The 144,179-nt window shown below is 42.4% G+C and overlaps 2 protein-coding genes and 1 long non-coding RNA gene across 3 annotated transcripts; 2 read left to right on the forward strand and 1 right to left on the reverse strand.

The window, feature by feature from the left end:
• The first annotated feature begins 6,642 nt into the window (after positions 1-6,642).
• On the forward strand, positions 6,643-7,388 carry LOC144239361 (uncharacterized). Its single transcript, XR_013337397.1, has 2 exons — positions 6,643-6,997; positions 7,235-7,388. It is a non-coding gene; the product is annotated as an uncharacterized LOC144239361 (long non-coding RNA).
• Positions 7,389-18,033: 10,645 nt separating this feature from the next.
• On the forward strand, positions 18,034-72,172 carry LOC144239181 (uncharacterized). The gene is made up of 5 exons (XM_077773187.1): positions 18,034-18,075; positions 25,802-26,027; positions 68,088-68,215; positions 71,749-71,810; positions 71,930-72,172. Exons 1-5 carry the CDS (start codon positions 18,054-18,056, stop codon positions 72,170-72,172), a joined length of 681 nt encoding a protein of 226 aa, XP_077629313.1. The 5' UTR covers positions 18,034-18,053.
• Positions 33,909-94,845, reverse strand: TRMT9B (tRNA methyltransferase 9B (putative)). Its single transcript, XM_077772750.1, has 5 exons — positions 94,774-94,845; positions 57,568-57,763; positions 46,762-46,944; positions 40,277-40,450; positions 33,909-35,260 (listed from the first exon to the last, which is right to left on the reverse strand). The coding sequence occupies exons 3-5, from the start codon at positions 46,913-46,915 to the stop codon at positions 34,233-34,235; spliced, it is 1,356 nt and encodes a 451-aa protein (XP_077628876.1). The 5' UTR covers positions 46,916-46,944; positions 57,568-57,763; positions 94,774-94,845; the 3' UTR covers positions 33,909-34,232.
• Between the last annotated feature and the right edge of the window lie 49,334 nt (positions 94,846-144,179).

The following is a 144,179-nucleotide window of genomic DNA, read 5'->3' on the forward strand; positions in this document are numbered from 1 at the left end:
ATTTGTTCCTATTTCTGTCAGATCAGTCACCCCACAGTATGCCTGGTCCCATGTCGAGGTTGGGGTGTCCTCAAAATCCAGGGCTCACTCCTCCTTGCAACAGCCACAAGCACAGTGCTTGGCATACTCGCCGGGTAACGTTGCCGAATCGAGAAGGTACATTTCCGTTACTCAGCTTCCTAGGAGCTTTTGACGCAGGAGGATCACATGACTGCTGCTTTCCGCTGCGCCCATCTTTGCCCTTCCGTGACACCACCCTGTCTCGGTTTTCCTCCTTGGTTTCTGGCTACTTTTTTTCAGTCTCCCTTGCAAAGTCCTCTTTATTCTCCAACTAAACTCTAATGTTCTTTTTTCACTAATTAATTAATTAATTGAGAGAGGGAGCGAGCAAGCACAAGCAGGGGAGGAGGAGAGAGAGAGAGGGGGACCGAGGATCCAAAGCTGGCTCTGCGCTGACAGGCTGACAGCAGAGCCTGATTTGAGGCTTGAACTCATGAACCTCAAGATCACGGCCTGAGCTACAGTTGGATGCTCAACCGACTGAGCCACCCAGGTGCCCCAGCGAGGCTCTAATATGGGAGTTCTTCAGTCCTCCCTGTGCGCTCTCCTTACACGACCTCCTCTCCTGCCCACACTGTAGTTCCTGCCTGCATACCAGTTCTTTCCACGCAGCCCATGCGTCTCGGTAGAGCTCCAGACTTGTGTAGCCAACTGCCTTGTGCTGTGTGTGCTGTGTCTGCCCTTCCAGATGCACTCTGTGCTCTCGGTGACCCTCCTCTCTGCCCTAGCACTTTGACCTCTGTGAACTCCACCAGCGGACTCTCGGACTTCCAGCTGGGCTTAGCCGGTAGAAGTTTCCAGCAGAAGATTGAAAGGTAGGAGGAGAGTGAGGTCAATAGTTTATTAGCCCAGCTCCCTCTTTGTGGTTCACCTCAGACCAGCCGTGTCTCTCTTCCTGAGGGCCACAGACACCATCAGAAGGCCCTCTCCATCCACCTCTCGCCCCCAAGCTCCCTCTCTCAGCCAGTCACTACGCCTTTCCCTCACTTCTTCAGGCGCAGGCCTCCCCGCTGTCACCAGCTTCAGGGCACTGCACCCCCTCTTTGCTTTTCCTAAACTCTGCCCACACCTTTGTAAAGAGTCTTGACTACGCTCTCTTCCCCTTGCCCTGGTTTCCTGCCAGGACCCTGACTCGCACGCACCTACTCTCCACCTCCCCTCGGAATTCTCAGGGTCGTCACAAACAGACGTGACCGTAACTTTTGATTCTCCCCCCTGCCTCTCCTTCTCCCTACTCTCTGCCATCTCTGGGAAGTCAGCAGCGGCAGGCCAGGCGCACGAGGCAGACGCCATGGGAGCGGTCCCGTCTCTCCATCTCCTCAGCTGTGCTGCCCTCCGTCTTAGCTGTCACCACTGTAGTCAGCCCCGCTCAGCCGGCTGCTCCTCACGCTTTAGTTCTCAGCTTATACTTTGTCTTCTGAAAAAAATCATCTTCCTTGATACAACTGGTTAAGGGCCTTCCACCCCTTTATTGTCTCTCCATGTGCCAGTTTGTTTGCTTCTTAGGGAATAATATCACTTCCTAATATCCCTCAGGAAGTGATTATGTATTTCACGTGGGATTTATATCTCTTTGGTAGAAAAGGATGAGTCTGAGATACAAAAGGTAATGAGTATAGCTCTTACAGACACCCAATTTGGAGGCCAGTGTTTTTTGAGCATGATCCAACACAGCACAATTAATTTTTGAAGTTCCAGACCTATGTCCATGCTAACTTCTTTACGGTTCAGTATCCCCTCAAAGCCTCATGGAATACAAACCGTTGGCTTTATCCATCTATTCTGCATTGGCAGAGATAAATTACATGACATCCAGGGTTTTGTAAGAGCCCAGTTCTACTGGCTCCAAGTCCGAGGATTTATCCTTGACTGTACATTTGTTTCAAATAAACTCCACATATAAAAACAACTTTGCAAAGATGTAATCTAGATGCCTAAAATGCCAGATTCATGATTTAGTGACTTGGCTCCGTCAGTGAGCTACAAATTCAGAAAACAAAACAAGCAAACAAAAATCTAAATGAAAGAACACATTTCTGAAGCAAATTGCCTACCTCATGTCAAAATCCTCATACACATAGAGTGAGACAGAAAACAGGAATAGGTTTATGTGTTATCTGAACTGAATGAAAATGTTTGCCTTTTTTCTCCTTGTGGAACATTGCTTGAAAGAAACACCCATCGTGTTTGATATATGGATTCAAAGCTGAGGCACCACCATGGTGTTTGGGGTCTCTGGTGTATTGGTTTTATCCACTTGAAGCCTTGGGGTTGAATCAAGTTAAAGGAATCATTACCCTGGATGCTGCCTGTGAGATGGAGAAAGTCTTTTGACTAGGAAGGTAACTGGTCCATTCCATGAATATTACTATTGTATGAGAGAGAGCAGGGGAGGGGCAGAGAGAGAAGGGGAGGGAGAATCCCAAGCAGGCTTCTTGCTCAGCACAGAGCCTGGTGTGGGGCTCATTCCCAGCACCCTGAGATCACGACCTGAGCCAAAATCAAGAGTCAGACATTCAACCAACTGAGCCACCCAGGCACCCCTATTCCATGAACATTAGTGACTGTTACGGGCAAGGCACTACTTTAGGGTCTGTGTGTTGGCTGTGGTTTGACTCTCATTCCTCCTCGTGGACTCTTCTGGTGTCCAATGACACTGGCCATTATTTCCTTCCTGTACTGGTTAAAAGAAAAAACAACAGAGAGACCAGGAGCCAAGGATGGAACTGGGGCCTATTTTTCTAGAAGCCTCTCTGTGAGCCCCCAGCAATTTTGGAGGCATTTCCTTCACCCTTGGGTTCTAAATTCTTAAGCAGCCTATACAGTGATAGAGGAGGGGCCCTTCTCTTCTGGAGAGCTGGTGATTTGGACACCCTAAGAAGCTTGAGTCCTCCCCCTTGGTGTGATGATGCCTGAGAAAACCAAGACAGCAAGAAGCCAGCTCACCAGATTATAGAACTTTTTACCATAGTCCCCACCATCTGCGGTTTGCTTTCTACAGTTTCAGTTACATGCCGTCAACCATGATCTGGAAGCAGGTACCCTCCTGCTGAAACATCGTCAGGTCAGTAGTAGCCCAACAGTAGGTTACAGCGCCTACGTCATTCCCTGCGCTTCCTCTCATCATGCAGGCATTTTGTCATCACTTTATCATCTCACATCATCATGAGAAGAAGGGTGGGTGCTGCACAATAGGATATTCTGAGACAGACACCAGATTCATAGAACTTTTATTACAATATGGTTGTTATAATAAAGTTCTATTTTATCTCTTAAGTGTCGTTGTTAATCTTTACTCCACATAATTTCCAAATTAAACTTTATCATATGTATGTATGTATAGTATATGTAGGGTTTGGTTCTATCTGTGGTTTCCAGCATCCACTAGGGGGTATTAGAAGGTATCGCTTGAGGATAAGGGGGGCCACCGGCTAGAATTTATTCTATTGCTGCCAATACTGGGGGCAGCCATGGTGGTGGGGGAAAGTGTTATCATCTCATTTAAACCTGTTCAATTTGTCTGAAGAGACCAGAGGTCGTGTGTGGTCTACATTCTCAAGACTTACATTTTTAACCTTGGCCTAGCCGAATTGGAGGAAGGAAGTCCAATCCCTATTATCATTCAGCTGAAGAAGTAGTGGCTCAAGAATATGTTTTGTCTGGGGATACCTATCAAATCAGATCGTTTTGTGGAGCACTTACTATGTGCAGACGGTTAATTTTATGAATCATCTTTGCTAGAGTGTGGGATCCAGTTTGGCCAAATGTCAGTCTGTAGTTGCCAAAAAAGATACTTTTTAGATATGGTTAACATTGAACTGAGCGGACTCTGATTAAAGCATGTATGCTGCACAGCGTAGGTGGGCCTCACTGATGAGTTGAGTTGAAGGCCTGAAGAGGAAAGAGGGAGTCCCCCGAAGGGGAGGGGGTTTTCCCTTCCAGACTGCGGCTTCATGTCTTGTTGGCCTTGCCAACCACCCAGCCTGCCCTGCAGATTCTGAACTGGTCGCCTCCCTTAGATTGCGTGAGTGGATTCCTGAAAATAAAGCCCTTTCTCTAGATACATCTTATTGGCTCCACTTCTCTGCAGAACGCTGACTAAATACCTATGGATGGGGAAGGTGAGGGGTGGCCAGATGGGGAGTGTCTGGCTTCCAGGCACCTCGACTCTGCTGCGGGAGCTGCTTACCCCGACGATAAACCACAGTGGGTGTTCAGTCCGTGACCATGTAACTCATAACGTTGTTGGGGAATTGGTGCTTGTCTTCTTCACACATTCGGATTTGGGAGTGACAATTTTATTTATTTATTTTTAATTTTTAAAAAAAGTGTATTTATTTTTGAGAGAAAGAGACAGTGTGAGTGGATGGGGGGAAAAGAGAGAGGGAGACACAGAATCCAAAACAGGCTCCGGGCTCTGAGCTGTCAGCACAGAGCCTTACACAAGGCTCGAACTCACACACCACGGATCATGACCCGAGCCGAAGTCGGACGCTTAACCGACTGAGCCATCCCAGGACCCCTGAAGTAACAATTTTAAAGTGCTGTAAGCCAAAACCAAAATTAAATCTACCAAAGTGCCTGTGAATGTAGTGTTCCTCTTATGGAGGATGGCCTCACCAAACCTGGGCAGAGGCCTCACCAAACCCGGGCCGTGTATTGTTGAAGCTGTCCGTCTGCTATTGGCCTGGTGTCCGTGCCCTGTGTCTGTCAAGTACACACGTTGTGTTCCTGCCACAGGCTTGGACTCTACATACTGGGAATTCAGCTGAGTAAAAGTTTCTCTTCCTTGACAGCAGCTGGCAGAGGCTGCTCGCTTTCGTACACCATATAAGTGCACATTGGGTGTTCGCAGGAAAGCTGTCTGAATTCTTTGTCTTTTGGCTGTGCAGGCCAAGCAAATATCACCAACATGTGAAATCTCAGCTTTTATCGAACATTATCAGTGCTTACTACCTTCCGTGGAGGCCTTAGGTGGGAGGTTACACAATGGGATACATTTTCCTCTAAAAATAAATGAGCTGATATTCCACAGTAGAAATCACACTAGTTACGACCATCAGCTCCTTTTATTTCTCTTCTCCATGAGTTTAGTCATACTGAGAAGGTGAAATGGCACATTTGGAGGAAGATATTTGAACGATCAAGATTTGGAACACGAATACAGCTTGCACTGTGTTCACCGAACAGTTCGTTTCTGATCAGGTCTTTTGGATCGCAGTCTCCTCTCCTCCCCTGCCTGGCACTGCCCCTGGGACAGCCAGCGGTGACGGAGCCAGCGGTGACGGAGGCTTCTCAAAGGACAAAAGGAGACACTCAAAGCAAGGGATCCATCAGACTTAATGAGACAGAAGGAGCATTCCAAAAAGCTACGAGGTGGCTCCGATGCTTGCAGAAACCGAAGACCTGGACGTAAGGAGAGAAGCTGGGTACGAGGCTGGGAATCTGGGATGGGTAGGGGCAAGGCGGCCAGTTAGAATGCACCCGGCCTTCGTGCCGCGCTCTCCACTGTGTGGATTCACCGTCAAGTACCGGGCTGTCCGAAAAATGAACAAAGGAACAGCCGACAGCCCTTCCTCAGCCTTCCTGTCTTCTCTAGGATTTCCTGCTAGCTTGGCCGCTACCCACCCCGAGAGCCACCACGTCCCCCCAGCCTAGTCTGGTCAGTAGGCACGCAAGGCGACCTAACTCGTGCGTCACTTAGAGTGCGCGCTGGTGGCCTAGAGCTGGGGACGGGGGCAGGGGGTGGGCAGCTGTGAGATCCCACTGGCTCCCTGGGACTGACTCTCCCTTTCCTTATTAAAACATGTTGTCCCCGCTACCGGGTACCCCAGGGCCCCACCGGAAGGCTCCACGGGAAGGCTCCCTGGGATCTATGTGACTTTTAAATGTGAAAAAAAATGGCCCTGGGGTAGAAATGCGGGACCCGCTTGTTAAAGTTTAGATGGGGGTCTATTTTCAGTTCAGAGGCAGAGCAACAGTGATGAGGATGTGCTTGTCAGGACAGAGAAGCCAGGAAACATATGTATGTTATTCTTAAGAAACTTGTGAGAAGACCCTGGAGAGTTGCTAAGTGTGGCGTGTGCATTTGGCTTTAAACACCTCAGAGCCAACCCCAAAGGGACCCTGTCATAAGTTACATGCTTGCGGAAGGGTGGGTGCCGCGGAAGTACCGTTGCTCTCAGAATAGGGATTAGAGAAACCCTTGCTGTCCCACTTCGCGCGTGGCCACCTCACCCCCACCCTGCCCCCAGCTGCCTCTGCGGGGTAGAGCGAACTACCTTTTCTAACACCCTTACAATAAAAGTGTCAACGGTGTGTAAGGCTGTGGTTGTAGGGCTATGGTGACAAACAGTAGTCCCTGCCCTCCAGAATTGTACGCTTTACGAAGAAAGGGGAATCTGCTCTGATTTCATGGGTAGAGGAGATTGAATGGCCTTGGACAGGCACTTCGAGAGCAGAGACATTTGTCACTTTGTAAGTCGACTGTATACCATCTGTGTAAAGTGAAGTGTTGTGCACAGAGACCTGCGGCCTGTCCGGTATGTCCCTTCTGAAAACCATGAAGTGGCCGAAAGAGAAAGGTCACACGGAAGAGGTAAAATACACATACCTGTGCCGGGGTTACAGTAATTCATACTTACAGGAAAAGCGTGTAACTCAGGAAACAAAATCACGCTCTTCTGTGCAGTGTGGGGGGAGAGGCACTGACTCAGAGGAGCCAGCTCACAGGGGGGAGGAGGGAAAGGTGGAGTTCCAGGAGACAACGGACGCTTCCCCTGGACTAGTGAGAGGAGCTTCTGCAGAGGAAAACACGGGAAAACGGGCCCTGGAGACGCAGAGGACACATTCCTCCAGCAGGAGCAGCAGGGACGTCTTTCTAGGGTAAAGGGGAGAGAAACACAGGCCGAGAACTGATTCTACAGAACTCGCTCAAGTGAGTGGCATGGTATTTCCTCCACGTACAAGCCCTTCTTTTGAATTTTATGTGATTTCTTTGTTTTTATGTTCATTCGTTTGATTTCGCCCCCAGATAGCTGGCTTAGGTGAATTCTGATGTGAAAATTGTTAGCGGGCTCTAGACATGGATTTGGAATACTGTCAATCAGGAGTGACAGCCGGGGGCACCTGAGTGACTCAGTCGGTTAAATGTCGACTCTTGATTTCCCCTCAGGTCATGATCTTCTGGTTCATGGGTTCCAGCCACGCAGCAGGCTCTGTACTGACAGTGCAGAGTCTGCTTGGGATCCTTCCTCTCTCTCTCTGTTCCTTCCCTGCTTGTGCTCTCTCTCAAAATAAATAAATAAACTTAAAAAAAGTGATAGCCACCCTTTGGATGCTGATATTGGCTGGGTATCACAACCAGGACAACCAAAACTTCTTATTACAGATAAACCCATTTCCCTCCTTGCCCCTTCTCCTGGAAGCCTCTAGAAACAACAAGCAGCAACCAGTAACATCAGCGATCCCATAGCAGCCGCTGCCCTGCTGTTTCTGCCAGAAGGCTGGTGAGGTACCATCCTCCTGAGGAAGGAAAACATGGCACTCCTTTCAAACACAGAGAACCATCCTCCCTCCCTATCCCAGATTTCCAGGTGGATTCCAATTTTACCCCAGCCAGTCTACTGGCTTCATTTCTACCCATGAATTACCATTATTCACAACGGAGCACAAACTTGACACCCCTCATTTTGGAGCCACCATCACTACAAGCTCACCTTTGGTCACATCAGCCTATTTTTAATCATTATAGAACTTGTGTCTCATGCATTCATTTATTTACAAGTTTATCGTCTGTCTTAGAATATAATGGCCATGAGAGCAACGACTTGCTTATCCTGTTGACTACTGTATTTTTCATGTTTAGAATAGTGTTTGGCATGTAGTAGATATGTCAAATCATTTATTACTGTTAAAAATAGAGGGTAGAATCAATTATAAAGCAAGAACTTGGGGAACAAATATTCTAATATTAATATGAAAATAGTTTTTACCTCACAGACTCAGAGATACTATCATTCCATTGAGTGCTGCAATAGAAGAAAGAGTAGCCAGAGTTCACTGGGTTTGGAGAACTGAGACCCTTTCAGAGGGTCTATAAGGTAAAAACTATTTTCATATGAATATTAAGTGGTTGACTTTTTCACTGTGGTGCTATTTCTACTGATGATGCAAAAGCAATAGAGGGCAGAATGGCTACCTCCTCGGCGCATGGCGCCAAGTTTTCACCACATACTCACAGGAAAACAGATTCCAGTTTCATTTAAGAACGTCCTTGAGGGTTAGTATCCAAAATCTGTAAAGAACTTACCACACTCAACACCTAAAAAACAAATAACCCAATTAATAAATGGGCTGAACACAGGAATAGACACTTTTCCAAAGAAGACATCCAGATGGCCAACAGATATATGAAAAGATGCTCAACATAACTCATCATCAGGGAAATAACAAATCAAAACCATGATGAGATACCACCTCACACCTGTTGGAATGGCTAAAATTAACAACACAAGAAACAACAGGTGTTGGTGAGGATGCAGAGAAAGTGGAACCCTCTTGCACTGTTGGTGGGAATGCAAACTGGTGCAGCCACTCCGGAGAACAGTGTGGAGGTTCCTCAAAAGACTAAAAATAGAACTACCCTACAATCCAGCAATTGTACTGTTAGGTATTTACCCAAAGGATACAAAAATGTGGATTTAAAGGGGTACCTGCACCCCAATATTTATAGCAGCATTATTAACAATAGCCAAACTACAGAGAGAGCCCAAATGTCCACTGACTGATGAATGGGTAAAGAAGATGTGATATACACATACACACACACAATGGGATATTACTCAACCATCAAAATGAATGAAATCTTGCCATTTGCGATGACATGGATGGAGTTAGAAGGTATTATGCTAAGCAAAATAAGTCAACCAGAGAAAGACAAATACTGTATGATTCCATTCATATGCAGAGTTTAAGAAACAAAACAGATGAACACAGGGGAAGGGGGTGGGGAAGAAGAGAGGGAAACAAACCACTGGAGACTCTTAATGAAAGAGAACAAACGGAGCGTTGCTGGAGGGGAGGGGGGATGGGCTAGATGGGTGCTGGGCTAAAGGACGGTACTGGTTGGGATGAGCACTGGGTGTTATAAAGAACTGATGAATCACTGAGTTCTACTCTTAAACCAATACTGCCCTGTATGATAACTAACTAAAATTTAAATTAAAAAACCAAAAAAGAATGTCTGCAAGAGGCACCTGGCTGGCTCATTCCATGGAGCTTGTGACTCTTGATCTCAGGGCTGTAGGTCTAGCCCCCTGTTGGGTGTAGAGATTACCTGAAAATAAAATCTTTTTTTAAAAAAAGGACTGTCCTTGATAAATCATTAAAAATTATTAATTTTCTTAAATCTTGTCCTTTGAGTACATGTGCATTTAATATTCTCTGTGATGAAATGGAAAATACACATAAGGCATTTCTGCTGAATAATGAAGGGTGTTGGTTTTCTTGAGGAAAAATGCTGACCAATTGAACAGTGAGCCCAACTAGCCTTTCATTCCCCACGGAACACCGTTATTCTTTGACACTCTAAAGAATGGAAGACAAACTATGGTCATTTAGACTTGGATATTTGACAGATATTTTGTCAGAATGAACAAAGTGAGCCTGTCCCCTCCAGTAAAACAACGGACAGTATCAGTTGTCAATGATAAAATTTTAACTTTCAAGAAAGAATTAGAGAAAACCTGTGTGCATCACACTGAGCTCGACAGCTTCCTTATAGAAATTATTGTGAGGAGATTGGTGGCAATATATTAATGTGATTTTTTTTGCATGTGTAATAAAATAGGTCAAAATTTGGAAGATCTACATAACTCAGCGAGCCAGTATTTTCCAAATGTTGCAAAAGCATGCATGCATGAAAGAACCATTGAAAGTGCAAAATAGATCAATGGATTTCATGTAAGAGAATTTTTTAAAGTTCATTGATAAGGTTCCAGATTCCACAGTAAAATTAACTTTAGAGAAACTAGCACTTAGCGAGTTTGGGTGTACTATCAGGGAATATGTGCACCTATCTTTAAAAACTATTAAAAATACTCCTCCCTCATACAGAGGCTGATTTTTCTTCCTAGGCTTCTACCAAAGCAAGAAATTACACGAAGCAGAGTAGATACGGGAATCCAGCTGTTTTTTTTTTAATCAAGCCAGACATTAAGGAGATTTGAAGATGTAAATGACATCACTCTCACTAAATATTTTGTTTTAGAAAATAGTTACTGGTCATAATTTACATTAATATGTAATGCATTATTATTTCCACTCAAATATATTTAAAATTTCTGTGTTACTTTCTAATATGGTAAATATTGATAGCCCACATTTTTTTTTTTTAAGAAACATTCAGAGTCCTCAATTTTTAAGAGGGTCAGTGGGTTTTGAGACCGAAATGTCCAGAGAGCTACTGGCCTGGGTAAGACTTGAAAGAATTCAGCAGTGGCTCCAAAGAAAATGAGGCATTTTTTTTTTCCCTCTTTGCTGAAGGCCACGTTCACCGTGTGCATGACAAAGTGGATTGGAAAATTAAACTGAAGGAAGGAGACTGATATTCACAGAGGCTTCTCTGTGACATAGGACATCTTCTCTCATGGTCTCCTCAGAGCTCTCCTCCGAGGTAACAGTGATCCCTTTAGAAGGAGGCTCAGGAAGGTTAGTTAGGGTGCAGGTATGTAAGTGGGTGGTGGCCACATACCTGCCAGCACTTCCTATCACACCAATACATCTGCTAATCACCGGAATTGTCTATACCCAAAATACTTTCACCTAAAATATAAGCACAATTGAGGTCAAGTATGGCTTTGATGCATCCGAATTATCTCAGTGCCCGCCTTGGCATGCCCCCTCCCTGGGCTGGGGAAGACAATGGCATCACAGAATAGTCACCAAATTTCCCGCAAAACTCTGTAAACTAGATGGGCCTCTCTTGAAACTTCTTGGAATCATTCTTCTTCCCAAGGAAAAAGGTTGTGGGTGTGGCATTTGTTGTTGTTCTTGGGGGAATTTTTTTTTTTTTTGCCTTTGGTTTTTGTTCCGGCATTCTTTCGTGAGCCTGGAACTGATTACTAAATAGGGTCAAACAGCTTGAGTTGGGGCTTCCTGTGTGAATGTGAACGGTGCTGATTTCCAGCTTTTCGTTTGATATGTTATCTGCGTTGGCCGCTGCCGCCGCTGGAGTTTCAGATGGCTTCCTTCAATTTCCTGTATTGTTCGGACGGTGGGTGTGCGCACATGTGCCTGCAGGGAGGCGGCGGGAGGGCGCTTCTACGTGGCTTTCCTGGGATTTTATGAAAGGTTTTCAGCGAGCCTTTAAGGGGCCACGCGGTTTGGTGGAAAGAGTACAGGTTAGCACAAACGCAGGTCTGGTGCCTGTCTGCCACTCATGATCCATGTGGTTTCCAGAAAGTTCTTGCTCATGATCCATGTGGTTTCCAGAAAGTTCTTTCCTTCTCAGGCCCAGTCCTGCTTCCTTACAAAGCCCCTTCCAGCCTTGACATTTTGTAACTCTGAGCTGCACTCCAAGCCACACTAATTCTCCACACTTTGTTGGTGTGGATGCATTTGTTTTCTTTTTGCTAGACATTCCACGTGCTGTCACCTTTCATTTCCCCACCTTATCCCCGCACATAGCCTCTTATATTTAAGTTCTTCTAGAAACGGTCCTCCTTCACCAGCTCCCATTATTCGGCTCCCCTGGTGTCTATAATAGTAGTACAGTGGTGGGCTTTTTCTTAGAAGATCCAGAATGTGTTTGCTTCCTGTTTGTGTTGTGGGGGCGTCTAGAGCTTGGAGACTGCCTTCTGTCAGGATCTTCCCTGTAAGACAGGCCAGAGATGCTGGGCTGGCAGCCACTCCTCCAGCTCTGCTCTATTTTTATCAGATTCAATTAGACTTAAGGATGCGAGATAATGGCAAATTGAATTCATCTGCTTTCATGTCCTTGTATGAACAATTAAAATGGAACCAGGACGTTAAACTTCTCCCTTCCGCCAGCTACGCCTCCCGCACAGGCCACGGCTTCCCCGGAGCGGGTGTCGCGCCATCTAGTGGTGAGATGGGCGGAGGCTTTGCTGCCCTGTTCCTGCAACGCTTGAAGAAAACCTGTTGCCTGAAAGAGGAGCAAGCAGGGATTGACACAAAATACTGGAAACGCTTGCAGCAGATCACTTAGTAAATTCGGATTTGCTATTCACTGCGCAAATGTGCGTTAAGTTACAAGGATCCTTGGAAACGTGCAAAGAGAAGATTTGTGGACGTGTTCACTTCAGATGGAAGTCCTGTTCAGTTTTTAACTTTTTAGTGAGGTTTTTGAGCTCTTAGTGTGGGATCCAAATGTTGGGTGTTGGTAATTCATGCTCCTGTGAAACACATAGGCAAATTGCTTCGTTTTTTCCCCCCTCGGCCTCCGTTTCTCTTTTTGTCACCTGTGCAAGAGAATTTCTAAGAACCTTTTCAATCCCTTAAAACATTTCAACCAGCTATAGATACTGCGGTTCTGTGACTTACTCTAGTGACTGCACACGCTTAAGATCCACGACTTTTTCCATCTTCCAAGAGTTTGATGGGAACAGGAAGTGTAGAAATAATACCAATAGCTGGCATTTAGTGAGTATTGCTACGAGATCTGGTATTGTTTTCAGCACTTTACACACATTCACTTTTTCATTTGATCATTCAAACATCCGGCTGACAAAATTCTGCAAGATAAATATTATTCTGCTCGCTTTACAGATAAGGCCCCTAAGGCTGCCACACCCTGTTCTCCATGTTCACAGACTAGTAAAGAAGAAGAAAGAGAAGTGAAAAATACAGCATTGCCATTGTAATTCCTCACAGCACCACTCACTCGTGGCGTAGGGCACGGTGCAATTTGCTGTGTTCCACCAACCCCAAATGTACTCAGGTTAGTACGTTAGAGGAGGTATTTCTCTGTCTTTCACATACTCATGAAGCTGCTGACATAAGGCGATTGTTACAGAAGTAGTTAAGATCTATATTCCAAGGATTCGGGGGAAACTCACACTTATTAAGCTGTAATATGGTAGCCAGACCTCTTCCCTGAGAGGCGAGCAGTGAGGAGAGGTGGGGAATCAGGTCCTCAAAGGATGGCAGGTGGCGGAGGCCCATCAGCACCATTGCAGGGACACCGCGGGGGGTGGGGGTGGGGCTCGGAAATGACGCAATAATAGCATTCTGTTGTTTTCACTGATGCATTTCAACGTGTGCTGCGTAGGGTGTTAACACCCTTGATGTGGAAAACAGAGCTTCCCGGTCAAACAGGACCGCAACCACTGGGCTGAAAAAAGGTAAATGGGTTTTCCGCTCTGGCGGAGGACTCCTTGAAGCGTTTTGTATGTCCGTGTGTACTTTCTATGTAATTTATAAATTAAATGTATTTTTAAAAATGTTTTATTTATTTCTGAGAGAGAGAGATAGCATGAGCAGGGAAGGGTCAAAGAGAGAGGAAGATACAGAGTCTGAAGCAGGCTCCAGGCTGAGCTGGCTGGCAGCACAGAGCCCCATGCGGGCCTCGAACCCACCAACTGTGAGATCACGACCTGAGCCGAAGTTGGTTGCTTAACCCACTGAGCCACCTAGGCGCCCCAAATGTATTTTAACCTTTACAATTAAATAACCTCCAATAGCTAGGGATTTAAGGCAGAAAATAGCTCTTGTCCCTACACCAGGAATCCCGTCGCCTAACCGCCGTCGATTTCTGTGTGTGTACATGTCCAACGACATGGTAGTAGCATCATTTTGCTCCTGTGGGAGAGCACAGTAATCCCGACGAGGTGGATAAAATGCGCTGGAGCAGTCACGTGGCAACCCTGGGCTACAGTCCCACAGAGCGACCCTGAGCCCAGCAGCTGCTGCCCCCTGGAGGTGGGGCTGCGCTGTCGCCTAGCCAACTCTTCCCTGCATCCTGCCCCTAGGTGTTTCCTTTCAGTGGTTTTGGTTAATGAGCCTCCCCACCCTGACCTGCTGCCCAGAAGGACTTTCCTGTATTATAGAAATTAGTCCTGGAATATTAGGACATAAATCTATGTTTAAGAAGTCTGTCAGGACCCCCTGGGTGACTCATTTGGTTGAGAATCAAACTTGGTATCAGCTCAGATCATGATCCCAGGGTCATGGAATCCAGCCCACCATTGGGTTCTGCACTGGGCATGGAGGCTGCTTAAGATTCCTTCTCTCTCCCTCTGCCCCTCTTCCCTGCTCGCAGGCTCCCTCTCTCTCTCAAAAAATATTAATTATTTAATTAAAAATAAAAGCCTCTTAAGGTTGGGGGACCCTGGGTGGCTCAATCAGTTAAGCATCCAACTTCAGCTCGGGTCATGATCTCGTGATTGGTGAGTTCAAGCCCCACATCAGACTCTGTGCTGATAGCTCAGAGCCTGGAGCCTGCTTTGGATTCTGGGTCTCCCTCTCTGTTGCCCCATCCCCCATTCATGATCTGTCTCTGTCTCTCAAAAATGAAAAAAGGTTTAAAAATTAAAAAAAAAAAAAAGCCTGTTAAGGGGGCATCTGGCTGGCTCAGTCAAAGGAGCATGAAACTCTTTATTTTAGGATTGTGGGTTCGAGCCCCACACTGGGTGTGCAGATTGCTTAAAAGCAAAATTAAAAAGAAATAGAAGTTTGGGAGCACCTGGGTAGCTCAGTTGATTAAGTGTATGATTCTTGATTTCAGCTCAGGTCATGATCTCACGGTTCGTAAGTTCAAGCCCCGCATCGGGCTCTGCACCGGCAGTGTAAAGCCTGCTTGGGATTCTCTTTCCCTCTATCTCTGCTCCTCCCCAGCTAGTGTACTGTCTCTCTCTCCCAAAATAAATAAATAAACTTTAAAAAATTAAAAAAATAAAGAAGTCTGTTAGGAATAACTAGGCTGCTAAACACTTTTTGGGAAATCCTCTATCCTGACTCATGGGTGCTGGGCACTTTATATATGCTAATTTCACTTACCTTTCTAGCAACCTTGTAATGGAAGGTGCACGCAACATGTATGATTTATAGAAGAGGAATTGAACTGAAGATTGGTTACACACTTTTCGTCCTCAGACCACAACTTCCAGAATCTCTTAGTACCTCCTACTGTCCCCCCCGCATGAGTCTCTGTCACCCTGTAGGACCCTCTGCTTCTTGGAACTTCAGCTGATCATGACACAGCATCATTGAGCATTTACTGGCCCACGACTTCCCTCCTTCCACCAGGTCCCCTCCCTCTCCTGCTCACTGCTCTGAGTGTGACACACATGAACAAGCTTCTGTGTCAGACTCCGTAAGATGTTTCTGTATTAAGATAACAAGCGAAAGAAACAAGAAGCAGACTTGATGTGCGCTCTGACTTCAGTGTGGGAAAAGTGCGCAGAGAAGAAGTCTAAAAGGAAAGATGGGGATTAAGTTAGAGTTGCAAGGTAATGGAGGAGCTTATCCTTTTGTATTAGTTTTCTGAAATGTGGTTATTATATGCATTATTAAATAGGAGAGAATGAACTTTTTCACACATTTATAAGTGTCTCTTCAAAAACCCAAAGACATCAACTCAGATGATTACCCTAGAATATCATAAAATGTGAAATAATCTTTACAATAGTTACTATTTATCAATTGATTAATAATTGCTATTTAGCTTACAAATACAAGTTTGAATTCCCATAAAAATTCATCAGAGAATGGGGCACTTGAGTGGCTCAGTCAGTTGAGCATCTGACTCTTGATTTTGTTTCAGATCATGATCCCAGGGTTGTGTGATCCAGCCTCAGGCTGGGCTCTGTGCTGAGCATGGAGCCTGCTTAAGATTCTCCCTCTCTCTCTTTCCCTCTCTCCCCCTTCCTCTGTCCCTCTCCCCTGCTCACGCATGCACTCTCTCTCTCTAAAAACAAAACAAAATAAAACGAAAAACCCAAAACTTCATCAAAGAAGCAATTATTGTGCTTTTTAAAAGTTAATTTATTTATTTGTGGGGGGAGGTCAGAGAGAGAGGGAGCGAGACTCCAAACCAGGCTCCACTCTGTCAGAACCCCAACACAGGGCTCAAACTGATGAGCCATGAGATCATGACCTGAGCCAAAATCAAGAGTAGGATGCTTAACTGACTCAGCCACCCAGGTGCCCCATTACTGTGCTTTTTTTGAGGTTGAGGAAACCGAGGTATAGAGAAATCCAGTGATTTTCCCAAGTCTGCATTGCCAGAAGTAGAATTTACAGTTGCCAGGCTCACAAGACTTCAGAGTGCCCTCTCAGATAGACGTATGTCTGCAATGCCTCCATTTCTGTGGGCTATTTTCAGACACAAACTCTCGGTCATTTTATCAATCTGTCATCATCATTCATCTGGTTGAATCAGTTATTACCTAAGATCCTTATTTTCATGGTACCCAGAAATTTTGTTACGTATAAAGATCCTATGAAGAGTGGCAAAAGCAGACAAGAATTTTCAGCTTCTGACAGTGATCCTAAGTCCGGCTTCTGACATTAATTCATTAGCAGGTGGGTTGGCCTGTCTCCAAGATGGCCCCCAATGAGCCCGGCCACCTCAATTCATGCTCTCGTGTAATCCCCTCCATGTCATCTCAGAGTTGTCCTGTGAGACCAAATAAACACAGCAGATGTGACGGACTGTTGCTTCTGAGACTGGGTCATACGAACATCATGGCTTCCATCCTGCTTGCTCACTCATGGATCACTTACCATGGGAAAGGCTAACTGCCCTACCATGAGGACATTTAAACAATCTGGAGAGGTCTACGTGGTGAGAAACTGAGGCCTCCAGCCAACAGCTGTGTCACTGAGTTCCTCCAACCTCCTCAAGCCTCCAGTGACTCAGACCCCGCTGATACCTTGATTGAAATCTCATGAAAGAAATGGACTCAGACCCACCCAGAAAAACAATTTCTGAATTGCTGACCCACCAAAACTGAAACGATGAATGTTCATTCCTTTAAACTAATAAGTTGGAGAATAACTTCTACATAGTGATGAATAACTGATAGATATTTCAGAGAGTGTCTATAGTTCACAGGACCTCAGACAGATAGAAACCATACTTGAAGATTTGTACTTAAAGCCTGCACTTAAGTAGAATTACCTGTACTGATTTAAATGGTGACCATCCTGGACTTTGAGCTGATGCTGTACAGGGTTGAGACTTTTGGGAGGTGTTGGGAGGGATGAGAGTATTTTGCATATGGGAGGAATATGACAGTTCAAATTAAGTCCATGAATATTTAACATTCCTTTAAAAAGGTGGAGCCTCATTCCCCTGTGCTTGAGTGTGGGTTGAACTTAGTAAGTCACTTCTAATAGATAGACTAAAACAGAAGTGACAGTGTGTGACTTTAAAGATCAGATCATAAGTCACTGTATCTTCCCTTTGTTCTTTCTCTTGGATGGCCTACTCTGGAGAATGTCGTGGGCAGTCTTATAGACAGGTCCATGTGATACCAAGACCTGCCAACAGTGATATGAATGGACCTTATGCGAGTGACCTCTCCAGCCCCAGTCAAACCTTCAGATGATAGCATCCCCAGCCAGCATCCTGACTGAGGCCTCATGAGAGTCCCAGAACCACTCAGCTAAGTCGCTCTCAGAACCTAATCCTCAGAAACCAAGTGAGGAAATAAATGTTGCCTTAAGTTACTAAGTTTGTGGGTAATTTGTTCACAATAGTTAATATGTCAGTGATGAAAATTACCTGATAATATTTTCATATTTGGATTAGCAAGAAAGTTTTGGATAAACCTAAGAAAATTTTCTTCATACTCAGGTCATAGAAACTTGAAATGCTCAGCAATTATTATTGCTTCTGTCCTTCCAACATAAGCTCAAAAGTTCCTTTTGTCTCTATTATCTAATATTTACTAGATTTTCTCTGTCTTTGGTAGCTCTGGAGAACTGGAGACAGAGAGAGAGAGAGAGACCCCATAAACATTGGAGAGATGGAAACAATATTACACAAAGGTAGCCCAGCTCCTATGTATATACTATATTTTATTACATATATATACAGTTGAGGTCAAGTACAAATAATCCATCTCTAAAAATATACAGAATATACAAAAGAGTCTTTAACTTGAGTTTCAAGTTAAATATTGCATCCTTGAAATTCACCCTGGCTGTCTGGATTTGAACCTAGGTCCTCTACAGTATTCAATCCCATTGTCCTGAGCTTCTCCAGGGAGAAGGGCGTGGAGGAGGGCCGACTAGGAGCCCCGGAAGCCTGAGCATGGGACTGTTTCTTTTCCTGATGGTGACAGGCCTCTCCTCTCTGCACTGTTCTCTCTTCCCAACCCCTGGCCCTTCCTTCTCTTCTCTCTTTTTCCCACTCTTCTTGCCTCTGACTCAGATTTTTGGCCCATTCTATTGTTTTGATACTCTGTGTGCTGGTCTATGGTGTGTGTGTGTGTGTGTGTGTGTACTCAGGAAGGAGGCAGTGGCAAGGTAGTGGCAAGGGTGATATATACTGCTCAAATAAATAATTGCAATATTCTGTAATGAGTGTGTTGCCTGTTGACTATCTAAAAGACCACCGGAAAAAACTTGTTGATTGAACAAAGCCAAGTTCCTTTGATCTCCTGCAAGGAGACATCACCCTGATTGTCTTAGCCACTTCTCAGAAAAGGAAATTAGAGAAAGGTATTCATATGGCCTCAGGGCCTGGGCTGGGTGATTTTAAGGTGAGTCTTGCAAGGTGGAATCGATTGGAATTGGGCAGAGTTCTGCCTTCATTGCTTTCTCTGGATGGGTGGACACAGAGAAGTAAGGGGTTTGAGGCCACTCTTCCTGCACGAGCTGGGAGTTTTGTAAGTAAACTGTTCAGTTGGTTCACAGCCTTTTCTTCTGGGCACTTGTATTTCATGAAGCCAGCAGCTAGGTGGTTTTGTTTGATCCTAATCCTGGGTAACGCAGGTACCGGGAATTATTGGTTCCAGCTCTTGGGTGCTATGGAAGTGGTCGCAGGAAGGAGGGAGGGATTCCTTCCTTCCAGGGGAGGGAGCGAGTAGGGCGAGGTTGGGAAAGGCTTGGCCTTGGCTGAAAAGAGGCTCCTTGAGCTAGGGATCTAGGGGTCCAAGCGTGAGTGTGGATTCTCCAGGGGTGCAGCCCAGGGAAGGATCTAGAGTGTTTCTCAAACATGAAGGTTTGTATAAATCATCTGGGATCTTGCTGAAATGTGCATTCTGCTTCTGTGACTCTGGGTTCCCAGATGAGGCTGGCACTGTCCCTCTGGGGACACACCTTGAGGGGTTAGGTCCAGACCCACAGAAGGGCGTACAGAACCCTGAGGGCGTGAAATGGTGAGGAGCCTTCAGGGAACACCAGCACTGGGGCGTTGGCATGGGTGTGGGGAGAGAGTGGGGAGGGCTGAGGTGGGAGAGAGCACCCCGACAGGGGGCCTTGTGTGCTGGAAGAGGTGCCGGGGGTGTCGTAAGCCAGGCTTCCTAACCCCCCTGCACACCAGCTGGGCCCGTGTTAGTGGTTCTGGGTGGGCCTTGTTCTCTAGTGTGTTCTAGAAGCTGCAGAGATGTTTCTCACCCACAACCAGGCTTATAACACTTTTTATAAGCATGGGGGGGGGGGCCCTGGGAAGGCCCTTAAAGCCAGTGTGCATCTGAGTTCAACCACAACAGGACTTTGGGGACACCCGCGGACTCTTGAGTTGACATGGACTGAGAGGCCGTGCCTGGGGCAGCAAGATTGCCTGGTTTGGTGAGGAGGGGGGCAAGTTCTGGAAATTCACCATCATGGGCCTGACATGTCTCCTGGGAAGAGGGGTCCTCAGCCCACTTCCAGTCTCCAGGCTTGTAGGAACACACGGGACACAGAGGGACCACGGTGGGCACAGAGTGAGGGCGGGGCTGAGGGGAGCGTGATGAAAATTGGTGGAGACATTTTCCAGGTTTGCCCAAGCCTGGCCCTGACCTGACCCTGACCTGGCCCTGACCTGGCCCTGACCTGACCCTGACCTGACCCTGACCTGGCCCTGACCATCTGGTGGTTCCTCGTTGGATCTGTTAACAGAAAAATGCCTTTGTACAAATTAGAAATTTGGTACTTGACCTGTTGGTGGTACAAGTGTTTGCTTATCTATTTCTGCCGATTTTAAGTTTGTTTGTTTGTTTGTTTGTTTTCCTAACCAATAGAGAACTATGTGTTCCATTTTACAGTTAGAGAAAGGACATATGTAATTTCATTACCGGACAGTTAGTCTTGTTGTCCTGTTTGTACCTCAAAGCAAATATCTGTGTCACGCATTTGGCTAGATATGACATTTTGCCCTGTGCAAGTGGCCTTCATTGATAGATATTTCCTTTCCTGACACTTTGAAACTCAAACTTTGTTTATGTCTTATTTGATTTGCCAGGACTGTTATTGTTAACCTGATTTTACACCTGAAAAAACTGTACAGATGAGAAAATGGATGCTCAGGAGAAGTCAAGCAATTTGCTCAAGCCAGACAGTCTTTTTTTTTTTAATGTTTATTTTATTTTTAAGAGAGAGACAGAGACACAGTGTGAGAGGGGAGGGGCAGAGAGAGAGACACACACACAGAACTTGAAGCAGGCTCCAGGCTCTGAGCTGTCAGTGCAGGCTCAAACCTGCCTGTGGGGCTCAAACCAACAAACTGTGAGATCATGACCTGAGCCGAAGTCAGATGCCTAACTGACTGCACCCCCCATGCCAGTCAGTCTTAACAGCAGCAAGAGAGCACCTAGGAGTGGGGAGTGGCACCAAAGAGGGAAGCCATGTGCTCCCCTTATCTCTTCCTGGTCCAGGCTCGCCATGCTGTCTGCAGGTTCACCGGCCCCTGAGGACTTTCTCTACAGGCAGACAGCCACGGGAACCACACTCAGCTGTTCAGAAAGAGGTCCCTTCAAAACCTAAAATCCAAGGTGGACAGGTCTTGGTTTTTCAACTCTAAAAACTCCTGTCTAGGTAAAAGGCAAAGTTTTTTCTCACTCTCCCACTAGACTCCACGATCTGGGAGGAAAGACCTAGGTCATTAATGGCTGCAGAGATCTCCCTGGGCCTCGCGCCCGCCCCCACCCAGTCACCCAAGGCTGACCACATTGTCTCCATTTGGGAGACCCTGGATACCGCAAATCCAGGAACCCACAGTAACCCATCTCATAATTATTGAGTGTTTGCCTTAAGCTGAACCCTGTTCTTGGCACAGGAGATAGAGCAGTGGACAACATGACAAAACAAAATACCTGTTCTCCTGGAGCTCGACGCCTTGGGGATAGGGGAGCAGATAACCTATACAAGTAAAGTGTCATATTTAAAGATGATAAGGGCCATGGAGAAAAGTGAAACATGGAAGGGGAATAGTGTGTGTGTGTGTGTGTGTGTGTGTGTGTGTGTGAGAGGTGTAGGGGAGGAATGTGGTGTGCAATTTCAGATAGGTTCATCAAAGGAGACTGCTTTGATAATGACATCTGAGCCAAGGCTGGAGGAAAGTGAGGGGAGCACTGCTTATACTTCAGGGAAGAGCATTCGCAGTAGAAGGAACAGTAAGTACAAAGTATCTGAGGTACCTGAATCCTGAAATGTTGGACGAACAGGAAGGAAGGAGTAAATCTAGAGCTGAGGGAACAAGGGAAGCTAAGTAAGGGAGAAGATGAGAAGGTAATGGGGCCAGAGCTGTAGGTCCTGGATGGCCACTATCATTTTTCTTTTCTTTTTTTATTTTTAAAAAAATTTTTAAAAATGTTTTATTTATTTCTGAGAGAGAGAGAGAGAGAGAACATGAGCAGAGGAGGGTCAGGGTCAGAGAGAGAGGGAGACACAGAATCTGAAGCAAGCTCCAGGCTCTGAGTGAGCTGTCAACACAGAGCCTGATGGGGGGCTCGAACCCACGAACCGTGAGATCATGACCTGAGCCGAAGTCGGACGCTTAACCGACTGAGCCACCCAGGCGCCCCTCTTTTATTTTTTAAAGTTTATGTATTTATTTTGAGAAAGAGAGAGAGAGAACACGAGTGGGGGAGGGGCAGAGAGAGAGGGGGAGAGAGAATCCCAAGCAGACTCTGAACTGTCAGTGTGGAGCCTGATGTGGGGCTCCAACTCACAAACCTTGAGATCATGACCTAAGCTGAAATCAAGAGCCAGATGCTTAACCTACTGAGTCACCCAGGTGCCCCCAATTTTCTTCTCAGGCCAAAGCCACCATGCTGTCCACCATTCTGAAACTACTTGGCTGCCATTTGGCTCTCCCCACGTGGACAGCTGCTTTTAATGGCCCAGGCCAGGCATATGGCCTGAGAGTGGATGTGGAGGTTGGTTGACTGGGTGGGGAGGTAGACACCTCGCTGGGTTGTGGGGCACAGGCTGTGATAAAAGCCCTGGAGACTTCCCACTGAAGGAATCCCACCTATTCAGTCCTGTTCTCTTCTCCTGAGGTTGGTTATCTTTGCCAAATTCCACATGCAACAGTTTTGAGTTGCTCGAACCCTGCACACCTCAATAGGTGGCAGCCTGAAGGATTCTGGGTAGCATTAGCCGCTGAAGATCGATCACGAGTTCAGTCCTTTAATTCTTCTAAACATATTTAATATTACTCAGAAGAATTATGCCTTCTTTTTTCCTCCACAAATAAATATTATCTACTTTCAGTCAAGTACAGTTCTCTTCTGTTGTCAGAATGCTAAGTCTGGGATAGTATATGTTGAAGATGTAACAGTTTGCTTTTTTTGCCTTTTGTCGCTGTTTGCCTTTTTTGCAGTTTGCCTTTTGTCGCTGCACAGGCCGATTAGTCGGGGTCCACTCCCGGGGTAACAACTTGCTAGCAGGTGTTTGTTTGAAAGACCCGCTAGTGGCCACGGGGCGGCCTCAGCGGGCTCTGCCGACCGCACAGTTCGGCAGCGGCTTCCTTCTCCAGGAGAGGGCGCCCGAGAGCCACCCTGGCGGTGGCGGCCTCCCAAGCGCGGTCCTAGGCCGGCCGGCCGGGCGGGGTGTGTCAACAGGCAGCCCGGAGGGAACCTACGAGCCGAGCCCTTTTTAACTTTCCGTCTCGCAGCTCTCTAAGCAGATTCTGGTTCATTTTACCTCACCTCTGCGTATCTTCTCGTTTCCTGCCCCACCTCCTCGCTGTGTCTCCTCTCCCCGCCACAGACTCCTTCAGAGCCCAGGCCCCCCTCCCCACCCACACCTCCGCTGGTTTCCAGAATCATCTTTTTCAAGGCCTGCTCACAAATCTTCAAAGGCTCTGTAGCATTATAGGTTAAAGGTTAAAAGCCCTTTGAAGGGCATCAGGTCCTTAAAACTCAAACTGCACCCTGCTTTTCCAGGTTTCTCTGCCCTTTACCCGTCCCCGCCCCCAGCTCTGTGACTTTGACAAGAGCCAGACCTCTTTAGGCCCTAGTTTCTACATCTGTAAATGGCTCCGTACTCCCTTCCCCCCCAGATTGTTGTAACAAATAAAGGACACTAGGGGCGCCTGGGTGGCTTAGTCAGTTAAGCGTCCGACTTTCGCTTGGGTCATGATCTCGCGGTTCGTGGGTTCGAGCCCCGCATCGGGCTCTGTGCTGACTGTGGCTCAGAGCCTGGAGCCTGTTTCAGTCTGTGACTCCCTCTCTCTCTGACCCTCCCCTGCTCACGCTGTCTCTCTCTCTCTCTCCTAGAAATAAAAAAAACCAACAACAACAAATAAAGGACACTATAAATGTGAAGTTCTTCACACATAGTGCCCATAAGATAAATGGTACCGTCGTGGTTATTGTCAGTCGTCCCTTTGAGCTTGCCTTCCTCTTTGCCATTGTCTAAATTCCCTGACCTCCTCACCTCTCCACATTCTACCCTCTAAGGTCCAGTCTTGTGTCACCTTCTTCCAGACAACCCTCCTCTCCTCCAGGCTCCCATGGCTCTGTGTCACTTCCTCTGAGACGCCCTCCCGCCCAGAGCCAGGCTGAGCGCTCCCCACCTGGCCCACACTCTGCTAGGCACTGTGGGTGTCTGCACTGAGAGGGGTCCTGGCCCCTGAGTTATGTGTACTCTGGTAGACAAAGGAAATGCTAAGGAAATAAATAGGCGTGATGAATTTTAAAAGGAAGACTACAAAAGGCTCTGAGACCATAACTTCTATCTGGTCTGGGTTAGGGTAGGGACACCAAAGTCCCACGTGAGCAATATACGTTTCAGCTGAGGTGGAACCATGATTAAATCGGGCCAAATGGAGAGTGGAAGAATATTCCAGAAAGAGAGAACTGTGCACATTGGTCCTGCTCAATTTTAATTCTATAGGACCAGGAACTGTATCTTATTCTCGGAAAATCTCCAACAGTATCTAGAATACCCCTTGCCCGAGGGAATTGTTCAAAAGTTAGTACAAAATACAGAGAAATAAAGAGATTTTATATCAATCTCTTTTTTAAAAATTTTTAAAATTATGTATGCATGTATGTATTTACAGAGAGAGAATTTTAAAGGTTTTTTTGTTTTTTGTTTTTTTTATTTCTAGGAGAGAGAGAGCATGAGCAGGGGAGGGCCAGAGAGAGAGGGAGTCACAGACTGAAACAGGCTCCAGGCTCTGAGCTGGCAGTCAGCACAGAGCCCGACACGGGGCTCGAACCCACGAACCGCGAGATCGTGACCTAAGCGAAAGTCGGACGCTTAACTGACTAAGCCACCCAGGCGCCCCGAGAGAGAGAATTTTAAGCAGATTCCATGCCCAGAGTAGATCCCAACACAGAGCTTAATCTAATGACCCTGAAATCCTGACCTGAGCTGAAATCAAAAGTCAAACATTTAACTGACCAAATCACCATCTTTAAAATGATGGAAAAGCAAGTACTTTCTGTTCCATGTTTTCAGTACCTTTCTTGGGTGAAAAAAGACAAGTCATCCATATATCACCTGCTTCTGAGGGCTGAGGCCTCACGAGATGGTGTGGGTGAGTTTCTGCAGGATTCCACCCAGGAGCCAGAAAGCTCTGCCTGTGTGGGAATGGGCAAGTCCCTTCAGCTCACACACTCAGGTCCCCCTCTTAATGGGACAGAGGAGTGTGGAACTGGATTAGGACACCTAACAAGCAGCCTACGTGGGGTCTTCTTGTGCCATCAAAATCTGGGGATCCAACTGCATTGCTTTTGATGAGAAGCTTTCAGTTGCCTCTGATGCAGATGACCACAGGCAGCTTCCCACCCTCCCCGGGTCCAGGGTGGGCACACTGGTCTCACAAACAGGCAGGGACAAGGCCTGTGGAAGAGGCTGGCCATACCATTGAAGATGGCGGCTCTGCCCACTGCATGCCAAGCGAAGGCCCAGGAATCTTTGCCAAGGTTCCCAAATGGGGGGAGGGGGAAGCTAGTGCTCAGGCTCGTGGTACACAGGGGGCTGTCCCCTGTCATGTTCTTTCCGCTCCCGGGGTGTCAGGGGCCCAGCTCAACTGGCTCCTGTGAGTGGGGCTGCTCCAGCCTCTCTCAGTACAGGATGCCCATTGATAAACCCTCCAGGGCTCTGCGCTCTCAAAGGCAGGGATGGGGTTGACTTCATGGTCTTGTTCTCCGCCGGAGCAAGAGAGCTCTGAACACGGAAGGGTTTTATTTCCCTTTGTATCTCAAAATGTCATGCCCTTCATTGTACACTTAGCCCAATACTGTGGCAAGTACTTCTTTTCGAGGGAAAGAAAAAGCTAGTAACTGATGGCTGAATATTGGCCACAGGTGATTTCATTTTCACCTTACCTTAGCTCAGCCACCTCTGAGGACGAAGCGCACATCATCGATTTCACCTGGACTCAGGTACAGCCGTCCCCTCACCCGCGGCTCGGCTTTCCGCAGCTTCGTTACCCCGGTCAGCCTCGGGCCAGAGCGGGTGCTCCCCCTTCCGACCCTCCTCCACCCAAAACTCACATCAGTGACCTCGCTTCAGCTCCTCGTGTTGGCGTTTTATCATCTCATGTCGCCACGGGAAGGGTGAGTGCTGTATTTTGATAAATGAATTTTGAGAGAGACCACTCTCACGTAACTCTGATGACAGTATATTGTTACAGTTCTATTATCAGCTACTATTGTTAATCTTTTACTGCGTTTGATGCATGAATTGAACTTTATCAGAGGTGCGTATGTGTAGGAAAAAGCATACTATGTAGAGGGTTTGGTACTATCCGTGGTTTCAGACATCCACTGGGCGTCTCAGAAAATATTCCTTGCAGATAAGGGGGGACTGTAGTTAAAATCTTGTGAGTAAATGAACACTTACTCTTCACACCTGGGAGTCTTAGAGGACGATGAGAGCAGGGACTTAGATCTACAGGATCTAAGAGGAGAGATTCTCTTGGTGGAAGACAAAGTGAAGTGGAGACATGGCCCTCCACAGCCTGCTGACCCCAGGAACTGAATTCCAACGGCCAGATCCGGACCCTTCCTCCCCAAAAGGCAGGCTGGGTCAGTGGGTGGGAGAGTTCCTTTATAGCCATTTTCAGCAGGCCCTTTAAAATGGCAAATGCGAGGGGCGCCCGGGTGGCTCAGTTGGTTAAGCGTCCTGCTCTTGATTTCAGCTCAGGTCAAGAAATCATGGTTGTGAGATTGAGTCCCACATTGGGCTCCATTGGGATGCTCTCTCTTCCTCTGCCCCTCCCCCACTCATTCTCTCTCCCTCCCTCCACCACNCGCCCCCCTCCCCAGCCCTCAAAAAATAATTGAAAATGCAGGTTTGTTCCTGGAGGCTGGGGCTGACGTGGAGGACAAAGATACCAAGTAGAAAAATGTTTTCCCTTATTTTCAATTGGAAAAACATAAGAGAAAACACTGTGGATGATTCAAGAAGGTTTGGGGGCACCTGGGTTGTTTAGTCAATTAAGCATCCAACTTTGCTTCAGGTCATGATCTCACAGTTCGTGGGTTCAAGCCCGCATCAGGCTGTATGCTGACAGCTCAGGGCCTGGTACTTGCTTCGGATTCTGTGTCTCCCTCTCTCTCTGTCCCTCCCCTGCTCATGCTCTCTCTCTCTCTGTCTCTCAAAAATAAACAAACATTTTTTAAAAATGAAGGTTTTTAATTGCTAAAGGTAAATATGGTGTGTAATGCTGTAAAATTCCCTAAATGGAAAGGGCGATAGGATGAGCAAGAAAAGCAACACAGAGCAGTGAGTTCAGCCAACTGTCCTGAAAGATCTGGGGGGGACGCAGAAGACCACAAGGAGAGCAAACAGCATGGTGTGCTGGGGAAAGGGCAGGTCTGGGTTCTGGCTGGGGCAGATCCCTCCTTCTTGGAGTCAGTGGCAGCGAAGGTCCCTGGAGCTTCAAACGTGTGGCAGTTTTCCCCTGGCTAAGGCTGCTCGGGGGTGCAGCTTCGTGTTTCCTGTGCCCTGTCCCTGGGGACTGAGTGGGAGTGATGTGTACAGTAAAAACCAGGTATTCAACTTTATTTCCGTCGGGTCCAATCATGGAGGAAACTAAAATCTGCTGACAAACCTGTTAAGGAGATCGCTCTTCATCCGAATTTATGCTTAGATATTTCAAACAACGGAAGATGAGCACAAAGATGGAGTAAGTGATGGTTTCTAAGGACAATAACTAGCAAGTTTTTTTGAGGGGGTGCAGGGGCAGAGAGAGAGGGAGACACCGAATCCGAAGCAGGCTCCGGGCTCTGAGCTGTCAGCACAGAGCCCGATGCGGGGCTCAAACTCATGAAACCATGAGATCATGACCTGAGCTGAAGTCGGATGCTTAACTGACTGAGCCACCCAGGCGCCCCATTAACAATGTTTTAAAACTGAGAGATTTCTGCCAAAGAGCACAAGACGCATGGCTGAGGTTTCATAGATTCTTGCCAAAAATACACACTTGGCACAGAGTGTATTTTGTTATGGGGACTTTATTTGGTTTGCCTCTGAGCAGCCACCATGAGGAGCAAACCGATATGCAGGGAAATGTAGCTTCTTCCAACCCATCCCAGAGAATGCGAAGGGCTCAGCCTTGCCCCCGAGCCCCGCCCAGCCGGGGCACCATATGCTGCTAGAACACACCCCCACCGAGCTGCGTTAGGGCCACAGCAGTGCTGGGCACAGCGCTCTATTACTTCTCACCCGAGTCCGGCAAGGAGCTGACAGCCTGCAGGTGGCGTGGGTCAGTGGAGGTGCTTGCCTTCCAAGAAGGTAAAAAATGATGTTCTTTCAACATCGGTACCTATGTCCACACACGCTTTGGGATAGTCTAACACACTTTTATTCATCTTAAAAGACTTTTTCTTAGTCAATAATATTCTTTCATTGACCCTTTCAAGACCATCTGTTATTAACTGGTTAGTTTGGTTTCCTTTAGGCAACGATAATAGGATTCAAATACGAATCTGCCCGATTCTCCTGAAGTGTGAGGAGAGGTGGCTGTCCGAGCTGACCGGGAACAAAACCTGTCCCGCTGCACTTAAACTATTTTGTATTTACAAAATCCATATTTACGAGAGCATCTAAAGAAAATGGGACAGTTTTCACATATGCAGTTTCTCGGAACCTCCACCAGGGTCACGGTAGTTAGCCTCCAGAATGGAGTGAATCCTTCCCTAAGGGGCTCCCTCCGGCTACGTTAATAGAAAATCTGATGGAAGTGGTATGGTTAGCTCATTACAGAAATGCTTGTCATTCAAGCAGATTCCTTGCAGGGTGAGTGTAAATAGAAATGTCACTTTTTCAGGGACACTGGAGACAGATTAACTGGTGACCCACCGTCTTCTCTGTGTGGAGGTAGTATCCAGAGAAAAGCAAAAGTTTCACATGGAGAAAATATATTGTTTCATATGGATTAATTACTAATTAATTGGGTAGAGGTAAGCTTTATTTTTCCCAGGGGCAGTTGAAGAAGAGACAAAATGTGTATTTATTTGGCAAATGAGGGATCAAGTGTGGCAAGGGGTTCTCACAAGTGGTCCATCAGATTGGGCATATGGATGGCATGCCAGCCCTAACCCCGTCCAGATAGGCCATCACAGGCGCCTAATCACTTGGGAAGACTTGCATCCAGAGGGGACAGAATATGAAAGGACTGACTGACGTTCCTACTAATGCATCCCATACTGTGCGACCCGCAGGGAATGAAAAATGGGAGGAATCACAGTTAGTGTTTTCTCTTTGATCAGCAGTCTTAGGGGTGTGTGTGTGTGTGTGTGTGTGTGTGTTTCTGTTACATGCATGGGAACTTTCTATCTGCATCGTAATTTCTGTTCTTGGTTGGTGAGAGTTCTTGTAAAATGCCCCCGCTCCAGTTCTGTGGACGATTGACCCAGAGTATATACAATGAAACCAGTAATCATAGTTTGGAGTCAAGGCTGGGAAAAGAGGAGGGGAGCATTCTGGTTTGGGGTCTGCGGAAGCCTCTGTCACGCCTTTCTGCTCCCATGGCTTTTCCATCTGCTGGATGCGTATGTGATAACACTTACTTCATATGCCCTTTGAATTGGTGGAGTGAAGCCCACGCCATGCATTTTTCTCTGGAGAGGGATTACAATGATGGCATTTGAAATCCAAGTTTAGGGGCGCCTGGGTGGCTTAGTCGGTTAAGCGTCCGACTTTCGCTTAGGTCATGATCTCGCGGTTTGTGGGTTCGAGCCCCGCGTCGGGCTCTGTGCTGACTGCCAGCTCGGAGCCTGGAGCCTGTTTCAGAGTCTGTCACTCCCTCTCTCTCTGACCCTCCCCTGCTCATGCTGTCTCTCTCTCCTAGAAATAAATAAAAATATTTAAAAAAAAAAAGTTTATAAAAAAAAGAAATCCAAGTTTATATTTAGGGGATACGTAATTGCTTGTCATTATATAATTTCTAATAAAGACATTGTTTAAAGCAGATTGCAGAACAGAAAAAGTGGGTGCGATTGCAAGAGATGAGGCTGAAAAACAGTTGGCAGTCGGTTTAGGAAGAGCCTGGGTGCCATCCAAAGGAGTCTGCGTTTTATTCTATTGGACACATTATTTTCTTAAATATGTTTCTCACAGTGCTTGTGTTGGAGGATGTTCATGTGCCAAGGGCAAGCTCAGTTAAGTCCAAGATTACTTTAGGGTAGGCCTTAAATATGCTAATATGTGCGGTGATTCTCTAAGAGGGGGTTTCATGTATTCAACTAAACAGTAAGTACAATGTGGTTGGTTGTAGGTATACAACAAACACGAAACTGTCCCAGCCTGGGAGGCACTTTTCAGGTCACTTAATTTTAATATTCTGCATATACTCAACACACCTGATACGCACTGCCTTATATCCTACGTATCTGGCACAGAGCAGGATTTAGTCAACAAGTAAAAGGAGTGAAATGTCTGAACAGCCTCCATTTTTTGACATGTATAAAATGGAAAAACAGTAATACAATGGTTAAATGGTGGGAAGAATTGGAGAGACGTGATCACAGAGCATTTTGTGACCAAAGACTTTTTTTTTTTAATTCAAATTGAGATAGACTTACAAATGAAAAAAAAAATAGGTGTAAAGATGGGGGAGCTACATAGGGATTACTATCCAGTTATTGTGTAACTGTGAAAGCTTTGCTTAACTTTGCTCAAGTTCATTTGTAAAGAGATTAATCACACTTACCTTGAAACGCTCTTATAATCTGCCTCCACCATGACTGGGGGTATATGGTGGTGTGCTTGAGAGCACAGGCTGGGAGCCAGCCAGCCTGCATTTGAATCTCAACCCTGCCCCCTCTAGATGTGTGATACTAATTACACCTGTGATATTAGGCAATTTAATTAATTTCTTTATGCCTCAGTTTTCCTTATCTGCAAGATGGAAATAATAAGTCTATCTCAGAGGGCTGTGGTGAGGATTACAGACAAAATAATTATTAGATTTTAGGAAAAGTTAGCTGCTCTTATAATTATCATTTCATACTTTCTAGCAGAGAAAAGCTCAAGCCTTCCGAATTTGTTTATCCCAGGACACTTCTGCTTGGCCAGTAGTTAGACCTCCTATCCTCCATCCCTTTCAAACTGAGTGCTCACAGCTCCCGACCAAGTTCAACAACTTGGTTAGTCCCTCTGTCCTCCTCCAAACCCATTTACTTTTGTTATTTTTTAAAATGTTTTATTTATTTCTGAGAGAGACAGCATGAGCAGGGGAGGGGCAGAGAAAGAAGGAGATACAGAATCTGAAACAGGCTCCAGGCTCTGAGCTGGCTGTCAGCACAGAGCCCGATGCAGGGCTCGAACCCATGAACCGTGAGATCATGACCTGAGCCAAAGTGGGATGCTTAACTGACTGAGCCACCCAGGCTCCCCTACTTTTATTTTTTAAAAGTCTTTGTTTTTTTTTTGTGTGTGTGTGTGTGTGTGTGGCCATTGATATTCAATGACATTAATGTTCCTGGATGATTTGTATGTGAATTCTTTTCTCTCTGGATCACCTCCAATTTTTGCCCATTCAATTGATGGTCAATTAAAATATAGAGGAATTCTTGATTGCCATCTAGAATTTGGAAGAACACAGGACAAACTAGACACAAGAATCGTACACCATCCTGCACAGAACAGCGTGATAAGACAGGAGGACCAGACCAATAAAATAATCTGAGATAGTTGCCACATGGTTTGGTAGTTACATGACACTTTAGTGACAATTTAAAAAGTAATAATTTACATAGGTCACATGCATGATTCCCACTATAATGTTATTTTGATTGCATTCTTTCCCCATGTTAATGCAGTTTACCCCAAATCATTTGACTGTTGTATGTAATCCTTAAATAGGTCAGTGAGGTATCAGTAAGCCAGTAAGGAGGAACCTTCTGGACATCTCCCAAACATTTCCGGTTACTTCAGATAGTGGGACTCTGCAGAGATGCCACCAAGGAACAGGAAAGACTATTTGATCCAGTACTAACAATGGAGTCCAAGTTTTCATAGTGCTTCAGATAGATCAGTGACTTCTATAATTAAGCCAATTAAGGCAGACTGAACGCTTGCAAGTAAACTGTGTATACTTACAGTCGCTTATGATTTGTGTTTCCTTTTGAGGACAGTCCTAAAGAACAAGGTTTTTAAATGGTTACAATATTTACATCAGCTTGGCTCTTCAATGTCATATATGTACATATCTCCAAAGGCAGAAGTTAGGGTTAAGAGTGCTTTTCACACGAATATACCAAAGAGAGGTTATCAACCAGTTAAGTATTTGTGTACAAAATAATGTCTGGATGCATAGAATTCTTGTGCTCAGCCGACGAAGAATGAAAGATTGCTATTATTAAGTGGCTTCTTAGGTACAGTCTTGTCAAAATTATGTGAAAGTCTTTCTCAAGAAGTGTTCTATGTAAAGTTGGGTGTATGCATAGGGTCGCTCACACAGGTTAGTGCAAGGCTTTTTTGGTGCAGTCTGATAAACTGAGTTCCTCATAAGTGGCCCACTACCACCGGAAAGATACGACTTCAAGCACATTTCTAGCAGCAAGCCTGAGATTAAAGATACAAGTGACCACAAGCCTCAAGGAGAGGAAAAATCCACTCACAATAAAAAGGCCAACAAGCCTTAGTTGCAAGAACTTCTCCAACTCTGAGAATATTTTCTTTCTACCGAGATAGCGCTCATACTCATGTTTAATGTCCTAATTTAAGAAATGGAAGACACTGCGTTAATTTATATTCCACTTTTAGGTCTGCTTCCATGGTCCCTCCACACTGAACAACCCAAGTCCTATGTCTCCTTTCCACCGGACAGCCTCACCAACCAAAACGGCGATGATGTGGTCTTATTTTGAAGCCAAAAGAGTTATACATGTCAGTCATTCTCAGACAAACATTAAAAATAATCCCTTACGTCTCTTTGAAAGTAGCATCGTTATTTTAAGATGGAGCACAATCACTGAAGGTAAAAAGACCCCCAAACAAGTGAAATATTCCACAAAACAAGAATTGGATTTTTGTGCAGCGTTACGGTGGTCCACAGATTAAAACAGCTTCTGTCAAATGTCGACTCCCAATTATGTGTGTCTCCTGAGCCACCATGGGTTTAAAGAGACCCACGGTTAAATCAGAGCAGATATAGTGACCACACAGCACCTCCTCTGTTTGTCTACAGAGTGTCAGAAATTCAGCCTTTCATTCGTAGGACTTAATTCTGCCTAAATCCCTAATATAACTAACACAATGTGGCTTTCAACAAGATAAATGCCCAGATTTTTAAAAAAATCCAACAACAGATCCTCTATCAAGGACAAAAACTTGCCCTTTAACCATGTATTTATATTGAGAGCTGAAATAAAACAGTGCTTCAACCAAATTCTCATTTCCTAAATATCCCTTCAGTTCATGAGAAAAGCATCATTCTAGATGAAAACTCCTCCTTCGTCACTCTTGGTCTTAAGTAGACATTCCTGCTTCGAATAAGGTCAGAAAAATACCACTCAGGTACTTGCAACAATTTCTAATACCTACACATACCACTCCATACATGCTCACCATGCCTTTAAAAACCTTCCGAGAAACATTGAAAGCCTTGTCATTTATGTATTTGGAAGCAAGTTTGCTTATCATCTAGAAGAGTCCTTGTAACAACTTGTCTCTCTCTACCATCTCTGGCTTTTCTGAAGTATGAGGAAGGCTTTGGCAACAAAATATTTTATCACATCATTCAATTTACATGCGTGCAAAGGAACAGGCTTACCTGTTATCTTGCAGACAGATCTAAAGTATAACCGGAGAAGCAGAAATCACCCCCCTTAATTATAAAAAGGCTGTTCGAAAAAGGCATACTCAAAAAGAGAGTCTTGTATAGAATTGTCAAATCACTATGTTGTACACCTGAAACTAATGTCAATGTTGACTCTAATAGTAATGAAAAAAAGGACAACCACCAGCATCTGTTAAAATCCGCATATAATACTGAAAAATGATATACATGTATCCTTATCATAATTTCACCTTTCAGGGAAAAGAAATTCCTAACCATATTGAGGTTCATTTTAATACTGCTGCTGCTTTTCTCTTATATTAATAATTTATGAATAGCCTTTGTCAAATGCTTTACATGCCAGACTCTGTGTTCATCCAAAGAGTTAAAAGATGATCAATTCATCATCTCTACAAACCAAAGCAAAAATGCACTAAAAATAATAAAGTTGGATGCAAATTCAGGTAACCACACCAGGCCCTGTGAAAAGACCACGGTCCACTTTTTGGAGGAATTGTCTAAAATGATCTAGTCAATAGCAATTGTCCTTTTTCTCAGCAATGATACACCAGTTGCCATGATCATTCCCAGAACTCAGAATATGCAGCTCTGACACATTCTCCTTCAGCAGACCATAGAGCTCACCCTCTCGAAACACATGGTAATAGCGCATAAAGGCTCTGGAATCTGAAATGGGCTGCTGTTCTTCGACAGAAATTGTGTCATCTGGGTTGGAATCTGTGGAGTCGGCCGCAGAAATCCTTTTCAGTATTTTACTAGAAGGGTTACCTTCCTCTACATCACCTGCACTCACACGATTCACATTGGTATTGATGCTTTCCAGAAAATTCCCATCCCCATTTCTCCTAACTCCTCCTTGCTGGTCTTCGTGCAGAGGTTTCTTTGTGGCTGGTGCTCTCAGCCACTCCACTTGTTTTTGTGAAGTGTCCACAAACACGTCTTCATCTAAAGTTTGTTCTCTTGTTGGAAATGGCTCTTGGTGATCGAAGTCTAAACTGGAGTGTCTGGAAGGCTGGATCGAGATAGTGCTGTTGGCCCAACCCTCTGTACTTTTCAGGGGCCTCACTCTCTCAATCTGCTTCCTCAGAGTTGATTCATCCAAAGACCTAGAAAAAAACCAGGAACGAAAAGATTTTCCAAAAGTGTTATAGAACCCATTTTCTTCCTCTCCTTCCTGAGAAATATTTGCACAACAGGCCCCGGCCATCATCGGTTCATAGTCCATGCTGTGGGACCGTTTGGAATGACCTTGCTCTTTAAAACAACCAGAGCAGCTACAGACAGAACACGGAGGATGGCAGGGATGGCTTCTTTCTGGGTGTCCACACTGCTGCTTTCTGCCAGGCTGGCTGGAGTCGGAGAAGAGCTGGGAGCATAAGGCCCTGTTCCACGGGACGAGCACATCTTGCTTCTCAAAGCGCCGGTTCTTTTGTTCCATGGCCCAAACGTAAATCATCAGCTGGCCTCCAGGAACTAAGACTCTGGCCATTTCTTTTATTGCTCTGATTCTCCTCTGTTTTGTAGAAAAATGATGTATGACTGAAAAAGAAGAAACTAGATCTCAATGTGTATACACATTCACAAACTCTCGCATTTATAAACTAGTGTTTTCAATATAATACAATTTCACATAATGCAATTTCAACACGTGGTAAAACCTCTGTATTTCCTACAGGGCAGGGCACCTGGTGGGGAGAGCAAAGCCTTGCTTTAGGGGAGATAGAATTCTTATCTTTGGCTCCTGTACTTATTAGACAATCTTGGGCAATGATGTAACGTCTATGGATTTCAGGTTGTTTATCTATAATAAGACAAATAATGTGTGGGTGCCTCAGTGGCTCAGTCATTTAGGCATCCAGCTTTGGCTCAGGTCATGATCTCACGGTTCGTGGGTTCAAGCCCAGTGTCAGGCTCTGTGCTGACAGATCAGAGCCTGGAACCTGCTTCAGATTCTGTGTCTCCCTCTCCCCCTCCCCTGCTTGCACTCTGCTCTTTCTCTCTCTCGCTCAAAAATAAATAAACATTAAAAAATGTGTTTAAATTTGTTCAAATAAATAAAAAATGTGTTAAGTTCCAAATCCTTCCAGTTTCCGAATCCTATGAATGTGTTAACTAGAAGGATGACCAAAGTGAATTAGTGAAATTTTCATGGGAGCACTGTGTTAGGTAAGTGTTCCCCAACAGAAGTCTAGGAGATAATTCCTTACTTTACTGAATGATTGGTACTTCTTATGCACCATAAGATTAACACCACTAATCAATTATTAATAAAATTAATAAAGCAAACAAGTGGAAAAAAATGTTAAAGATTGTCTTCTTACTTAGATCATGCAAAGATAAGCCAGCCCAGCAGAAGTCCAAATGATTGCTTATAATTTTTAAAATATTAATATAAAGCGGTCGTGTATGTGTTTTTAAAAATCAGCATATAGGTCATTGTCTTACTTCCAATCCCTGCAAAGTTAAAGTGGAATTCAAGTAAGACTGCCTTTATCCAGTCCTAAGTGTGTTATCAGGCCTATTTTCATCAAACAGTACGTGGAAAGTGTCAGTCTGTGAGTTCTGAGAGGACTCTGATCACAGTACTATGTGAAGGAAAAAAAATCAGATTGTTTTCCACGTGCAGGGGTGAGGCCTACCCTGTGTCTCAAGTAGGAAGTTAGTCCCAGGGGAAGTCTGGACACTACGCTCAGGTATGAGTGGTAAGGGGAGAGATGGAGGGTGGGACGGACAGGCCTGAAATGCTCCCCATAGTCCAGCCGGTAGTGGTGGTTTTAGGCAAATAAAACTCCAGCTCACCTGCCGTAGAGAGCTGGTAAATATGGTCAGTCCTTGTTATCTGTGAATTCTGTATTTGCCAATGTTGCTACTCACCAAAATCTATTTGTAGCCCCCAAAACAGCACTCTCAGTGTTTTCCTGGTCATTTCTTGGCACGCACATGGTGGCCCTGAACCCCCAACGTGCGTGTGTCCGTCGGAGGGTGAGCAAGGGGACCTCTGCCTGCGTTGCGGCCTTCTCCCTGGCGGCAGGTGTCCTTTCATGGTCTGTCTGTCTGCCACGGTCCTCGCACTTTGTGCTTTTTGTTGGTGATTTCATCGTTTTAAATGATCCCTGAGCATAGTGCTCAAGCGCTGTGTGGGGTTCCCGAGCATGTGAAGGCTGGGGTATGTCTGGTGTTAGGTATGCTTCGTTCGGGCTGTTGCCATGAGTTTAAAATTAAATAAATGGTCTTCATATGGAAACACATGTAAAATAAGGTTGTGTATTAATCAGTTAACAAAAAATGCAGCGAGCAGAGGCTCACGGGAACCTAGTCCTGTATTTCCCCTGGGAACAATGGCTCCACATTTTTTCACAGAGACTTCATAGAACAGAATTACTGTGAATAATGACAGTTGACTACGTTCCTTTCGGGGGCCAAAAAAGAAAAAAAAAAATCAGGAAAACAGGACTACTTTGATACAGTAATCTCTTTTTAGCAGATTCATAGATCTTCAACATTTTAGGATTCTGGGCCTCAAAAGAAGTCTTTCCTTAAAGGAAGAAAGTATATATGTGCATTCCTTAAACATCTGTTATGTGATGATTCACTTTAATAGCATAATATCACCCAGGAAATACCTGAATCTTTTATATTGTTTTATATTTATATTTGACATGTAATACTAAGTAACTTTTAGGCCAAACTTTTTGGAAAAAGGTTACTAATGAAGATTTCTTCATTATCTAAAAAATATATATGCATCTATATATTCTATTTAAAAACGTTATAAATGTAACCAAAATGGGATGTGAAATGCATTTATGTGAGTCATCAATGTTAGGAGGCTATATTACATTTTTAAAGGATAAAAAAAATCCCTTTTGTGTTTAAAAATCATAATCACAACTTAAAGGCAAAAATAGTACTCAATAGAGGCACCTGGGTGGCTCGGTCAGTTAAGTCTGACTCTTGATCTTGGCTCAGGTCATGATCTCACAGTTCGTGAGTTCAAGCTGTGTGCTGAACTCTGCTTAGGATTCTGTCTCTCCCTCTCTCTGTGCCTTCCCCACTTGCGCGCGCATTCTATCTCTCTCAAAATAAATAAATAAACTTAAAAAAATAGAACTCAATATATGTATAATATAGCCACATGTTCCTGCTGAGACCCCAGAAAATAGGTAGGTTGAATTCAAGTACTAGATTCTAGAATTAGATGGGAAGTTATAGAAGTTCACCTTTAAAGCCCTGTTATATCTTGATATTTTATGATGTGTTGATATTTAGCTTTTCCAGTGTGCAGGTCTCCTCTAACTGAAAGCATAAAGCAGAGTTTTGCAACCTCAACACTACTGACACTTTGCGCTGGATAATTCTTTGTTGTAGGGGGCCAGATACCAGATGACCAGAGGTTGTACACACGTCCAGTTGAGCCAGCCAATAATGTCCCCAGACATTGACAAGTGTCCTCTAAGGGTGAAGGGGGCAACATAACCCCACACTGAGAGCAACTGGCATAAAATAAATAGTTGATTGGCACTGCTGTGAAATATTGCTAAATTTTCATAGAATTATCAAGCTATTCTCAAAGTGGGAAGAGGGTTTCTTTCTCCAATCTGTCAGTAAAACGTATGGAATATATAATTAGATATGATGCTGACCTCTCAAATTATTATTAAGAGACATGGAAAAACAGGGGTGCCTGGGTGGCTCAGTTGGCTAAGTAGCCAACTTCAGCTCAGGTCATAATCTCACAGTTTGTGGGTTCGAGCCCGGTGTTGGGTTCTGTGCTGACAGCTCGGAGCCTGGAGCCTGCTACAGATTCTGTGTCTTCCTCTCTTTCTGACCCTCCCCTGCTCATACTCTCTGTGTGTGTCTCTCTCTCAAAAATAAATATTAAAAAAAAAAGAAAAAAAGAGACATGGAAAAACATACGTTTTTATGGCAGAATAAAAATTCTAAATAGGGAAGTAAATATATATATGAAAATAAGAGAGACAGACTATCAAAAATTTTCATAATGCAGTTCTAAGTGTGAAACCTCGCTGAAAATGACCACGTCACATTAGTACAGTTACAGTTCCCAAAAATACATGGTATGTTTCCATCTAAGGAAGCATTTTTTCTTCAGAAGGTGGCAACCAGGTGTGTTGCATTTCTTCCTCAGATAAAGCGCAAGACCTACGTGGGAAGCATAGAAAGACAAACCCACGCACACACGGAGCGCTTCCCAGAAGTCGGACAGCCGGCACTACGCCTGCCGCCACGGTGGCTCATGGCACAGCCTTGCCGACTCTAAAGCTAATGTAAACGAACACAAAGAGCGAATAATACCACTCCTCTGACCTCTCCCGGATTTCTGCTTGTTTTAGGTGGAATAACCAACCCAAAAGCTTTCTTTCCACTCAAGATTCAAAACACTGTAATGAGTTGCTTGGTGTACCAGGAATCCCTCCTGGCAGTGTTTATACCCAAAATGGACTTCAGGGTTTCAACTGCAAATAAGTAGGGCTGTCCCAGAGCAGGTTTCCATGGCAACCATCTCCTGCCAGTCCTGACTAGTTTCCGGGCTGTGGCCTCCAGGCTTGTATCCCCTTACTGTGCAAAGATATAGTCCCCCTCTATTGCTGAATAGATCAAGTCCTCCTTTCCTTCAGGGGAGAGCAGTCTTACCGTGTATTTTTTTTTATCTCCCAGTTTCTATCTAGTCAGTCAGCTTTATATAGGATCACCTTGCTTTGATGAAGTGTGTTATAGTCAAGTAGATTAATTTTAAGTATACTGGAGCAGATCATTTGCTTTGCAAGAGATTTTCCTCTTTGGAAAAGAACTCGGTGCCAGGTCCCCTAGCACGCTGCAGTGGGACTAAAAGTCTAGGTGTCAGGATCACACGCATTGAGTACAATGAGCCATACCTGTGTATATTTCAGGCACGGGGTTTTGTTTTTCTTTTCATTCGTGGCATGTGTGTTTTTATGGGGCACACTTGTGGAGAATATACAAAGAACATATTCCCTAGACTATGAACAGTCTCTGGCAGTGAGAGAGCTGAGTGATGTAAAACTGATGTAGTCCGGGACCAGGTGGGCCTCTTCCCCAGTGTGTCATGCACCAGTGCGTAGCAGATGGGATGACACATCCTGCCAGGTGCATTAGTCTTACAGTGTTCTGCTAATAAAGGACATAGTCGTGACCTTAAGTAGGTAATAGGACTTCTAAAGTTCAACTTCACATTGGAAGAGCCTGGCTTCATCTCAATAAAACAAAGTATGAAATACTTCAGTGATTAACATCCTTTTCATGCTTTCTTACTCATAAGTAAAAGACATTGGACTGAGTCATCAGAAAGAAGACGGTGCCAGTGTGAAGGTTTAACTAGTTAAAACAATCCTATGTACCGCCATATGTACATTTGGGATTAGTCAAATAATCCAGTTGAAGGAATTTTAAAAATTAGATAAAATGAATCACAGTCACGTTTCTACAAAGAACGAATGTTGTGAGAATGACCTCCACCGTTCATGTAATGCTATTGTCATGGTGAAGAAGGACCACGTGACCAGGCTGCCTTACCTCCTATGGAGATGATGGCATCGAAGCCCTGATCCCTAAAGGGGAGGTTAAGGTTGTCACACACCATGACTTCACATCCTCTACTCTGGGCAATCTCTACCAGTGGCCCGCAGTAGTCACAGCCCAGGGTATACACCTGGCTGTTCACTTTGAGATATTTTCCAGTCCCACAACCTAGAAGAGAAAAACCGTGTTACATGCTGTCCTCACGGGAAGTGGAACACAGTCAGTTTGTCCTACAAGAAGGAATAAAAACAACTTTGTATTAACTAACCGAGACAGACTACAACATGGTCTGAAGATATTCTCAAAAGCCAAAGGAAAATCACCAGAGGGCACTTACATGTTTTCATCTATAATAGAAGACAGAAAAGAATGGGGGAAAAGAAATAATATTTATTAAACATTTAATGAGGTGACATCCATAGGGGTTAACCCACTAGCACCACCAGAAAACTGTTAGCTGGCTCATGACGGGCTGTTTCCCAGGACCCCGGGAATGGTGCCCAGGCCTTTACAACAGCTACCTTCACATACATGTTTCATTATGCATAAGCCTCTATGTGAAGGTATTTATCCTCATGTTCTCTCTCCAGACATTCTTAACACTTGCTGGCTGCCTAAAACAAACTGCTGCCAACCAGTTTTCACTGGATATAAACAAAACAATTTATACCATAACACATGCTTTTCAAAAATTGGGAATTTGAATTTGAAGGAAAAAGAAATTTCCAATCTATTGTCCGTTCTAGGTTTTTTGTTTTTTTTTAATGTTTTTATTTCTGAGAGAGGGAGACAGCGTGAGCAGGGGAGGGTCAGAGAGAGAGAGAGGGAGACACAGAATCTGAAGCAGGCTCCAGGCTCTGAGCTGTCAGCACAAAGCCTGACACGGCGCTCAAATCCACGAACCATGAGATCATGACCTGAGCCGAAGTCAGACGCCCAACTGACTGAACCACCCGGGCGCCCCTGTCTGTTCTAGGTTTTGAAAAAGGAGTTATCCAATCTATTGTCCATTCTAGGTTTTGAATGATCTCTATTGACTCAGTATACAACTCTCTGAGCTATTTTTTTCTTCTTAAACAGACCATTTATGGCATTAATTTGGCAGAGACCCAAGTAATTCAATATTTACACAACCCAGAGATCTAGATCAATCAGATCTGATATTACAACGAGGAAGGAAGTAATAGGAGTGAGTAACCATCTTGAAACAAGGCCTTCTAGGATCTGATACCTCGTGTTATGCTGTAACATGGACATAGAGGTGAATTCCTTTTTCAGAAATATTTAAAAATATCATTAGAGCTGATATCCCTGAAAAAATGTCTACCAATCTTCAAGCATGATTAGTTTGCTGCTTCTGAAATAATAGGCCATTCAAAATTATATGAGACACGAAAAGCATAAAGTTCAGCGATGATGCCATCTGAGACAAGTATATGAATAACAATAAGATTTCCAGTGTCATTATTTTAATGTAAATGATTGGGGTCTTAGAAATATCTTAGATGTCATAGCCATTGTTCCTAAGAATACTTACGAGAAAAAGTAACCAATATTTGAGGGGAGTTATGATGAAAATAGGATTCACTAAGTATTTTAAAATTGCAATACTGAGTATTTCAAGGATGATCCTCATAGGTGAAAAGAATCTTGCAAATCTGTTTGCTTTGTTATTTTTAATTGGCTCAGGGGATACATTTAGAAAAATGAAAGAAAATTACCTTAGACTAATCGGAACAGGTTCATGACAAACTGGTGGTTACCAGATGGGATGGGTGAAACAGGTGAAGGGGATAAAGAGTACACTTACCACCATGAGCGCTGAGTAATGTACAGAACTGTTGAATCACTGTATTGTTTTTGTTTGTTTTGTGGGTTATTTGGGGGTTGTTTTTGGTTTTGGGTTTTTTTTTTTAAATGTTTTTTACTTATTTCTGAGAGAGCATGCGCACGAGAGCAGGGGAGGGTCATGGAGAGTGAAACAGGCTCCAGGCTCCGAGCTGGCTGTCAGCCCAGAGCCTGACATGGGGCTCGAACCCACGAACTGTGAGATCATGACCTGAGCCGATGTCGGATGCTTAACCGACTGAGCCACCCAGGTGCCCTGGTTTTGGGTTTTTTTAATCACTACAGTGTACACCTGAAACTAATATAACATTGTACATTGATTATTCTAGAATTAAAAAGTAAAAAAAAAGAAATAATAGGTTGTGGACCATGAGAGCTAAAGGGAGGTGTTCAGAGAGCACCTGGCAATATTAGGCAACTTTTCAAGTCTCAGCATCTCCTGAAACACTTCTACGGCCCATGGCACCCTTGATTTATCCCATCTCCATTTCTGATGGCATTCCTTTGAAGCATAGTGGTGGATCTCCCAAACATGATGCAATTATTTATTTTCCAACTGCATACACTGAGATGATAGAGGGGGGAAGACTTCACCCTAATGAGGAAATCGGGAATGCTGCCAAGCCTAGTGACCCTATTATCTTAAATGTGCAAGAAGTATATCAAACATTTTTGACACGGCAGCAAGCCATGCACAAGAGTCACGCTGCTTTACAAAATCTCATTAAATGATAACCTTTTGCAGTGCTGAAGAGAGCTAACAGAAAGTGCATGCTTACATTTCCTCTCTATTTTCTATTCTGCACCCCACTCACAGAAGAAAACAGATAATTGCCTCAATTCAATGAAGTGTTTTGGTGCATGGTGGGCGAGTGTTTGCTAGAAATAACTAATTTGAATGTTTCCTCTCGAGTTTGCAGGAACGACTACAGTTTTTAAATTAAGAGTTTTTTTGCTAAGACCCTTATGTGAAAGAGAATTCTCTTTTACCATGGGAAAGACAAGTGGTAAAGCCTACTTATTTCCCATTTAATATACATTCCTTGAAAGCAGAGTTGAAGGGATATGTTTTATTCTGTAGGCATGGTGCTTGCCACGGAGCATGAGCTCTACATTTTTATTGACTCCATGAAGGAATGGTAAATAGGGAAGGGCTTGGCCAATTAAATGTTACTACAGAGATTGAGGATAACTACATAGAGTTAAGAGGCAAAGGGAGTCTTAATTATTGAAAAGTTAATTTTCATTATGTAGACAAAAAATAAAATTTTTAATACTATTAGGGCAGACGGTTGTGTCTGATGTCAGACAGAAAGGTAACCTTGCTCAGAAAGAATCTGGCTCTGGTCTTCTTCCTGTTTTCTAAACTAACCTAAATAAAGATCTCAAATCCTAGGACAAACTCCATGCACCATCTAATGGCCTTAAGCAATGAGCCCGTTTGAGGTAGAGGTATTGCCATGATTGAACAGGTCATAGTATTTCCTGAGAGTACTTTTGATTTCTGCTGTCTTTGAATCATTGAAGTTCTTTTCACTTAGGCTATAATTTCTGCTCCCTTAATTCCTGGTACTGGCCCAGAAGACTTAGTTGCCATCAGGAACTCTTCACCTACATCAGAGCAAATCAGCTTGGCTGGGGAATGGGTGATGTGGTTAGTAAAATTTTAGTCGACTAAAAGTTGCACCACTTAAGTAGTAACAACAGCCTAGAAAATTACTGTATGGGCAACTGGAACCTGATTACGGCCAGATGTTGATTATTTATGCAAAGCTTAACTAGTAATTAACTATAAATTGCTAATCTAATAACCAATCAAGTTAACCAATATAACAAACCATTGAGTTTAGCTAAGCGGAAAACCCGGAAAGACAAAAATTTCCTTTTGGAGATAGTCATATTATCCTGGTCTCTTTTCTTCTACTCTCCTTGGGCTTCTCTCTTTCCTTTTTCATTTATTTCATCTTTAACTTCACTTTTATTTTAAAACCCATCTGTCATTGTTTCATCAAAATAGTACCATTCATTTATTGAATAGAAAAAATGTAAAAGCACAAAATTTGAAAGATACAAATAGGTAAAAAAATATTTACTGGATATAATTATGAATATGCACAGGGGAATCTAAGGAATATTATTTATGCCATACCTTGTAGTGGCAAAATATAGCAAACAACATATATCTGTTAATACAGTGCTATTATCAGAAATAATGTTATGCAGCTTTACTACTAGGCAGTTCTCTAAGTATAAATATGGAATGATCTCCACCATATATTAAAGGAAACAAAAGTTTAGGTGTCTCACAATTTGTATAACATACCACCATTTGTATGGTATGTATCAAAAAAGGAAACTCACCCATGCATACACTGGTATGCACAAATATGCTTATACTTAAGTGAGCTATCTCGAAATTATCCAAGAAGCTGATTGCTGATTACTTGGTGCTGCAGGTCTGGGATGGGATGCTGTCTTTCACTGTACACCCTTCTGTACCTTTGTGACTAAGCCATGTGAGTAGATTACCTATCAAAGTTTTCAGCAATCGCTATTCCTCCTTTTTTGAATTGTTTGTTTGTATCATTTCCTCATTATTTCTTTTGAACTGTTCATCATATTCTTGTACTGACTTTGAAGAATGCTCTGGAGATGAAGACAATTATCCAGTCTTTTATCAGATGAGTTACAGATACTTTTACTTAGTTGTTTGGTGTCTTTTTTTACTTCAATTATATATTTGTCTAGGTTTTTGCCTTGTAGAACTTTTAAATTTTTATACAGTCAAAGGTATTGGTAGAGTCCATCTTCATTGTTCACAGGTTCTGTGTTTGCATGTTCACCTGCTGGATAAAATTTACTTGTTACCCCCAAGCCAATACTCAACCACTTACATACTGGTTACCAACAAGCTGGCTTGTAAAACAACAACAAATTTGGAAAAACTTGAGTCCTCTGAGGGGCCCATTACCCATGTCTTGTTTTGGTTCTCACCCTATCAATACCCTATCCACAAGTGTCCTTTATGTGGTCTATTTAGTGCCACATATTTCTGGCATTTTTGTGCTTTCTGTTAGTGATTTCATTGTTTAAAATGGCCCCTGAGCATAGGCCCCTAAGGTGCATACGGTTCCTAAGCCCAAGAAGGCTATCACGAGCCTTACAGATAAGATATGTGTATTAAGTAAACTTTGTTCAGGCATGAGTTATAGTGTGCTGGCCTTGAGTTCAATGTCAGTGAATCTATACTATATAGGAAATTATGTGTCTTCAAATAGACATACCCATGAAACAAGGTTAGGTCTTGATCAGTTGACAAAACTATTGTGACCAGAGGCTCACAGGAATCCTAATCCTACATTTCTCCCAGGGGGCTGTAACGTAGTGTTCACAAATTCGGTGTTCATGGCAATTTTGTAAACTTGACAAAGGTACTGTGAATAATAACTGCATTTTCTTTTGTGATTTCTGACTTGTCTTAGTGTTACAGAGGGGCCTTTGGCCTCTGTGGATATTTTAAAAAATAATCTAATTGTCAATCATCTAGTCCTTTAATGATTTCATTTTCTTATACCTAAGTCTTCACTTTGTTTTGAATTTTTGCTATAAGATACAAGAAAGTAGCATGTAATGATACTGTTGTCCCAAAGCACTTATTAAATGGTTGCTTTTCCTATTTTAATATTCTGGCACTGTGCTAACATTGTGGTTGGTAAGAGTTCCAAACTCAAGGTATCTTCTGAAACCACATTGAATTTTTTAAAAAATGACATGATAGATTTTTCAGAGACCCTCCATTTCTACGTGATATGCACCCCTTCCTCAAACTCCACCCTGCTCATACCATCCTTAACATGCTAAAAGCCCTGGGCACACATCTGTTTCTCTTGCTAATATTGAGAGTAAATGTTTAGAGCAAATGGCAAATCAGATGGAATTTGTAACTACAGATTTATGACTCTTCTGGGCACAGCCTGCGTGCAGTTGCTGGAAAGCAGTTTTAGGTAGGCATGCCTCAAGTAGAAATCTTACCGTGTCTTAAACCTTAGTCTTCGACCTACCGTGTTGTGGTTTACCACTTCTTGATTCAGAAAGACATGGAGCCAAAGTCTTCCACGCAAATCAATGATTATGAAGGTATGACCCAATTAAAGATATGCTCTAATAATGAAAGACTTACAGAATAGTTAAAGGAAAGGATCTATGAGATTTATAAGAGGTTATAGGACTTCTTTTGTAATCCCACAATTCTGGCTCTTCTGTAAAAGGCCCGAGAGCCCCTCATGGTGAGCCACCAAAACATTATTTACAAATGCGAATCTCTCTACATTTCAAATGGTCAGTTTCACCTGCAGTCTTTTGTCGTGATTTATTCATTCACTATCAGGTCTATTTCGTGGGAGGATGTGTGCAGAGGCTCTTGAAAAGGTCACCATTGGGTAAATGTAGATTTCAGGAAGTTTCCTACTTTCTGACTTGATGAATTTCTGCTGTGAAGTGGATAGTCTAGGTACCGGCAGGCCAAGGACACAATTTTAGACTTCTGGTTAGAGCAAAACTGTGAAATGAATCTGAAAAGGAAAGGCGTGATAGAATGTATTTCAGACTCCATGGCACAGCGCCAGGGTTACCTATGTCAGCGATGAGGCTGCCCGGCTTCTGCTCCTGGAGGAACTGGCGGACGCGAGGCCAGGCTTTGCTCTGCAGGTCGCTGAAGTACGGTGCGGTGCCCTCATATACATCGTGTACGTGCTGCTTTTCCAGCTGGGCGGCTTCATGATCCATCCTGGGAACGTGGCCGCCCCCAAGAAATGCTGGTCAGGGTACACAACAGAGAGAGCTGATAGGGGATGCAGATTTCCTAAAACTGGGAACCTACGACGGCCACGGTCATACTGTCCTTATGCTTTTGTTTTTAACTGCAAGGAACAAAATCTGCACTGTAACCCCACAATAATTGTCAAAAGACCAGAAAGTGCATAATTTTTACCTGCACATCTTCAGAAAATAATGGATTGGAAATGAGCCAGTCAGTGTTAAGTTCCTGTGCCAGATCAATTCTTACTTCTGGAAGCATATGCAGAAGGTTCACCAAATGGGTCACTCTGGATAAAATCATTCTATCTAATGCTACAGAAGTTTTAAAATTTTATAACAGGTAGCTCGTCTCCAATCCAATCACAAAGCCCTATTGATTCGACCTTTTTAATGTCTTTGGATTCCAACCATTTCTCTATGTCCCTACTGATCCGGCTTTAGAAAAGGTGCTCATCTCTGGCCTGAATTGCTTTCATAGCTGTAAACAGATTTTTGGGAGAGGATTTGGGAGTTTGGGGGGACAGGGTTGCCCCTCAGTCCCTTTCCTTCACTTAATATCACAGCTATTTTCCTAAAACATAAATTTAATAATGTTGCTTTCCATCTCAGATTTCTTCAAAGGCATTTTCTAGCTTGTCCAGTCAAGTTCACGTATCTCAGTAGGGCATACAAGGCTTTCTGATCTGGCCCCAGCTTACCTCTTGAAGCCATTTGTCACCACCCTTCCCCGGCATCAGAGGAAGCTGTACCTCAGTGACCCAGGGTTTCTCAGACGTGACACACTCTCTCCCAGCCAGGGGCCTGAACAGATGCTGTTCTTTACCTGGCTAACTTCAGTTCATTCTTGACACGTGCATCACCTCTTCCAGAAAGCCACCTCTGACCTCTCATGCAGGATCAGGCAATGAGAAAGGAGTGAGCAAATGTTAGAGCAGTCTTAGAGGCCGCTGCTGGGTTGGGTTTAATCTTTTAATTATTCTCTCGTGGCATGTGAGTGAAGAGTATCCTGGGGAAGTGGCCCGAGGCTCAGCCTGTGGCTTTTTACCAATCAATATGAAAGTATTTTCAATCATTTAAGAGCCCATTTGGCCTCAAGGGTTCCTATCAGCTAGTCTGCTCCTGACACTTTTACTCCTGTGCATCCCATGCTGGCTTCCACAGATACAGAGGGCTATAATTATTTATTGGATATTCACCTCTAGTACTGTCTGGAAGATCCTAGAGCTCAAGGGCTCGCCTTATTTAATGCTGAATCCACCAGAGTTTGCACATGGCAGATGCTCAATAATGAACAAAGAAACACAATCAGGATTGACTAACCCTGGTGGGAAGAGACAGACCCTCACACACTTGCAGATGAAAGAGTGACAAGAGAAGCCTCCAGTCTCGTGACAGCCGTGTGTCCCGCTCTCCACCCTCCATCCCCTCACCACTCCTACCTAGGAAAGTGGGAAGCGCTTGAGCAAGATGGCATCTGATTCGTTATTGCAAAGTACCTGCCCTTCTTCCTCCCCTTTGCATTTAAAAAATATCTTGTGGAGAGGGGCGCCTGGGTGGCTGGGTCGGTTCAACTCGATTTCAGCTCAGGTCAGCGATCTCACAGTTCCTGAGTTTGAGACCCACACTGGGCCAAGAAAGCAGACAGAGATTGCTTGGGATTCCCTCCCTGCCCTTTCCCACTTCTCTGTCTGTCTGTCTCTCAAAATGAACATTAAAAAGAAAGAATCTTGTGGAGAGATACTTTGAGACTACATAAATATCCTGTTTCTCATACTCTCATCCACCAATTGTAGCATCCTCTCCATCGACGATGCTTGCCCCAAACAGTTATTACTATAATTATCACCACATGATGATATTCCAATCCCATCATCCCTTCTATTGCCAGGAAGAGCTTTTCAGGATTGACTCTTAAGAACACAAATGAGCAGTAGACTATCCTTAATTACTACGGGCCTGCCCACAGCCCCTGCAAAAAATCTGGCAAACTCCTAACAGAGTACAAATCTCATTTGTGAGGTCTGACAAAACTTCCACCCAAACTGAAACAGCTTATATTGCACCCTCAACTGGAATTTACAAAGTAAACATATGGCCGGCTATAACTGCCTACACACCAGAAAAGCCCAAACACTGAGTGGTTTTCTTTTTAATCAAAATCTCAGTAGACTTAAGTCTGCTTAAAATTTTTTCCCTCAAGGAATCAGATCAGGCAATACAATTTTGAGGAATTTTACTTTCTGGTACTTGTTCAGTGTAGGTGGCAATCAACATAAACACTTATCTTCCATCTCGCTCCACCTGCAAGCTCAGAATATGCAGTATGTGAATAGTACGCCTCGGAGACCGTTCACTAAGTCCTCTCCCACACTGCTTGGCCTTGACCATAAACAAAGAGCTATTTGAAAGTGTGTGAACAACATAAATCCATTTTGTCCTTACTCTGTTTTACAGTTAAGATTCTATACTGCAGAATGGTTAGCTGACCGTGAAACTGATTTGTGGAGTTGGAGCTATCCAAGGTGACATTTTTAACACTGGATTTAAATTACCTGCAATATTTTCCACATGACTTTTATGCATAATAAACAAATTCCCTGTGGATTAGGTTGTGTGATTAAGCTAGTTGAGGTTGGTACTATAAAATATGAGTGGAGATCAAGGTGAAGCTAGGGACATAGGGTTAGGTTTAGCTAGGCTTCTTAACCTGTGGGCTATCAAACTGAAGGCCCTTGTAGCTAGCTGGTGCATTGTTGGTGAGTCGTGACAGAAGGGAAAATAATTTGAAAGGCAAGGAGAAGCCAGATGTAGTAATGCACTGAAAATTCAAAGAACTGATTTGGATTTTATTTTAAGTGCAGTGGAAAGTAGAAAGTAGTTTTAAGTTGGTAGATGGGTTGGGGGAGGTAGGTAACATGACTGGATTTATAATTTTATTTTTTAGTTTTAAAAACGTTTGAGAGAGATTGTGTGTGTGCATGTGAGCAGGGAGGGGCAGAGGGGGAGAGAGAGAGAGAGAGAGAGAATTTTAAGCAGGCTCCATGCCCAGTGCAGAGATGACCTTTGACCGTGAGATCATGACCCGAACCCAAATCAAAAGTCAGATACTTAACCAACTGAGCCACCCAGACGCCCCTGGATTTATAATTTTAAAAGATCCCTCTAGGCATATCTGATTCTAAGTATATTGGAGGAGCTGTCATTTTACTTGTCTCAGTCCCCTTGTTCCCATAATTTGCATCCTGTCCTCCCTCCCTGGATGGGCACCTCCCTGGATGACCCAGGCCTGGCCAATCACGGTATCCCTATCCCTGAACACAACCGCTGTTTCAAGGTGATGCAGGGTGAGCCAATCAGGGTGCTTCTTGGAGCTCTCTCCGTGTGGACCTAAAGAGCAAGTGGCCTGCCTCAGGCATCACAGAACTCAGGCTGCCGGTGGCTATCTTTCCCCACACGGGAAAGACATGTCTTTAGGTAGAAGAGAATGAAGTGAGGCAGAGCGAACACATGAGAGACAGATGCGGTGGGGAAAGAATCATGGCACGCATCAAGTCCCGGGTCTATTCCCGGAGACTTCGGTTCCTGCCATCCTGGGGCCCCTCCTTATCCTTCCCAACTCAGAGAATCAGTCTGTTCGCCTTTGTGCTTACTCTTGTCGGGGTCCTGACCTGGCCAGCACTAGAGGCCTCGCTAGATCAGCATTACTTCTTCTACCAAGAGCTTTGTTTTTCTGTTCTATGTCAAGCTTGTATTCCTTGGAAAACGGAAGAGGTGAGAGAAGGTGATAGGAAGCTAACAAGAGAGGTCTGTGCTTTATGTATTTCCCACAGAGAGAGGAACAAAGAGAAGGACATCAGCAATTCTAGCCACAGGGTTGTCACGGAGAAGTCACAAGTGTTTGGTTGTCCTGTTCTGGGGATGTGATCAGGATAGCACTTCTTCACTCAGCTTCGTTCAGGCAAAGCCATGTGTCTTGTTTTGACCATTAAATATGACCAGAAAAGATGTGGATTACATCTGGGGAGAAGCTTTATGAGCCGGCCCTCTTCTGTGTCTCTGCAAAATCATGGAAGTAGTGGTGTGGGACCCCCGAGCGACTGCTCTTGATGGACAGACAGCATGTGTGTTTTAAGCCAAAAAAAAAAAGGGGGGGGGTGAGGGAGATAAAGAGCTCATCATAAATGCTGAATAGGTTGAAACTGCTGAAAAACCAAAGACTATCAATCATATGCTATTAAAAGGGACCTTGTTACTATGTGAGCCTATCTTTTTTCTTCATACATATTAACATTTTCCTCTTTACTGTAGATGTAATGAAACTGGGAGAAAACAGGATATAGTACTCTGTCCCACTTTTTAAAACTTAATTTAATAGTGGGAGCCAAGAAGTGATTTTTGCCTGTGGTTTTCTCCAAACTTCTCAAATAAATGTCATTTCCTTCATCCCTAAATTGCACAGGACTTGAAATGTTTCATAGTCTACCAAGCATTAGAATGACTTCAGTAACTCTACCACATTCTGAACTACTAAAGAAACATTAAAAATACATCTTAGCCCATAGTATCTAGCACTAGTCTTAAATATAACGGGTCTAACCACATTTAGTGAGTAAATGGAAAATGAAACTCTAGCAAATAAACAATATAGTTTTTATTTTTAAACAGTTTACGTGTAACTGGCATATGACAAACTGCACCTATTTAATGTGTGCAATATGATACGTTTTATATGTACATACGTGGGGTTTCCTGACAATTACGACAATGAATACAGCCATCACCCACAAAGTTTCCTTGTGCCCCTCTATAAGCCATCCCTCCCACTTTTAGTTTTTCTTAGTGCCATGTTTCTGGGTGAAGAAACAGGGATGGATGGGTGCACACTGAGACGTATGGCCAATACTCACGTATGGCCAATACCCACAATTTCAAATGCAACTTTGAGATTTGATGTGGGTACCAAAAGATGAAACGCTTCTAATAATCACTGCAAAACTACATATCTACCACACACGTGTATAAATAGTAAAAATATTCACAGGAGTAGAAAAGGCTTCATGAGAAAAGATTTTCCTAGCATCTCATCAGGGAGATGAGGCATTGCACTTGAACCACAGGGAACTCTGAGAGGCCTTGTTTTGTCCCCAGGAGTAGCTCCTTGTCCCCAGGGAAGAGTCACTATAGCTGCGTACCATCGGGACAGTGCCTGTAGTAACCATTCCTAGAAAGACAGCTCAGAGGCTGGGGTAATAGGCTCTAAGCTCACGGCCAGTCACCAGAAGGGATTTGTCTTTTGTCTGCGATGGGAACTTCTGTTACAGTTAATCCTGAGTTTCTCTCTGCACCATTATTTTCTCTGCAGTCAGTGGCCCATGTTTTGGCTTAACGGAAAACACATTTCTTTTTTTCTTATTTAATTCCCTCTCAGAATACCTGCTGACTATATTTCTGAATTAAACCCTCTTGCTAGGAGGTAAAACAACAGAGCTTTTAGAAGAAGAGAGAGAACATCTATAGAACCTGGAGGTATGTTAAGATTTCTTGAACATAACCGTAACAGGTCCTAGAAAGCACTAAGCATAAAAGGGAAAATAAGTAAATTAGACTATATTAAAACTAAGACATCAGTAGGAGAGTGAAAAATGCAACCCATAGGATGTGAGAAGATAGTCCCAGATGTACCTCTGACGAAGGACTGGTATCCAGAATATGAAGAGTTCTTCCACATCATTAAGCAGGAGACAGATAACTCAATGTAAAAATGGGCAACCCCCACCCCAGACTTCACAGTGGGCAGGAGACGGGCAGGAAGCACATGAAAAAGTGCTCATCTTCATTCATAACAGGCAATTGCAGAATAAAACCACAGTGTGACACACCGTTTACGTGAGAGAGTGGCAAACAGGAAAAAGAAAATACGAAGTGCTGGTGAGAACATGTGGCTGCCAGAATTAGAATATGCTGCTGGTAAAAGTGTAAAGTGTGTCAGCCTATTTGGAAGACTATTTGGCAAGTGACAACTAAAGCCAAACATATGCACATCCTGTGGCTCAGAGATTCTACTCTTTATGTATGTGTACATGTATCCAAAAGAAATGCACACATCTGTTCACCAAAAGACAGTCCAGAATTTCCACCGTAGCAGTCTTCAAAACAGCACAAATGTGGAAATGTGTATGCCTGGCATCAGCAGAATGATCAGACAATGATGTATTCATACAATGAAATACTGTAGAGTAATAAGAATGAAAAGTCTGTGACTATTTGCAATGAGATGGATCAGTCTCATAAATATAATGTTAAAAGAGAAAGACACAAAAGGGTATGGAGCGTAGGAGTCCATTTACGTAAGGTACAAAAGCAGGTAAAACAAATCTTGGCCATTAGAAAAGGAATAATGGTTACGATGGTTACTGGGAGGGGTAGTAACCGCAAAGGAGCCTGGGACAACTGTCCTGGGGTGCAGGTAATAATCTATTTCTTGATCGGGGTTCTGGTGACACAAGTATGCTGCTTTTGTGAAAATTCACCTAAGTGTACACTTACATGTACTCTTCTCTCTATTTCCACGTAGGAAACCCCTTTTACTTTCAGACAGTTGTCTTACTATGTACCTTAAAGCATTTTAAAACTCCAAGCTGAGCAGTGTCCTTTCTCAGCCGTGTCCTAGCCCTCCCAGGATGAATGGATGCCATTCAGTTAGTGCGTCTTCTTGGGGACACCTAGAAACTGGAGATTGCTAGGTTCAAAGACGAGTTGGGGTTTTATTTCAAGGCAGTATCCCCGTGAAATTAGGTTATATAGTAGTATCTACAAAACACTGTGGAGAGAATTTTTAGCTCAGAAGTAATTTAACTGAGGATTTCCTTCTCTCTTTTTCCTTGGAATAAACTATAAAATTTTATTGAAGAAAATAAAAAAGACCTGAAAAAATACAGATAAATCCAGTGCTTGGAATGTGAACCCATGCACTGTGACTTCAACAACCACACACTTAACAACTCTGATTCGCAAATAACTTGCTGGTAACCCTCACGGAGACGGTATAGGGAAATTCGCTGAGGATTTCTTAATAATTTAAGATGAATCCCTAATGTCAGATTATCCAGTAACCAGTGAAAAATAAAGTCTATTTTCTCTTAGTAAAGACATCATATCAGGGCTGCAGGTCGGTGACCCACTGGTCTATTAAAAGAAAAGAAATTAATCTCACCAACATTAGACTCGTGTGCTTTCTAGATACTGAATAGCTTTATCTAAACATTCAATGTGATATTAAGGATGAATTATGTTAGCTACAGCCTCCAAGACACACAACTAAGTGACATATGAGGATTATGGATCTTCATGAATGGATTGGGAACAGAAAGTCTATAAAGGATCCAGGGAGGATGCTACCATATCCTCAGCTTCTAACAGCGTGTGGGTCCTAGTCTTACTCACCATTATTTCTCTAATTACCTTGTTCTGTTGTTACTGTTACTCATTAGCACAATTCTCAGCTACTTCAGTGCCATGTTGGAAATGTTTGGACAAACTGAAATTTCCTGATTTATTACTCCTATGTGGATCGGTGGGAATGTTCAGCCAGTTGTTTATGCGGCTCTCTGCACGTGCACTTATTGGAAAACCCTGCTGAGGTTATCAGAGAATAAAATCTTTCTGAATTATTTCACAGTATTTATAAGCCTTGGAATCAAGGAAACAGCAACGTGGAGCTTGAGACTTGGACAGTTAATCTCCTGAACAATGCATACGTAATAAAAGAAACAGGGTTCCCCCCAAAAGACAAAGAAAGGAGTCCAAACTATGTGTCCATACAGTTTTTCTTTTTGAAGGAGCAACGTGGAATGATAAGGAAAAGGAGAAAGGCACTCGGGGAAGAGAAAAAGAGGAAAAGAAAAAGGGAAACGAATATATATCAAATGATGATCACGTGCTTCCTATAGGTTAATACAAAAAAGCCAGACACGGAAAGGAGGAAAAGTAGACAAAGATGTAAGAGTTCCAATTTTGTAGGGATAAAAATAAGAAAGAAGGGATAGACTATGGAATTTTATGTTTTTATTAATTTTATATTTCAATTAGGGTTCAGAACCAGATTAATACACTCTAATATTAATTGTTCATAGAATGCATTACCACTAATCATAGAAATTAGACTCTGACAACTTGTAACTGCAACTGAAATTTGTTTGAACCTTTGTTTTAAAAAATGAACATTCAAAATAATGCCAGAGAAGCTTAAAAACTCTTGCTTTAGAAGTCTGGAATTGTATTCTGTTAGAGTTTAATATATTATGTTCATTTCCAGTGTAATTGGAAATTGTTAAAAAGGAAATTTTCCGTGAGTCCTCCTTGTATGTAAAATAACACATCTCCAAACGAATACGTGAGAAACTGGGATCGCCACCTTAGAACTCAATTAAATTGCACTTACAAGAAGTATCAATTCAAAGATCGCCCAAAGCTGGACAAGGCTCTCTGTTTCTTAAGGCCCTGTTTCTAATACCACTACGGCATAGAAATCCAATCACTTTGGACCACTTGATGTGTTTGAAGAGGTGACTGCTACCAAAGGACAAAAAGGAGAGTTGGGGGGAGAAAAGACACTAATGGGTGGACCCTAAAGAATGAAGGTATTGCGTTAGGTAATTTCTGGTTAATATCTGTTTGTGTGTTTTTTAACAGTAAAACTTTAGTTTGGAAGAGCAGAGGGTCTGCCAGAAGTAGTTGTGAAAAAATAATTTTGGAAATCTGAGATTCTGCGAAATAGCTGATTTCTCCCCAATCCTGAAGCCATGCACGTATGACCATTATTTAAAAATCCAGAACTTTGAGAGGTTAAATACTTTTTAAAAACGTTTTATTTATTTTTGAGAGAGACAGAGACAGAGTACTAGCAGGGGAGGGGCAGAGAGCGAGGGAGACACAGAACCCAAAGCAGGCCCTGAGCTGTCAGCACAGAGCTTGACACAGGGCTCCAACTCACGAACCATGAGATCATGACCTGAGCCCAAGTCAGAGGCTTAACTGACTGAGCCATCCAGGTGCCTCTAGAGGTTAAGTACTTTTAAAAATGTCTGCTTATCCTCTCTTCCTTTGAGGAACTGCCCCTCTCTCAGATTCCAAGTGATGCTGGGGTCTGCTGATCATGTATGCTAGGGGTGGACGTGTGATTCGATCTAGGACAGTCATTCTCTCTCCCCTGTGAAAATGAGAAGAGGTAGGTGGAGCCAAATCACTAACGGCACAACCCTAAAGGAAAATCCTCAGGTTTGTCCCAAGTGTTGCCTTTCCTGAGGTTTGGTTTGGTTTGCAGCTCTTTCTTCTATCAGCTACTCAGTACATTCCCAACAAATCTGTCCTTCGTGCCTGAAGGAGAGTTTGTTTTGACCTTTGCTGCCAAGGGACTTTCTTACAGACTTGAATGCATCTTCGCGACCACAACATGCACCTTGGGGGGCGCCACAGTGGAGGAATTGTGCTGTGGCCACCGGAGGACTTGCCACAGATAGATGCAGAGACCCCTGTTGGAGCCCTGGGGCACTGGGGCATACTGGGATGTCATGTGGGAACCAGCGCTAGCCTATGAGAAGATTTATCTCCATCACTCTTAGGACATTTCTCCTGACACTATCTTAAACTCTCAACTTTGTATATGTGCCCAACTAGATTAGAAGCTTCTGGACAGCAGGAACCGGAAAACGACCTTTCTTTGTCTATCTCGAAGTGCTTAGGATAATGCTCAACACAGAGCAGACACTCAATATTAACCACAGAAGCAATGCATCCGTAAGCTTTTTCCTTAGCTCCTTCTGCAAGACAACAATACTTTACTCCAGACAAACGGGGGCTCAAGTCTCTGATCAGAAATCATAAGTTCCCTGCAGGGAGGCAACAGGCACCAAGAGGAAACAGGGCTCAGACCGAGCTTTCCCACGTGTGTTTTGTATTTCATGATTTCCTGCCCTGGTAGAGGCTCGTCTGACAGACCTATCCCAGACACTCAGAAGTCACGTTTTGGTAACTAAAAGCAAACATAAGCATTTAAATTGCTCTCCTATTTATAAACGCCACAGAAGACACAATATTAAAAAAGAACACGAAGCTGCTTTAAGTTTCAAAGACCTACTCACACTGCGATGCTAACATGATACAAGTTGGTTAGGAGAGTTCAGAGACTTGTAAAAAGTTCAGAGACATGTATTTGTAAAAATACATGGGTTTTTGTGCTGTGTGTTTGTGTGTGTGTGTATGTGTGTGTGTTTTACCTTTTAATCCATGATCCTTCAAACTTAACATCTACATATTACTTCCAAGTACAGCTTACACTGCAAACTTTCCTATGATAAAAATGATCATTTTTAACCAGGCTCTTTACTAGAAAAGCATTTTCTCTCTCTAAAAAAATACTAAGTACATTCTTGCAATTTTAACTTACCCTGTATTACAATTTTCAAACCAGTTTTTGCTGCCTAGTGCAAAAATAAACTCCAACTTACTTTATATCACATCATCATACATTTAAAAGTAGAGAGATGGGGACTAATTAGGTTTGCGCAGTGCCCCACACCCTCATATTATTTGAATTGCAGTAACAGCTAAAAGCTACTAACCTGAGTCATCTTGTGATGACAGGAAACTTACTTCTTGTCTTTGTGAATCATGGCAGTTTCTACCCTCAGACGGTGATGGTTTTAGCTCATGACTTTCTCAGTGTGTGATGTAAATGAAAAGTAGTAGGAGTGAAAGCAGGGAGGTCCTTCGCGCAATGAGGCAATTCTGCGTGAGTCTTTGAAGGGAACACAGGCCCTATCAGGAAAAACACAAATACTAAATGTCATTTTACATAATAAAAACATTGAACCAGCTACAGCCCAGAGTGACCTCTTGACCTCCGCATAAATTACCCAGGGAAGAAGGGATTAGAAAGAACTGTTCCTACATGGAGTATGCCAGAACGGAACGAGCAGTTTCTGAATTACTTCCTAAACTCTCTATAGAATATACAGTACTTTCTCCCCAGATTACATTGAATGATTTCATCTTGTTCCTAGAGAAATTACAAGCATGGAAAGTCAACTCTGAATCCCATGGCTTAATGAAATCTATACTATTTCAGACAATATTATTAAACTGCATTAAATCATTCCAGTGCTGTTTGCTCAATATTTGCTCAGAATATCAGCTACTTCCACATCACTTTAAGAAGTGCTCCAATTCTTCGCTGTTCACATTTATTTTTCTTTTTTCGTAATACAGTGGGTCTGTCATGAAACCCATCAGGAGACTTAGTTACTTAAAAAAAAAAATGCTTTTTGTATGCCAAAAAGTTTGTAATGTAGAAGTCTTGGGGTATAAAATGAGGTCTGGGGAGATACCTGGTGTGATAGGAAAAGCTAATTCTGTAATACCTTGGGGCCCACCTCCTTATCTGTAAGTGAAGCAAATGGACCTTAATCTAGATCACGGTTCTCACCCATTTTCCCTAGTCTTTGTATTTTTTGTGTGGACACCTCACTATGACAAACTGCCTCTTGTTATACACAGTGATTCTCTGGATGGTGGGTGGTACGCGTGTGGCTTCCCCCAACGCCCGCCCCGCTCTCCACCCCACCCCAGTCTTGGTCCTGATCTGATTATCACCGATCTGGGTGTGCTTTGGAAAGCTTCTGGATCTTCAGAATATGCCTATACATTCACACCACAGTCATCCGTCGGTCGTATCAGGCGTTCGATCTGTGCCGCTGAGAGCCACAAAGGCTGACTTTTTAGGAAGAACATTTAAGAAGGGTCTTGACAGAGCTATTAGTCAAAGGATCTCATCTTTCCTCCTGCAATTTTAGAGCCTACCTTTATCCTAAAGGAGATGACATTTGTTTACCGAGGCCCCGTGCTAGTCCCAAAACTAAACGCTCTCTACTTGGATTCACCCTTCCATGTCCTGACCTCGACACTCCACGGTCACCAGCCAACTTGGCTGGCTATACCTTTCTTTCAGGCATTAGTTCCTAAATGCATTAACCCTCAGATACGCCACTTAAGATGTGTCAGTAAAAGTAGCCATCAAAAGGAATTGTAGGCGATGCAGAAGGCATCTGTTAGCTACTTGGATGAGAGCAGGGGTGGGGGAAGATTTCTGTATGCCCAAATCATCCCTCCAATGCCTCTCCATATAAGCTGACTTTCCTCACCTTTACTAAATTATGATCCAAATCTGCTTCTGTTGAAAATGTGTGAATGAATCATTTTATCTTCTCCAAGAAGCTGCTGGGCAAAGACAAAAGAGGGTAGTATCTATTGTTTAAAATGTTGAATTCAAATGAGCCCTTTAACTATATTAGCCATATATCTCTAGAGTAGTTAGCATTAAGAAACGTAGTTCCTCTCCTTTTCTCCTGAATAAATGGGAAACCATCTTCTAGGGCAAAGGCTTCTACCTCAAACCTGAAATTTTGTGGTTAGCCGTGTGTGTTCTTCCCTGGGGAAATGGGTCAGCACCTCAAATTATGTCTTAGGGGCCAAGTCAGTTTTGAGATACGTAAAAATTCTGCAAAAATTCGTTCTTTCACACATTCACTCAGCAAATATTAGTTAAGCTTCTTGTGCATATAAAGTACAAGGGATAGAGATAAAACAATCTGTCCATTCAGGAACCCAAAATTTAATATGAGAAACAATACAAAGAAAGAAATTTAAAATATGTAGAAACTTTACTTTGGGGATAGATCTATACTGAGAGTTTCTGAATCCCCAAACTTATGCTGTATTTATTTAATCCTAAGAATCTTATGTTATATATAATTAACCCCACAACAAATTACTAAACATCATAGCCCCTTAGGTCACTTAAAATTTTTCAAAACCGGGGCACCTGGGTGGCTCAGTTGGTTAAGCGTCTGACTTCGGCTCAGGTCATGATCTCACCGTTCATGGGTTCAAGACCCTCGTTGGGCTCTGTGCTGACAGCTCAGAGCCTGGAGCCTCCTTCAGATTCTGTATCTCCCTCACTCTCTGCCCCTCCCCTGCCAGCACTCTGTCTGTCTGTCTGTCTGTCTCTCAAAAATAAACAAACATAAAAATTTAAAAAAAAATTCCTTTCCAAACCACAAATGCCATGGTCTCCTATCCAGTGTACTGCATATTATGATCCAGGTGCTATAGGAGCACACAGGACACGTAACTCATCCAGCTTGGAGCAGGGAGAGGCAATGAAGGCTCCCTTGAAAGGCTGGCATCAGACCTGGAGTTCAGAAGACAGAGAGTAAGTCAGATAAAGGGGCAGCAGGTGATTCTAGGCATAGAAAACCGCATAGGCAAAAAAAGAAACAAGACCTATTATATTCTCTGTAATGAACTTCAAGTAAATTAATAATAGTAAGACACACCCAGGCACTCATAATTTACCATCATCCAGGCTATTTTAAGCATATAACATATGTTAACTCTTAGAACTTACCCAATATCTATATGAAACAAGAACTAGTATGTCCCCCATTTTACAGTAAGAAAACCAAGGCACAGAGAATATTAGTGACTTTCCAGAGTTACAGAGCTAGTAAGTGGCAGAGCCAGGATCTGAACCTAGAAAGTTAGATTCCAGAGTTCACACTCTTAGCTCTCCATCTTGGGGAAAGGAGAACAGACAGGCAGGGCTGGAGGCGTAGGTAGCAGTCAGATCACATAGGTCTTAGTTTAGCATTCTAGGGAGTTTGGGTTTTATCCTGAACATAATGCGGAACCATTTAAGTATTTCAACAAGCAAATTAACAAAATTTGGGGTTTAAAAAATCTGCTTTGGAAACCTAATGATCATAAAGGTACTCACTGGACTTGAGAAAAGAGTGGAAGACATCAGTGAGACCTTTAGCACAGAGATAAGGAATAACATAGCAGAGATAAAGATTTAATAAATGAAACAAGAAACAGATTTGATGCAATTAATGACAGGCTGGAAGAAGAAGAGGAACAAATTAATGACCTAGAAGACAGAGTAATGAAAAGTAATCAAGGTAAACAAAAGAGAGAAAAAAGAATTACACAAGACGAGAATAGACTTAGGGAACTCAGTGACTCCATCAGATGTAATAAGGAGACAATCCAACAAGAAGATATAACAATTATAAATATTCATCCAACATGGGACCATCCAAATACATAAAGCAGCTCATACCACACAGGGAAGTAGTCAATGGTAATATAATAATAGTAGGGGACTTTAACACCCCCATTTATATCAATGGCTAGATCATCAAAACAGAAAATCAATAAAGAAACAGTGACTTTGAATGATACATTGGACCAGATGAATCTAATAGATCTATTCAAAGTGCAGAATGGGAAAAATCTGCATCCAAGTATCTATCCAAAAAGGTTATCATTCAGAATCGGAGGAGAGATAAAGAGTTTCCCAGACAAACAAGAACTAAAGGAGTTCATGACCACGAAAGCAACTTTACCAGAAATATTAAAGGAGACTCTCTGTGGAAAGGAAAGATCAAGACTGACAGCGGTCTAAAACACAATACACAGTCATTTCAAGGGCACATGAAACATTTTCCAGAAGAGATTACATGGCGGACCACAAACAGTCTCAACAAATTCAAGAAGACTGAAGTTATACCATGTATCTTTTCCAGCCACAACACTATGAAACTAGAAATCAACCACAAGAGAAGGTCTGGAAAGTACCCAAATACATGGAGGTTAAATAACATGCTTCTAAACAATGAACTTGAATATACTGATTACCAACAAGGAGATTGAATCAGTCATCAAAAAAGTTCAAATGAACAGAGTCCAGGACCAGACAGCTTCACAGGCCAACTCTACGAAGTAGTTAAAGAAGAATTAATACCAATTCTTCTCAAACTGTTCCAAAAAAGAGAAGACGAAGGAAAATTTCCAAATTCATTCTATGAGACCAGCATTACCCTAATACCAAAACCAGATAAAGACCCCAGGAAAAAAGAGATCTACAGTCCAATATCTTTGATGAACATAGACGCAAAAGTCCCCAACAAAATACTAGCAAACCAAATCCAACAATACATTTAAAGAAGTTGTTCATGGTAATCAAGTGGGATTTATTCCTGGTATGCAAGGATGGTTCAATATTTGCAAATCAATCAACATGATACACCACATCAATAAGAGGAAGGATAAAAAGCCATATGATCATTTCAATAGATGCAGAAAAATCATGTGAAAAAGTACAACATCCATTCATGATAAAAGTCCTCAACAGAGTAGTTCTAGAGGGAACATATCTCAACATAAATAACCTCACCTACACCTAAAGCATCTGGAAAAAGAACAACAAACAACCCAAAACCAGCAGAAGGAAGGAAGTGATAAAGATTAGGGCATAAATAAACAATACAGAAAGTAAAATAAAACACCAGCAGAACAGATAAATGAAACCAGGAGCTGGTTTGTTGAAGAGATAAACAAAACTCATAAACCTCTAGCCAGACTCATCAAAAAACAGGAAAGACTCAGAAAAGGAAAATTACAAATGAAATAGAAATAACAACCAACACTACAAAAATACAATTGTAAGAGGACGTAATAAAGGCCTCATATGAAAATCATCATCCTCAATGGGGAAAACCTGATAGTTTTCCCTCTAACGTCAGGAACAAGACAAGGATGTCCATTCTCACCACTGTTTCTCAACATAGCACAGGAAGTCCTAGCCACAGCAATCAGACAAGAGAAATAAAAGGCATCCAAATTGGTAAAGAAGCCAAACTTCCAATATTTGCAGATGACATGATACTCTATGTAGAAAACCCTAAAGGCTCCACCAAAAAAACTACTAAAACTGATAAATGAATTCAGTAAAGTCTCAGGATACAAAATCAATGTGCAGAAATATGTAGAATTTCTATTAACTAATAATGAAGCAGCAGAAAGAGAAATTAAGAAAACAATTCCATTTACAATTGCACCAAAAGGAATAAAATACCTAGGAACAAACCTAACCAAAGAGGTGAAAGATGTGTACCCTGCTCTGAAAACTACAAAACTCTGATGAAAGAAATTGAAGATGACACAAAGAAATGGAAAGAAATTCCATGCTCACAGATTGGAAGAACAAATATCGTTAAAATGTCTATCTACAGATTTAATGCCATATCTATAAAAAAACAGCATTTTTCACAGAGCTAGAACAAACAATCCTAAAATTTGTGTCGAACCACAAAGGACCCTGAATAGCCAAAGTAATCTGGAAAAGAAAAAGCAAAGCTGGAGGCATCACAACTCCAGACTTCACGTTATATTACAAAGGTGTAGCAATCAAAACTGTATAGCACTGGCACAAAGTAGACAAATAATAGAATATCCAGAAATAAACCCACAGCTATATGGCCAATTAATCTTCAACAAAGGTGGAAAGAATATCCAATGGAGAAAGATAGTCTCTTCAAACAAATGGTGGTGGGGAAACCGGACAGCTACATGCAAAATAATGTAACCCAGAGCACTTTCTTACACAATACACAAAAATAAACTTAAAATGGATTAAGGACCTAAATGTGAGACCTGAAATCATAAAAATTCGAGAAGAGAGCACAGGCAGTAATTTCTCTCACATCAGCCATCGCAACATTTTTCTAGATATATCCCCTGAGGCAAGGGAAAGAAAAGTAAAAATAAACTATTGGGACTTCATCAAAATCAAACAGCTTCTGCTCAGCAAAGGAAATGATCAATAAAACTAAAAGGCAACCTACTGATGGGAGAAGATATTTGCAAATGACATATCAGATAAAGGGTTAATATCCAAAATATATAAAGAACTTATGCATTACTACACCCTAACCCTACTAACCCTAACCCCTCCTCCAAAAACAAATAATCCAATTTAAAAATGGGCTGAAGACATGAACAGACACTTCTCCAAAGAAGACACACACATCACCAACAGATACATGAAAAGATGCTCAACATCCACTCATCATCCGGAAAATGCAATTCAAAACTATAATGAAATATCACTTTGTACCTATCGGAATGGCCAAAATTAACAACACAAGAAACAACAGGTGCTGACGAGGCTGTGGAGAAAAAGGAACGTTTTTGCTTTGTTGGTTGGAATGCAAACTGGTGCAGCCACTGGGGAAAACAGTGGAGAAGTTTCTCAAAAGGTTGAAAATAGGGGCCCCTGGGTGGCTCAGTTGGGTAGCCGTCTGACTCTTGATTTTGGCTCAGGTCATTATCTCACAGTTTGTGGGATCAGCTGTGTGTCGGTCTCTGCACTGACAGCAGGGAGCCTTCTTGGGATTCACTCTTTCCCTCTCTCTCTGTCTCTTCCCAGCTTGTGTGCACACTCTCTCACAATAAATAAACATTTTTTTAAAAAGTTAAAAATATAACTACCCTATGATCCAGTAATCACATTACTGGGTATTTACCCAAAATGTACAAAAGCACTAATTCAAAGGGATACATGCACCTCAATGCTTACAACAGCATTATTTACAATAGCTAAGATATGGAAGTAGCCCAAGTGTTCAGTGATTGATGCATGGAAAAAGAAATGGTATATGTACACAATGGAATATTATTTAGCCATAAGAAGAATGAATTCTTGCCACTTGCTACAACATGGATGGAACTAGAGCAAAATAAGTCAGAGAAAGAGAGACACCATATGATTTCACTCATACACAGAACTTAAGAAAAAAACAAAGGAGGGGCGCCTGGGTGGCTTAGTCGGTTAAGCGTCCGACTTTCGCTTAGGTCATGATCTCACGGTTCGTGGGGTGGAGCCCCGCATCAGGCTCTGTGCTGACTGCCAGCTCGGAGCCTGGAGCCTGTTTCAGTCTGTGACTCCCTCTCTCTCTGACCCTCCCCTGCTCACGCTGTCTCTCTCTCTCTCCTAGAAATAAATAAAACATAAAAAAGAAAAAAACAAAGGAGCACAGGAAAAAGAGAGACAAACTGAGATATCAACTCTTGACTATAAAGAACAAACTGTTGGTTTCCAGAGGGGTGGTGGGCTGGACAGGATCGGTTAAATAAGTGATGGGGATTAAGGAGTGTACTTGTGATGAGCTCTGGGTGATGTACAGAATTCCTAAATCACTATATTGTATGCATGAAACTAATATAACACTGTATTTTAACTACACTGGAATTAATTTTTTAAAAATCTCCTTTGGAAGTAGTGTAGGTTCGTGTTGCCTGGCCAGGTTCACCATGAAGACAGAGAAAGAACCTGGTTAAATATTTGAAGTATTATATTATGCATGTAAGGCCAAATACAAGAGAGATTAAGGAGAAAGGATCAAACTAATAGGACTGGGGGACTGAGGAAGAGTTAAAGAGCACACTGAAGGGAAAACAATATAATAACAATGCTGACATGGAAGATGTACCTTCACCCCCCTAAAACCAAGTAAGAGGCAATGAAGGGCAAACAAAAGGAAACTTTGGTTTCTAGGTCTGAACCCTCCCTCTGACTATTCCCTCTGATAGTGGACCTTAGCATCATCTAAAGGGCAATGACCGTATATAAACTGATAAACAGTTCCTTTGGAATACATGTGAATATATCAAAGAAGGTTACTTAAGATTTAGGTGTCTGCAGGGGCTCAGTTGGTTGAGCGTCAGGCTCTTGGGCTCAGCTCAGGTCATGATCTCATGGTTCTGTGAGCTTGAGCCCTGGGTCGGGCTCTGCCCTGATGGTACAGAGCCTGTTTGGGATTTACTCTCTGCATCCCCATCTCTCTCTCTCTCAAAAATAAATAAATAAACTTAAAATATTTGTGTGTCTGCAGGAAATAGGATAAGAAGGCCTAGACTTTGGGAACTGACTTTGAAATGCCATGATCGGTAATACGTTGTATTTCATGTATTGGCATGGACTGTTTGTACATATCCCTTATTCTCTTATTGCAGCATTTTCCAGGAAGGGACAATGTAGCTTATGATGGCTGCATCTTTGCCTGGTATTGCCACTTACACAGTTCTCAGTAAATATCTATTGTATAAATATGTGAGAAAAGGAATAGAAGAATAAAAAAGATGGCCCTTTAGATGGTGCTAAGGTCCACCGTCAGAGGGAATAATCATACCTAGATATATTCTTTCCGTGGTGTTTGGAAGAGAGCAGAGTAAGATGGATATGAAGCTCCAGAGCACAGGCTGGACTAACGATCATTTACAAATCATTATCCTAGGTCTTGGCAGTTCGCACCACGGAAGTGGATTAAATCAAAAGAGATTATGCAGAGTTAAGAAATGGAATGAGGTTAGAACACCAAGGATCCCCAATATTTAACTCCCATACATGCTAGTATTAGAGGAAAGGCTAGCCATGTGCTGCTATTAGAGCTCCACCATAATGAAATTTAATTCAAGAAATACTGACGGAGCCCCTGCTAGGCAACAGTTGCTTTCGCAGCAATGAGAAGAGCAGAAGATGCATGGTCTCTCCTCTCACGGAGCTGTAGGTGAATACGAGAGTGACACAGGACAGCCGAATGACAACAGTAGGAGACAAGCACATGCTCTACTGATAGAAAAATATAGGTAGCAAGCAGTGCTATAATTTGGAGTGACACTCTGAGTATTAGCCCCTCTATGGAATGAGGCAAGTGAAACAGGATGCTGTTCTAATGAATACTCCCCACCCTACACAGAACCCCTTAATGATACACCAGAGAGATTACAGTAGAAATGGTAGAAGGAACAACAGGCATTTCTAATTAAAATCTCATGAGCAGAACAAAGTTGGGGCTTCCAAACAGCACAATGTGCAGCATTAGGAGACTATGACCCTCTCTGTAAGCCCAACAGGGTCCAAAGGTTACCCTGGAGTAAATGGATGTTGAAAGAATGTGGACAACATGAGAGAAGTAGATCTCAGGAGAAAGACAGCACATATGCCCAAAGAATACTTTGTTTTCCTTGAAAATTTTCAAAGATCACATGTCTAAATTGACTTCATTTAGGAGCAGAATACTGTCTCCAACATCTCAATGAAGGAAGCAAAGGTGATATCATCTGGGTGAGGAGCGGGAGTAGGTGAGGGGGAGGGGTTGTCACAGGAGGAGAATGCAAAGTAAGAAATAAGAACTCAGCACAATATTGATGATGAGATCCACTGTCGAAGACTGCTCTGCTACAATGAATGACTGGGCCAGATTCATGGAACTCTATCATAGTTTATTTTGATTCTGTAGATTAGAGGCTGCCAGGAAATCAAATATGAGCTTGAAGAAAAATGAGCATACAGCACCCTGCTTCCCCCAGGCATTTGCTGCTGGTGGCGATTTGACAAAACCAGCTCTAGTCTGTGTTAAGATAAAGGTAATACAGGGTCTCCGGAATGGCATCTTGCAGGCAGATTGTTCCAGAGTTAGAGAAGGCAACCCCAGTGGAGAAGTGGAACGTGACCCGTCTTGTTTCCTCTGAGGAAAGAAGGTTTCAGCATGTCAGGGGATGAGAAATCCCACACTCCTCTTGCTGTCAAATGATTGATTGTGCAAGAAGGAGTTTTACATGAGGACCACGGTGTCAATATAAAAACCAGACATCATCTGATGATTTTCTAAGAATAGAATTAAGGGGATAAATGTGAGGAGGATGATATAGTCATAAAATATGTTTATAATGTAATTGATTCAAAAGAGGTATGCACGAGGTTGTTATGAAAAGAAATCTGGTCATTTGAGGCTCAGGAAGAGAGTTACATGCATAGGAAGTATAGTAAGATCTGGACTGTCCAACATCTTATCCTATAGATCGCACCTGCTCCTCTCCTCTTATGTGCCTCCCACCTCCATCTCCATTGCCTCAGCTTGGAGTTCCCACTCTTGTGGATTTCACAGACACCCCGCAAAAACCTCAGAAGGGCATCTGGTGAACCAGAGGGACCAGTTGGCTCTTTACTGGAAGGCTAGGACACACACACACGCACACGCAAACGCACACGCGCACACACACACATATTTTAAAAGGCTATTACTTGCTGTCACCATAATTGTGTAGAAGAATGGATAATTTATCCCCACAAAAGTTGGGAGGCTGTCATCTGGAACGAAAAAAGTCCTTTAAAATTCAATAAACTTTAGTTTTGTGAAAAACCAACTGAACCTCCTTTAATTTTTTCATTCTTCTACAGATTGATCACAAACCAACACTGCAATAAAGAACTGAGTTTTGGGGACCAGATTAATACGAGGGTCCCCAAACCCACTGGACCCCCAGCCTTCACAGCTCTGTGCTCTGAAATTCATCCTCAACAGCACAGTGATAGTCATGTCTCACTCCTCCTCTTCAGACTGGAAGAGAAAGTCCAAATAACTCAGCATGTCCCAAAGCAAAGCCTTCCGTGATCTGACCCCAGCCCACTCCCCAGCTTTCCCTCCCCATGATGTTCTACTGAAAGTAGCCAGTCAGCAAACTGTTACCATGAGATAAAGACTTTATACCAGAACGTAGCTCAATGATTGTTTCTTTCATTGAGAAACCTGCTATGATGAAAGTTAAGGGAATCGGTTCAGTGACATAGCTTATTTATAGTCAATGACAAACTCCTTATCAAGTGCCACTGCTCTACCTTTAGAACTTGAGATTCTCTGAACACTTTAGACCTTTGAAGTCTTCATGATTTTTTGCACATCTGTTCCCTCTGCCTGGAACTAAACCTTGCTCCCATAGACTACCTGAAAGACATGATTATTTCTGAAGGGTCAGCTTGTGCCATATTCTCTATGAGGCTTTTCCTGTTCCCTAGCTGGATTCACCACCCCGTGCTCCCCTGTGCCTCCCCTTATTTCATAGATGCCCATCAGCACTGGCCCTGTGGTGGCCTTTGTTTGGTCTGCTCTGGCTGCCTCACGTGGTATTAATGAATACGTAGTCTCTCACACACAAGAATTTCTTGGACCAAGAAATTGACCTTACAGTGAAAGAAGTAAAGTAATAAATGATTCCCCATCACTGATCTTACCATGGACCCAATCATCTAGAAATCTCTGGCCTTTACTTAATGGGATGATGGCCTAAGAAAGACTCATTTAAGGTTCAATTGCAAGTGGGAAACAACATCTTCTGACCTTGAGATATGGCCTTGTACATATTATTCTGATATATGTGATATGTGACACTTTTTTTCCTATGGGTCTTGGGTCCAGGAAATGTGAGGTAGGAGTGGAGTGAAAATGTTGAGTGATGCCACTAATAATTCAATCTAATTAATTTTTAAATTTGTTCTCTCTGTTATGCCTCGTGGTTTGCCGGTTTAGAGGTTTGCACACACAAGGGGTTACCACGCCAGGGGAGCCTCGTGTGGCAAAACTCTGCATCTGTGGCAGCAGGTCCTGGTCACTGGTCATACTGATGATTGGACCTCGTGGTCTTGAGTTTTGGAACTGCCCTAGGGTGCACTTACTCTCCAAGTCTGGTTCTCTGACTTTTCTATGATGTCCATATGCTTTCAATAAATTCCTAATCAGTGCCAGACTCAGCTTCTGTTACTTACAGTTAGGAACCATGGGTCACATGGAACTGGAAGAACATGGCACTCATTTATGTTTACCTCCTCCAACTTGACTTTGAGCTCTGTATAGACAATGACCATACCTGCCTCATCTCTCTATCCATAATATCTCTTACTGTATCTGGCAGATATGGTGGTGGCAGATAATTGTCAACCGAAGGAATGAATGAATGCTTCCAAACAGCTAGAAGCATCAGTTAAAAAGTTTTTGTTTGAGTCACAACTTTTGAAAAGAAAGAGTTGTAAGTTAACAAGAATGACTTATAAGTTAAAAAAAATCTTGTTTTTATTTTTAGTTGTGATGGAAACATATTTAAAGTTACCATCTGCACCATTTATAAATGTACAACTCAGTACTGTTAGTACATTCACATTGTTCTGCAGCAGATCTCCAGAACATTTCATCCTACAAAACTGAGTATCTGCCCGTTAAATAATAACCCCCCATTTCCCCTGCCCCCAATCCCTAGTGACCACCATTCCTTCTAAGAGTTCCACTACTTTAGATACCTCATATAAGTGGGCTTATACAATATTTGTCATGTGTGTGTGTTTTTTTAATGTTTATTTATTTTTGAAGGAGAGAGAGACAGGGCGTGAGTGTGGGAGGGGCAGAGAGAGAGAGGGAGACAATGCGAAGCGGGCTCCAGGCTCTGAGCTGTGAGCACAGAGCCCGATGCAGGGCTCAAACTCACAAGCTGTGAGATCATGACCTGGGCGGAAGTCTGACGCTTAACCAGCTGAGCCTCCCGGGCACCCTTGTCTTGTGACTGGCTTATGTCACTTAGCATGCTGACCTCAAGATTCATCCATGGATTCCCTTCCTTTATAAGGCTGAATAATATTTCATTGTATGTACACACCACAATGTTTATCCACTCATCTGGTAATGGACACTTAAGCGACTTCCACCTTTTTGGCTATTTTGAATAATTCTGCTGAAACATGGGTGTACAACAAGTTCCGCAAGATTCTGCTTTTCATTCTTTTGGATAAATACCCAGAAATGGGGTTGCTGGGTCACAAGGTAATTCTATTTTTAATTTTTTGAGGATCCTCCATACGATTTTCCATAGTGTCTGTACCATTTTACATTCCTAATGATGGTGTGCAAGAGTTCTACATCCTCCCAACAAGTTACTTTCTGTTCTTTTTTTAAAAAATAGTATTTTTCCTAATGGGTATGAAATGATATCTCATTTTTATTTGCATCTCTCTTAACAGTTTGCGATGTTGGGCATGTTTCATATGCATGTTGGCCATTTTTATATCATCTCTGGAGAAATGTCTATTCAAATCCCTTGCCCATTTTCAAAGTTGGGCATTTAGCCTTTTCCCCCCTTTCTTCCTTGTTGTTGAGTTGTAGGAGCTCTTTACGTATTCTGGCCATAAACCTCTGATCAGATACATGCTTTCAAATAACATCTTCCATCCTATCGGTTGCCTCGTCACTCTGTTGATTGTGTCTTTCGATGCAGAAAGGATTGTGTCTTTAAGTTTGGTATAGTCCCAAATGAGGTCTAAATTTTATACTGGGCTCAACATATATTCAACAGAATACTTGATATCTATATGAAGTAACTTGTTTGGATGTGTGTGTGGAACATTCTGATTTGCATGAGTTCATAGAAGTATATCTGCTAACCTATTTGCATTTGTTCTCATAAATTCCTTCCTTCTGGAAGAGAGACAAGGGGTGAACTCCATACTTGCCTATAAAGCAAATCCATCAGCTCTGCCCCCTCTCTTCCCAACCATCAGTTTTCCTCTGCTATTGGATCTTTCCCATCGGTATAAAAATATGCTTCAATATCTCTTAACTAAAACAACAACAACAACAACAAAAACCCAAACAACCCTCCCAGGCATGACCACAGATCGCTGTCCAGTTTAAGCCTTAATTTCACTGCTTCCTTTTATGGCAAGGTTCTTCGAAAACACGTGTGTCCTTGCTGGCTTCCGTCTTATTGCACAATTTCCCCCCGTCATGCTGATCGTAAAGCAACTGTCCATACTAGACAACAGTGCTGGAAACAGCAAGTGGAGTAGTCGGGGAGGCTACTTTCAGAAAAAAGAAAAGCTTTGCTGCTGTTGTCCCCTTTCACGCAAGAAAGAGGTCAAATGCTTTTTTTCTTTTTCTTTTCTTTTCTTTTTTTTTTTTTTTTACCAATAATGCAGTGGCATCGGAGTACCATTCAGTTTCCACCGACCCAAGTCATTGCTCTGACTGCAGAGCAGACAGCACTGCAGATGGCTACGCTCTGTTTTGTTACGCCCTCAGCCTTCGCCACCACGTGCCATGTTTGCTTGCAGAACTGTCGGGTGGAACAGGGGGACTTGCAGGTGACTTGATGTCCCTGGAAACCTATTCTGTGGCATTCGTGCTTCCACCCCTCTTGTTCTCCAAGTCTCTTTGTTCTCAAACGCCCTTACGCCTGAAACTAGGATTCCCCGTCCTGTAGAAGATCAAGGTCCATATTCCATTCCACTCCGAAGCTTCTCGTCGCTGGCTTGGACCTGCTGCCACCACGAAGCCAGTGGCAGGAAAGGTGGAGCGTGGTGGTGTCTGCTTTGAAACTCCTCCGGTACTCTCAGGCCCAGCTCGCTTCAAACCTTCTAGTGCTGTGGAGGTCGGAGGCGCGGCCGGCAAGGAGATGTCAGGGAGCCAGAGAAGTCCCTTTCTGACAGGTCCTGGTGCGAGCTAATGTCTGTGGTCTCCTGGCATGGGGGGCCCTGACGGCTGCGTCTCTATTTCATGGAGCATTTGATGGCCTCCGTGGAACAGCTCCTTGGTTCTTTGCAGACCCTCATTGCTGCAAACCTCCGATCTGTAGTTTCCTGACACAAGAGCACTGTCCCACTGGCAGCTTACGATGGCTCTCTCAGCAGTTGGTCACCTCCTGCGTTTTCATCTGCCATCTTGTCACCCCTCCGGGTGAGATTGTGTGCAGCCGCTGGGCCAGTGCCATCTATCTTGTGTGGCCCACATTTGGTCCAAGGAAAACACCTTTTTAAAACTTTTTTAATTGTTTTTTTTAATTAAAAACGTTTTAAATGTTTGTTTATTTTTGTGAGAGAGACAGAACAGGAGCAGGGGAGAAGCAGAGAGAGAGGGAGACACAGAAGCCAAAGCAGACTCCAGGCTCTGAGCTGTCAGCAGAGAGCCCTGCACGGGGCTCGAACTCACAAACCGCTAGATCAAGACCTGAGCCGAAGTCCCAAGTCCCAGGCTTCTGTGACTGAGCCACCCAGGCACCCGCAGGAAAACACCTCTGATCCATCCTCAGGGAGAGTGCTGGCACTTCCCAAATAGCCCCCTTGCTCTGCTGCCACAGGCTGCTTCCACCAAACTTTCTATCACTCAGGCATATGCTTGACCCCAGACATTGGAGCCTAGCCGAGGAATCTGTGTGCCATCTGCTCAGGGGCCTTCGTAGGAGCTCTGGAATTGTCAGCACTGGCTGGCTGAGGTCTGGTCTCCGGTCCAGGGCCCTCCTCCAAGTTGCTAGGTTCTGAAAAGCTCATCCCTTTCTCTTCGTTCCCCCAACACACGCTGGCAATTGCAGTTGCTCCTGGTGGCCGACCTTATTTGTCCCCACCTTGCAGGTAGAGCTCTCTAATCTCTGTTTAACCAACTCCCTACATCAAATTCCCTCTATTCACATAAGTAGGGCGACTTCCATTTGTCCGACCTGACACCGATACTTCTCTATTTTGGCACTAGTGTGCAAAAAGTGAAAACAAGAAAATTCCATTTCCACACCCTCCTAGGGTTGTTTATTGCCTGCCTCCCTCAGCTAGTTTGTAAACACCACGGAATCTGGTGTTTTTGGCTCACTGATGCATACACACAGCACTTTGAACACCGCCAGGCATACAGCAGGTGCCCAATCATCTTGATTGGATAAACGAGCAGGACATATTTCACTTAAACATGAAACACAAAATAAATTTGGTCATGAAAATAGGCTTATAATATATAAATGTTATAACTACCTGCAAATATATTCTGGGGACTATCTTTGATTTTTATAAAATTCTCTGAAAGTCTCAGCAATATCCATTTCCTTCTTTCCCACCCCATTTTCTTGTTTAGTAATTTTGTAAGTGGAGGTTTCTCCAGATTTTTTTCTTATACGTTAGGGTCTATAATCCAGAGATAATCATTCAGTGTGATATTGTGATTTATAATAAGAAATATTATGTTTTAGTTATATTTATTATAAATAAGAAATAAACATCTTTTGTTAGAATTCTTAGTTTTATTCCTAGCTGTTCTTGAAATAGCTCCAGAGCATAAAGGTGAAATGGGTATCTTTTGTTATTAATAAATACCAAGCCCCTTTCAATCACACCTGAGTTTATGTTAATGAGGTAGCCTTTGGAAAGCCCCTAAGGAAGGGCTAGTTGCCAGGGGAGGAGAAGGTTGGACGTACAGGCCCATCCCCCAGACCCCCAAAGAAGGGAGAGGGAATGGAGGTTAAGTTCCAGCATCACTGGCCATCCATGTCACTGCAAATGGTGAGACTGCATTCTTTTTGATGGCTGAGTAATATTGCATTGTATGTATACCACATCTTTATCCATTCATCAGTCAGTGGACATTTGGGCTCTTTCCATAATTTGGCTATTGTTGACAGTGCTATAATAAACACTGGGGTGCATGTGTGCCTTCGAATCAGTATTTCTGTATCCTTTGGATAAATACCTAGTAGTGTGATTCCTGGGTCACTCGGTAGTTCTGTCTTTAACTTTCGGAGGACCCTCCACACTGTTTTCCAGAGTAGCTGTACCAGTTTGCATTCCCACCAGCAGTGTAAGAGGGTTTCCCTTTCTTTGCACCCGTGCCACTCTCTGTTGTTTCCTGACTTATTACTTTTAGCATTCTGACAGCTGTGAGGTGGTATCTCATTGTTGTTTTAATTTGCACTTCCCTGATGATGAGTGATGTTGAGTATCTTTTCATGTGTTTGTTGGCCATTTGTATGTCTTCTTTGGAGAAGTGTAAGTGTCTTCTGCCCATTTCTTTCTTTTTTTATTTTTTTAATGTTTATTTAGTTTTGAGAGAGAGACAGTGTGTGGGGGGGAAAGGACAGAGAGGGAGACACAGAATCCAAAGCAGGCTCCAGGCTCCTAGCTGTCAGCACAGAGCCCAATACAGTGGGACTCGAACCCACAAACTGTGATATCATGACTTGAGCTGAAGTCGGACACTTAACTGACTAACCCACCCAGGTGTCTCTCTTCTGCCCATTTCTTAACTGGATTCTTTATTTTTGGGGTGTTGTGTTTGATAAATTCTTTATAGATTTTGGATACTAGCCCATTATCCAATATGTCATTTGCAAATATCTTCCCCCATTCTGTAGGTTGCCTTTTGTTCATTGTTTTCTTTGCTGTGCAGAAGCTTTTTATCTTGATGAAATCCCAATAGCTCATTTTTACTTTTGTTTCCCTTGCCTCCAGAGGCGTGTCTAGTAAGACTTCGCTATGGCCAAGGTCAAAGAGGTTGCTGCCTGTGTTCTCCTCTAGGATTTGTTGGTTTCTTGTCTAGAGTGTATTAGGCTAAAGACAAATACCGTAATGATTTCACTCATATAGAGAATTTAAGAAACAAAACAGATGAACATAGGGGATGGGAAGGAAAAATAAAATAAGATAAAAACAGAGAGGGAGGCAAACCCTAAGAGACTCTTAAATACAGGAAACAAACTGAGGGCTGCTGGAGGGGAGGTGGGTGGGGGATGGGCATTAAGGAGGGCACTTAGTTGGGATGAGCACTGGGTGTTATATATAAGTGATGAATCACTAAATCCTACTCCTGAAACCAGTACTACACTATATGGTAACTAACTTGAATTTAAATAAAATCTTGGAAAGAAAAAAAATATCAATGGCCAATGACTTAATCAATCATACCCTCAAGAAAACCTGAAGGATACAGTTCAGAGAGCTTCTGTGTTGGGAGACAATAATGCATCCATGTGTCAGGAGGGTGGTGCACCTCAATCTCCAAGGGGGCAGAAGTTTGGAGCCTTAGTGAGGTCTGGGCCTTACCTTTCATATCTCTTCCATCTGGCTATTCCTGAGTTATATCTCTTAAAATAAACCAGTAACCTAGTACATAAAGTGATTTCCTGAGTTCTGTGAGCTACTTTAGCAAATTAATCTAGTTCAAGAAGGGGGCTGTGGAAACACCTGATGTATAGCCTCTCAGAAACCCAGGTGACAAGCCGGACTCGTAATTGGCACCTGACATGGGGGACTGGGGATCCTGTGGGACTGAACCCATAACCCGTGGGATCTGAGGCTATGTCCAGGTAGATGGTGTTGCAGTTGAGTTAAATTGTAGGGCGCCCGGGGCTGTCACAGAATCACATCTAGAGAGAAGTGAAATGGAGAAGTCGTTGTGCTCAGAGTAGAGAAGACTCCCACGAGTGTGCTTTTCCTTTACATTCATTCAGTCAAAAAAATATACAGCTTGAAAATTGGCACACCAGTACATTAACCTCACAAATAAGACTTCATTTGGTGTAGCATTTTGGTGTGATGAAAAATACTGGATTGCGAGAGCACCCAGGGCCCAGGTCTGTCCCTCGCAGCGCGACCTTGGGCAAGTCACTTAGCTTCTCCAGGTATGGGTTACTTTGTCTTAGGTATCAAGTGCCCTTCTCTTCGAAAAATGATTGTTATATAGAAATGTGCTTTAACATCCCCAAAGTGCAACATAACTTTCAAGCACTGACAGCTCATGCCAGACTTGAATTTCTTCTTCTGTCCCCAGACACATTACTCTACACGTTTTGAGCCTGGACAAGTGTGTAGTGACTAACGGTAAGCAGTCTAATAAAAAGCTTTGGTGCCACTTCCTATTTCCTGTTCTAAATACAATTATAATTTCCTATAGCTAATACTTTCTCAACTTGGCTAGATACTATTTTTTAAGTTTATTCATTTATTTTGGGAGAAAGAGAGCAGGAGAGGGGAAGAAAGAGGGAGAGACAGAATCCCAAGCAGGCTCCACACTGTCAGCAAGGAGCCTGATGCAGGGCTCGATCTCATAAACTGTGAGATCATGACCTGAGCCAAGATCAAGAGTCAGGCTCTTAACCAACTGAGCCTCCCAAGTGCCACTTAAGGTCCTAATCTGTGGAATAGCATTAATATTAACAGCTGCGTTAAGTGTCTAACACATTGGAATGCGTTGCAAAGCTCAAAAAAGACCAGGTCAGGGCAACTAACTGTTCTCTTTCACTGACATGTAAAGGTTTAAGAAGGCGCGGCGCCAGGTGGGATGTGAACAGTGGGGCTCGTGTTCGTGGGGAAGGAGCCCTGCACCCAAGGCTGAGCCCTGAGCAGGACCCTGAGCAGGCCACAGCACCAAATGGAGTGAACCCCCACCAGCATCCTCCCTTTACTGCCGTGTGTGACGGAGAATACAGTACAGTATAACAATCAGTCAAATGCTACTTTAGAGATAAAAGGTTGAGGACAGAGTACAAATAGGATTACATTAAAAAAACAAAAACAAAAACAAAAACAAAAACAAATAAACCCAGAACCAAAAGTTTAAGGAGAGTGAAAAACACTCTTACTTATACAGTAATACTGTTACTGGTCTGCTTACTAATAACAGATGTCTACAAAAGTTAACAGGAAATTTGCTTTTTGTTGTTTTCATACAATTTTGTTCACAGAAGTAAAATATTGTGTGTGTGTGTGTATTTGTATACACATGTGCACACACTCAAAGTATATATAGGTAAGAAAATACTGTTTTCTTACCTGGAGGAAAACCAGGTAGTACTGGAATTATCACTAGGGAAAAACTAAAGGGAAGGAATTTGGGGTATCAATCAAGGAAACTGGGATCTCAGATAATTCTCTCTTTTTGTACATATACAGCCCAGGATGGAGATCCAGGTATAATCCAGAGAGGGAGGGGCTTTGGTCTGCAGGAGTCCACAGGCAGGAACTCCCTGTGACACCGGTCAGGTGAGGCCAGCGTAGATAACGGGCAGTGTGGCACATCCGTCATGCCCCAGCTTTGCTAGTAACTAACAGACACTGATAAATTGATAGAAATACCTACTGGAAAATGCACTTCTGGTGTACCCTGTGAGCAGGCTTTCTGTCCTCATCATCCTGAGGATTAGTCCCTGCCAGAGGGCACAGGTGAGCATCGAGTCAACATGTGGGCACCTTGAAACGTCACGAAAATTCCTCTTAACCTGACCGCATTTCATAAAAATTCAGACCTCAGAGTAGAGAACATGTAGAGATCTGGTTAGTGAACTAGGAGCTATAGCAGCTCTATAGGATAAATGAATCAGAAATTACTAAAGGATTATTGTTTCCTTATGAGAGGAAAATTCCAAAGAGCAAGCCTGTGGCTTTCTAGATTAAAGGAACAGAAATCAGGAAGGTCTGGCCACTCTGTTCTCTTCCCAACCTCGTCTTCATCAAATGGGCAGCATCCCAGGAAAGTCAGATTTCTGCAGACCTTTACAGTCTTTTAGTGTGTATGTCTTTTGTGTTTGGGGTAGCATCTCATTTAAAATAGAAATTCATTAGGGGTGCCTGAGTGGCTCAGTGGGTTAAGTGTCCGACCTTTGGTTTTGGCTCAGGTCATGATCGCATGATCGCATGGGTTCAAACCCCATGTTGAGCCCCACGTCAGGCTCTGTGCTGACAGTGGGGAGCCTGCTTGGCATTCTCTCTCTCTGCCCCTCCCCTCCTTACTTTCCCTCTCTCTCTCTCTCCCTCTTTCTCTCAAAATAAATAAACTGTAAAAAAAAAAAGTAAAATAGAAATTCATCTTTATCATTGCCTTTTTTTAGAAGCTGTATTACAGGCAAGGTCCTTCAGACTATACAATAACTTGTAACAATGCTTCAACACAAATTTAAAATTTGTTAATATCTTAGTCTCTGTTACTACTTTCATATTGACAATCGCTATGTGGAATTAAGATGGCTGTCTGAAAATGTATTTAATACTCATCTGGCATTCTAAGTGGATTCGTGATTGTAATTCTATGAGAGTGACAGCTTCCTACTTAATTAACAAGAAAGGTGGTAAACTCAGGAGGCCTTGCCTTCCCCAGAAATTACCGAAGTTAAAGGGCAGCTTTCAGCAGAAAGGAATACACCTAGGTGTAGTGCATTAGTGAAGAAGAGTTCAATATAATCAAAGTTGGTCAAATGCTAACATTTTAATGTCAGTTCTATCACAAGAAAAACCTCTAGGGTGAGCAAATCATCCTGTCCTTGTCTCTATCCCTTCACTGTAGTGTGATGGGCTTCAGTCTGGGGGCATGTGGTAAGGCAGGAGTCGAGCACATGACGTTGATGCCTTAAGGTCCTGAGGTGAAGACCTAGTTCTGCCAGTGCTGAGTCCCATTATGGAGTCCATTTGCTCCTGAGCCTTTGGGTGGTTTTTTTCATATGCTTTCGCCCAACATACTCGTATTAAATTTAACTGATCGAAGATTTCACGGCCCTGTACATATCTCTTTAGATGACCATTTCAGAGAGAAGACAAATACAGGAAATGATTAACCCTAGAGTGAAGCGGTTTTTTAACATGAAATGTTAACCCATAGAACATTCCTGCGTCTCGATCCAATTTTTTATGTACTGTAAAAAGTTTATTTTCATGCTACCTAGAATTTTATTACGTATACCTCCTATTCCTCTGGAGTATTAACCACTGATGTCTGTACTGAGGAGGAATGCTACGTGATCCTAAAATGCATTTTGTTATATGAGATTATATACTCCTAATGTAAAAATTGAAAGAGACCCTGTAAAAGGTGAACAAGGTAATGAACAGATTGTGAACTCTATTTCTTGCTCCTGTGATCTGGGGAAAGGAAGCCTTTGGTCCTCGACAAGCAGCTCCCCACTGTGGCCAACTCCAGACCGAACAGGCTCTGCCCATCTCCGAGAGGATGACTCATCCCCTTGATCACATGCCCCAGCTTCTGCCACATCCTGTTCTTTCTCTAGGGTGGTGGTGGATGGGATTAGCATATGCCATCCATCTCCTGTATTAGTCTGAGAAGTCCTATGCTAAATAAATATGGACTGAACTGCAAAGTAGATCAATTTTAATAAAAACCTGGATCACGTAATTTAACATTAGAAATAGCTGAGGCTGGGGCGCCTGGGTGGCTCAGTTGGTTGAACATCTGACTCTTGATTTCGGCTCATATCATGATTCCAGGGTCATGGAGTCACGCCCTGCACTGAGCTTAGAGCCTGTTTAAGATTCTCACTCTCCCTCTGCCCTTCTCCCCTTCTCTCTCTTTCTCTCTCTCTGTAAAATTAAAAAACTTAAAATCAGCTGAGGTTCATCAAGGTATTAATGTTAATCACCTTTAGGTAAATCTAACCTATACCACATATTTTTGATGTCTTTCTAAATACCTATAAATAACATATTTTTAAATTGTAATTTAAAACAATTTAAATGTAACAATTTAAATGTAACATGGGGGTTAAGTATGAGAGCTTTGCTCTCCGGTGCTTAAGAGAGTGTCTGCATCTACATTAAGTGGGATTAGGTTTTGAGTACTTCTTAACCGTTTTCTGGATAAGCCAATTTGGTGACATCTGTACTGACCGCTCTTCTGCCTTCTTGGCTCTGAGTCCTGACTTGGATGCTGGAAAAGGCTGGCAGCACTTGTGACCTCCTGCTGAGTCCCTGAGTCCTGGCCTTCTGACTGGCAGGCTTTTACCTTGTAACCGGAGCTCCCTGACACCATCTCCTGGCTGTGCGTTTGCTTCAACACTACTTCTGTTTCTCTTACACTAAGCTCCTCAGAGCTCAGATCTTGGAGTTCCCTCCATTGTCGGCAGCAACGCATACCTGCTTCATGCACGTGAAAACTGATGCGGTGGTAGGGTTTGAACGTTTACCTCTTGCACAGAGGCCCTCCGTTCTAAGTAAGTGCCACAATTATGAAAGATGCAGAGAAGTAGGAAATATGCCAGCTGAAAGAATGGTCTAATTTGCAGGCAGCTTGCATTGTATTTTGTAAGAATATGTTTGACATTTTAAGCTTTGCTGTGGCAGTAAATTGTACCTCTCCTAGCAGCAGGAGTTATTAAGTCTGTGCCCAGAATAAACCAGACTGTTTTGGAAAGTTTAATTTTTTCCAATTTTCATACCCCATTTTATAACTGTGTTTGTCTCTTCGGAGATAAGCCTATAAGGATGCAGTCTATTATTCCTCATTTAGAGTTAGAAGTGGCATTTTTTAGCCTTCACAGGGTTTCATCATAATCTCCTTAAAAAAATAAATATGAGTTCTGATTCCAAATTACAAAAAAATAAAAATAAGACAAAAGATTTACCCTGAAGCTCCTGTGGCTGATGGAGTTATTTCTTGGTGCTGGCTATACATAGTACCTAGTGGGATCTAGGAAGCCACCTTCATGGCCTCAATGTTTGTCTCTCTCCCAAAATTCCTATGTTGAAGCTCTACCTCCCAATGTGGCTGTCTTTGAAGCTGGGGTTTATTAGGAGGTAATGGGATTAAATGAAGTCATAGGGTGGGCCCTAATCCAATGGGATTAACATCCTTCAGTCCTTATAAGAAAACACAGCAGAGGGGCACCTGGCTGGCTCAGTCAGTAGAGCATACGACTCTTAATCTTGGTGTCAAGAGTTCAAGTCCTATGTTGGTTGTGGAGTCTACTTAAAAAAAAATCCAAGAAAAGACACCAAAGAACTCTCTCTCAATGTGCACACAGACAAAAGGTCATGTGAGGACACAGCAAGAAGGTGGCCATCTACAAGCCAGGAACAGGGCTCTTACCAGAAACCAGACTGGCTGGGACCTCAATCTGGGACTTGCAGTCTCCAGAACTGTGAGATATAGATATCTCTTGTTTAGGCCACCCAGGCTGTGGTGTTCTGTAATGATAGCCCATCCTGACTAAGACACCCTCTATTTTGTAAGATGCACAATTATTTTACCAAGAAAATTGATGACACGCTATAATATGCACCCCCAATTCCCATGATGCTGAAACACAAAATGTTAAAAACAAAAGATGAGATAATAATATTTTATAAAGATAATTTGTAAAAAGCACAAATCATGAAGATGACAATAATGAGTGGAGGTTTTTTGTTTTTGTTTTTAGAGAGAGTGTGCAGTGCACAAGCAGCAGGCGCTGGGGAGGGGCAGAGGGAGACTCCCAAGCAGGCTTCACGCCTGGTACAGAGTCCCATGCAGGGCTTGATCTCAAGACCCCGGGATCATGACCTGAGCTGAAATCAAGAGTCGGACGCTTAACCGACTGAGACTCCCAGACGCCTGACTTGAGTTTTTAATGTAACCTTTCCTTAGAAAGGCCAAAGTCTGCTTCAGTCACCTCATCTGGGTTTCATGGCCTCCTAAATTGTTAGAAAATGAGATGCTACAGAGCTCGCGAACAAGAAAACTAGGGCCCCAAATGGGCAAATTGATATAAAACCAAAGCTTAAAGTTTTATTGTTTACATTGGGCGGAGCCTAACTCAATTTCCCCAGAAAGCCTGAGATACTGACAAAATAGTGCCTTATCAGGCTAACTCTGCTCCTACCTCACTGAGAAAATGCAAATTTCTTGTTTCCTTCCTTGCCACCCCCAAGTCCTGTCCATCCCCTCCCCTCCCCAGAATTACGAGGTGCCTCTCAAAGATCTCTCCATTGATCTCTTCTTTCTTGGCCGTTCAGCCAATCCTCTGTCCCATCTGCGGCTTCTCCCCCGGTGGCCTCCTGTCCTTGCCCACACAGCTCCCGTCTCCTGTCCTGAACCAGGAACAGAAAACCACACAGTAAGATCAGCCATTCCAGCCCCTGCATCTGCCCGCAAGCATTAGACGCCCCTTCTCCTCCTTTCCGAGGGGCGTCCCTAAGCCTTGCCTTCTTCCTTGTCCTTCCTGCCCTCAACCCACCGCAGCCTGCCCGCCGCAGACCACCGCTCTATCTCAACAGACTCTCGGGTCTTCCCGCCACAGGCTTCCATCACCAGGTTTTACAGCAGCATCCCGGCTCTGAGAACAGCTGTGGCTGAGCTGCACAGGATGATCATTCCCAGGAACCCCTGGGACTGACCGTTAGCCCACGGACCAGAATGTGCTCTTTCCGAAGCCGCTGGTCATCCAGCAAGCAGGAAGCCTTGCACAGCTCATGTGCAGCCCAGGGCAGGGCCCCGATGCTGAGCAAGACCCGGGACGAGGTGGGGGCAGGCTATAAAGGCCAACAGGGTTGAGGTGGGGCCAGGGAAAACGTCAACCGTGTGTGGAAAGAGGTTTAAGCTCTGTGTCATCATAGGTGAAAACTAATGCCATTAGTGTCACTTATAAATATCTGAGAGTCTACTGTTAAAAATATATACGAGTTTCTGAAGGATGCAGGACTAGAACCCACATGTACTTATTCTCCAAGCGCAGTGGCCCAGCATACCACGCTGGAGTCTAGTTTAAATAAACAAATCCAGGAAAACAGGCTTCGTCCCAGGCAGTTGGTGCACAAAGTACTCAATAACCTGTATAAATGCTTTAGAGATTACTGTTTACCTATGATAAAAATTTCCATGTCAAAATTGAACACAGTTTTCCTCCCCTGCTTTACTGTTCAAGTATTCTTCAATGTCCTGTTTTAATGGATGGATCATAATACACAGAGCGCTGGGAATCATTCAAAACACAAACTGTGTGGTTGAAAGTTTACAAGCTCACAACTGAGTCAAGAGGGCAGACCCTGCTTACAGAACAGAGAGCCAGGATTGTGTTGATCTGCCTTCAGCTGTACAAGTGGTGGGATTTCCAGTAGCTTCTGCTTTGCAGTTTCACTCTCACTGCAAGGTGGTATGCTACCCATAAAACCATCAATTTTATGCCAGGACATATCATCTTCATAAGAATTAAAAAGCTTCCATATGCACATACTCCCAACACATTTCAAGAGGCCCATATCTGCCTGAGTAGAACAAATTATCAGACACAAGATCATAAATTACTTTGGCTGAAAAAAAATATTTAAAAATATCCAGCTTGACATTCTGCTTGCTGGTTTCTACACATACTGCACAGTTCAGGCGTGCACGGGTATAGCTTTGGGAAGGTGTGTGGTCTAGCCCGCTCCACCACGGTTATATAGGAACTACAGCAGGCCTCACTACAAAGAGAAGAGCTAGGTCTGCATTTCTGCCAACTCGATGCAAGGCCTGAAGAGCTTCCTGCGGGAAAGAGCCAACCTGGAGGATCCAGTCACTGTCTGCAGTGCAGAAAATTAATGGCACACAGTTGGGGGACGTGGTGATTGGCTGTGCAGCTTCAGACCAGCATTCTCTCTGGTTTCAGGTCCATCAATGGATTCTGTGGGCCCGGACCCAAGTCTTTTTTAAATGAAAAAAATTTTAATGTTTGTGGTTTATTTATTTTGAGAGAGAGAGAGAGTGAGCAAGGGATGGGCAGAGAGAGAGGGAGCAAAAGAATCCCAAGCAGGCTCTACGTTGTCAGCACAGAGCCCAACGTGGGGCTTGAAACCACGAACTGTGAGATCATGACCTGAGCTGAAATCAAGAGTTGGATGCTTAACCAACTGAGCCAGCCAGGTGCTCCCCCCGCCCACCAACCCAAGTCTTTAACACTGTGGAAAGGAAGCAGTTTGCTCAGAAGTCTCATCGTGTGCATCTTCCTCACCTGCCGAGAGCTTGGGTGAACAGTCTGTACCTAGGTTCAGTGTAGCTGATTACACGTTTCAGCTGAGAACAGATGGCGGAACTCTCATTTATTCATTTCATTGACTTGGAGCTATGTTCCCTACACTTGACATGCCATCACCCGGTCCCCTGAAGGTAACATTTTTCAGCATCTTCTACTCTAGCAGCAGGCGAAATGTGCATTAAACTTTTAAGACATGTTTTATGCAATTTCTAATTTACGTCTGGCTTTGCCGCGGAACATCAGTTAAAACTGAGGAACCGGGGTGCCTGGGTGGCTCAGTCAGTTAAGCATCTGACTTTGGTTCAGTTCACGATCTCATTGCTCATGGGTTCGAGCCCCACGTTGGGCTCCGTGCTGACAGCTAGCTCAGAGCCTGGAGCCTATTTCAGATTCTGTATATCTCCCTCTCTTTCTGACCCTTCCCTGTTCATGCTGTCTCTCTCTCTCTCAGAAATAAATAAGGGGCGCCTGGGTGGCTTAGTCGGTTAAGNTAAAAAATAAAAAAAAAAAGAAATAAATAAAAAACGTTAAAAAAAAAAAACCCTGAGGAATCAATATTGATACATTATTATTAACAAATGCCTGTAGTTTATATCAGGGTTCACTCTTTGTGTTGTACTGTTGTGTGGGTTTCGTCAAATATAAAATGTCACATGTCCATCATTATTGTATCATTCAGAATAGGTTTCACTGCCCTAAAAATCCCCTGTGCTCCATTATTGATCTCCTCTTCCCTCAGAATCCCTGGGAATCACTGGCCTTTTTACTGTCCCAGTCCAGAACCACACAGGATTCTTTCCAGAATGTCTACAGTTGCAGTTACACAGCATCCAGCCTTTGCAAACTGGCTTCTGTTACTTAGCAATATGTAGTTATGGTTCCGCCATGTCTTTTCATAGCTTACTAGATACTTTTATCATTGGATATCACTCTATCCTATGGCTATAACCACAGGTGATCTCTTCACCTGCTGAAGGATATGTTGATTATTTGCAATTTAAAGGTGTTTATAAACATCTGTGTGCAGGTTTTCATGTGGACTTGCCTGTTAATATTTCAGTCCCCACTGATACAGGTGTGGTCTGGGTGAGAACAGACTTGTGGGCACTGATCATTCTGGAAAGCTGTAAGTTATTCCCTTTGGGTCCATTTTTCTCAAAGCTCCTTAATAGCTATTGGGCTCTTGGCTGCCATTTCTGAGAGATTGGCAGATTAACCTCTGCAAATGTATTTTCTGAAGCCTGGTTATGGCCAATGACCAAAAGTTTATCAAGTTCCTTCAAGGCTGCTGTTACAAATGAATTCATTTCTTCATTGACTCCAGAGAGGGCTGACATCTGCCACAGAGACTCAGAGAGGGAGAGCTGGCAATTCTGTATTTGTTCCAGACATGTCAACATTATTTTCCAAGACTATAAATCCCCAGTGGAAATAAAGGTGCTTAACATTTCAGATAAACAGTTATACTTTGGGAGCGCCTGGGTGGCTCAGTTGGTTAAGCATCCTACTTTGGCTCAGGTCATGATCTCACGGTTCGTGGGTTTGAGCCCCACGTCGGGCTCTGTGTTGACAGCTTGGAACCTGGAGCCTGCTTCGGATTCGGTGTGTGTGTGTCTCTCACTCTCTGCTCCTCCCCTGCTCACAGTCTGTCTCTGTCTCCCTCAAAAATAAATAAACATTAAAAAAAAATTTTACAGAGTTCTACTTTGAAGCTTCTATTTCCATAAAGGGATTATCTAAGCTGAGATCATATGTACCAATGTTCTTGACCTTGACTTTATGGTATCTACTTCTACAGCGAAAAGAACATTTTTCTCAGGATCCGGAAGGTCTGTGGTCCTGCAGCCTGTCTCCTTTCATCTCAGCTTCCAAATCAACAGATGGCTGTTGGTTGGTTCTGCTGCCTGTCTCCAGGAAGTTCATTCCCGCGTGTCACAAAGATGTTCTTGGTCACACGGGAGCCTTCTGTTGTTCAGTCTCCTGCTGCTGATTTCCTGGCTCTTTGTGAGGCTGAAGGCCATTGACTTGACTCAGATTCTGATGTTCTAGCTGCCAGGCCTTTTCACTTACAAACATGCGTGGTCAATGCATATGGTGGTGGAGACAGAAAAACTAGCTTGCTTTCTTGTGTGGAGATGGAATGTGAGCCCGTGTGTGCTTTTTCTCAGCAGGCAGTTTCTTTAGATCATCTGCAACCACTGATTTTTCTGCTGAGTTCTGTAAGGTATAGCCAGGCTCCAGTCTGACAGAGTCCTGTGCTACACGATGACCAGAAAGATCCTATAAAGGAAAAGAATGCTCTTTTTCTCTCCATTTTAAATTTCCTCATTTCAAACTCAATTTTGTGAATGGGAAAGAAGGGAGAGCAAGGGCTCAGAGATCTTTGCAAGCCCGCGTTCACAGAAGCATCATTCATAATTGCCAAACGAACTCATGGGTCTGCCTCCGAATGAATGGATCAACAAAATGTGGAAATACATACCCTGGAAAAATATTCATCATTAAAAAGAAAGGAAACTCTGATCAGACCCGAGGACATTATGCTAAGTGAAACAAGCTAGCTACAGAAGGGTAGTTTATGACTCCACTAATGTCATGCACCTGGAATAGTCAAATTCACAGACAGGAAGTAGAACGGTGGTTGCCAGGAGCTAACGGGAGAGGCGAGCGGGGACTTACTGTTTAATAGGTATAGTTTTAGCGCTGCACAATGATCACAATGATAAAAATTCTAGAGATGAATGATGAGTTGCACAAGAAGAATATACTTAATGCTACTGAACTGTGCACTTCAAAATGGCTTAAATGGTACGTGTTATGTTACGTATATATTTACACAATTTTCAAGAAATCAGTATTGCAGTTAATGCAATCATGTTACACAATGAGCATCTTAATCTTGGGTGACCGTAAATCCTGGAGTCCCCATTTCCGCTCTTTCCCTAGGGCAATCGTTAATAGTGCCCCTTTCACTCTTAACAGTGTCCCAGACTGAACACGAAGTCATGTGGTCCCCCTAGATCTGTTTCATTGCATGGCCATTTTCATCTGCAAATGCCTGCATTTTCTCAAATTACTCTAATTATAAATTCAGTGTCCTATAGGGGCACCTGGGTAGCTCGGGTCATGATCTCACAGTTCACAAGCTTGAGCCCTGTATCAGGCTTTACGCTGACAGCAGAGCCTAGAGTCTGCTTTGGATTCTGTGTCTCCCTCTCTCTCTGCCCCTTCCCTGCTCATGCTCTGTCTTTCTCTCAAAAATAAATAAATATATTTTTAAAAAATTTAAAAATAAGTAAACCCAATGTTATGGGTTCTGATCTTTTTTTTTTTTTAACTTAAAACAGCACCCATTTATTAGCTGACAGTTCTGTAGAGCAAAAGTTTGAACACACCTGAATTTTCTGCTCAGGATGTGACAAAGCTGAAATCAAGATATCGGCCAGGCTGAGCTGTCATCCAGAGGTTCTGGGGGGAAAATCTACTTCCAAGCCCATTTTTGGAATTGAATTCAAATTCTTGTGGTCATAGGATCGAAGTCGCTGGTAGCACTGAGATTTCCCTTGCTGCCACCCTTAACATTTTTTAAAGATTAAAGATTGTCTCTTGTTTAAATTTATTTTTGTTTTTGTTTGTAATAGATTTCACCTTTTCTTTTCTTTTTTTTTTTTGAGAGAGAGAGAGAGAGATGGCACAAGTGAGCAAGGGGCAGAGAGAGAGAATCCGAGGAGGGGGAGAGGGGGAAAGAGAGAAAGAGAGAGAAGCGGGGCCTACTGGAAGTGGGACTCATGAACTGTGAGATCGTGTGACCTGAGCAGAAAGTCACAGGCTATACGGGCACTGTAGAGATTACTTTCTGAACATCGACTAAAGTACCAAAAGCAGTCCTCTTTCTTTACAAACTGATTATTTCTTTAAACACTAAAACCCTCTAACTTTGGACAAGCTGCTTTCCATTTCTGCAGGTTAAAGGGAGCAGATAAAAGGCGCAGTCCTAAACAGTTGCCTCTTCTGGGCGCCTTTTTGTTGTTTGCTGTTGTTAAAGATATAGCAGCAGATAGTCTTTGAAGTCAGAGATATGTCTGTTTCAATTAACTCTGCTTTCCACCTGACCATGAGAAAATACCCCACTTTTTCTTTGAGAAAGCCACAGTTCTCCACGCTCACGATGAGAGTACCATTTTGCCGGTCTCCCTCAGAGTGTCGGTCTCTCACAGACTTGTCTATCCTTAGCACCCAGCACCAATCCTGGCACAAAGGAGCTTCTTAAAAGGCACAGCTCAAGTCAGTGAATAAACAGAGCACTCAACGATGTTCAGATACTAGTCTTGCTTGATTGTCCTCCAATTTTGCTTTAAAAAATACACCAAAAAAACCATGCTTTCTCTACCCACCTCCTGCTTCAATTTGGCCTATCAATGATCTAACCAGAGAGTGAATTTAGATTTGGATGTTCTTCTACTTTATAATACACTTAGAAAATCAAAAGATCATTTTGATTTTAATATTTATTTTTGAGAGAGAGAGAGTAAGCAGGGGAGAGGCAGAGAGAGGGAGACAGAATCTGAAGCAGGCTCTAGGCTCTGAAATGTCAGCACAGAGCCTAACGCGGGGCTCAAACTCACCAACCGCAAGATCATGACCTGAGCCAAAGTCAGATACTCAACCGACTGAGCCACCCAGGTGCCCCACACCATTTTGATTTTCAGTCCATAAAAGGAGTTGTGTTTGACAACTTAATCTGCCACTATGCTCCATATAGCTGAAGAACTCATCCCTCGTATAACCCTGGGGGAGGGAAATCCAGGTTTTTCTCCTGAATGTTTGCTCAGATATGAAAGAAAGAGAAAAATTGTGGGAAGCGGAAATCAGAGATCATGTGTTACTGTAACGTAGAAAGATTAATACTACTTACTTTCCCTTACAACTAATCAAGTAATAGTGTAATATTAGATTCAAACACTTCCCTCTTGAGAATACACTGTGCTTGGGGCTTAGGTGGGGGCTCAGGAGGGAGGAGAGTGGATTTGTCTTGAAGCTGCATTTAAAGAGCAAGAGCCTGTGTTTATTTTGATATGTTTAGTTTTGGCAAATTGGAGTGGGTTGGCTAAACTCGGCGTCACCACTGGACTTGAAAGAACATATTCATGTTATAGTGTGGCTTTCCCCAGGCAGCATTTGTAATTCTGCATTTAAATGCTTTTACCATCTACCAGATAAGATATCTGAATGGACTATTGCCTTTTGAGACAAAAAATAAATTCAAAATAGATATATGTGATAGACTGACAAATTCACTAAGTTACCCTCTTTGTTTTAGCTACTCTGCTATCATTTTCTAGCTCCAAATATCAGAGGCAAATATAAAATGATTTCATTCAGTAATCAAGATTAAGTCCCAGATGCGCCAATGGAACTTCTGACTGCCAATAAATGATCATTTATTACTTAACAATAGTAGATAGTCCATCATATTTACTTGAATGGTTTGCAAAAACAGAATCTGACAAGTACCAGCGTATAAAATATGTTATTAGAGTCAATGCTCTTATTTTAATCTCCAATTAACAAGTCATTTCTATCTTCATGATCCTTAAAAAAAAAAGCACCATTAAAGTTATAGAGGAAAGAAAGATTTAGTAGAAACAGAGATGCATAGATAAGTCATCTAATGAAAGAGCCAGCCCGCCAGGAGCTATAATTTCTGTTACCAGACCCTTCATTCTTTCTTTGTATTGCTATGCATTGAATGTAGCCTCTCTGGGCCGTTGGTGAGGAGGACTTTTTTAGAAATCGATTCTCCTGGTATTTGACTTTGATTACTAAACCAGAACAAAGGGATATTATTTCACATTCAAATAGAACCACATGCAGAGGCAGGCACTTGGTAATTTTTAGTTATTTATTTGCTTGATGCTTTTTCCAGCAATTTCAGCTGTAATGACTATAATATCCATCTGTTTGAAATGGAAATTGGTTAGCAACCAGATCCTTTTTGGATTCTTAACAATATATCATCTACCTGCCTTGAATGAAATATGCTGGCTCAGGCTCTGATGAATTATGTTTTAGATATGTGAGATGTGATGGGGTGTCACTCAGCTTTCATTCCAGTCTCCTTCAAGTGTGTGTTCCTCAACTGCGGAGGCTGGAAAGGTGGAAACTACATTTCCCAGAGTTCCTTGCAGCTGGGGTTCTGGGCACAGATCAGGCTCTGCTGGTGGGATGAGGTGGGTTGAGAAGGGAGGGAGAGCGTATATAAAAAAGATAGGCTTGCTAGCTTGTTTTTGTCATTAGTAGCTGTGTTCAGTCACTGGCTTCCTGTGTGGAGTCGCACTTTGTAAGCAGCTAATCTGATCATTGTGCCCTTGACTGTCAATAGCTCGTGGCTCTGATTCCCAGCCTTCACACCATGGCAACAATGGCAGCAGCTGTGGTGTCTGGGGTCACCCCTAGAGCTCAGCCTGGATCCTCTTCTCCCCTTTCCGTTGCAACCTTTTCTTCCAACCTTGTGAACACCTAACTCCCTACAAAAACCGTGTTTGCTTACAGTAGCTGGGATAGTTTCTATTAGCTGCAGCCTCCCTGAACAGGGAAGAAGGGAGAGATGAGGGTGTTCAGTGCACAAGGCAGCAGTTCTGAAGAACAGCAAATGAGAAAAAGTTCGTGCCCATCTGACACATATGGTTATACATTAAGAACAGGGAGAAGGTCAAGGGCCATACCATGCAGACCTACCCAAGGGAGGGGCGACACGCATAGCCTCGGGTTAAAGCCAAAGCATAATTTTAAGGGCTGAGGAATAATTATGGGGACCCATGGAAAGGGAAACAAATGACAAATAGGGGAGAGAGGAAGGAAGAAGAAGAGAAATGAGAACAGGGAATAACAGTGAATAAAGCACGCATATGGCGAAGGGAATCCTATGCCAGATGTTCCCCTGACCTTGCCTGGACGGGGGAGCACAAAGATGCTGTTTCCCGCCACTGCCCTGCACGGCCTCGCTCTCCGCTTCCCAGAGCGGGGCTCAGGCCTCTCACGTACAGGCTCAGGGGCCTTTCCGTGGGTGAGATGCAAGTGACTCTGTCCCTACAGCTGTTGAATAGATATATAAATTCAAACTGGATAAATATACATAACCCATATACAAATTTATTTGTGTGTATATATATGAGAGAGAGAGAGAGAGAAGCTGGAAATACACAAAATGGAAATATACAAATAATCTGCATGTAGGGTATGTGTGTGTAGGAGAGCTGAAATCCTCAAAATGTGTATATTAAACAAAAATCTGATAGATTTTTCAAAAGAAAATTAATCCCAGTGGTTTTCAAGTCAGACCATTAGTCATGCAAAGAGCCGACACACTAGTCAATCAAGGTACATATTGGTTTAGGCTCTGGTCAGCTTAAAAAATGATTGTAAATATCATTTTACATTCATCATTTACATTACACACATATATTTACATATCATTGCGAGCGTAAGGTAAGATGCTTACACAAAACAAGAGTTCTACTGAGACTGTAATCCTTGATATAAAGGACACGAAAATGTTTGTCGGAGCCCAAGCCTACCTCATTCACAACACTGACCCTTCCTAACAGACACCTGCTCTCCTGGTCCCCCCACTACAGTGTATGTGCACCTGCAGTCTTCCCAGGTGCTGTCCCTTCCATATTAATGTTCTTCCTTCCCCAAGGACCTTCACACAACCCCGATACCACCACCTTAAGCAAGCATTCCTGATATCCCTCCCTTCACAAGCCAAATTCCCTGTTTCTGCCCTTGATGTTTTTCCTGCCTGGCATCGAGCTCCGGTATAATTACAGGCTTACGTATGTGTGGCAGCAGACACGCGTTCCCTGGGAAGTTAGGTCTGGTTTTCTTGCTATGGTCTCCTGAACGCTCAGCATAATGCCTTCGGTGCCTAGACAGCGCTGAACTGAAAAGCCCAAGGAATGTTACTGCTGTTTCATCCCCGAAGTCCAATGCTCCACTGCAAACTGTGTAATTGTCCGTGGGGAAACTAGAAATTATTATCGTTTTATGAGGGCCATAGTTCTAACGGCATTAACAGAAACTGGCCAAATAAATGTTTAAATCCTATTTTAGAATTTCAGTTGGTCCTCTCTCCCTCCCCTGCTGTCTCATCATCATTTCCAAAAAGCACCGCAGGTAACTTCTTTAACTCTAGATATGCCACAGGCCTGTGTCAGGTGGAAGATATGCAAGTTTGGCAGGTGAGCCGCTAGCTCCCAAAGGACTAACTACTAGGAGCCTAGTGTATACTCTAGTGTATACTGTGAGAGCATACTAAGTACACCAGGACAGGAGAATGACCCGTTCATCTGTATGTTCAGTTCTGTCAATTATGCAGGAACCCCTCCAGAGCCCCCCGGAGATGACATTTAAGGCAACACATTTCTCCTGCTTGTACGACTGCTCACAGAGTGCTGACCGCACACTCGGTATTATATACAAATTACTCCATTTGCTTCTCACAAGCACATCGGGGAGGCTCATTACGGCCATTTCACAGGTGAGGAAATGGCTCCGAGATGGGATTCCTTGCAGCTGTACCAGTGCACACTCTAAATTCCTTCTCTTGAGTGGCTAGAAGTTTGCCTGGATGGGAAGAAAGTGCCCAGAGTGAATGCTGTCAACTCCTCTTGGACACCTCTTGGCTAGGGGTCCTATGCTATGTGTCCTCTTAGGACATCAAGAGAAGAAAATCACAAAAGCTGAAGGACATTCAACTGGCCATGAACCAGCACTTAACTTGCAGACTTTCCAGGGACCAAACCATACCAGAATCGGGCTCCATTTTTATTCCTTCAGTGTGGTCTTAAAGAAATCCCTCGCCTCTCAATACTTTCATGCCCATCTTCTCAGAGCACCTCCTAATTTCCCTACAGGTAGAAACATTAGATCGCACAGACAAGTGCTGACGGCCTCACGCCAACAATGCGTCACACCCAGGGCTAAATTACAAGAGAGCTTGACTCCAATCCTGTTTACAATACAAATCAGAACATCACCGTGCAGTAAAGAAACATTTAGTTGCATTTTGTTCCCCTCAACATTAAGGTCCTATATATTGCCAAGTTTCTGTGGTCCTTTGTGGAGGATAGAGTGACAGAACCTTCATTTGTTTCAAATTCTGGACACTAGTTTTCTAAAGGTGCATATGAATTATTTATAGTGGTATGCATATAAGTATTCACATATCTACGCACCAGAAATACCTTCTTTAGAGTCCTCTTAATCCCCATTAAGATTTGGCTTTAGAAAATACATATAAACAGAGACTTAAGATTTATTTGGAAAGCACTTCTGCCCCTCCATTTTAAAACAGAATTAACAGACATAGTATTTTCAATTTCATACCCCGCTGGTAAGTAAAATTTTTCTTAAAACCTTGACTACCTTGGTGATTTAGCTATATCAAAACACACACACACAAAAGGACAAATTATTTCCAAAGAACATCATTACAGTAATTGAACCTTTCTAGAAATAGGTTTTCTTTTGAAAGACAAGAAGAGCCTATAGGGAGGTCCGGTCTCAAATCTGACCAAAGGCATTCATAAGGCAGTGGTCTCTGGAGTGGTCTTCTTAGTGAGCAAGTACTTTTCAACTCGTCAAGGTCTCCCTTAAAAGAAGTTATGTGCAATCATTGGCCATCAGGGAGTCGCTTTCATTCTTTGCAAACAACGCTCCCCTCTGAGGTCCTGTAAAGATCCCTCACCAACACTGGAGAGCCCTTTACACTGCATGTTCAGTCAGGCATCAAGGACAGAAAAACCCACAATTGTCCCTTCAAACCGAATTAACCATTCATTAGCCAGTAACGTCAAAGATCCCATAGCTAATGAGCCACATGAATAGTATTACATTTAACAGCTGAAAGGAGGAGGTAAATGTCAATCATTTGCCTGTAATATTGCTAGCAACCTTAACCTCAAAACGATACAGAGAATTTTCTAGCTCTTTGACCACAGGAAATGTTCAATATACGGTTAAATTCATGCATACAAACCGATATAAAGCTTTGCACGGAGATATTTACAGCCTTGCCCTCTTTCTACATAAAGCGTTTGTATGTTTACGATATTTACCACAAAGAACCCAGGTAATACCATGAGATACACCTATAGCAATATTACTCAAACCCTACCATTCCGTTTTGAAATTCCTTCCTAAACTGTGTTTTTGTTGTCAGCTTTGACTATGTGCATAAGTTCTTTCAGATCACCTAAAAATATTCTGACCGCTTTCTGGCGTTAAGTGATTAGCTCACGGTCTCCTGCTAGTTAAAAATCAATTCCCAAGTGATAGCTTCTAAAGGGAGAGATACACGTGCATTCCGTGAAAACAGAAATTCATTTTCACCTTTAAGACTCTAAACATGTCCCCTGCAGCTCCGAGTTCTGATTTATCCGATGTTAACATCTGAAGCACATCCTGCAATCCCCTGCTGCATGGCAGCCTCTCCTGTTTTCATCACGTCTAAGTTTTCAAGGTAAACAGGTCACTCTTGGCGACCGGAACGACAGAGGAAGAGAGCACGAACTCACCTAGGCGGTCAGACCCCGGACACGGGGACCCGAGCGCGCGAAGCGACCTGTCGCGCCCGCGACTCCCCTCGTGCTGGGGGAGGGCGGGCAGAACTAGGGTGGGAAAGAGGCTCGCCGCCGCTCCCCTCTGCGGACCATTGTCAGCGCCACGGTCGCCGGCGCTTTCTGCACGGTATGGGGGCGGGAGACTCTACCGAACCGAATAGTTGCAACGCTCTCCCGGAGCCGGGGACAGAAAGCTGCTTTTGCATCAGAGCCGGGGGCCGTACCCGGTGTAACTTCCACCCCTTGACCTATTTTAGAGTGTGAGAGCGAAAGCAGTAGGGGAAAACAGATGGAGCCCGNGAGTGTCGCCTCCCTGCCCAGTGCCTTGGGGACGCCCCGCCCGAGCGTGCCCGGGATGTGAGGTTCTGCCGCTCCCGCCCGGCCCGCGGATGGCGGTGACCTTCCTGCCTCCTTCCCAGGCTCTCCGCGTCTGTCTTTCCCGGCGTGGCCCGTCCTACGTGGGAGAGGACGCCGAGCGGAGTACACCTGGCTGGCCCGGAGCGCAGCAACGCGGTGCCTAGGGGTGACAACTACGTGACGCTTTAGCGCGTCTTCTCTCCTTCGATTCTTGCAACCACCTACCTCAACGGAGACGTGCCACTGGGTTTCTGAGATAACCGAAGTCCAAGGTGCCAATGCTTAGAGTCTCCAGATCTTTTCACTGAAACACTATGCTTAGCCTGTGCAGAGATTTGCAAAACCAGACCCATCAAAACAGCCTCTGTCGGAAGGAGGGCCGGAATTGAGGTTACAAGTCTGTGCCTAAAAATTGGACACGCCTCCCCCGCCCCCCATGCACACCCTCTTGCTTCTGTAACAATAGGGTTTGACTACTTTCTGCCAAGTCCTTAGCGTGATAATCTTCAAGCCCTGTTAGTAAACAACTCACTAGTCACCAGAGGCCTGTGTACTTAAAAAAAAATAAAATGCTCTGGGCGCCGGGTGGCTCAGTTGGTTGAGTTTCGGACTTGGGCTCAGGTCATGATCTAGCTGTTGGGGAGTTCGAGCCCAACGTGGGGCCCGGTGCTGACAGCTCAGAGCCTGGAGCCTGCTTTGGATTCGGTGTCTCCCTCTCCCTCTCTCTCTCTCTCTCTCTCTCTCTCTCTCTCTCTGCACCTCCCCCGCTCACACTCTGTGTGTGTGTGTCTCTCTCTCAGAAATAAATATTTAAAAAATTAAATATGCTCGTGCTCATTATTGAAAACTTAACATATTTAGTAAACTGCCCTGTTGCCCTTTGTGTATGAGGTTGATGTTCCTGATTCCAAGCATGAGGGAAGGAACTTCATGTTGAGGCATTTTCCAGAGGCGGTTTTGTTGTGGGCACCCTCCTCCAGGGCTCCCCAGACACTGGTGTATTTAAGGTGCTGCAAGAGGGTGGGTGGCGCATACAGAGTTGTGATTCTGAAATAATTTGCCCGTGCGTGCAACACTCTGTTGGGGGAGGGGAGGGAACCTTTACTTGGGAGTTACCCCGCTGGGGCTAATCAAATTGACGTTTCCTTTTTCTGTGGAAGTTTCCCTTTTGCATTTAAAAGTGGGGTGGGGAGTGGGAATCACGAGCCTGATTTTACATGTTTTTCTCGAGCTGGATGCCAGCCCACTGAAGTGCCACTGCTCATTTTTCTTTCTGTTCTGTGGAGCTACAGCCGCAATATGTCCTTGAGCGCAAGATCTATATATTTGATACGGTGATGTCCCTTGCCATCTTCTAACAGTCCACCAGGGGACGAGGCACACCTAAATGCGGATAGAGACTTGAACATAGTAGGTACCTAATAAACACCTGTCGAATGAATGGGGTCTCAGCAGCATGTGATAGATACATAGGGAATTGTTTCCAACCCTGTGGGAAAGCACGAGGGAAATCAGTTATGGGGGATGCAATCAGGGAAGGCGCCCCAGAGCCGGTGACAGGTGCAGGATTTTGATACAGAGAATCAGCTAAGGAATGAAAGTAAGAAAGTCTGTTTACTATGTTTCTGAGATATGGCAGAAGAGGCTCTTCACATTTTGTAGGTATTAGGCTCATCGAAGAATCTGAGAGAAGTTTTGGAACTCTCCTATGTCAGAAACAAATGTAAAAATATTTGCATGTATTTTTCTGGGATTTTACAGACTGGCTAAAGCAGATCTCTGGAATCCCTAGAGGTCTGTGGACTTGAGTTACCATTTCCTCATTTGGAGGCAGGGAGAAAAATGAAATGATTCTATTTGAGGCCATCATAAGAGGCATTTCCATGGCCACCACCAGAATGTGGGTAATGACCAAGGAAATAGAAAGAAGAGTGTGCTGTGGAGGAAATTTGTACATTCGAGACGTAGAGCCCTCTCTCTCTCGAGGCTAGAACATAGCATTTGTGTTCTTTTTGTACCTGTGAATTTCACTTTCATCTCTCAGCAAAAAGATGAAATAAAATATGGCTGTCAAAGATGGCTGATGCAGGCTGGGTACATGGATGAGAAGGATGGGCAGGGTATTGAATTATTATCTCCTTATTTGTGATGTTTGACGTTATTCATAAAGAAAGTTTTTAATTAATATTTACTCTCAAGTAGACACCCAATTCTATGACATTTCTTAATTTGGCTTGTTAAAATAGAAATTTTCTATTAAAAGTTTTTTCTTTATTTAGAGAGAGAGAGAGAGAGAGAGAATCTTAAGTAGGCTCCACGCTGATCAATGCAGGGCTCGATCTCACAACCTGAAACGAAATCAAGAGTTGGATGCTTAACTGACTGAGCCACCCAGGTGCCCCTGTGTTAAAAAAATGTTAAAGAAATAATACAATACAGTGAGGCCACACAGAAGATTCCAGTACTCCCACTTTACCCACATTTTCACTTTCCGTGGTCTCAGTTACCTGGTTGGTAACTGCAGTCTGGAAACACATACTTCTCCTCCTGATATGTCAGAACATCTGTCGTCAGCAGTCACCTAATGCTACGTCACAGCGCTGCAGTCACTCACCTCACTTCCTCCCTTCTCCAGGGCATTTTATCATCTCGTACCTTCAGAAGAAGGGTGAATGCAGAACAATAAAGTACCTGGGGAGAGAGAGAGAGACTTCTTTCACATAACTTCTATTACAGTATATTTGAGGAATGATTCCATTTTATTATGAGTTATTGTTTTGAGTTACTGTTTTAAGTTCCTGCGCCTAACTTCTAAATTGAACTTTATCAGAGGCACGTGTGTATAAGAAAAAACAGTTTTCACGGGGTTCTGTCCTGTCCCTGCTTTCAGGCATCCGCTGGGGTCTTGGAAGGTGCCCCTTGTTGACAACTGTTTTATTAATAAGTAGAGTCTGTATAGAAACAATGGGTCTTTTCTTACGGTTAATTATGAAGCATGTCGGTGATGGACTCAACAGAAGTTAGGCCACTGTGGAGCATGAAACAAGTGTCCTCCTGTTATTTATAAGTTTACATTTAACTTCCCAATTTGGCTTGTTAAAATAGAAATTTTAACTAACTAAACTAAAATATCTGTCTTATATTGCTTAGTTAACTAAATTCCTTTATTATTATATATATGTGTATATCATATTATAGAAAATAAATATAAGTGAATACGTTATGTATAATAACTGTAATTATATAAAATATGTTATATTGAAAATATAACATGAATATGTAAATATATATGATATTGTCTATATTATGTCTTATTGCATAGTATATTATTTTATATGATTATTATGTTGCTTAATCAACTCAGTTCCTTAATTAGTTAACTCTGGGTCTGGCACGCGCCTCTTGAGGCGCAGAGAGCAGGCCAAGTTTCTCTGAGTACCTGCTCTGCGCCTTTCAGAGAAAGGCAGTGACGGTGGTTCCTCACACGTAGGTACAATATTTACCGTCACGTGACTAACCCAACAAAGGATTTGTGTCGGCCTAACAGAATTGTCTAGTTTGTCCCATGGCCTATGGCAGTGGCTGGAAGCAGCAATATATATATATATGCTATATAGAGGAAGAGACCTGATGAGATCTTTTCCTAAGTGTCTTAAAGACAAGGCCTGGATTGGAATCCACACAGTGAGTGCTGCAGAGCCTGTGTTCTTAACCAGGCTGTTCACTGCCCCAAGAGAGGGAAAGACAGAGTTAAACTGAGTCCAGTATGCATGACCAAGTCACACTGTGGGAGTGATGGATGGCTTGGCCACTGAGAACTCCCCCAGCTATACTGCCTGGAGCTGTGTTTCCTTGTTGACCTTGGGCTTCCTTACTTTCTCATGTAGCTTCATAATAAGTAAGATCAATGTAGAAAACCTGCTTCTCTATGACCTGAATGAACACAATTGTATGACAACACACTGGTCGTTTGTGACGCTGCCATGACTGGAAATAGAGCCATAGCTCTCCTGTCCATGGCGCTGGTTTTCTCGTGGTCTTTCTGCCTAATAAAAGCAGAAGATTCCTTCTTAGAGATGTTATCTGAAATCAGATGTCTGCACATCAACCCACATTTTTTACCTGAAATTTTTTTTAGTGAAGTAAATCTTTTTCCACAAAATATAACATTTCTTTTCTCTGAACCATTATGAAAATTATATCCAAAATTTAGCAGTTATTATTTTCAACCATTTATTTAATGGAAATATGGAGAAAAATACAAATCAATAAATACTAAAACCGAACTATTTCATGTGCCTTCTGCTTGAGATCCAATACCAGCTCTCCATGGCTCTTTTTTAAAAAATTTTCTTAATGTTTTATTTATTTCTGAGAGAGAAAGAGAGACAGCGTGAGCAGGGAAGGGTCAGAGAGAGAGGGAGACACAGAATCTAAAGCGGGCTCCAGGCTCTGGGCTGGCTGTCAGCACAGATCCCGACGCAGGGCTCGAACCCACGAACCATGAGATCATGACCTGAGCCGAAGTCGGACGCTCAACCGACTGAGCCACCCAGGCGCCCCTCCATGGCCCTTTAAATGCCACAAATCCCCTCCTGGCCTGGCTCCAAGCTACCTCTCTGGGCTCAAGGAAAGTCATGAGATTTCTGCAACTTATACAGACCCAAATTCCACACCTCTAATTTAAGTTATGACATTTATGTAGAAATTCATAGAAGCTGTTTTCCTAGAGCTTGTGACCATTTATTCAGTTTGTCTTCATTGCCTATCATAGTTCTTAACATTTAGTTAGAGCTCAGTGCATACATTTGAGTTGATTAATTTGCATATACTGCGATAAGCCTCGGATTGTGCTGCATGATACTTAGGTAGCTATTTCATTCATTTCGACTTTGGCCATCTACTACACATAAAACCCCAAGTCTGAGGACTGGCATTAACCACTTGGGAGCTTATCTATTACTACCACGATAGAGACTTTAAAAAACCATCGCTGTGTTCTTTCCTTCCTTTTTCCTCCTTTCAAAGTCACTCTGTATTTTTGAGTGATCTTGACTAGTTTAGCAAGATAATATCTTGGTACATAAGAAAATTGGACTTCTAAACAAGTGGAATGGTGAACTGAGTTGAGGTTACTTACAGGTTTATAGGAAGAAATTGCGAGGTGCTCCCAGAATGATCCCAGAATGACTGGACATAAAATGGTCTGAGAATCAGGGATAGAAAAGGCTCAAGCTTTCTCACCTTATTGGTTTCAAAGGCTTCCCCATAATAAACCAGTCAGAGTGGCCTGGGGATCAAGGGTCCAGAATGTCATCCACCTAAGTCCTAAACCCTTCACTTCTGTAGCCACCGTGGTACTAACATAGGCTAGAGCTCCTGCCTTTATCCAAGGAACCGGTATTCCCCAGACCTGTGAAGCCTTCAAGACCTCTTTGGGGTAAACTGAACTTCCCAGCATGGAGGAATCGATGGTTTCTTATCTGATAGGGTTTTATGGGCTTTCTGTCTTGCTGAATTATAGAAAAAACAGCCCTGCCAAAAATCGCAATACTTCTCAAGCACCCATCCTCGGTCCTCTGCTTTTCTCTCTCCATAATCTTTTCCTGGACAGCTTCATCCACCTTTATAACTGCAAGCAGAATTTCTGTGTGGATGGATAAAAGAATCTGTGTCTCCGAGTTGCTCTTTCATAAACTTTCAGATCCACGTTGCTAGCAATTTGCTTGCCATCTCTCCCAGAGTGACCTCAGTACATTTGAATGTGAGATCCGATGCCCTGTTTTGACCCAATCCAGCTACTCTCTGCTTTCTTCTATGAATCCCTAGCACATCTGGCCCGTCCTTAAACTATTTGCTTCTCCTCATTTTTCTTATCCCACCGGCGGCCACCATCTGCCCATTGTATCTTTGTAATACTTTTACTTATCTACTCCTCTCCCTTCTACTGTTTCTACCCTTCATGTTCACGTTCTAGTCCTATTACTTCTCACCTAGATGATTATAATAATTGTTCAGTCTGGTCTCCTGACTTTCAAGCCCATCTCTTCCCCCAAACCTTTGAGCTTTTATCTGGTATTCATTTCTGTGTCCTGAGAATTTTTTAAAAATCTAAATCCTGTTTATCTTTATCTATATCCTATTTACGACACGTACCACCAACTCTTATAAAAAGGATTCATTCATTTATTTATTCAACGAGCATTTACTGAACCATAATTAGATGCCAGGTAGTGTGCTAGGAAAACAATGGTGACCAAACAGATAAAATAAAGCCCCTCCTGTCACGGAACCTATGGTCTAGTGAGATCTCTGCCAGTAATTGAATTATTACAGACGTTACAAATAAGATGTGTAGTTCCTAACTGAAATATGTATCTGGAAGGAAGATTACAGAATGTCATCAAAACTCATGTGTCCTGGGACGCCTGGGTGGCTCAGTCAGTTAAGCGTCCGACTTTGGCTCAGGTCATGATCTCAAGGTTTGTGGGTTCGAGTCCCACGTCGGGGTCTGTGCTGACAGCTCAGAGCCTGGAGCCTGCTTCCGGTTCTGTGTCTCCCTCTCTGCCCTTCCCGCACTCATGCTCTGTCTCTCTCTGTCTCTCAAAAATAAATAAGTGTTAAAAACAACCAAAAAACTCATGCGCCCCATCTTTCCCTAAAGGAAACACAGGGGTAGGATTCATCCTGTGCCCTCAGAGTCTGGCCCAGAGCCATGACGGTGGAGGTGTTTAGTAAGTTTTTGTTGAAGGAACAGATACATCGACTTCTTTCTGGGGTAGAAGGACGTGACTCTTTCTGTCCTGTGCAGTATTGGTTAAAACACACAGCAGGTATGTCCTCAGATGCTAATTTTAACACACAGCCACTTAAGCTGTTTGCTTCCGCGTTCATGACCACAACTCCACGGCCATCTAGCTCCAAACCACCCGGTTTCCTTGCCGGCATGACAACATGTAAATTCTTGTATTCTAGCAAAAGTGTTACCAGGAACTTTCTTTACTGTTCTTGTCCTCACTAATAATATGCCATTCTCACCAGTACAAGGCCCAATGTCCTTCTTCCCTGCAGTTCATACTGTTTGCTGAAGATGCTAAACAACACTGTGTCCTTTGCCCCAAGGGGGCAACTGTGTCATCCTCCACTGTCCCTTGTGTTCTTTTCCTACTTCTTCTCCACGTCTAGAGCCATTTGGGTACTGCTTCTGGGTCCTTCTTCTCCTGGTTTCTGCCCTGTTGCTCTTTCATGAGCTGTTATTTGTCATCTTGTAATTTTTGGAGTCAGCTTTTAGCTGAAACAGCGCGTGACAAATGTCTCCTGGTATATTTTCTCTCTCTCTCTCTCTTCCCTGCCCCCACCTTGCTGTTATATAATTCCTTTGCAAGAAGCACTCTCAGACACAAAATCTCAAGTATGATTTTGTGTGTGTGTGTGTCTAAGTGTTGCTTGTTTTGGGCGTGGAGTGGACAGGGAATGGGAGAGATGACCTGATTTGTCATGGTACACAAAGACCGGAAAACATAAATTCCAACAACAGAGAATGTGCTGTAGAAAAAAATAGAATATCTATCATGCAGAGAAAATATGGATTTATGATTTTTAAGACAATTGAGTCACCTGGAGATTCAATATAATGTTAAGTGAAAAAGCATTTGGGTCACTATTTTATAAATATTATGGTTATAGCTTTGTGTGGGGAAAATACTGGCCAAGTCTACCAAAATGTTAATAGTGGTTTCCTCTGGGTGGTGAAACTGTCATTGTTATACTCTCCTATATATTTTTTAAAGAGAAAGGGATTATATGTAGTTTTGGAGCAAAACATATTCCTATTTGCAGCCACAGCACGGTCCTCATGGATTTTATTGATATTGCATCCCTGCCGTTACCAATCAAGTGTGTGAGAAGCAGTATCAACATGTGGAAAGCTGTCTTATTCCTTTTCTTTAATATTATTTTAAATTCTCAAGGGCAGTAGTGTAAGCAAGTCCAATTGTTTTAAACACAGAGTTCACGATTACCACAGCATTCACTTACCAACAAGCTGTTCACGGCTACGTCACAGACGCAGCCATATGTGCCCCATCTTGTAGTGCAGCTAAATTCCTTGTCATGCTACATCCTGTTTGTTGGGTAAAATGAAATGTCAGATTTCTGGCTAAATATTTGGATTGCATCTACCTACTGGTAACGGTAATCTTGAGTTTATATGAAAGTCAGTTCTGGGAAAAATGGAGTAGATCTGTGTGTATCTACTCACACAGAGTAGAGAGTGAGCAGGAGAGGAGCAGAGGGAGAGGAAGAGACAGAATCCCAAGCAGGCTCCATCCACAATCTCAGCAGGGAGTTTGATGTGGGGCTCGAACCCACAGACCGCGAGATCATGACCTGAGCCAAAACCAAGAGTCAGATGCTCAACCAAATGAGCCACCCAGGTACCCCTGAGGGTATAACTTCTGAAAAAAAATTAAAATAGTGTTTAAGGTTAGGTACTAATATATGTTACTCTAATATATAAAGTAAGTTACCTTATCTAAAATAGTTTCAGAAAACTATACAATAAGAAAGTTTGCAATTGTCAAAGCACAATTATTATCTTCTGAGAACAAGACAATACTACTCTTCCACAATCCTTGCGAAAACCTGAGTTCTTTGACCCTGATCTGAATAAAGATCTCTGAATCTTAGATTACTTACCTGAAAAGTGAGAGAGTTCAGTTACAGGGTCACTGAACAGTGACCTGTTCCACACAGTTCTTAAAACATAAAGCCTTTTTTTTTTGGATCTAGAAAGTTTTAAGTTAATAAGGGATTTGGTATGTTCTTTATCTTATTCATTTATGATCAAGTCAGTTCTAGGAAAATCGGGGAAGTAGATGGGGTAGGAAAAGGTTGAGTAGGAGGCTTCTATTTTCCAAGCTGGATTTCAAAGGATTGGAAGTGGAGTTAACAGTTGGTCATAGCTTCTACTTAACTTCTATGAGGAGTTTAGGAAGGACTTGCAATAGGAAAGAGGAAGGAGACGTAATCAGAGAGGCCCCAGAGGGCAAACTTGGGCCGGCCAAAGTGGGTTATAGGGGAGAACAGTTAGACTCAACAAGAGGAAGAGATTTCTGGAGTTTGAACTGCCTGAAAGCAGGGACCCTTCAAAGGGTACAATTCTTTGTCACTGGACGAGCAGACAAGGAGGCCAGCTCGCTTACGGCTGATGTTGGAAGAGGGAGTCCGTACATCAGACAGCACGTCATGCTTCAAAGATACTCGAGTCGTTTCCAGAGCTGAGATCCTTTGATGTGGTGTTGACAAAGGGTGTGGAGACATAGCAAAACACAAAGTCCCTTCAGGTGTTGGGACAAAGAACGAGGCCGATATTTACAACACAGCTCTGCAAATCTTGTTTCTCTTTCCATCTCCGGATGGTCTCGTCTTCTCCGTTGCGGGAAAGATACTGGTTATGTTTGAAAACAGCTGTTAAGTCAGGATATAAAATAACATGGGAAGGGGTTTGCAACGATAGGTTTCAGCCCATTTTTAGGAACTTGGGTGAGACCAGAGCAGGGAATATGCTTTAGAGCCCACGGAGCAACTGTGCACTGGTCATCGGGGAAAACTGTCCTTGGTTAAGCAGAAAACTGCTCCTACTGCTGACCTGGAATTTGTACTTCCTTTTTCTCATTTAACATGGAAGAAGTAAAGGAAACAAAATAAGCAAATAACTTTTTAAAATGTTTTTATTTATTTCTGAGAGAGAGAGAGAGACAGACAGACAGATGGCATGAGCAGGGGAGGGTCAGAGAGAGAGAGAGTTACAGAATCTGAAGCAGGCTCCAGGCTCTGATCTAGCTGTCAGCACAGAGCCCGATGCGGGGCTCGAACACAAACCGAGAGATCATGACCTGAGCGGAAGTTGGACGCTTAATGGACTGAGCCATCCAGGCGCCCCCAAAATAAGCAAATAAATATCATCAATAGGAAGGTGATTAAAAGCATTAAAACATCCAACTGAATGATCAAAACAACCACAAAAGGCCAAATAAGAATATTTGGGGTTTTTTGGGGGGTTCCATTCCATTTTGTTTTGTTTTAAAAGTGAAAATACATTGCCATCACCCAGCATAAATCACACACCAGGAGAAAATGCTTTTCTAAGGGGAAGATTGCAGGTGAAATGGCCCAGAGGGTAAGTCACTACCAAGGGGCAGACAGGTGGAAAAGTCCTCTGCCCATGGATTTTCTATTCTTGCAGGAGAAGACTCATCCATCATTTTGGACAGTGGCTCTTTCATTCCCCAAGGCAAAAGCTTTTCTGCACTAACTAGTCTGGCCGCATACAGGCAAATGTAATGTAATATAGGTAGACTTTCCTCATGCTCTCAGTTCTATCTGATCAGAAATCAAATCAGTATAACCTGAAGAGAACAATGTAAGAGAAACGTCAAGCACAATTTCCTGTATCCAAACTGAATACGTGTTAAAAGAACTTTCTTTTAACTCTACAAGAGTTGACTGGAGAAACGTTCATCCAAAAGGGAAAGCCATCTTATGTGGAAATAAACATGCATTTTTTTCAAAAATTCATTTTATACCTATATTCATAAATTATAGTATATATATAAATTTGGTATATTAATGCTCCAGCTTTAATGAAAATCTGAAATAGCTTGGAGTTCTAGAGTTATGTATCTCTGATTATCAGGTTCAACCCTTAGTGAGATTGTATGTTAGAAATTATTTGGGGGTGTGGAGGGGGGCTCCGTCGGTGAGTAAGCATTCAACTTCAGTTCAGGTCATGACATCATAGTTTGTGAGTTCGAGCCCTGTCTGCTGTCAGCCCTCTCTCTCCCTGCACCTCTCCCCGACGTGTGCACTCTCTCTGTCAAAATAAATAAACATTAAAAAATTATTTGGATTTTTTTCCAACATGTATTGGTTCAGGACCCCGGTGCATCTTAGAGAAAGAAGGGTAAAAACGAGGATATGAAATGATATTTTGGCTCTTTACTATTGAGCTATTACTAAGAGAGAAAAACAAAATCTAAAAGCAAACAAAAGAAGATAAAATTATTTGATTCTTTGCAGATAAATTTTTAATGCTGCTGGCCAATTATTCTAACACAAGAGTAAAGCAAAGAGTTTCCTTAGGGAGATCTTGTCTTTATGAGAAAATAACATAAAAGAATCACGTCATGTTAATAAAGCAATTATGTGTGCATACCAAGTTTAAAAGGTATAAGGGATTTTTGAGATAAAGAGAGTGTGTGAAAGAAACAAATGTTTATTCTAAAAATATCTGATAATTTAGAATTCTATGAAAAACAAAACAAAACCCATAACTGCACCAATTAAAGACCTCATTGTTAACATTTTGGGGCATTTCCTTCCTGTCTGTCCCTGTCCATCCGATATTTTTAAAATCAAAATTAGGATGATATATCTATTTTTGCTTTAAATTGTATCTTGGTGCAACATATCCATGCTGTTAAATAATCTCCAGAAACACTGATTTTAGCGTCATCATCATAAACTCTTTTTAAAATATGTATCATAAGCTGGTAGACAAAATACAATGCTGCATTAACTCAGGTAATCCATAGGAGAGCCCAAGGGAATATTATTATACTTATTGATACTGCCCTTCTTTTGTTTGTTTACAAATAAGAAAACTGAGGTAAGGCAGGTTGAGTAACTCACTCAATGCCAATACATGCTATGGCTGTGCCTTGAAACGATTTGGTTCTAACTCTAATGCCAATACTCTTAATGATTATGATGCACCACCTGTACACGAGAAATGCAAATAATCCAAATAAAATGTCAAAAAACTTTTTTCTTTACCTCGTCAAGCAATCAAGTAATGTCCTTCGGAAGCCTTGCTGGAGAAATCACCATGACAGCTACATGAACTACTGCTTCTCTCCGAGAGCAGATAATTACTCTCTGGACAGCAACTTCCATTTGCTTTTTCAAAGCTCTGAGTTTCATTTTTGTTTTATGTGTGTGAGAGAGAGAAGGGGAGAGGGACGTAGGGAGAGGGAGAGAGAATCCCCAGCAGCCTCCCAGCTGAGAGCAGAGCCCAACCCATGGCCCTGGGATCATGACCTGGACCAAATGAGTCAGACACTCAGCCCACTGAGTCATCCAGGCGCCCCCAAAGCTCTGAGTTTTAAAAAAGCAACACATTTGTCTCCGTGTTTGGGGAAGACTATAAGCCTACCTTAAAGTTATATATGGAGATCCAGAGAATACATTATGTTTTTTATAGTACTATTACATGAATTGTAAACTAAAGGGTTTATAAAGTGCTGCTCTGTATATGGGTCCTTACCATTCCTTACATTGTGTTATTTCTCTCATTATATCTAAGTCCTGATCTCTGCCTGAATTGTCAATCCCTTCAGTAGATTATATCATTTCTTGCATTTCAGAATCTAACACTTTATCTTGCAAAATGTTCAACATTTATTTGCAATATACATGATCGTGATTCTGTTCAGTATATCAGTTCTTAAACACTAAATATTTAAATGCTAAACAGAATCCCCTTGTATGAATTAGCCTTTATACACAGTCTTGAATCTAGCAGAGATAATGCTAAGTGTTCAAGAAACCAGGTCCGTTTACCTCCTTGGCTCATGGGGAAACTGCACAGCTCAGTCTCCTTTTCTATTAAGTGGGACCATGTCCATATGACTTAATTCTGGCCAAAAGAATGTGGAAAGAAGTGATGTATGCCTTTCCAGTGTTAGTCCTTACTCCCTACATCCTTCTCAAGATATGATCTCTCTGTCTCTCTTTCTGCCCCTCTCTCTCCCTCACACATGCACACACATACACACATGCAGAATTCATGTGGAAAACAACTCCTAGAGTCATAGGTCCATGAACCTCCCTGTGAATACTGAACTGGACTGTGATGTGAAGTCTTGAAATCTGGGGGTTGTTTGTTACAGCATGTAATACCCTATCGTGTTTAGCATGTACCGACTTTCTGTTATGCGCTACGCCGGTATATGCTCTACTATGTTTCCCTTCCCTTTGCTTCTACTTTCTTCAACTTGACGTACCTTCCTTCCACATCTTTACCTATTAAAACCCTTCACATGACTCAGCACCAATGTCCCCCATTTGAAGCTTTGTTTCATATGAGATGCAGAATAATCTTGCTAAGCTGTTACACAGCTCCGTTCTCTTATTATACGTTCTTAGCTGAGTGTTGGCCACCATTACGTCCCTAGAGCTTTGCCCAGTGGTTGACATTTATTAGCACCCAATAATACTTGTTAACAAATGGATGGATGGATGGATGGATGGATGGATGGTTGGATGGATAGATGAGTGCATTTCATTTCTCCCACAGGTTTGATAAATTCTTTGTGTGCAGATCATGGCTCATTTATCTTTATACTTCCCAGCGACAGACAGAGAACTTGGCACATGGGAGACACTCAAAGAATGTTTGTGGAATAGCTAAAGTGCCGTTGACAATGATAGAGGTACATTCTTTTTCCTTAGAGTAGGTGTTCATCAAAGTTTTATAGTTCTCCAAATATTTAATAACTTTCAAAGATGGGAAATTTATCACTAAATTTAACACAAATTCCTCCAGTCACAATTTCAAGTCTTCCATGATTCTCGGTTACCCTACACTCACAGCACTTTTGAGCAAGAAAAAGTTCAGTTCTCATAAGCTATTTCTGGCTGATTGATGTATTTACAGAAGAGATGGTAATGATTCAACTGCTCTAAATCAATACTGCTGCATGATTTCAGGAAAGACAAGGTTCCTTTAGAGTCTTCTATCATATATTCATTTTCCTGTGTGGTTTCTATAACTGATCACAGATTCATGCTTGTATGGAGGTGGAAAACGGGGATGTAATTATTGGGGAGAAATTAGGAAGGTGGTAGTAGGTGATGCTGACTTTATAACCGAAGGCTCAGTAATGAATCCTATAAATAGAAAATAAAATATAAAGCATTTTCCAATGATAAGATCAAGAAATATGTATCTTATAAGTAAGTAAGGCAAAAATCTATATTTATTGCCAAATATTATAAGGGCAGCAAAATTAGCTTTTACATTATAATGGCGCAACTAATATCCGAGTATGTTTTGGCAAAAATTTAAATAATATGGGAACAAAAAGCCCCTTTCGCAGCCTCATTCTCAGTGCGTACGCTCTTCTTCCCAGAAGTAACCTTTGTTGAGAGTGCGTGTCATTCCTCTAGACCTCTGTGTCGTCACCAATGCGTGTTTGTCTATGGAGATGTGATGGGTGTGATGGGGAGGAGTTCTTCCCTAAATGTCTGACCGTATCTATCATTCTGCACCTCATTTTATTTATTCCACAGTGTGTCTTGAAAACTTGCAATCCGTATGCATAGCTTCACCACGTTCTTTTTAATTGCTGCTGTGACATCCATCATGTAGATTTACACCATTTTATTTAACCATGTCCTTGTTGATAGAAATTTACATTATTTCTGAATGTGTCATTATGCACAGCCATAACGAAAATCATTGCATTTGTCTGTTTGTGCACACGTGAGTATTCCTGCAGGTTGAAATGTGAGATGTGGAATATCTGTATCAAAGGATATTTAGAGTAGATTTACAATTTTGATGAATGTTCCTCAGGGCTTTTGTACAAAAATCTCAACTATTTATCGTCCCAACTACAGTGTATGACAGTACCCCCTTGTCATTTCTGGACATTAAAACTCTTTGTAATTTTTTTTTGTGCCAATTTTCTAGATTTGAAAAATACCTCCTTACTCCTTTATTTTGCATTTCTCTAATTGTTAAGGAGATTGAACAACGTTCAAATCTTCAAAATTTTTGCCATCTATAGTTCTTTTGTGAGTTACCTATTCATTTCACATTCTTGGATTTCATAGTTGGATTTTTTTTTTCCTTATTGATTCGTAAGAGACTTGTATACACTCTAGATAATCCTTTGTTTGCTCTCAATGTTGCAAATATTTTCTCCCAGTCAGTTACAAGTCTTTTTAGTCTTGTTTGTGTATTTTTTTGTCATAAAACTGCTTTCTGTTTTTAGGTAGTCAAAACTATCCATCTTCTGAGCTTCTGGGATTTATATTTTGCTTATAAAATCTTTCTCCTTCCCAAGATTATGAAAATACTTGCCTGTGTTTTCTTATAATGCCTTTTGTGGTGTGAAATAAGGATCATGGTCAGCACCGTGAAATGCCTCACTGAATGACCATTCTGCCCTCCTAGACTTCCAGGTAACTAGGGTTTGGGGGTATGAATCTGGTTCTCCAACAGGAGGTACTTAGAACTGCATTTGAACTGAGTTGTTTAGAGAGACAAAAAACAAGTGCATGGGCATTCCTTTGCAGGCTTGAATCATGGCAGAGGCAGCAACTTCTGGAATCAGCAGTGAAGGTAGCTACTTCTAATTATGCAGATGGATTCCTGTTTTGGCAAAGGGCGTGGTTCCGAAGCAACTGCTGTGGTACAGCTTCCGGGTTCTGCAGCTTCTTCTTCTTCTTCTTCTTTATAATGTTTTTTATTTATTTCTAGGAGAGAGAGAGACAGCGTGAGCAGGGGAGGGTCAGAGAGAGAGAGAGGGAGTCACAGACTGAAACAGGCTCCAGGCTCTGAGCTGGCAGTCAGCACAGAGCCCGACGCGGGGCTCGAACCCACAAATCGCGAGATCATGACCTAAGCGAAAGTCGAAAGTCGGACGCTTAACCGACTAAGCCACCCAGGCGGCCCTCTGCAGCTTCTTCTTGTAGCTGGTGCATCAGTTCCCTTGGCTGTTTAGTCCTGTGGTGGGTGTGGTTTTGGTAGCCATTCCTGGAGATGCAGCCTGGAATCTTTTTCTTTGCTTATTCACTACAGCATTTTGTGAACTCTACATCCTCCTTGCTAAATTCCTTTTATCGCAAGCTAGTTCCAGTAGATTTTATTGCCCAGAACTCAGAATCTTAACCAAAGCGAGATCTAACATTACCCTTTTCTCCCAAATCTGTCCTGATATTTGAGCACACTGTTTGTTCTCCATTTGTTTGAAATGTCTCTATCTTAATGAGTTTCCATGATTATATTTTAAGGGTCATTTTCTGCAGGTTTCTTTTCTGTTCCATTCATCTTTCTGCTCTGCACCAACTACACATTTAAAATTTCTACAGTCTTATATTAGGTTTTAATAAAATTGGGGATGTCCCTTTTCATCGATATACTTTTCAGAGCTTTCTTGGTTATGCATGCATATTTTCTTTTCCAAATGAACTTCAAAATTAACTGATTGAGTTGCATAAAATAAACTATTAGTGTTATTATTTCATTGCCATTAAATTTATATATTAATTTGATTAAATGCTTTAAAACAGTGGTTTTCAAACTTTTTGTTCTGGGGTCCCTTTATAATCTTAAAAATTAGAGGACTTCAGAGAGCTTTTGTTCCTATGGGATATATCTATCAATATTTACTGTGTTAGAAGTGAAAACAAAATTTAGAAATATTTATTAATTCATTAAAAATAACCATAAGAGGGATGCCTGGGTGGCTCAGTTGGTTAAGCTTCTGACTTCAGGTCATGATCTCACGGTCAATGAGTTCAAGCCCCATGTCAGGCTCTGTGCTGACAGCTCAGAGCCTGGAGCCTGCTTCAGATACAGGTCTCCTTCTCTCTCTGCCCCTCTCCCACTCACACTCTTTCAAAAGTGAATAAATGTTAAAAATTTCAAAAAACCCCATAAGATGCATTATGTTTTAACACAGATTTACATGTTTATTATGAAAGTAACTAGATTTTTTTTTTACAACTCCTGAGAGTTACCCTCTGCTTGATAGATAGGATGCTGCCTGATTCATAAACTGTTTAATAACAATTCATAAATTGTTCAGTTACAACTCCAAATTTACTCACTTCAATTTTGTTTTTTTAACAATGCATAAGCATATGTTTTGAACACTGACATTTGAAATAAGGAATTCAAATTCTCTTTAATCCACCTGTGATTATATATAAACAATGCAGGAAGTGACCCTTGTGCTTTCTCAATAGCCTAAAGGAAAATGTACTACCACTCAGCCTAAGCCCCCCCAAGTTTGTGCCCGCAAATGACTAAGTGGAGCTCAAGGCAGACAACAACAGATTCCTGGCCAAAAAAAGAGGTTTTTTTGACCTCTTACATAAAATCTTGAAAAACAAAACAAAACTATACTTTCCAAAATAAACAAAAACAGTGAGAAGAGCAGTATTATTTTACATTCTTGAAATGTAATTTTATGTTATTGAAAATCTCTTTACTGCCTGGCTTAATAAAAGAGAGCTGGATTCTTCTATCTGCTTCCACTTCCAACTTGTCGTGATATGCTGTTTTTTTTTCTTTTTTTAAAAATTTGTTTCAATGTTTATTTTACTTTTGAGACAGAGAGACAGAGCTTGAGTGGGGGAGGGGCAGAGAGAAAGGGAATCACAGAATCTGAAGCAGGCTCTAGGCTCTGAGCGGACAGCACAGAGCCCGACATGGGGCTCGAACCCACGACCGTGAGATCATGACTTGAGCCGAAGTCGGCTGCCCAACCGACTGAGCCACCCAGGTGTCCCCATGATATGCTGTTTTGATTGAAGTATACGAAAAAAAAAACTTGGCCTCACACAGATATGTAGTTGGGAAAGGAAAGTGTTTAAGTAACATTTTCAGATAAGAGTGGGTATTTTTCCTCTGATAAGACACCGCAACTTGATATGTAGAATTTTTATGAGGTTAGTAAAAATGTGGAATCTGAAACGTTATCAATGAAATTTTTGTAGTCTAATTTGTTAAAATCCATTGATCTTCCTTGGATTTTTATTACATTTTTACCTGTACATTTTGCAACTTGATGTATTGGACATTTGGCAAGTATTACAGACTAATGGTGACCTCCCAAATATTAACACATTCCAGTAAACAAAATTTAAAAATTCCATTCTTTAGTATCACCACTGATTTCATCAGAAAAGCCATCAAGCATTGGAAAGCTGACAAAGTCACTATAGTGAATGCGTGTCCCCTAAAATTTTAATTTTCATGTAAAAGCTTAAATTTTATCATGAGCAATTAAACACTGTCAGTTATTTTGTTTAAAGTAATAGATCTCCTTCATTCCATTTTCAAGAAAGTGCTTGCCAAATACCCAAGTCTGAATAACAAGTTTCCATAATTTGTTCTCCATGAACAAAGTAGATGAGTTAAATTTAAAAATCCATCTTTGAGTTAATAGAGCATATTGGGGTTCAGAATTGAAGATAAGGAATTGTAGATCTGAACTGCATGTACTTCATTACTGATACCGACATGTCTTAGCCCCCACATTTCAGGGACTTGATATGTATCTTGATGGACTGAATAATCAGTTTATTCGACAAATATATATTGAGCACCCGCCATGTACCAGACACTGTTGTTCTTGGTCCCAATAGAAGAAAACAAAGCTGTGAAACTTACATTTCAATGAGGTGAGGCAGATTTAATCAGAAAAATAGAATCCCAGATAATGTAAGAGCTATGAGAAAAACTGAATCAGAGTGCAGACATAGAAAACGATAGAGGTGTGACAGAGAGGCTAGGGTGAGGTAGGAGAGGTGTGGATGGGGGTGAGGGGCAGTGCTATTCAATAGGGTACTTGAGGGGCTGCCTTAACCTTTGGCCAGAGATCTGTGTGAAGTAGGGCAATAAATGGGGTAAGTGTCTAAGAGATAGTCTCTGGGCACAGTGAGCAACAGGGGATCTAGAAGCAGGCATGTTCTAGCATGTTTGAGGAACTGTGAGGCCAGAAGGCCTGCAAGAGAAAGAGACAGGAAGAGCTTAGAAGAAGAGCCTGCTTCCAGATCAAATCCTAGAAGGACCTGGGATCCTATCCAAGCATGATGGTACACCATTTGTGAGGGTATTGAGCAGGGGGGAGGCAAGGTAAGGCTTACGCTTAACAGAATTACTCCGGGTTTTGAGTGGTGCAGTAGGGGAGTGTAATGGGTCCTGAGGTTTGGTGCTCCATATCTACCCCAGCCTCCTTGTAGAGAACCGCACCCTCCTCCACCCCCCTCATCCTGAGAAGACCAGAGAGCTAAAAATCACATCTCCTGTGATAGAGAGGTGCGTTTGCATGAGATTTCATCAGGTCAAGGCCCTGAGTCATTTGGTTTTTCTATTTTCTGCAGGCGAGCATCATTGCCAGGAGAAGGGGTTTCTCCTGATCACGGTGGCTTATTGTTCACGGCAAAGCAGCATGGTTTGGGATGCATGTGCTTGCCAGTTGAATGGCTGTAGAAGTGGCAGTGGCTCCCTTGGTGGCCAGGTTCCACGGTGGATCATCAAAGTTTTCAGTGGGAGCTCAAACTTGCATTTGTTTTTTGTCTTCCCACTGATTCTACAAGCCATTAACGTGGCTTCTAGTAAATTTCTTTTCTGCTACCCTAACCAGGTTCTAGTCTCACCCCAGTAGATGGAGCCAAGGTAGAGACTGGAGGCTAACTAGGAAACCACGTGTTCTTGCCAGCAAGGTGATGATGGAATATTGCAAGGGAAGCTGGTGAGAGGTGTTTGAATTCAGAATATATCTTAGAGGTGGAGCTCGCAGGATTTTGATGGACTGGATGCTCTGAGAGAGAGATTGAGGATTGTCGAGGGTGATTATGATGCTTCTGGACCTGGGCAACTGAATCAACTGTGGTACCATTTTCTAGGATGGTGAATTTTGGAGGTGGGCCAGATTTGAAGGGAAAAAATCTAGAATTTAATTATGGGCAAGTGTGAGAAGCTTATTAGATATTCCCGTGGATATGTGGTAGAGACAGGTGAACACAAGAGACCAAAGTTTATGGGAAACTGGAATACCCAAATTTGGGAGTCATCGGCATGTAAATACTGTGGATGGGATTGCCTGTAGAGGAAGTGTGGAGGGAAGAGAAGAAAAGAGGAGGGGAGGGGAGTGTGAAGCAAAACTGGGCTCTGGACAGGGGGAAGAAGAAGGCGATCAGCAAAGAGACAGAGCAGAACAGCAGTGAGGCAGGCAGCATCTGTGGTCTCCAGAAACATGCCTGTAACTGAGCAAAGTTGAGTTTGTTACGCGATGCAGCAAAGGGAAACACACCCCTTGGGGGACCACAGACGTCTCAGTTAGGAGTGTCAGAATGACTCCGTTATAAGATTTGGGCTCGTGTCAGGTGGTTATGGGGAGCCATGCAGGGCTTTTTGGTTTAGACCAGATGCTGTCAGGCAGGGAGAACAATTCTATGATTGGATTTCTGAACAAGTCTATGGAGAAAAAGAGAAGACTAGAGCCAGGGTCAGGCTGTAATTGATATGGAAGCAGCGGTCCCTTGGATTTGCCAGGATAGGGGGGATGTTTGTGATTTTGTAGGTTTGGACAATGTTCACAGGTAGGACTGTGTTAAGACAGCATCAGGAGCAGTTGGGTTTTGCTTGTTTTTTGTTTGTTTTGTTTGTTTTGATGCCTAGCGATCAGAGTGGCCTTGTCTGAGGTTGATGTTCTGTGAAAGTGGCCACGTTTGAGAGAAGAAACAAGGCCCAGCTGTGAACGCAGGGCGAGCTCCTAAACAGCACCAATGCCCGACTGTCAGCATCAGGCTGTCCCCAGGTTCACAGGGAAACCCGGAGAGTGTGGTGTCACCAAAGCCAAGAGATCAAGCTGATTCAAGAAGGGAGGAGTGACCAATTCTTTAAAACACTGCCAAGAGCTCTGGTTAGATGGAACTGAGAAGTTCCTGTCCGGCTTGGCGATGTTGAGTTTTTTGGAGACTTTGACAAGAATGTGGAAAGTTCATTGGATTAAAACCTTTAAAGAAGTCTGAGTCCAATTTCAGCTATTATTTGTAAACTAGCCATTTGACCTTGGACAAATCAATTCACTTTTCTGAATCTCAGCTCTCTGTTCTTAGGACGTAGAGGTTGACCTTGATGGTCCCTAAATCCCTGGGGAAGACAGTGTGGGATAGAGTCTTTACTGTTGAACAGTGGTTCTCACACTTGGGCATGAGTCACAATCACATGGGGGGCTTGTGAAAATACAGGTTGCTGCTCCCTCCCCCCAACCCCCAGAGTTGTGATTCACCAAGTCTGAGGTGGGGCCTGAGAATTTACATTTCTAGCAAGTTCTCAGATGAGACTGCTGCTGCTATGGCTGGCCCAGGGACCACACTTGTGAACCACAGGTACTGACAAAAGAGAAAAGGACTCTGTGATCATACAGATCGGGTATCAAATCCTGGCTCCACATCCTACATCTAATGTCTTGAAGAAGTCGCTAAAACTCTGGGAATCTCAACTGCCCCAACTCTGTAAATTTCCAAAGTTGCTGCTTCCCATCCTTGACCTTGGCAGCCTCTATTCCCACTCCATGCCCTCTCTAAGGCAAGACTTAGCATTTCTCCACAAAGCAAATTCAATCTCAATTTTATTAAAATAGGGTGTTTTTTTTAAAAGGGGCAGGGTGTAGAAATGGAGGAAATGATTTACAATGCAGTCATTTAGCAAGTAAGTTACCATGTTAAAATCCCGTAAACATTTCTTGTCCATCCTGATATCCCTCCTCAGTGGCCGGCCTCTTAGCTTCCTCCCCTTCATCCTTGGATGGTCTCCCATGCAGCCTTTTCTCTTCCTTCCCCTCTACTCTTTTTATCCTTTCTATCTTTGTCTGTTTTTGAGAGAGGAGAGTGCAAGTGAGCAGGTGGAGAGACAGTGAGAGAGAGAGAGAAGCAGGGCTCACCCGCCATGGGGCTCAAACTCAGAAACTATGAGATCATTACCTGAGCTAAAGTCAGATGCTTAACTGACTGAGCCTCTCAGACGCCCCATCTCTGTTTTTATTAAGCAGAGCACTTTTGCTCTAGCATCTTCACGTTTGCTACAGGACTTTCCTCCCATCACAGGATGAGCCAACACTGGACCCTTCAGGGGACCAGAATTTACACTAAGTAACAGCTGAGGGGTTTAAAAGGACATACACATTTAGCTTGCATCCTACAATAAGTAAGACTACCTACCTTTGTGGGTGTTTGAAGGATAAAGGAGATAGGAAATGTCATGTGCCTAGCTTCGTGCCTGACCTACAGTATAAAAACCAGTTGTTACTCTTCCCTCCAGCCAGATCTCAATTTTTGTGATTTATGATTTTCTCTTTTTTATGTTTTAAGACCAGCCTTAGCAAATGTCTAACTCGCAGTTGGGTAGCACTCCCAAATAAGCAGTCTGACTCATCCTGGTGTTCTCTGCCCTCTCACTGCGGTTGATAAGGACTCACAAGTGGGTTCTGATTACTTTCAGTGGTTGCATCAGGGAATGTGCGGATGGATCAAAGTACAGTAAAGACTATCTCAAAGGCTCGTTGGGTATATTTTCATTTCCATCTCACTGTCCTTATCACTCAGTCCATACCCAGTAGCTAGAAGATTGAAAAGCTTAAACTTAATGTTCCAGCTTAAATTCAATGTTCCAAGAGCCTTCCAACCTGACAGCAGTAAAATATTTAAGTCTATTAGTCTTTTGGTTCCAGGAATTTCACGGAGATGCTATTGTCCAATGATTTCCAGCAAGGACATATTAAAATGCATTTATCTTATCTGTCTGTGAAGACCTTGAACTTAGAAACAGTGTGTTGGAGGGATTCAGCAGTAGGGGTCAGATGCTTCTTTTAAGCCCTCATCAGTCATCTCTGTTTATGACATACTAAGCACTTACTTGCCTACAGACATGGGAGGTAACTATTGATTCAAGGTATTGACAGTACTCGGCAGGACTCAGTATACGTAACCTGGACACCGAAATCGATTTTTAAATTAGCCTTGCTATTCAAGCTTCTATTCAGGCCCCAGATCTGAGAAAGTACTCCGTTAACAGTCAGATATTGAGATAATATTTTCAAGCTGCACCTACCTAGGAGGGTTCCAGTCTGGAATTTCTGGCTTGCTAAGTCGTATTCAGCCACCAGGCTGCATATCTCTGCCTGCCCTCAATTACCCCAAATTACCCTTCCTTTCACTTCAGATCTTCTGTCTCCCACATTCCCTTTGGAGATGAAGGCCTCTCTGCTTTATTCATTTTCCTGGCCTCTGGAATGCACAGCGTAGAGCCTTGTATGTGGGAGAAAGAACTTAACAAATATGTAAGCATAAAGAAGAAATCAAATACAAGATCCAAAATTTGGAGTCCAATGAAATTGATTTGAAATAAGATTCTTGCATTCAGGTCTGAACATCTCAGGAAGCAAGCGAAAGATTTTTATGTAGGAATACTCAAACCACTCTTCCCCCAGATCTTCCATCTTCTCTCAGGAAAGTGTCCTCAGAGAGTGCCTTAATAAATTCAAATATGCTTCTACATTCAGGGTTACATACCCCAGTTCCTAAACATCACCTTTTCAAATTTAACACATTCCTCTCTTGAGTCCAGGGTCTATAGATTTTGCCTCAAAGGACATCATCTGTTGACATTTGCTTAGTAAGGAAACCCTTAGTCCAGACAACATGTTTCTTGGGCCATCAACCAAACTCCATATGTATAGACAGGCCCACAAGGATACATCCATGTGTGAGCCATAGAATCACACACAGGACAGTCAAGGAACATAAAACTTCTAGAACATCGCACTGCAATCCCCTTTCACTAAAGGGCTGGATTGCGTGAGGCATAATTTTAGCTACATCAATCGATAGTTATGATGGCTGAGAAATCCGCCTATCTGAGTTTTTTTTTCTTTATTTCCTCCCTCAGCCTTATAAGAAGGGAGAAGTTTCTTCTTTACTGACTATATTTCCAAGTTATTTTACAGTGAGGATGTAATATTTTGTCTTGGTTTGGTTTGGGGATCGACTAATTGATTGTTCCCTCCTCCCTCCCTCCCTTCCTTCCTTCCTCCCTCCCTTCCCTCCTCCCTCCCTCCCTCCCTCCCTCCTTTCCTCCTTCCTTCCTAAATTTGTAAAAAGGAACAAATAATGCTGTCTTACTGTGCTGTGCCAGAAGTTGTATACATTCAGCTGGGGCATATCTCTCATTATTTTGATGCAGTTTTTTCATTAGCAAATGACATAATAGTCCTGGTTGATTCCTCTGCCCAAGATTTCTATTAAGTTAACAGAAGAGATTAAATCAAGGTAATTGAAAAGATTTGTAATCCCTTTAACGCAATCCTTCATCTCTAAATCTAATTACAGCGACAAGCGTGGGGTCTGAGTCATCTTCCTTCTCCGAGAGGGAAGTTCTCTCCTGGCGGGACCCACGTCTGAAAGACCAGTAGTGGCTTCAGGCTTCGACTTCATTAAATTAGACTCAGGGAGAGCAGACCGGCCACCCACGGGTATGCATACACAGTAACTACTACAGAGACCACAGAGGACGCTTGGAGAAGGGGGGGGCTTTCCCTCCCGTTCTCCATACTCTTTGTAAATGGATACGTAGATGTGCATTGGTAAAGAGAGCCCAGCTGATACATGAAAAATTCCCACACAAATGGCCAGCCCACCCAAGCGAGAAGGAACATCACAGACAGGATGACCTGAGTTGGAGGGGGACGGGGCCGGGGGAAGTAGGGCAGGGCTGTCTCTCTCTGGGGAAGACTGTGGAAGGGCCTCAGACAGGGAGGCCTCCTCCACTGGATGGCCTCCTGTCCACAAACTTAAAAATTTGTTTTTCATCTTCCTGTCTCTTGGAAATTATTTTGTACAGGAAGGCAACTAGACGTGGGAGCCTATAGTCGTCATGCCTCGGTGGGACTTACTCTAATCACTGTAAATTCTCCATATCCTGGAGCGCCAGAGGCCGGGAGAGGTTGTGGCAGGTAGGAGAAATGCCTGCTGTTTCTCGTCTTTCATAGAGATACCAAATTGTCCATCTGGGAAATCAGTAAGTTATGTAATTACGTGAAATTCTGAAGTTAACCCACCAGAAACACTCAAATGGAAACTGGCAAAGGTGGTTACCACAGGGGGATGGGAAGAGGTGGGGGGAGGGGGTCCAATTTTCCATTTTAGAAACTTCTAAATAATAACTTAAATAAATTGCAGGACATATGCACCATGAAATAGTACGTGGCCATTGGAAAGGGTGAGGTAAGGAAGACCTGTCTGTTCTGATGAGGAATGATTCTGAGAGGTGGAGCTGATGACAAAATAGTCCCAGGACAGTATAGATAATATGGTCGTATTTATGCAGGAACAAGAAAAGCATACATATATACAAACAACCTTTCTTCTCAGTTTGCCGGGGTGCTCTTGGCTTGCCTTTTCTCAAAGTGTAGTTTAAAAAAAAATTTTTTTTTCATTTATTTCTAAGAGAGAGAGAGACAGCATGAGCAGGGGAGGGGCAGAGAGAGAGGGAGACACAGAATCTGAAACAGGCTCCAGGCTCTGAGCTGTCAGCACAGAGCCCGACATGGGGCTTGAACCCACGAACTGTGAAATCATGACCTGAGCTGAAGTCAGATGCTTAACTGACTGAGCCACCCAGGTGCCCCTCCAAGTGTAATTATTACTTGTGCTCCTCCCACGTTCAAAAATAAATAAATTCTGTGGTGACCTGCCCTGTCCATTTGTGCAAGTGTAGAAAGCTGTGTATGAGGGTCCACTCCACACGGCACATTGGAGAAGGCAGAGGGGAGAACTTTTCTTCTTTACTGACTATATTTCCAAGTTAAATTTTACAGTAAGCATGGAGTGTTTTGTCTTGGTTTGGTTTGGGGCTTTATTTATTAATTTATTTATTTATGTTTATTTATTTTTGAGAGAGAGTGAGACAGAGAAAGGAAAGGAGGGAGGGGCGGCGGGGGGGTGGGGGGGAGAGAATCTCAAGCAAGCTCGTGCTGTCAGCACAGAGCCCAGTGCAGGGTTTGAACTCACAAACCATGAAATTGTGACCTGAACTAAATCAAGAGTCAAATGGTTAACTGTCTGAGCTACCCATGCTCAGTTTTTGAATTTTTTTTTTTTTTGGTAGTTTTTGGATTTTTTTTAGAGTGGGATTTACAAATAATTCAGAAATGCAGTCCTCTCGTAAAAATTGAAATAATACATATAAAATACAGTTGATCATCTCTCCTAGCCCACCTTCGGCTCCTGAGGTAAGCAGATGCTGTTTAAGTAAATGGGATCAATTTGCATTTGAAACTTAACTTTTATATCTTAGAGAACTATGTACATATATTCTTTTGCTTTTTTTTTTTAAGTTAATTTATTTATTTTTAGAGAGATAGAGAGAGCACATGTTGGGGAGGGGAAAAGAGAGAGAGAGGGAGAGAGGGAGGGAGGGAAAGAATCACAAGCAGACTCTATACTTCCAGCGCAGAGTCTGGTGTGGGGCCTGAACCCACGAACCTCGTGAGAGCATGACCTGAGCCAAAACTGAGAGCTGAGACTTAACTGACTGAGCCACCCAGGCACCCCAGTCTTTTGCTCTTTAACTCTTACATAGCACTCAATAGTACTGTGAGCTTAATTTTCTCCTCTACTCCCCCTAAACTGATATGTAGAAATCCTAACCCTCAACACCTCAGGAGACACTGTGGGCCTTTAAAGAGGTAATTTAATTAAAATGAAGCAGAGGAACACAGGGGAGAGACACGTGGCAGAGACAGTCCTCTTCAGGCCAAGGAAAGAGACTTGAGAAGTTACCCCAGTTGACATCGTGATTCTGTCTCCAGAACTATGAGAAAAATGTCTGTTGTTTAAGCCATGCAGTACACAGTAGGGAGAATGTACTTACACAGCCAGAGCAAACCAATAACACATAATAACAAAGTACCATCATTTATTAACTACTGCTATGTTGGATATTTAGGAGGTTTTATTCTTTACTTTTTTTTTTTGGCTATTACAAATAATGCTGGAGACTTCTTGTACACTGTTTTATGCGCACAGAGGTAAGACTTTCTCTTTGTGCACATGTGTGAGAATTTCTCTTTGATACATATCAAGGAGTGGAAATGCTGGGTTGAGAGAATATTCGTCTTTGAATTTTTTTTCACATTTATTTATTTTTGAGAGACAGAGTAAGACAGAGTGTGAGCTGGGGAGGGGCAGAGAGAGAAGGAGACACAGAATCCGAAACAGGCTCCAAGCTCTGAGAAAGCATTCAGCACAGAGCCTGACGCAGGGCTCGAACCCATGAACCGTGAGATCATGACCTGAGCCGAAGTCAGATGCTCAAACGACTGAGCCACTCAGGTGCCCCTGAAAATTTTTTTAAACCCTGCTAAATGGCCCTCAAATGTCTGTAATAATTTTACTCCCACCAATCCTATAAGAGAGAATTTATTTTTTCACATTCTCAACCACATATGATATTATCCATTTTTAAAAATTGTCAAAGTTGGAGGCAAAGAGTTTCAACGTTGGAATATATTTAATTATATAAATATTTCCTAAATGTTTGAGGATTATTGATTTTTTTTTACAGAGTTAAGTGAGTTTTGTATTTTTTAAAATCCATAGCCTGTCTTCAAGGATTGTCGGGAGAGGGGGGGTCCTGAATGCCAGAAGCAGGACATCTGGACACGGGGCCAGATGATACCATGCAGGTGAGAGACAGGAAGTGGCTGACTCACCTGGATGCTCTTTTTGCTGTTCCCCAACCACGACCTTGACATTTGCACAAAGGCTCCCTCCAGCTCTCCCCTCAGCTACCTTAAGGTGCATTTCAATCTAACTTCCACTGTAGTGCTCTCTGACTTATATTTCATGCTGTGATCTTTCAGTCAAACATCCCATCTCTTTTTAGGGATTTTCAAAATTTCTGTTCAAGTAAGAACATACTGAATTGTTTCCTGGGCACGTTGGAAAAAATACACTCATATACACACTTAATGTCATCTCTAGGGTCTCAGAGGCCTAGACAGGGTGTTCAGTCAGCCATCTTACCCTAACCTGCTTGTAAAGTGCAACCCCATTAGGAGTGCATTTGAGATGGATAGAATATAGATATTGATCTAAGTAATTTCAGCCATATTCTCCTCAATGAATATCTGCATAAAAATGAAAGTATGCTAGAAATTGAAAACCAAGTGGCCTTCAGAATGAGCCCCTGGCTGTGCTCAGTGTGGGTTGAATAGTTGAAGATGGGTATCTTTGGGCATAATCTGGCCACTGAATGTAAGCCAGTCACTTCATCTGATGCTTAACTGAGGAAACAACAATCTGTTCCAAGGAGGTAGGAATCATTGCGCAGGACTTACCTAATAACCAGAGGTTGGTCTTCAATGTGGTATCTTCCTACAGAATTCTCAGGGGGAATTTTGACTACAGGATATGTTACCTTACACGTTAACTTTAGTGCCCACTGCTAACATGCAAGGTGTAGGTCCATTATATTAACGTAATCACCTAAGATTTTTAAAAATAATATATTTTAGAAGAGCATCTAGTTGAGATGGACTGGAAGAAAATTTTCACACGAGGCACAGCCTGTGTGAAGAAATGAGAGAGTAAGTGATTTTTGGAGGATGGAAACATGGGGTGGAAAGCAGTGTCAGGAAGAGACTGACCTCAGGGAAGCAAGAGACTGTGTTCCTACCCAGAGCCTCATGGGAGCCTCATAGAACATGAGCTGGGGCAACCCATGGCCTGGGGACTAAATAGGACTTCTGGGCTATCACAGTCTTTGAAATTATATTTATTGAGAAGTATACTCTAGGTTCCAACAACAATCTTTATTTAGTCAAGTATTGGCCAATTATTTGTGTTTTTGTTTCCAGATTCCTGCCAACAGTTTAATATTGATTTTTGCCATCTGTTACTTAGTGTGTCTCTCAGATTTGTTTCAACCAAATAGTTGCTAAAAATGAACTTATCCAAATCTTAGAGAAAAATGTTGAACAGGGCAGAACAAAGATGAGAACTTCGTGGTGCTTTAGAAGAGGCCGCTTCATTCCCTCTAGTTTATAATCCTTACAATTGTGGGGATAAAGATTTTTCACAATACCTAAAGCAACATTCATATTGATGAGAAACAGGGACCTGAGAAGTGGGTTCAAGGACATACAATGTGTTTTTTTCATGTATTCAAGACGTGTGTGTGTGTATGTATGTGTGTGTTGCTTAATCTGTTATGGGAACTCACTGTTAGTGGAAGAGCCCAGATCCTTCCCTGACTCCAGGATGAGTGCTTTTTCACTATCCTTTTGACAATGAATCATGAATCATCACTGTTTGAGTACAGATATTTATGCAGCTCTTAGAGCGCCTACATTACTTTCACCTATCTACAAGGATATCACAGAATATTCTATAACATACTTTGTTCGTATTAAGATAAATTTAACTATAGCATTCTCCTAAAAAGGGAATGGTTTTATGGGTTTAACTTGGCATCGTTTGTATTTTAATGAACTTGTTTGTTCACTCTATCCATAGTCCTATCCAATGCTCCTTCACCCAATGTAGGAACCTCATCCATTGAGATGACTCCCTAATGGACATCATCAACCCCTACGTGTATGCAAAGTTTCAACCTTTTTCTTCCCATATATACCACAGAACTCAAGCAACATATTGAAAACCACTTTTTATTCTGAATTTCTACTATGTTTGATACAGCACAAGTGCCTGAATATTTTGGGCTAAAAACCTGAAAGATTCCAATTTCCTACTTCACTTATTTGTTCATCAAGTTATACTGACTTTTTCTCTAGGTTAGAGGCTAGTTTTATCTTGTTTTGATAACCACAGTAGCCTCTTAATCTATTTCCATGTGTGCACACCTGTGATGCTTAGTGTGTTTTTTTCTACACACTCACATCTCCAATCTCCAGAGTGTTCTTTCTACAACACCAATCCAGTTTTTACCAGACTCAGTGGCCATGGAATTTTATTTTGCAGTATCCTTAAAAATTTTTGATGAAAAAAGTTGCTTGTTGCAGTACACAGAATTCTAAAGCAGATCCTCAAGTTTTCTGGCCCCTAGTTATTCATCAAATATTACATACTGCTGTGAAGAGGTTTTACAGATGTAGTTAAAGTCCCACTTTAAGACAGGCAAATTGTACTGGCAGGCCTGACCTAAGCACGTGAAACCCTGGTCAGAGAAGAGAAGAGAGTGCTTTGGCTGGGCTAAAAGAAAGCAAGTGTCCATTCTATGAACTGTCTGAGGGGAACGGGAGTACCATATGGACTGAACCTGAAAGGGACCTTCTCATGGAAAGTTCCTCTCTATAACCAGCATGGAAATGGAGACCTCAGTTTATCAAGGGCAAAGAACTGATTTCTTCCAAAGGTGAGAATGAGCTTGGTGGTTGAGACCCTACCCCTGAGTCTCCAGTTGAGAATTTTCCTTGGGCAACACCCTGCTTTCAACCCTGTGACAACCTGAGCAAAGAATATGCAACCATTACACGTCAGACTTCCACCTGCAGAACTGTGAGCCAGTAAGTGGGTTTTGTTTTAAGTTGCTAAGCATGTGGTGATTTTTACACAGCAGTAGAAAACGAATATACACACTCAGTTATATTTTGGAAATACTGAACTAAACAAAGTTAACAAGTTTCTTGATTTCAAGAACTCTCAAGTGTATATAGTGCTCATCGGCATTCTCGTGACTCTCCAAGAAAGAAATACCTTATGATATGTTTCCTGAACCAGAGACATTGATGAGGGACATTGTTCTACAAACACCAGTTTGGGAAGTTTCTCTTTAGTCTTTGTACTTCATTATTTTACAGCCTGTGATTGCTTATTATCATTTGCCAGATAATGTTCAAATATCTTTTTTTATGGGGGGGGGAGGCAGAGGGAGAGGAAGAGAGAGAATATTAAGTAGGCTCCATGTTCAGCATGGAGCCCAATGCAGGACTCCGTCCCATGATCCCAGGATCATGACCTGAACAGAACTCAAGAGGTCAGTGCTCAACCAACTGACCATCCCAGGTGCCCTAGTAATGTTCAAATATTTTAATTTGACTTTGGAGGACTGTCACCCTGAGTTCCCAGCCTGTATTTCCAGCACTGTCCTTTGTCATTTTCCCACATCCAACTTGGCTCATGCTTGTAGACCAAGTCACGTTAGTTCAGGTGTCTTTGGCTTTGGATGTGTCTCATTTTTTGAGAAACACTCAGATATCTCTTCCGTGACAAGGCCCTGTACTGTAAGCAGAGATGTTTGCTGTGCTCGTTAAACTCTCATTATACTTTGTTTATAGAGCCCTTAGGTCCCACGTCCTGTTATGTGACAATCACAGTTCGCCTCCTCCTGTGGGATTGTGAGCTATGTGAGGAAAGGGACTATTTTTATTCATCATATGATCTTTTATGACAGAAGTGAACCTCAGGCTTAATTTTCTGGCTCTCTGGCTGTGTTAACTGTTTTCTTTACAAAAACTGGGGCAACGTTAGCCTGTCTCAAAACTTCTACATTTTCCCCCTTGGATTAAATGTTCAATTTTTTTTTTATTGTGACCCGTCAGGAGAAGTAGAGAAAGTAGAAAAATGGCAAGAGGAATACTGAGGCAATCATAAATCATAAAAATGAGGGAAGGGGCAATGTGTGAAGCAAATTTTCTGAAACTGAAAATCTAGCTACTTCTGTCCCTCCCAGAAATATCTTCTACTTGAATAGTGTTCTCTTTTTCATATGTCAACACTGGTGCCTTTGGTGTCACCGTTTATAGGGGCCACTCATAACTTTACTTCATTTTATTTAGCTAGTTTTAAAGTTTATTTATTCCAACAGAGACAGAGACAGTGCGAATGGGGGAGGAGCAGAGAGAGAGAAAGATAGAGAATCCCAAACAGGCTCTGCACTATCAGCGCCAGAGCCCTACCTTGGGCTTGAACTTACGAAACTGTGAGCTCATGACCTGAACCGAAACAAAGAGTCAGGCCCTCTACTGACTGAGCCAGCCAGGTACCCCAACTTTTACTTCATTTTAAACCGAACCCGTCCTCACTGCCTGTTCCACACATAGCCACCAACTAAGATTATTCACATATTCTAAGAATCAGTACCCTCAATATCCTCAGTGGGGTCCAGTAAGCAGTGTTTTGTTTTGTTTTAATTTTTTAAGTTTATTTATTTACCTTGAGAGGGAGGGAGGGAGGGAGAGAGAGAGAGACAAGCAGATGAAAGCACAAAGAGGAGAGACACAATCCCAAGCAGGCTCTGCACTGGCAGCACAGAGCCCAATGAGGGGCTTGAGCTCATGAATCGTGAGACCATGGCCTTAATTAAGATCAAGACTGAGATGCTTAACTGACTGCGCCACCCAGGTGCCCCAGTGAGCAGTGTTAAAGAAATGTCACACAAACTGAAAAGGCACACTGTTAAAATTATCCTCTTTCTGCTCTGTTTTTCGACTTTGTGGACTTATTTTAAACACTTCTAACTAATGTAGAAACTGATGGTGTTTCACAAGTACCCCCTCTCTCTTTGCCCGCCATCCGTTGCTGCTTCTTTTGGGTAATCATTTGGATTAACCAATCTCCTTCTACACATCTATAGCTTCTCTTGCAGTTGGGTTGGGTGTGCGTTTGCCAATTAGAATCTGGGGAAAACTGAAGCAAATCACTTGAAGTCCTGGCCCATAAAAGATCCCAGACACCCCTTTCACAGTGTTCCTCCTCTACCACGTTGATCCTGGACATCCCGTACACCAGATGGCACCATCTCAAAGTGGAGGACAGCCAACTGGTTTACCTCACTCTGCGGGAAAGTGCTAGTCTATTAAAGCCGCTAGAGTTTCAGGGTTTAAATGTTCATGTGGCAGAGCCAAGCCATTACCTAGCTTAGTCTGTTAAACATGTAAAACTTGAAAATCCATACAAATTCACTGGCTGCAAATATGTAACTGAAAATCAAAGATGAATTTGGAAGAAGTCATTCAAGAAACTGAATTTTTTTCAAGTGAAGCTTTGTTGTTAAAATTTAAATGTGAAACAAATGCTATAGACGCACAGATTATAATTAAAGGAATCGGAAGGAAATACAGTTCCCACGCACAGACATAATTTTATCCAAGAACTAGGTTGTACCCCTTCCAGTATTCTTTCAGAACTCTTAATTATAGCGATTACTAGCTCAAGGAACAGGAGGTTAAACATCTGCTTCCTAAAATGAAGCCAAAAGCCCGAAACAAATAGGCTGAATCATACTGAAAGTCAAAGAATGAGAGGCTAAAATTAAATATATCTACCAGCAGCTATACTTCTATTGAAACAGTCCTGTATTAAGGAATCGATGGAGGGCGTGCAGTTAGGTAGCGAGGGCACCAAGACAGAAGTCTTCTCATATAGCTGCCGTTTTAGTTGGGAAGTGAGACCCAGAGAGGTGAGCTGTGCTAGTGACATTAGAATATCCCTAGCTGGGGCTCTTTCACCATCCCTAGCAGAATACACAGGTTAGTGGGATTTGGGGTGGGGGGACTAGGAAACAGGAAAGATGGAGCTGTGCCCATCTCTGGAACAGAGAGGAGACGGATAGATGAGAATCCATCAGGCCTCTGGTGATGTCCATTGTTTTGTCCTTTGTCATGCACAAGACTCTAAGATTCATTCTTCAGGTAGACCTGAGTCCCCACCTTCCTATTTCTTTGTATATTAAATGTATTTATTAGAGTTTTATTTTAGAGCTTATTTTATTTAATTATTAGATATTTTTTAATGACTGAAATTTTACATGGTTGTACGACAGGTCTGTTCTGTGTCTTTTGGTGTGTGATGGTTGGTCAGGTGTGGTCAAAACAGGGGACACAGGACAGGCTCAGGGAAACAAAGTTTACTATTCTCACAGGTCCTAGAAACAGGAAGAACAACACCCCCAGCAGGGCCACATGGGGAAGCCTCCTGGGAGGCAGAAGACAGAAAGCAGGAGTAAAAGGAAAACCCAAGCCAGAGCCTGTACTGGACATTCCTCAGGGAAGGCAGGGCTGGGCCGGGGAAACAGGTTAGGACTGATCAATATGAATACTTTTGGATGGTCCCTAGTTGCCTGGCCTGAGGTAATCAAGGCAAAGGAATATTGCCTCCTGGATGGCATGGGCCAGATAGAGGAGGTGCGGCTCTGGGTTATTAGTCTGCACCCCAAAGGCTCATTTCCTGCTGAGCCTTTGACTTCTCAGGGATTGGCTAGCCCAGGGAGGAGTGATCTCTCCCCCACCAGAAAGGCTTTTAAGACATCAAAATATAATACACAGAAAAATTTAAAACCTAAATAATACAAAGTCAAACAATACAGAAGTAAAAAATGAAATATTAACAATCTCACCCATACCTGCCCCAATCTTCTGATATACATCTACCTTATCTGAAGTAAAGTTAGCACTTGGGTGTGTATTCTTTCACATTTTTCTCTATAGAAACATATGCAAACAAACATGTTGACTCAAATGTAGGATTTTTGTTTTTTGATAAATGTGGATTCACACCCTACACCTCTCTCTGACACTTATGCTCTCGCTTGACTCTCGGGTCTACTTTAATACTTGCAGATGTAACTCATTACTTTTAATAGATGCTTAATATTTTATATGATAGATATTTAAGTTTATTCAACTATTCTTTTCTTTAGACCTATAGATAACTTTCAGTTATTTTTCTAAAATAACGACACATTGGGGCACCTGGGTGGCTTAGTCGTTGAGCGTCCAACTTCAGCTCAGGTCATGATCTCAGGGTTCATAAGTTCAAGCTCCATGTGGGACTCTGTGCTGACAGCTCAGAGTCTGGAGCCTGCTTTGGATTCTGTGTCTCCCTCTCTATCTATCCCTCCAATGCTCATGCTCTATCTCTCAATAATAAATAAATGTTAAAAAATAAATAAAATAACTACACATACACTTTAATAAATAACCTTTTCCAGGGAAGGAATTAAGATGCTGTACAACTATGGAGACCCTGAGCTTGTCTCTCCCCTGAAAAGCAGCTAGATCAGCACCAAACCATTTTGCACACCGAGGAAATTGATCTGAGGATTAACACAACAATGTGCAAAACTTGAGCCACAGAATGCAACAAGTATGCAGTGCAGAGAGAGAAAAGCTGCGGAGAGTAGGGAGCTGTTTTTGCAGAGAGGACAGAGAAAAAGAAAGGGGGAGAGTGCAGCACATCGGGATTGTCAAAAAAACAATTTTTTGACTCCCCTGAAAGTAGCTGGAGAGAATGAAAGAATGAAAACACTCACATGGGACTGAACAAGAAATCTGTTCCCCAAAGCCATTAAAGGGAAGAAAGGAGAAGGAAAGGGTTTCAGTACCGCCAGAATTCTGTAAACAGTGGAGCACAGATCTGAAGCATCAGAGCCCAGTGCCTGGTGGTGCTCTGGTGAGGAAGCAGGGTGAATCCCCAGGAGCAGGCAATGGGGTCTGAGGAGTCCATGTGCCACACAGGGAGAGCAGTTCTCCTGCTTGGAAAGTGTTTGGTAGAGGCTGTAAGGCCTCCCCACAGGGAAATGTCCAAGCAGACCCTGGAGAGTAGCCATGTTTGCTCGTATTGGTGAAAGATGTCAGAGTGTGATGAAGCTTGGTGCTGGCTGTGTGCTGTGATTTGCCATAATCTCTGAACCTCTGCCACTGCATGATCACACGGCCACTTTCTAGGGCAGGTCGGCACCTGGCCATTGCTCATTGAGACCGTCCCCTGGAGAGTTGGGGGTCCAAGCCATGGGGGTCTCTGAAGTTTGGGGTTTCAAAACACAATCCCATCTGAGATAAAACTCTGGAGAGAGGTGCCTGGTAGTCAGACAGCTTAGACATGGACAGCATAGAGGCAGGGAGTAGATGGAGGCCTGAGACAAAGGAAGGGTGCTTGATGGAGGGTCAGTGAGAGCACAAAGTTCCCATGCCAGAGACTAGAGAGCTGGGTTACACCATTTCCACCTCTCCTGAATATGCGCATGTGTGCCGCGCTGATCCACCCCAGTAGGCTAAGATAAGCAGCGCCACCTAGTGGAGAATGGAGCCCTGCCCAAACCCCACCCAACTGAGCCCTTCAAGCACATCCCCTAGAAGACCAGGACAAGTCACTCCACCCGCTTAGTGTATGGATTATAGAAGGCTTCATAGTTTCAGTTCTAGGGGAAACTGGGTGTAACTTCATTGGGTTTCATTCTATTTGCTGGCCCATTTATCTGTTTCTTTTATCTGCTTCTGTTTTTGCTTAAATTTTTTTTTCTTTTTTCTTTCTTTTCTTGGATACAGGAACAGAAAATTTTATTTTTATTTTTTTACTTTAGTTTTTATTTTTAAAATTCTTATTCTTTTCATTTTCTTTATTTCATTGTATTCTATGTTATGATATAAAAATTTTTAATCAAACATTTTTCTTACTTTTTTTTTCTTTTCTTTTCCTTATTTTCTCTATTTGGTCAAGCTTCTTTCAACAAGCAGACCAAAACACACCTAGGATCTAGCTTCCTTATTTGATTTTTTGTTTTGTTTTTAATGAAAAAACTTTTAATCTATATTTTATTAATTTTTTTCTTCCTCCAAAATGACAAAATGAAGGAATTCATCCTAAAAGAAAGAACAGGAAGAAACGACAGCCAGGGGCTTAAAATTTTTTTTAATGTTTATTTAGTTTTGAAGGAGAGAGACAGAGTGTGAGCAGGGGAGGGGCAGAGCAAGTGGGAGACACAGAATCTGTAGCAGGCTCCTGGCTCTGAGCTGTCAGCACAAAGTCTGATGTGGGGCTCAAACCCACAAGCTGTGAGATCACGACCTGAGCTGAAGTCGGCCATTTAACCAACTAAGTCACCCAGGAGCCCCTGCCAGGGGCTTAATCAACACAGATATAAGCAAGATGTCTGAACTAGAATTTAGCAGCACGATAATAAGAATAAAAGCATAGCACTATGGACAATAGCCACACAATGGAAAGATCCCAAATGTCCATTGACTCATGAATGAATAGAGAAGATGTGGTATATATACAATGGAATATTATTTGGTGATCAAAAAGAATGGAATCTTGCCATTTGCATCAATGTGGATGCAACTAGAGTGTATTATGCTGAGTAAAATAAGTCAGGCAGAGAAAGACAAATATCACATGATTTTACTCATATATGGAATTTAAGGTACAAAACAGATGAACATAAGGTAAAGGAAACAAAAAATAAGATGAAAACAGAGAGGGAGACAAACCATAAGAGACTCTTTAAAAGCCACAGGTAATTAATGCATGAAATGACAGTCTTTTAAATGGTTTCTGGAAATTCCCAAATAAATTATAAATATCCAAAAAAAAGGAAAGAGGTCTCTTCTTGAAAATAGACCATGTTAGTAATTCCAGCAGAATCCAACTAACTGCATGACGTTGGGCAAATGACTTCCCCTCTCTAGACTTGTTTTCTTATCTGTAAAATGAGGGAACTGAGCAATAGGGTAGTTTATGGGTTTGGTAGCTCTAAAATTCTACAACTATTTGATTATATACCCCAAATATGTAAATATCTTGAATATCAAAATTTCCTAGTAAATTAGGGTAGTGTTGCAAAGAACTGTTTTTTACAATTACGTGATATTTGGTACATGTTGGTAAATGGTTCTCATGTTGCTGCCTTTGTTTTTGTTAGGCGTGATTAAAATTCCTTGAGGAATGAGAAAAAATAAATAACCTTGTTCATAAATCCTCATGTTCCAGGGCTTTTATTTCCCAGTAGGACTGTTAGATCATTGAATTCATTGTAAATGTTAAGAGGAAGATAGTGACAGATTTCTTTTTCAAAATGTTTTGGCAATAGAAACTGATATCAGCAGTGTGCGAAGGTGCTAGTTTCACCACATCTTGATCAGCACTGGATGTTATATATATTTTAATTTTTATAAATCTGTTAGGTGATACTGGTTTAATTTTTTTCATTATCTCATTTTTACTTTTTATTTTAATTCCAATATAGTTAACAAATAGTGTAAAATTAGTTTTTAGTGTATAATATAGTAATTCAACACTTCGTACATCACCCTGTACTCATCATGACAAGTGCACTCCTTAATCTCCAACACCTATTTAAACCATTCCCCCACCCATCTCTCCTCTGGTAACCATCAGTTTGTTCTCTATAACTAAGAGTCTGTTTCTTGGTTTGTCTCTCTTTGCTCATTTGTTTTGTTGCTTAAATTCCATGTAGGAATGAAATCACGTGATATTTGTCTTTCTCTGACTGGCTTATTTCACTCAGCATTAGACTCTCTAGCTCCGTCCATGTCATTGCAAATAGCAAGATTTCATTCATTTTTATGACTCAATAATATTCCATTGTTCATATACACCCCGTCTTCTTTATCCATTCGTTAATCAATGGACATTTGGGCTGCTTCAATAATATGGCTATTGTAAATAATGCGGTATAAACACATGGGTGCATTTATACCTTTGAATTAGTGTTTTTGTATTTTTTGGATAAATACCCAGTAGTGCAATTGCTGAATCCTAGGATAGTTCTTTTTTTTCTTTTTGAGGAATCTCCATACTGTTCTCCACAGTACATGGACCAATTTTCATTCCCACGAGCAGTGCACCAGGGTTCCTTTTTCTCCACATCCTCCTCAACACTTGCTTCTTGTGTTTTTGATTCTAACCACTCCTGACAGGGTGAGGTGATATCTTATTGTAGTTTTGATTTGCATTTCCCTGATGATGAGTGATGTTGAGCATCTTTTCATGTGTCTGTTGTCCACCTGGATGGCTTCTTTGGAAAAACAGCTGTTCATGTATTCGGCCCATTTTTAATTGGATTATTTTTTTTTAGGTTGAGTTGTAGTTCTTTATATATTTCGGATACTCTTTATCAGATATGTCACTTGCAAATATCTTCTCCCCATCAGTAGACTGTCTTTTAGGGTTTTTTTTACTGTTTCTTTCTCTATGCAGAAGCCTTTTATTTTTATATAGTCCTAGTAGTTTCTTTTTGCTTTTGTTTCCCTTGCCTCCAAGACATATCTAGAAAAATGTTGCCGTGACCAATGTCAGAGACATTACTGCCTGCGCAGTTTTATGGTTTCAGGTCTCACATTTAGATCTTTAATCCATTTTAAGTCTACTTTTATGTATGGGGTGAGAAAGTGATCCAGTTTCATTCTTTGCAAGAGGCTAAGCAGTTTTCCCAACACTGTTCGTTGAAGAGACTATCTTCTTCCCATTAGATGTTCTTCCCCGATTTGTCAATAATTAATTGACCATATAATTGTAGATTTGTTTCTGGGTTTTCCTTTTTATTCTATTGATCTATTTGTCTGTTTTTGTGCCAGTACCATGCTGTTTTGATCACTGCAGTTCTGTAATAGACCTTGAAGTCTGGAATTGTGATGCGCCAGCTCTGCTTTTCTTTTTAAAAATTGCTTTGGCTATTTAGGGTCTTTCGTGGTTTCATATAAATGTTAGGATTGTTTGAGTTCCATGGAAAATGCTGTTGGTATTTTGATAGGGATTATATTAAATCTGCAGATCGCTTTGTGTAGTATAGATACATTTCCAATCCAGGAGCATGGGGCTATCTTTCCATTTCTTCCAGCAGTGTTTTATAGTTTTTAGAGTATAGGTCTTTCACCTCTTTGGTTAGGTTTGTTCCTGGGTAACTTATTCTTTTTGGCGCAGTTGTAAATGGGATTGTTTCCTTAACAATTTTCTTAACAATTGCTCTTTCTGCTGCTTCGTTACTAGTGTATAGAAATGCACCAGATTTCTACACATGGATTGTGTATTTTGCACTTTACTGAATTCATTTATCAGTTTTAGTAGTTTTTTTGTGAGGTTTTTAGAGTTTTATATAGAGAGTATCATGTTATCTACAAATAGAGAAAATTTTACTTCTTCCTTACCCATTTGGATGCCTTTTATTTCTTTTTGTTATCAGATTGCTGTGGCTAGGGGTTCCAGTACCATGATGAATAAAATTGCTGAGGATGGACATCCTTGCCTTGTTCCTGATCTTAGGGGAAAAGCTCTCAGTTTCCCCCCCAATAAGCATGATGTTCACTGTGGGTTTTTCCATATGTGGCCTTTATTGTGTTGAGGTTTGTTTCCTCTAAACCTTCTTTGTTGAGGGCTTTTATCATGAATAGATATTGTACTTTGTCAAATGCTTTTTCTGCATCTATTGAAATTATCATATGGTTTTAGTTTTCATTTTCTAGTTTATATTTCTTTTGGCCGCCAATAACACAAAGCATCTTAGACAAAAAAGTTGTTGAATTATATAAGAACACTAAAAACCACAGTTTTCTCTTGGTCCCTTATGAAGGTTTGTTCCCCCTGAAGAAGCTGATTGAGTTACTGCACACCACACATAAGTACAGATCCTTGCTCTTTGTCTTACATCTCTGCATTAAACATCTTCTGTCTCCCTGGAGTATGATGAAATAGAACTCTAGCCACTTCCAAATTCATTTGATTCAGGCTGTGCATAAGATATTGTTAAAATTCTGTTTGTTATTATCTCATCTTGGAGGATAATGAAAACAGCTGTCAGCTACTTCCTTCTGAATGTTGTAATTTATTTTCTTTGAGGAATTAACATTACGTTGAATACATTTAGCTATTGAATATCCTTTGCTTTGCAGTCATTTTGTGCTCTCACTGGGACCTGATGACACCACCCTTCTGTGGTTAGGGTGTTGTTAAACCTTGTCTTGCTCAGCAGCATGAATCAAGGAACAATAATAATTAAGCCCTGGTTTCTCTGAGTGGGTCTATGGCAAACAAACTCGTGAGGGCTAAATCCTCACTTGTAATAGAATGGCCTCAGAGGGAGGGATATTGGTGAGGTGGCACTGGCCTTAGCCTGAGAGCCAGGAGCAGTGCCCCATGTCAGCGTAAGGGGATGACACTGAAGTGGTTGTATTAGAGTTCTCCAGAGAAACAGAACCAGTCAGATCAATTGACCTATCTATCTACCATCTATCTATCCATTTATTAGCCTTAGAACTAGCTCCTGTAACTGGGGAACTGATAAGTCTCACATTTGTATGCTAAGCCAGCAGGCTAGAAACTCATGTAACAGCACATTTCTGTCTTTAGTCTGAAGGCTGGAAACTCAGGCAGAATTCGTATGTTGCGATCTGGAGGCAGAATTCCTTCTTTTGCAGGAAACATCAGTCTGAGCTCTGAAGGCCTTCAATGGGTTAGATGTGGCCCACCCACATCACAGAGGGCAATGTTTAAAGTCAATTGATTGTAAACGTTAATCACAACTAAAAATACCATTACAATAACATCTGGACTAGTGTTTGACCAAACAGCTGGCCACCATATTTTGCCCAGTTGGCACACCAAAGTAACCATCATGGTAGTGTATATTGTATTTGCTTCAGATGAGTTTAAGTGATATAACCACTATTTGTTTCTCTGTGGAGAAAGCAGTTGGAAGTGGAATGTAGTCAAGCTATAGTCCAAGAGAGACCTCTAACGTCGCATTCATCTCCAGCTCCATGAAAACACAAATGCAGGAGCACCTGGGTAGCTTAGTCGGTTAAGTATCCAACTCTTGATTTCTGCTCAGGTCATGATCTCATGGTTTGTGAGCTTGAGCCCCACTGGGCTCTGTGCTGACAGCATGGAGCCTGCTTGGGATTCTCTCTCTCCATCCCTCTGCCCACTCCCTCTTTCTTTCTCAGATAAATAAATACATAAACATTTAAAAAACAAAACAAACAAAAACAAATGCAGACCTGCTTTAGGAAACAAAAACACATCTTGCTTTAGGAAAAGGGTAGGAAAATAAGTAGCGAATGCATGATTTTCCTATTCTCCAACCTTATTTCTTTTCATCCTTTGTCCATTTACCCCAATAAATTGACCTCTCTTCCTTTTTAAAATAGCTGGCGTTAAGAGTGCTCAAAGGAAATGGAATAAACTTTTTCTTTGGCATAGTTTTTCCAGTTAATGGGAAAAGACATTCTGGAACGCTTAGATAAATTTTAAGTAAAATTTGCACCTGAGTTGTTTGCCTTGGCATCTATATTGATCAAATACATTGGAGAATTTTTAAATGTCCAGTCCTACTTCCCTCGTATAATTAAAAAATAACTTATCAAAGTGAAATTCACATAACATAAAATTAATTATTTTAAAGTGGACAATTCATTGACATTTAGTACATTCACAGTGTTGGGCAAGCACTATCATCCCAAAGTAAAACCTGTACCTCTTAGGCCATTTTTTTCCATCTGGCCTCTGGCACCACTAATCTGTGTTCTGTGACTGTGGATTTATTTATTATGGATTTATTTATTGTTTCTTATAAATGGAATCAAACAATATGTGACATTTTGTGTCTGGCTTCTTTCCCCTCACATAATGTGTGGAGGTTAATTCACATTGTAGCATATTAAGAGGAATGTCCCACTTAATGTATGTACCACAATTTGTTTATTTCTTTATCTGTTGATGGACATTTGGGTTGTTTCTTCCGCCTTTTGGTTGTTCTAAATAAGCTATTATGAACACATGAGTCCATGTTCTTGTTTAAGTTCCTGTTTTCAACCCTTTGGGGGTATATACCTAGGAGTGGAATTGCAGGGTCATATGGTAACTCTATGTTCACTTTTTGAGGACTTGTCAAACTGCTACCCACAGTGGCTGCGCCATGTACATTTTTTTATTGTATTGCAGCCATCTTAATGAGTGGTACGAAGTGGTACCTCATAGTGGTTTGGATTTGTATTTCCTTAATGACTATGTGTATCTCTTCAAGGGCATTTGTATAGTCTTAATATTTTAATTTTATCCCGCATCTTAGGTACATGGCAGAGTTTCTCAGTTGGTGGAGCATAGCACAGTCACCAATATGCCAAATTATCAACCCATTAGCCTGTACTGGGGGCGACCTAGGTGGCCAGAATCCTTGGGGTCTTCATCTCAGGCTGGGAGCAGACCCCTCCACTTTCTCCACTGGGCCATATAATTTAATCGTTTTCTATGTGTGCAAGTGTCTGAACAATTTGGGGAGTATTAGTTTAAGGTGTGTAAAAAATCTAATCATCTTGATCTATCTTAGTTAATGGAATAAAAAACTGACTCAGAGCTGTTTTACAGAACTGGAATTTAATTTTTTCAGAAATCATAACACAGGACTTTCTATAATGGCTCACTGAGAACAGCCATCCTTAGACTACATTCCTAAAAAAGGATATTATATTAATGTAATTAGAAAAATCTACTGATATATGATAGCAATCATGATAAATCATCTATATTTTGAAATTTGAATCTTCGAAATGGCATACAACATTACGAAATGCTTAAAACACTAAAATGCAAAGCACGATATATTTACCTTATATCATGGCTTATGGGAGGCAGGTACCTTAGATAAAATTCTCAATTCTAGACAATGTGAGGATCATCTGTCTAATAACCATTTGGCATGGTTAATGCCAAATATTTTGATAGCTTCATTATCAGATATTTCTTACAACCAGTGCCTAATTAATAGTGATGTAGATCAGATCAGTTATGGCTGGGACCCAGAAATAAGGATACCCACAAGGTGGGCTAGAGGATTGTGCTATATCTGATAAGCAGGAAATCCAAAGAAGTACCAGAAGATGGACAGCTGGTATCAGGGAGAACTAGCAGAAAATAGAAAGAATTAGGTCATGACGAAGACAGGAAGCCAGAAAGAAGTCAAAGTAAAAACTTGGGACATCCCAACAACCATCTTATCGTTGTATCTTCACATGGAGAAAGCATAGAGTGAGATCTCACATCTCCCCATCTTTTTATAAGAGCATTAATCCCCTTGTGAGGGCCTGTCTAACCCTAATCACATCCCAAAGGCCCCAATTCCAGATACCATAACATTGGGGATTATGATTTCAACATAAGAATTTTGGGGGCACACAAACATTCAGTCCATAACAGGCAGTATCCCCCTAATCACTGGTCACTAAATTGACCATGGTTAAACTGAAATGTTGGGTTGACGCTGAGTCAATAAGGTAATGTCTTTAAATGGAATTGAGAATCATAACTCAAATGAGCTTTCAGCAATATACCCTATTTAGAGTTACATAGAAGAGCATTTAGTCAAATGTGACTGAAATCCTTATAAAGCTTCCTCCAACAGGGACTAGATGTTATCATGCCTGACTTCTGGGCAGTAAGTGAAAGATGTGATACTGGATGCTCTTGGTAATGGAGAAATCACTGAGACAGGCTACCCCAAATCAGGGTCTCCAGCTTAGTCCAGTTCTGGAGGGCAAACAGAAAGCATTGGTAAGTGTTAGATTTTATGGCTCAATGGAAACATCATCTGAAACAAGATTCAGACATTCAGCATCAAGGGTCATATTGACCAAGGAGACCCATCATTAATGTCCAGAACCTGGGTGTTAATCCAAAGCTCCTTTCCCCACCCTGGGCATTTCTATGCACAGAGACAATGGAAAATGTAGCCATTTTAGGCAGTTGTATCAGATTAAAATGAATCTCAAAGATAACCTATGGTCAATAAAATCTAGAACGTAAAGATTAGTAAGGAAGACAGCAGGAAGCGCCTGGAACAGGCAGCCAGCAGTCTGATTGGTAAGCTACACATGCAGACATTCAGTCCTTACCAACAGCCTTCCTCTCCCAGCCCTGGCCCAGAGCTCCTCGCCCTGACCCCAAAATTCAGAGCCCAGGGATATCGAAATTTTCTGGTTCTGGAACCATTCCCACCCCCACAAAAGCATATATTTTTTGGGAAAAGAGATAGTGCCAACTGCAACCAGGAAGGGAAATGTATTGGATAAAATACACTGAAGATAAATAATTTCTAATTATCTACAGGATGACTAGCACTAAGAAATGTTTACAGGTAATTAGAAAACTACAACCAATCTGGGGCACCTGGGCGGCTCAGTGGTTGAGCGAGTGACTATTGATTTCCACTCAGGTCATGATCCCAGGGTCCTAGGATGGAGCCCAGCACCTGAGTGGGGAGCTTGCTCTCCCCCTCTGCCCCCTACCCACCCACTGGACACATGTATTCTCTCTCTCTCTCAATGCTCTCTCTCTCTCTCTCTCAATGTGGGGCTTGAACGGATGAAACCACGAGACCATGACCTGAGGTGAAACAGAGAGTCAGATGCTTAAACAACTGAGCCACCCAGGAGCCCCTAATCTGCCCTTTCTTAAGACAGACTGCAACACACAAAAGCTTTCTCAGAAGCCGAGGGTGTTGTCATGCCATGCCAGACACAACTTCCTTGCATTTCCTAATAATGTCTTCCAGAAGAAATTAAGTGACTTGATTTCTTAGCTAAATGACAGTATACATAAAAATGACATAAAACCTGGCTTCTGGAGAATATATGCAAATAAGTAGTAAATCCTCTTGTGAAACCGATGCTGGAGTATTATTACATACTTTAATGGCCTTTATGCCTAAAATCAAATCTCATAAGAACCAGTTCCTAGAGGGAAACCTAGCAAAGTAAAAGTGAATAAAACAAAAGCAATAGCATCAACCACAAAAACCTGATTTGTGGCATCATTTCACCCTATCATGCAAACAGTTATTTAGAAAATAAATATCTCATCAGAATGGCAGAAACAATTTCACAAGTTTGCTATAAACACTTTCTACATTTCTACAAACAATTATTCTATAATTTCTATAAAATGTACACTCTTCTGTTAATGCAGCTTTTCTCATGAAGTTTTATTTCAGGAGCTACTAAAAAATTTTTTTCCATGGTGCCTGGGTGGTTCCGTTGGTTAAGCATCTGACTCTTAATCTCAGCTCAGGTCTTGATCTCAGGGTTATGAGTTCAAGCCCGGTGTTGGGCCCCACACTGGGCATGAAGCCTACTTAAAAAGAAAAATGTATAAAATATACTTTTTTGCTTTGAACAGATTCAAGAAGGGTTACATAAGTAGAAACAAACACCTGATAGCACAAATAGTGGGAGCGTGAGGGAGGAACCTAGAGGGACTTCCTGGTTTCCATGTTGAGTCGATGAGTCTGTGACACCATTGACTCCCTGAAGATTAGGGAGTAAAAAGAAATCAGAGGTCTAGATCAGAAGTGTTAAGTTTGAGGGGCTTGCTACTCGATCTCTCGAGAAGAAACAACACACTTACAGTTGGATATGTGAAATGTGCAACTCTGAAAAATGGTCCAGAGCAGAGACTGATTTTGAAATCTATGTTTGTAAGTCTTGGGATCCGCTCAGGAGAGGACGTTCAGAGGGTGCGGAGAGGAGACCAGATTTTGGGTTTTGATGTGTAGCAACATTCACAATTTCTTCCATTGTTTTTCCTCAGTTATATTATTTTCCATTGCCTTTATCACAAATTGTTTATCTAACCCTATCTTGAATATAAAATTGTATGTCTAAACCAAATAAACCACCCATCTTTTTCATTTCAAAAGAAAAATAGTTTTTCTCTTTTTGTATCATTGCCCCTGGATTAGTTATTATGTATCTAGTAGTGCGAAAATGGCTCTTTACCTAAGAAATTATCTGGAGTAATCTAGGCTTCAAAGTATTTTTTCTTTTTTGTCAGTTTGACTATTTGTATTGATCACATGAATCATTTCTTTGCCAAATTCCTTCTTCATTTCACACTATTTTTTTTAGTGTGTATGGTATTTATACGGTTTGTTTGTGGTATGTGTGTGTTGTATTTGTGTTGGTTTCTGTGAAATGTATGTGTGGTATGATTGTAGTTTAAGTGTGATGTATGTGTGTATGAAATGTATGTCTGGTGTAATGTGTAATGTGTGTGTCTGGAATATGTGTGGTGTGTGCATTACGTGTGCTTTGTGCGTGCTGTGTCTGCTGGATATATCTGTTGTGTGTGTGATCCTGTTGCTGTGCGTGTGGTACATGTGTGAATAGTTTGTTGTATATCGTTGTATGAGTGTAAGGTGTGGATTTGTGTACATGATGTCTTGTGGGGAGTGTGTGTGTGTGTGTGTGTGTGTTTGCAATGTATCGGGTGTGGGTGTGATGTATATGTGTGGTGTGTGTGAGGTGTATGGTATTGGGTGTATGTCTGGTGACAGGAAAATCTGTGATGTGGGTGTGTAGAATATAGTGTATGTTTCATGTATGTGGTGTTAACGGTGTGGGTACAATGTGTGTGTTATATGTGGTATGTGTGTGTTTTATATGATATAAGTAGGGTGTGGGTGTGGTATGTGTGTGTTGGGTACTTGTTTGGTATACGTGTGTTATATGTTTGCTGTGAGTGTGGTAGGATTGCCATGTGTGTAGTGTATATGTGTGCAGTGTATATGTGTCGTGGGTGGTGTGTGTGGGTGGTGCATGTGTGATGTGTGGTGTGTGTGAGGTGTGTGTGTGGTATAGGTGTGTTTCTGGCATATATGTGTTGTGTCTGCATTTCACATTATTTAGAAGCCACAATAGTTACCAGGGGAAAAAAATCCAGTTTTATTACTCATTTAACAAGCAAAATGACTGTGATAAGAATATTTTACCTTAAAATATTAATTCACCAATTATGCCAGAGCTCTTAGAAGATCACTAAAATTACGGTGCCATTTCTGTACCTTATACCATTTCTCTTATAATGAATATTTGCCTTTGGCCTGCCCAATCTGGTTTAAAAGGCTTAATTAAAAAGAGTGATAGGTAGATTTTATTTTATTTTACTTTTTTTTAAATGTTTTTATTTATTTCTGAGAGAGAGAGAGACAGCGCAAGCAGGGGAGGGTCAGAGAGGGAGACACAGACTCTGAAACAGGCTCCAGGCTCTGAGCTAGCTGTCAGCACAGAGCCCGACGCGGGGCTGGAACCCCTGAACCGCGAGATCATGACCTGAGCCGAAGTCGGACGCTTAACCGACTGAGCCACCCAGGCGTCCCAGATTTTATTTTTTCTTTTATCTGAATGTCTCTTCTGTCTCTAAAAACCAGATGATAATGACATTGCTAAACAGCTGAGCTTTTTAATTCATTGTCAAGAAAGCAAATGGGTCTAGCAGCAGAGAAAATAGAAGATGTTGGATATTAAAATCAAGGACCATAACAATCTCAGTACTAAATACTTAATGTCCCTAATACAAAGGCTCAGGGCACCAATTAAAATGCATCTATAATGCCTAAAAAGAGCATCTATTAAAATGCAAATAATTTTATTCAGCTAAGATGTGGTCCTTACAGAGCCTAAACAGGCTGTGTGTGTGTGTGTGTGTGTGTGTGCGCGCGCGCGTGTGCATGTGTGTGTGCACACGTATACAACCCCTGGTTGGGGAGAATGGGTGTTCCCATGATTAAATACGCTGGTGAATAAGTGCAGGTAAAGGTACATTCTGAAAGATGAAAAACCCGTGAATCTTAGTAGTCTAACAGAAGCATTCATTTTTACTACTATAAAGTCCATTTGGGCTTGGGCATTACTCAGATTCAGTCACTCAACATCTTTTGTGAGTTTTAGGTTGTACTGTTTGAGGTTGAGAAGCAGTCGGCTTTTGTGACCCTGCCAGGCCTTAAGTTTCTAGACCATGCTATCATTTCTGCTTGCAAACTGGCCGATTCTTGCTTCTGCTCCTCTCTTGCACTGCAGGCCATCTCAGCCTGTAACACCCCCTGCGAACAGTGATTCCCAGTCTCTTTGCTGCAGTCGGTAGCTGGTAGACTAGCTGGCAGATTAAATGTTTCAGCCCAGCTCCTCCTGGACCTCCAGGTTGCCGGCCTCTGTTCTCAGTCTTCCTCTCCCGCCAACTGGTTGCTAAATCAGACTTTAGGTTTTGGTTACAGGGGTGCCATCCGCTTTCTGTATTAATCACCATACCATTTTCTGTATTAATCGCGGAAGAAAAATCACTACAAAACATAGATCCCCAAAACTCGATTGCGTAAGAGAACCCTATTTCTTGCTCACATGAAATCCACGAGCAGATTTAAGGGGGGAATTACAGTTCAGGTTTAGGTGAGAAGTAGGGCTTGTTTCAAAAGGAAGTGAGGGAGATTTTGAATCTTACTTGGTGAATTTTCACAAAGAGCCTGCTTTTACCTTAAGTGCATGATTTCTTTCTTCTGATTCATATTTTATCCAAAAGCCTCAGATGTTGAATAAAATGCCAGATCTCAAAAATAACTTCTA

The sequence above is a fragment of the Crocuta crocuta genome, unplaced genomic scaffold (assembly GCF_008692635.1).
Source record: "Crocuta crocuta isolate KB4526 unplaced genomic scaffold, BGI_CrCroc_1.0 scaffold140, whole genome shotgun sequence".
Lineage (NCBI taxonomy): Eukaryota > Metazoa > Chordata > Mammalia > Carnivora > Hyaenidae > Crocuta > Crocuta crocuta.

Bases quoted from the DNA above. Each gene is read 5' to 3' on its own strand.
- LOC144239181 (XM_077773187.1), top strand. From the start codon at position 18,054: ATGGAAACAATATTACACAAAG. The intron at 68,216-71,748 runs GTGATAGTCATG...TTACGCCCTCAG, and splicing joins AATTCATCCTCAACAGCACA to CCTTCGCCACCACGTGCCAT. The intron at 71,811-71,929 runs GTGACTTGATGT...CCCGTCCTGTAG, and splicing joins TGGAACAGGGGGACTTGCAG to AAGATCAAGGTCCATATTCC.
- TRMT9B (XM_077772750.1), bottom strand. From the start codon at position 46,915: ATGGATCATGAAGCCGCCCAGCTGGAAAAGCAGCACGTACACGATGTA. The intron at 40,451-46,761 runs GTAACCCTGGCG...TTTCTCTTCTAG, and splicing joins CAGCCTCATCGCTGACATAG to GTTGTGGGACTGGAAAATAT. The intron at 35,261-40,276 runs GTAAGGCAGCCT...CTTCTTTTTCAG, and splicing joins TGCCATCATCTCCATAGGAG to TCATACATCATTTTTCTACA.